Here is a 137679-nt window from a genome sequence, read left to right as displayed (position 1 = left end):
TTTTTTTCAAAACTTAAACAAATATTTTTAAAATCCACGTTGTTTTGTGAAGTGCCTACATTTTAATCCCATCCTAATTAGGTATCTTCGCCCCTTTCCTCCATTCCCCTATAACCACATCATATCATGGTGTACTAAAGTTCGCCTGTAAAAATCTATTGAAAAATTATCTTCACTGTGTCACACTCACACACACTTTCTAAAGTTACAACACATTTTATGGTGGATGGGTTCCATATCAGCTGATTGAATCTAAAGTTCATTTATGAAGAGGCCTACTCAAGCCTTTGTAGCAAAGCATCGAACCGAGAGGAAGAAAAGGTGTTGTCTGGTGTGTGTATGTGTGAGTGTGTGTGCACATGCGTATGTCTTCTTGAACGGATGGATGGATGGATATTAAATTGTACGTAGATATTTTTCATTGTTTTATATTGTCATGATATAACTAAAAACGGCAGTAGCAGCAACAACAACAACAGTAATAATAACAACAACAACTACTATTTATTATGCCACTTAAAAAGGAGAGATAGCAAAGCGATCGGTGGGACTTCAAAACAACGGCTGCTGGGAGTAGCAACACAACTAGTTGTGGTAATAGTTGTAAAGGAATTCAGGAAACAGACTCACGCACGCACACAATCGCACACACACACACACACACATCGCCATCAGACGCATTTATACAATTACATTACACACACACGGCTGTGTAATTTTACAGTCAACAATGTGTGGCTTGTAAGCGAAAACGAAACGACTGCGGCCACATATAGTAGTGGTAGTGGTATTTGTAGCAACTTACAAAGCCACACACATACACATGAGCAACATTACAAAACACGCACGCACACACACACATATATTTACACTCTGCTGAAATATTTAAGTATAGTACTTAATGTTATATGAGAATTTATTGCGGTTTTAAAGGCTTTATGCCATTGTATCGGTTGCTTGGTCGGTGGGTCGGACGGGTGGTCGGTCGGTTCGCCGGGTTTCGTGGGTGGAATGGCAGGTTGACTGCCTGCCTTGGCTGGTTGGTTGGTTAAATGCTGAAAAATGAGCAAAGCTTACGTTACACAAGCACACACACACACACAAAGTTTCATATATCGCTTGCGGCCTCTCCTACCTAGGATAACATTTATATTTAAAGAAATAATGAAAGGTAAAATTTATTGTCTATACACAGCAACATTTGTGTGTGTGTATGTGTAACGCATATATGTATGTGTATGTATATATGTTGGTGAGTTTTAAAAATGAGTACATGTATTTTGTTGTACCCGCTGCCATCATTCGAACAATGGTGATTTATTATTGTTCCAAAATTACAGATTTTTAACACAACATTTTCGCAGAGTTTTCATTTTGGATAGTTGTTGTACCCTACAGGAGTACAATCAGATATTATTAATAACATTTTATTAATTAAAAAAAATGTAGGCTCATTTATGGAGCCTATATATGGGAAATTACAAAAATCTTTTAAATTCCTTGAAGCTGAGGTTTGCAAGGTTATAACTCGCGAAATATGAACATATTGCATAAAATTTAAATTCAATTCTATAAAATGAAGTGTTCTTGTCAAAATCTTGAAATATTGGTAATAAATAATAAGTTGCGTGGAAGCTGTGATGGTGGTAATGTAAAAAAATGGGTGAAAATGTGTTGAAGCCAACGAGTTTTTTGTGTTCGTTCCCGATTTGTGGCTAAACTACACAACGCACACACATGTGATCAGTGACTAAGTTGCAGAATACCCCATGGACAATATGGTTCTAATGTATGATTTTTCGATATAATCACTGCATCCACCCAAAATGGATGCTGACATTTTGAAGCCGGATTTTCGGTGTTTTTTGAATTTTTCTTATAATTAGGATGCGCATCCAGACAATAGAATAAACTAATTATAGGATCGTAGAACTCGTGATTCTGCTTCGTTTAGTGTATATCTCATGAATGTGCTCACTGTAGCTTCTTTGCAATTGGGTTCCAAAGACGAAAATTTAGTGCGTAAATTTTTATAAAAAACATATTTTTTTAGTCTAAAATTAAGAAAGTCCATTCAAATTCCGTGGAACCCCGCGTGATTTTAGTTTTTTTACGTGCCGGATCTAATGAGCCCATCCATGTTCAATTCCGCCCATTAAAACGGCGGATATAGGTACCTTGAATGTGGGAAAAACTGCAAAAACTTATTTTGACAAATTCGCGTAAATAATCGCGGTTTTCTTCGAATTAATTTTACATGCATTTATGCTTGTATTGTCAAATTCGCGAATCTGCGTGGAAATAGGTCAAAAATACATCGATACGCGAATAATATGCGTATTTTATCCAAAATTGATTGTGGAGGCACATCCGCGGTTCTTAACCGATCCTTTTAAAATAGGTGTCCTTTTGCGTATTTTCATAGGAGATTACTAAAATCGGATGCGCATAAAAATCGTATGCACGTTGCGTGATTTTTAGCCATTTTTAGGGTTTTTGCATAGTAAAGTGCATCGAGTGGCACACTTTGACCGCTAAATTAAACATTGAAAAATTAATAATTATTGAAAGACATTGATTCGGTTTATACGAAAATCGCATGCGCATCAACTGATTTCAATTAATTCGCGAATTGCAAGCTTTTCAATATTGATCATTTTTATGTATTGTAAATGCAATATATTTAGCCATTAATGACGTCGAAACTCTTATCAGATGAATCTGCCGATATTTAACAATCATCTAAAAGAATTTGCAGAAGAAAGCGTCGTATATTTTAGAAGATTAAGGCAAAACCGTATCCTCTTAACCATACTAAAAAAATCGAAAATTCAAAAAAAAAAAAAAAAAATAGTTTTAATTCAAAAATTAATTTATTTTATTTTCCGATATCTTCATGTTTCTATTTGTTTTTCGCGACTATTAAACCGTATTTCAGTGTGATTTGACTAGTATGCAAAGAAAACAATGGTGTTTAAGCATTTGTGAAGAAATTCGCGAATTACAACGAATAGGAATCCATTTAATATATATTTGAAATACAAGATTTAAAACCGCTATAACTTTTGTGCGCAGCATCCGAATTTGTGAACGCGAACAGATTTCGAATCAGCATATTTTTCTTAACCTATGTACCAAAAATCATAAATGTGCTCGCAAAAAAAATTTTCAAAATTTTTTTAATGGAATTTTAAAAGAATTTTGTAATTTCCCATATGGTCTTTGAAAAATTAAATCCACACATGGTTGAACCTTCACAAACATATTTAAAAAAATCCAGACATTTTACAAACAAATATTTTGAAAAAATCTTCGCATTTTACAAATTAATATTTTTAAAAACTCCTCGCCTTTTCAAACCTTGAAAAATATTATTAAACATTTACACCTTGTTTAAGCCTTACAAACATTTTAGAGAAAGCCAATCCTTGTGTGGGTCTTGAAGAATATTTTTATAAAATCTACACCTTGTTTGAGCCCTGAAAAAACTATTTTTAAAAAATCCATGACTTGTTTGAAGAGCCTTTAAAAAATTTTTTTAAACCAGTGAACGGATCAGTACAGTCGGACGGGACCGACCATATGATACCCTACACAACTGCCACGAAAAGCAAACTTTCTGCGGTTCTATATTCTGCCTCTAGAGCAACTAGTAAATCTTACAAAATTAAAGTTTTCGGTTCATTGCACGCCCTGAATGAAATCTCAACTTCATCGTCGTCCTTGACCATAATCGGAACTTCATGTACAATTTCAAAGCGATCAGCGTTACATTTCCGTCCTCTAGTGGAGTCATAGTTATACTATGCACATAGTCGCCTTTACCTAATTACGCATAAATCCCACATCAGAGGACATACAGCCATATAATTGGAATAAATTTGATGGTCAACAACTCCTCTTGGATATACTAAAAACTTCTCGGATATATGTCCTTCAGGAGCAAGTATACACTCCCGTAAATGACCCGCAAAATATTGACCTATCTTTATCAAAACAGGCATGCTTATTCTTTGGTCCGATCCCCTTCTCCATGTAAAATTTTACGATGTTTGGACCATAACCGCGGCCTCTGGAGCGACCAGAAAAAAAATTTAATTTTTCCCACAAAAGTCAGGGTCCATTTGACCCGCAAAATATTGACCGATCTCAAAACAGGCATGCTTATTCTTTGGTCCGATCCCCTTCTCCATGTAAAATTTTACGATGTTCGGACCATAACCGCGGCCTCTGGAGCGACCAGAAAAAAATTTGTAATATTTCACACAAAAGTCAGGGTCCATTTGTCCCGCAAAATATTGAACGATCTCAAAACAGGCATGCCTATTCTTTGGCCCTTCTCCATGTAAAATTGCACGATGTTCGGACCATAACCGACAAAAATTAAGTATTAAATCCATTTCATTCCCTAAATATTAACCGATCTTTCCCCAAAACAATAAGGGTCTTCATTGACCAGAACACATCCTATATACAAAATTTCGTGAAGATTGGTCCATAATCTTTGGCCCGATCCCCTTCTCCATGTAAAATTTCACGATGTTCGGACCATAACCGACAAAAATTAAGTATTTGATCCATTTCATTCCCTAAATATAAATCGATCTTTACCAAAAACAATAGGGGTCTTCATTGACCAGAACCCATCCTACGTACAAAATTTCATGAAGATTTGTCCATAACTGTGGACTGTATCGTGTTTACAAATTATAATGGACAGACGGGCGAGCGGACACACATGTCTAGATCGACTCAGCTAGTCGAAATATGACGATCGGTATACTTAAAGGTGGGTCTGGGACCAATATTTACAACTCTGTAGGGTATTTAGGTCTTGAAAAAAATCCGCGAATTTTTTGGGCCTTTCAAAATAATATTTTAAAAATCTACGCATTGTTTGGGCCTTGAAAAATATTTTAAAAAATCCACTTCTTATTTGGACCTTGAAAAATATTTTAAAAAATCCACTTCTTATTTGGGACTTAAAAAATACTTTAAAAAATTCACGCCTTGTTAGAAGCTTGAACAAATATTTTAAAAAAAATCCTCGCCTTGTTTGGGCCTTGAAAAAATATTTTAAAAAATTCAAGCCTCGTTAGGACCTTGCATTTATTATTATTTTTAAAAAAATCCACGCGTGTTTATGGTCCTTGAAACATATTTTTAAAGATCCAGAAAATCCACGCGTTTTTATGATCTTTGAAAAATAATTTTAAAAAAAAAATCCACGACTGTTTATGATCCTTGAAAAACTATTTTAAAAAATCCGCGCCTCTTTATAATCCTTGAAAGTATAGTTTTGAAAAATCCATGTTTAGGATTATTATTTTTTTTTCGTTAGTGTAGGGATGATCATCGTTCTCCTTACACTTCTGCTCATTATTTTCCTCATATTTTTAGTATTTGTTTTTAATTTTAAATATCCAAAATCGCTGAGATTTACACATTTTTATCCATTACCCTGCATTGTTTTCCAATGAAATAAAATGAACAATGGACTCGTGTAGTAGTAGCTAAATAATTGCTGTGTGTGTGTGTGACGGTGTGCGTGTGTCGTGTGACCATAATTGGATATTTGTGTTAGTTTATTTGAGTAAAACACACACACACACATAGAGACACATACCAAAGCACAATGCAGAGACAATGAAAAATTGCATATTAAATATCCTTTTGTAATCATCGAATTAATGTCCCAACAACAGCGGTGTTTTACGTTCGGACATTGGACACTGAACACTGGCTAGCTTGTGGCAATTGTTCGAATCAATGACATACATTTTTGTATGTAGCAGGTAGTGTGTATGTGTGTTCTAAACGTTATTTAGGTTGTCAGGGGAGTTAGTGGTGGTGGACAATGGTACGATAGATACGATATATTTTTATCGTTTTGTATTTCAATGATTTCATATTTAGTTTCAACAGCGATAGACAAAGCTAACAGGCAAATAGCAGCAACAACAAAAACAACAATCGAGCAAGCAAAGCAACCAATCAGAATACATTCATTTGCACATCCGTTACAATTACAAAAATGCAATAGTTTTGTTGTTGTTGTTGTTGTCTAGGTTTCCTATTTCCTCTAGTCCTGGTTATTGTTTTTCATTTTTTCCTATATTTTATTTTTTTTGTTTCTATTCCTGGTTATTATAAAAACAGCGCTTTCGTGTAGCAAAGCATTGTTGGCTAACTTCAAAAGAAAGCTGCAAAAAAGCAACAACAACTCTTGCAATAAAAACCATGTTACGGAAAAAGCTTTATATGATATTGCTGTTTTTTTTTTTCTAAAAAATTCTTAATTTTTTTGTTGCAGCATTTATCCAATATTTTGTTGTTAAGAGTGAGATTTAAGCACAAAAAAAAGAAAAGAATAGAAGTTAGTTGGAAGCATATAATATTTGTCGAACAAATAGCCCACAATATGTTCGATTTTACACAATGCCGTTTTTTGTGGAAAAATATGATCTGTTGTTGCTATTGCGATTTTAAAGTTAGTTTGAAAATCCTAAGCCGAGCACAATGTATTAAATGCCTCCTTTTCACATTGAGATTAAATTTTGTTATATGAACTTATGTTGTGTAACTAGAAGTAGGGATAAGAATTGAAAATTGGAAAGATACAAAAATAATTTTTGAGAAATTTAAAATCCAACCTTTCCAACCTTTTAGGGTCATGGAATATTTTTCCAGAAAAAATATTAAAAAAAAAATCCACTCTTTGAAAAACTATTAAAAAAAATCCATGCCAATGGCAACTCCTTGAAAAATATTTAAAAAACCCACGACTATGGTAACTCTTCCAAAAAATATTTAAACCAGTGTGCGGAGCAGTATAGTCGGACGGGGCCCACCATATGATACCCTACACAACTTCCACGAAAATCCAACTTTGTGTGGTTCTATATTCTGAGCTTGGGCAATATTTCGCGATACTTGCACCCTCGTGACCGACTAGAGGTCAACAAACATTTCTAATGTTCAGTACTGCCCTTCTAATTAATTGTCCAAATTCCCTTCTCCGTGGGTTGTGTTCAATTGTGGTTTACAGATCGACTCGAATTATTATCTGATCACCACATTGCAAAGCGATCAGCGCTATATTTCCGCTCTCTAGTGTGGTAATGGGTTACTAAATAATATATGAATACGTTAGCACTTGTAAATATTTAAGTGTAACTCCCACATCCGAGTACATACGACAATATAATTGGTATCAATTTAAAGGTCAACCTCTTGGATATATTATCAATTTCTCGGGTCTATGTCCTTCAGGGGTAAAAATATATGCTATAGAGTACAAATTTTTTAATTTTTCACACAAAAGTCAGGATTCATTTGACCCGCTAAATATTCACCGATCTTTATCAAAACAGTCATTCTTATTCTTTGGCCCGATACCCTTTTCCATGAAAATTTTCAAGATGTTTGAGCCATAATTGTGGCCTCTGTAGCGACCAGAAAAACAGACAAAAATAAAGTTTTGGGCCAATTTCATCCCCTAAATATTAATCGATCTTTACCAAAAACAAAATTTCGTGAAGATTGGTCCATAACTGTGGCCTGTATCGTGTTTACAAATTATAATGGACAGACGGATGGACGGACACACATGTTTAGATCGACTCAGCTAGTCGAGATATGACGATCGGTATACTAAGGACCAACATTTCGCGGCGTTGCAAACTCTTGGGACTGCACAAAGCTATAATACCATGACAACATAGTTGTGTAGGGTATAAAAATCCACGACTATGGTATGGTAACTCTTTGAAAAATATTTAAAAAAATCCACGCCTATGGTAACTCTTTGAAAAATATATAAAAAAAATCCACGCCTATGGTAACTCTTTGAAAAATATTAAAAAAAATCCACGCATATGGATTTAAAAAAAAAAAATCCACGCCTAAAAAAAATATTTAAAAAAAAATCCACGCATATGGTAACTATTTGAAAAAAAACAAAAACAAATATTTTTAAAAAATCCACGCCTTGTTTGAGCCTGAAAAAAAATTTTTAACAAGTCTTTAAAAAAATATTAAAGATCCACGCCTTGTATAGGTCTCTGAAAATATATTTTTAAAAAATCCACGCCTTGTATGGGTCCCTGAAAAAATATTCATTAAAAATTCCACTCCTTTGTTGTTCTAAAATAATTTTGTAATTAATATTGCCTCTCTTGATACTTTATTTGCAAAATAATCCTCCTCTGTATAGAAAAAATATAGTTACTATTACTGCTATTTGTTTATAATATATTTTTGCAAAATCACTGTCGTCCAGATAAACAATATTCGATCTAATCATGTATCCTACCACCTGAGTGTAATTTTCAAAAAGCAATTGAATTCATTGTCCATGGCGGTGATATTATAAGTTTTGAGCCAATTTATTTAGCAAATAAAAATAATTGCATGAGAATATGTGTATCCATGTGTGTGTATGTAACATACACACACACATGTTTTAACAAAATATGGAAATTAGTTTAAAAAGAGATTTTCTATCGTTAAAAATTTTAAACAGATCACCATTGCTCCTATGTGGATATCAGACACTCAGGCACACACACACACAGAGTTGCCAACACAATAATCTCCAAATAGATATATACACATGTTTTGGGCAATGGATACATGTCCGATATCTATGGCATTTAGATATTTCCAAAATCATGTACGGATGTCTGTGAGTGTGTGTGTATGTGTCGTTTATGCATATTCATATTTTAGAATATATATTTATATGTAGTTTTGCTCTTGTTTACAAAAAATCACAATGTTACCAAATTATTATAATATCAACATTATCATGTGTTCAATTTACATACAACTAGACGGGCATATTGTTCGGACGGACATGGATATACACACACACAGTCATATGCATACAGTTTATAACGAGCAACATTTAGAGGAATATTTTTATTGCAATTATAAACTGATACAGCAAACCTCAGAACAGATTCGTTTGCAAACACACAGGCATAGATACACACACCCATATGTGATACACTGACACATATACATGCAGAGAGAAATATATGATACGAACAAGATACAAATATGTATATAATTACTTTAATACATTAGAGTTTGTCTAGTTGGACATATTTGCAAATTTTACCCAGAAGACATCAAGGAGAGATACTGTTCAAGGTAACAGCAGACATTTCTTCAGAGATTTTTTACATTCAGGATTAAGAATAGTTCATTGCCAAAAAATATATTTTCAAAATTCTTATAATTTGAAAAAAATCTACGTCTTGTTATATCTTGAAAAATTATTATTTAAAAGCCAGTGAGCGGAGATGTGTAGTCGGACGGGGCCGACCATACGATACACTACACAACTACCATGGAACTCTAAATTTCTGCGGATGTTTATTTCGAGCCTGGGCAATATTTCGGGATATTTGCACCCTCTTCACCGATTAGAGATCGACAGCACCTCTTCCTTACACTGCCATATTTTCCAAATATTCCCAATATTCAGTACAGCCCTTCTAATTACTTGTTCAGATTCTCTTTACCGTGGGTTTTGTTGTGATGTTCGGCTTGTGGCCTATAAATCGACTCCAAAAATTGTGTATGTGGTCATCACCGAAAATTATAGGCGTTTTCCCTGACCATAACTAAAACCTATAGAACATTCCAAAGCGATCAGCGCTATATTTCCGCCCTCCAGTGTTGTAATAGTTTACTTAATAATATCTGAATACGTAAGCACCTGTAAATATTCAATTGTAACTCCCACATCGGAGTACATTCGACGATATAATCGGTATCAATTTAAAGGTCAACCACTCTTCTTGGATATTCTCGGGTCTTAAAGTAAAGTAAAGTTGTTGGTCTATTTCATTTTCTTAAATATTAACCGATCTACATGCAAAATCCTACACGATTCTACGTGCAAAATTTCGTGAAGATTAGTCCATAAATGTGGCCTATATCGTGTTTACAAATTATAATGGACAGACGGACGGACGGACACACATGTCGATCTAGACGATCAGCTAGTCGAGATATAACGATTGGTATAATTAAAGGTGGGTCTAGGACCAATATTTCGCATAGCATAGTTGTAGGGTTTAAAAATATAATATTTTATAAAAATTCTACATCTTGTCGGATTCTTAAAAAATATTTAAAAATCTACACCTTGTTGTCCTTGAAAAAATATTTTAAAATCTACGCCTTGTTGGCATTGAAAAAAATATTTTTTAAAAATTTCCTTGAAAATATAATATTTTATAAAAATTCTACATCTTGTCGGATCCCAAAATTTTTTTTTAAAAATCTACGCTTTGTTGTCCTTGAAAAATATTGAAAAATCTGCGCCTTGTTGTCCTTGAAAAATATTGAAAAATCTGCGCCTTGTTGGATCTTTAAAAAAATATTTTTTTAGAAATCTACGCCTTGTTGGATCTTTAAAAAATATTTTTTATAAATCTACGCCTGTTGTTCTTGAAGAATATTTAAAAAATCTACGCCTTGTTGGCATTGAAAAAAATATTTTTTAAAAATCTATACCTTAGATCTTAATCTTTTTTCAAGATCCTTGTTGGATCTCTTTTTTGCTTTATTTAGAAATCTACAAAATTTCAAGTGAAAACCTCAAGAACTCTTGAAGATATATTATTTAAATCAATGACGGCTGAAGGGCCCTCAAAAAAAGCGTTATTCTTAAAATTTTTTTGCTTTATATAAGCCTTCAAAAACTAATAATCCAATCGGTTCCAAATTTTGCAACGTTTCTCTAGTGTATAGCTCTCTATGAACTTCAGGATAAAGCCAATATGAAGATCGTCCTTATTTTTTAACTTGGTTTTTGGTAAAAAATCGGCGATTTTCCAAAAATATTTTTTCAAAGGTCCACCATTTTGTTAATTTTATAGCGAAGTCAATAATCCTAGTTCATACGAGAGCCAGACATGTATTCTTTCTAACACCGTTGGAATTTTCGGATTCCGATGTTCCAGTGAGGAGTTATCATGCCCGCCATCAAAAATAAGGACTTTTCTTTAATTACAAAAAACAACAACAAAACAATAACAAAATTTTTTTGTAAATTATTTTTCTTCTCTTTTAAATCTTCAATTATATATGTGCACAGTTACAAACCTTAACAAGCATTTGTATTCATTTACCAGCCCATTGAAAATCTTGAAAAATTAAAATCGAGAATGGGGGGGTTCCCTTAAAAAACTAAGCTTCGTTGATCCTTGAAAATATATTATATAAAAATCTACGCCATCTTGGTCATTGAAAAAATATTTTATTTTTTAATATTTTTTGAAAAAAATGTATTATTTAAAAAAATCTACGCCTTCTTGGCCATTAAAAATATATATTATTTTAAAATCCACGCTTTATATAAGCCTTGAACAATATTCTTATAATTAAGCTCATCTATAAAGACTCGCTGACCCTTCAGCTCGCATATAAGGACCCCCTGGCCTCTATAAAAATCTCTGGCTCTTCAACTCGTCTGTAGAGACTCCCTTGAGCTCTTCTATAAAGACTCCATTGAGCTCTTCTATAAAGACTCCCTTCAGCTCGTCTATCGGTACTCCTTTCAAATAATAATCTCCTTTATATCCTTTCATTTTATTTCGTTCCAATTTTTCCCCATCCACCCTAATATCCATCAACGATAAATACAAAAAAAACACCATCATTACCATATGTGATGCCCGAATGCCATACATGATTTTATAATTTACAAAACGCAAAATTAATTAACTTTTTATATTGAAATAATATTCCAAAATTGGGTAGAAATTTAAAAGTGTGTGCAAAAAAAGAAAAACTCAATTGGTTTTTAACCGAACGGCACGTTCAAAGAGTTTGTTGTGGTATAGCCATGGCAGTGTCTCTGTCTGTCTGGGTGTGTGTGCATGTCAACTATGCATATGCGAGTGTGTGTGCGATTGAATATTTCCAGGAAAAGCAGAATAAGGATATACACATATGACACACGCATGTGTATACGTGTGTGTGTGTTTGTGTGAATCACAGCAAATATATTCATTTATATTTACTTTGCGAATTAAAAAAACAAAAACAGCAAAAAAAAAACATTTTATTATTAGCAAGACCAAGAGAGGCGTGACATTTTTAAACACAAAGTTTTGTTGACGTTGTTGTTGTTTTTGTTTGGAATTGTAAATATTTTACCAAACTTAAATTGGTATTGTTTTTAGCCGCTGTTGTTGTTGGTATTATCATTTTAATATTATTATTGTTCCTGATGAGGTTTATGTTTTGTTTTTGTTGTTTGCCCATTATTCATATGTATTTTAAATACACAAAACATATGTGATACATGTGTATGTATGTATGTGTAAACAGACACACACATACACAACAATTGCCGCTGTCATAATACAAACAACAATTTGCCATATGGCACGACAGCTAACAACAATACCTGTTTACAGATGTTCAATGTTCGGTGATTCGTGTCACGGTGGTGATTGGTTATCGCTCTGCCTCACATTGGTGGTTATCGGTTCAGGGAATTACACAATTTGGAATTTTTGGTTATTTAATTTTGAATTCATGTCAAATAAAAATATAATATCCGATGAAATGGATTTTTTGTCAAACATACCCAAGGGTATTAGGAATGATGATGGCCTGCAGCCGGGATGAAATGGTGTGGAAAATGTGGAACAAGGTTTTGCTGGTCAAACTATAAAATTTTGAGGCAGCAAATTTGGTTGTTGTTTTTTTCTTTTTTTTGGCAATTATTACCGCTGTGGTTTCCCATTGTCGATGATGATAAATGACCATAGGGATGGATGTTTGGTTTAAATAGTAAATGAATATCCTCTGCCTTTTACACCCACATACACACACAGAATTATATCTGCATAGATTGTTATATTTCCAATCAATTAACTTTGAATGCAATCCAGCCAGCCAACCAACCAACCACCATGGAAATATTTTTGGGGTTTTACGACAATTAAGGACATGATAAAGTCCAGTTAAGTAACACTAGATGTGTTATAACGAAATATATATATGTCAGTATGTAAAGGACGGGAAGGGGGTAGGATGTATGTTAAGCCGTATAAGTCGTAATGATGGTATAAAGGAAATTAATTTTCCTCAGTCCATTAAGCTGAAATGGGCATCATAGTCGTCTTCATTACAGCAAACACATTGTTGATAGTGTTGCTGTTTTGTTGTTGTTGTTGTGCCTATTTAAAGGATAACACATGAGGTCAGATGAAATCCAAGAAAGGGAAGTGAGAGGAAATCTTTATAGACGATTTGAAGGGAGTCTTAATGGAAGGATTATTTATGGAGGAGAAGGAGGAAGTATTTATGGACGAGGGGAAAAGAGTCCCTATGGACGAGCTGAGGAAATCTTTATAGACAAGCTGAAGCAAGTCTCTATAGACAAACTAGAGGGAGTATATACACACGAGCTGAAGGGAGTCTCTATAGTCGAGCTAAAGGGAGTCTCTACATACGAGCTAAAGAGAGTCTCAGAAGCCAGCTTCTGAAGGGAGTATTTATAGACGAACGGAAGACGTAGATTTTTAATTTATATTTTTCAAGGATCACCAAAAAGGCGTAGATTTTTAAATAATTTTTTTTCCTTGTCGACCCAACTAGAGGGGACCTGTTGAACCTAGTAGTCTGTGTAGGCCCAACAATGCGTAGATTTAATAAATATATATATATATATTTCTCAAGGTCCAGTAAGGCGTAGATTTTTTAAAAATATTTTTCTAAAGGTCCAGTAAGGCGTAGATTTTTTAAAAATATTTTTCTAAAGGTCCAGTAAGGCGTAGATTTTTTTAGAAATATTTTTCTAAAGGTCCAGTAAGGCGTAGATTTTTTAAAAATATTTTTCTAAAGGTCCAGTAAGGCGTAGATTTTTTAAAAATATTTTTCTAAAGGTCCAGTAAGGCGTAGATTTTTTAAAAATATTTTTCTAAAGGTCCAGTAAGGCGTAGATTTTTTAAAAATATTTTTCTAAAGGTCCAGTAAGGCGTAGATTTTTTAAAAATATTTTTCTAAAGGTCCAGTAAGGCGTAGATTTTTTAAAAATATTTTTCTAAAGGTCCAGTAAGGCGTAGATTTTTTAAAAATATTTTTCTAAAGGTCCAGTAAGGCGTAGATTTTTTAAAAATATTTTTCTTAGGGTATAGACTTTTATTTTTCTTAGGGTATAGACTTTAAAAGTTTTTTTCGGTCCTACTAGAGGGGGCCTTTTGTGTAGGCAAGCACAATTTTCCAAAGAAATCTATAGATCCTATGGCAGGTATCTTTATTGAAACTTTTTGACCCAGACCCATGGAAAGACTCAGATAATTTCTACACAAACCTGTTGAGACCAAAATTGGCTAAAAAAATATGGTGAGTAGAAATGAGGACGCACGAAAATTTCTATAGAATTTGGACTCAAAAAGTTTCTATACTCCATAAAAAATAAAAGCCTTCTTTTCGGCTCAACCAAAAGAAGACTTAGATTTTTTAAGGAATCCATTGATTGCTTAAAAGAGTGGTCAGGACAATATCTATAGAACTGTTTTAAAGCCCACAAATCTATGAAGCTCACAGAGAGCCCAAAAACCCAAAAAAGTGATTTGAGCATATACTGAGTTCAGAAAAAATCTATAGAATTTCCAAAGTCATATTTGTTGCTAGGGAGCCAAGGATCCAAAATATACATAGGAAAATAAGAAAAGATTAGATGAACCAGAGAATCTATATAGATTCCTTTTTCATTAGTCGCCAAAACGATGTGCTGATATCCAGTATGTCGAAAACACATTCTGAGCTTTAGTTGCATTTAAAGATCCTAAATTTCAGCTAGAGACTCATTTCGCACCATATCACTCCCATACAGAACATTGTCCATAAAAAGTTGCTATTTTTTTGAGCCAGCGAAAAACAAAAACCGTAAAATATCTACAGATTATGCCATAAACCGATCGACCTGTCATTATTATTAATGGACACCCCGAACAAAAAACGATATATTTTTATTGCACAAAATTTAAATCGTTCTCGCCCTCCGCAAAACATTCTGATTAACTTTGGGACTTTAATGGCAAATTAAGTTGAACATTCGGCCATTAAAGTTGCAATTCGAAACCCATAAAAAACAACTGAAACCATTTACACCTGCACACAAAGGCCAGCGGTTTTTTGGTTTGTTCGCTGGCTCGCTCGTTCGTTTGTCCTTTTCGGTTTACATAAAACTTATTTATTTATTGTGTTTTTATTTGCTAGTCCTGGGTAATGCGGCGCTTATTTTTTAGTGTTTTTGGTTGACTGTAAAAATGCCATTAATTATAACTAAAAAGTACTTGCTGGCTAGCGTCAGCCCCCACACTTTGAACCATGGAACATTCTCCCACAAAAGTGGACCACGTTTGTTTGTTTTCTGCATTTTTTTATGGACCACAATTATTACTGATTAACATAAAATATTAAAAAGCCATAAATTTTGTTGGGGGAATTAGATGAATCGGCGAGTACGAGTATGTGGCGGTGCAGAAATAAAATCGATTAAAAGTTTTTTTTCGTTTTTGTTCAGCCAGTTTGAATGGAAAACTGAATAAAAACTAAAACGTTTTTCTCCGACAACCAGGGAAAATAAATTTTCACCAATAATAATAAAAAAACTTGTGGTAAAAGTGAATACAAAAAATTCAATTAACTGCAGCAATAAATTGAATGAATTTTATTCCCTTTGAATAAAATGGATGAATGGCCCGATAAATAAATTAAACAAATACAAACAATGAAACAACAAATTTAACTATTTTTAGTTTATGGTTGTCGGATTTAATTTCAATGACTGTCTGGCTGTCGTAGTGGCTAACTGACTGATTGACACACTCGCTGAGTCACACAAATTAAATATGACATTATGCAAAGTCTATCAAAATGTTTAACGCTCAAAGCTGGTCTTTAGCTTGTTACCTATTAATGTGCAAATACATATATGTGCTAATGTGTGTGTAAGTAAGAGAGTGTGTATTTGGGAAATTTCCCAGATAACATTTCGTGGTCTCAATTAAAATCATTTTTAAATAATAATACCTTCCTGGTGTTTAATAAATATTAAATCCATCAGTCGGCATAAACAGATTCTCAGGGACTTCAACAGGTCTATGTAGACTTCCTGATCCTTTAAATAAGTTAAAAAACTTCATGCTCCTTCATTTCATCTAACAAACTTAATTCGTCGAAGATATCTCGATGGTCCCCTATTCGTCTAAAAACTTACTTCATCGTCAATATCATCTCGCAGCTTCTCTAAGATCACTACCAAGCTTTCATATGGACTTGAGATGTTTTACACTACATCAGCTAGTCTTAGAGTAAATCCAAGATCTTCCTCTATTTCTTTAGCTCGTTTAGGAAATCTTATTCTTAAAAGACAATCTAGCCTTTAAGAATGCTTCTTGACCGTTCAGTTCCAGTTCATAGGCCTTGTAGCTTCATAGGCATTGTAGATAGTCTAGGACTTTCAGCTGTTTTAAGGTGACTACCAGGCTCTTCTTCTTTTAATACCAAGAAAACTTTCAGGCTCTTCAGCTGGACTAGAAAAGACTCCTTGGCCCTTCAACCTGTCTATGACTCCCTGTCCCTACATAACATATGTTTAGACACCCTTCGATTTACATTTGTTGAGACTTCCTTCAGGTCCTCTATAGAGACTTCCTTTAAGTCCTCTATAGAGACTTCCTTCAAGTCGTCTATAAATACTTCCTTCAGGTCTATAGAGACTCATTTTTGGCCCTCCATAGAGAACATAAAGGTAGTCATCTATTGAGTCCCTCTTCATGTCCATATAAAGATTCTCTGCAACTCGTCTATAGAAACTCCCTTCAGGTCGTCTATGAAGACTTCATTTCGGTCGTGCATAGTCACTCCATTTAGGTCATCTATATGGGCCTTAAAGTAGTCTATAGAAATCCTCTTCAGATCAACTATGGAGACTCCATTTCACTCGTGTATAGAGACCCCATTTAGGTAATCTATAGAAGTCTTAAGGTCGTCCATAGGAACTCCCTTTAGCTCGTCTATAGAGACTTCCTTTAAGTCCACTATAGAGACTTCCTTCAATTCGTCTATAAATAATTCCTTGAGGTCTATAGAGACTCATTTTTGCCCCTCCATAGAGAACAGGTAGCCATCTATTGAGTCTCTCTTCAGGTCCATATAAAGATTCTCTGCAGCTCTTCTATAGAAACTCCCTTCAGGCCGTCTATGGAGATTTCCTTCAGATCGTCTATGTAGACTCCATTTCGGTAGTACATAGTGACTCCATTTAGGTCATCTATATGGGCCTTAAAGTAGTCTATAGAAATCCTCTTCAGATCAACTATGGAGACTCCATTTCACTCGTGTATAGAGACACCATTTAGGTAATCTATAGAGGTCTTCAGGTCGTCTATAAGAACTCCCTATAGCTCGTCTATAGATACTTCCTTAAGGCCGTTTATAGAGACTTCATTTAAGCCGTCTATAAAGACTCCCTTAGGCTCTTCTATAGAGCCTCCATTCAGGACGTCTATAGGGCCTTTCTTCAGGTCGTCTATAGAGGCTCCCTTCATTCGGACTATAGAGACTCCCTTCAATTCGTCAACAGAGACTCCCTTCAGGTCGTCCATAGAGACTCCCTTCAGGACGTCCATTAAGACTCAATTTAGGTCGCCTTTCGAAACGTCATTAATGTCCTCTGTAGATACTTCCTTCAGCTTGTCTATATGTCGTCTCCATTTAGGTCAGATATAGATACATGGAGTATCCATATGATCGTATATAGGATCTCCCTTCTGCTCGTCTATAGAGAATCTCTTTAAGTTCGTCAAACAAAATTCCCTGGATCTTCATGTCGCCTAGAAATACTTCCTGTTCTGTTCTGAAGAGTCAGTTTGATCAAGAAGGACCTGGATGCCCCTTCCAATGGCGGTTCAGTACTTATATAAAAAAGCCCTTCAGCTCCATGACGACTTATTGATAGTTTAGCTCTTCAATAAAACTCCCAGACCCTTCAGTTCGCCCAAAAAGGGTACCAAGCCCTTCTTACTTACTTAGCTGGCTTGTTACAGAATGGTTGTTCCATAAGCCGAGCTTAAAAAAGATTTCCAAGCGCGTCGGTCTTGTGCGCAAGTCCACTAATTTGGAAAACCACGTTCCAAGACCTTCAGCTGGTCTAGAAAATTTTCCAGGTTTTGCAGTTATTCCGAGAAGTCTTTGAGGTACTTCAGTTCATCTTAAAAGACTATCAGGACCTTCCGCTTTTTTAGTAATATTTCTTGGAACTTCAGTTTGTCTGAGAAGACTCCAGCTGGCCCTTCAATACATCTAACAAGACTGCCTTTAAGCTCTTCCAGTTCAACTTTCTGGTCATTCAGTTCATCTTAGAATACTATCAGGTCCTTCGGCTAGTTTAGAAATATTTCCTGGTCCTTCAGTTAGTCTAAAAATACTTCGAAATCCTTAAATTATATGCATAAGAAGGCTCCCAGGCCCTTCAGTTTGTCTAAGAAGGCAAAATGCCCCTTAGCTTGTCTTAAAAGACTATGACTCTCCAACTCGTTTTTAAAGACTTCCTGGTACTTATATTCGCCTAGAAAGTCTCCCTGGTTTCCTGTGATTAGGTTCTGGCCCTGTGCTTATCTACAATGGCTCTATTCAAATAGTTTTCTCCTGACAAACTTCTAAGATCGTGATCACTCACCCACGACTAGGTTCACTGGGCAGTAAGTATTTGATTTAAGGCTATGTTTATGTTTGTTTAGGTGTAATTAGAAGCTGTACACACACACACACCGAGTAGGACATTATAATCCAGACATATGTCGAATACTGAAAACCAACAACATTTCAAAGTTGGTGGTTGTTGTTGTTGAATGCCATGAATACCATATGGCTTATGATGACGCTGTGGCAGAAATGCCAAACGGCGGGCGGCATATCATCGACACAGCGTTTAAGTGCAACGAGAGAAATGATTTCATTTCATTTAACGTTTCATTAAATTCTCCATCATCTACTTCGAAGTCTTCTTCTTCGCCTTCTAGTTCTTTTGCTGTACTTTGCATAAATAATTAAAATAGTTCTGTTTGTACGTACGAGTGTACAAAGACACATACATATGTAAGTATATTTCAAAGCGAAGTGATGCTAGTGGTTGTTGTAGAATTCTGGCTAGCATCGTTGGTATTTCGTTGTTGTCATTCCGATAGTTGTAGGCGGACGAATGAGTGCCACACCGACAGACAGACAGACACACTTACATACATTAGTAGTTACATTTTCCCCAAGCATAACTACAAACTGTAATTCTACACAACTATATGCTGGAGATAGATGTGGACCGGGGAATGAGAGAGGAAGGAAGGAACCGAAGACAAAGCGGGTGTATGTATTTCAATTATTTTGTTTGCCCTGCGGTTTTGACAACTTTTGAACTTTTAACACGATTTCAATTAAGGCTATCCAACAGAATCGGATATGGTTGTAAAATAGACTTTGGTATGTTTGTTGGTGTGTATGGTGTATATGTGTGTGAATGTGTTCGTTTGGATAATGCCACTGGGAGTTGTTGTGGCAATGCAACCCAACAACAATTAAAACAAAAGCATTTATGGCCATGCCCTGAAATTACAGAAAATTTTGAAAAATATTTTTGTGTTATGACGCTGTAATTTGCCTATTGTGTGAACAATGAATACATTTGAATACACACACATACTTACATTCATATTGGGAAAATCCTTTGAATTGACCAATAAGGCAAAATTTATTAAATGCCGTCAAATATTGTAACAGTAGAGGATCTACAAAACTGGATTGGCCAATTTTATTGAACAAAAGATGACTTGAAAAAATATATTATTTAAACATCTACGCTCCTGATGGACCTTGAAAAATATTATTTCAAAATCTACGCTTCTGATGGACCTTGAAAAATATTATTTCAAAATATAAGCTTCTGAATGGGCCAAGAAAAAATATTAAATTAAATTATTAAAATCTACGCTTCTGATGGGCCTTGAAAAAAAATATTTTTTAAAAATGTGAGCTTCTTGGACCCTGATTTTTTTTTTTCTAAAAATCTACGCCTTTTTGTTCCTTAAAAATCTACGCTTTTGATTGAAAAAAATATTATTTGAAAATCTACGCTCCTGATGGGCCTGGAAAAAATAACATTTAACAATCTACATACGTCTTCTTGGTTCTTGAAAAACTATATTTTTTAAATCTACCCCTTGTTGCTCCTTGAAAAAAATATTTTTTTAAAAATCTACGCCATCTTGGGCCTAGAAAATTATTATTTAATATTCCTTAATTTTATTTAAAAATCTACGTTTTTTGGTCCTTTGTTGTAGGTCTCGAAAAGACTCCATCCAGCTCGCCTATAGATTCCCACCCGAATTCCTGCTTCAGCTCCTCCATAAAGACTCCCTTCTTCATCTCATCCAAAAAGACTTCCTTCAGCTTGTCTATAGAAAATCCCTTCACCTCGTCTATGGAAACTCTCTTCAGCTCGTCTATGGAGACTCCCTTCAGCTTGTTTATGGAGACTCCCTTCAGCTCGTCTATAGAGGCTCCGTTCCCTTCAGCTCATCTATAGAGGTTCCCTTCCCTTCATCTCGCCTATAGAGGCTACCTTCCACTCGTGACTCCTTTTCTTTAGCCTATAGAAGTTCCCTTCCCTCCTGTTCGCCTATATAGGCTCCCTTCCCTCTACTTCGCCTATAGATGTTCTCTTCCCTTCGCTCACCTATAGATGCTACCTTCCGCTCGCCTTAAGAGACTCCCTTCCTTCAGCTCGTCAATAGAGGCTCCCTTCCTTCAGCTCGCCTATAGAGGCTACCCTCAGCTCACCTATAAAGGGGACATTCTTCAACTACAAAGATCGCCTTCAGCTCATCTACGAAGACCAACATCAGCTCGTCCATTGGGGCAGCCTTCTGTTCTTAATTTCGTTTTTAAATGCTCGTCAATCTCTCATTATTAAAACATACTTTAATTAAAAACATACTTTGTCCTCTTTAATTTTTCACTTTAAAATATTTATCCTTAATAAAATTAAAGACCATTTTCGACATTGCCAAAATCGAATACCTGACACAACATTTACATATTCTTAATACAGCAACAACAACAAAAATTAAATCTAATTTACAATTATTTAAAATATGTAATTGCCATTCTTGGAAAACCTTTTTGATTTATTAGCTAAGCTTTATAAAGCAAAAAAATATATATTTATTGTTTGCATTTCAATTAAAATTGTTTTTTTTTCGATAGATTTTTTGAAATATTGCCAACAAATTATCATATCTTGAACATTTGGTTTTTGATTCATATCAGGGCAATTTGAGCAAAACCATGCAAGTAATTGTAAAAACAACAACAAAAAGTGAAAGAAAATAAAAATTGCCACAAAAAAAAATCCGGCTCTTCATTGTTTAGATTTTATTAACAAGACAAGAAACGACAGATTCATGCTTTCATATATATGTATATACATACAGAAAATAAGCTCATATACACACCAACACACACACACACACACACACATACTTATACACATTTAAGTTAGTCTATAGCATTTTTTTATTATCTATTACAAGTAACATTTTGTGGTTTTTCTTTTAAATTTTTAATACACACGAACGACAGAAGACAACTATTGAGTCAGTCAGACAGCCATACAAATATTCGAACGAACTGAGCAGAGAATCCACTTCGAAGCGGGTATTATCCTTAATATTGAATATCCATTATGTCGAATATCGTAGCAATAGAACTACAAATTTACATTGTCATGCATCTAAAACGTGTCTCTTCTAATTTAGATTTCAATTCACACATATGGAGAAAAACCAATACACACACACACTCACTCACATGTACAGATAATGGAGAACACACACGTATACACTTGTGTGGCCCAAATTCATTTTGCATGAACTTTAGCATCGATATAATCTCTGTTGTATCCCCTGTCCTCGTTATTTCTATGGCAAAGGATAACGAGGAGAGGAAATTTCGGAAAAAAATCTAAACAAGAAAAAGTTTTTGATATTTAAAATGTAGCCAGGCAGCCAACAAAATCGAAATCATCATCAGCAGCAGCTTTGGTGATTCAATATTTAAGCAACATGTATTGCCATTGCCATGTCATGCCAACCAACCATTCGAAGTCGAAATCGGAATCGTTGTCGTCACTGATGCTAATGCTGTCACTGTTGTCGGGTGCTGCTGATGCTGCTATTCCAGCGTACGTGATAAACCCAAATGTAAACAATTTATTTTCATATACATATATGTGTGTGTTTCGCCTTTTTTCTAGATTCGATATAACCTAAAAAAGTGTGGGAAAAGGTTCGATAGGGAACAATTGTTGGTTACCAAGGGACACTATTATTAGGACGATATTTTCTCCAGAATGACAAGGAAAGACTCTATAAATGAACTCGTCCTATGCCTGAAGTAGGACGAGCTGAAGGGAGCCTCCACAGGCGAGCTGAATTGTCTTTATAGAAGATCTGAAGGTAGTATTTATAGACAAGCTCCCTTCAAGTCTTTATAGACGAACCGAGGGAAGTCTTTAAAGGCAAGCTGAGGGGAGTATTTATAGAAGACCTGAAGAGAGTCTCTGCAGACACACTGGAGGGATTCCCTAAGATTAGCTGAAGGAAATCTTTATAGACCAGAAGGAGGGAGTCTTTATATACACGCTGGGAGTCTTTTAGACGAGCTGAAAGTAGTCTCTGTAGACGAATTAAAGGGAGTATTTATAGACGATCTTAGGAGAGTCTTCATAGAAAAACTGAAGGGAGTATTTGTAGACGCTGAAGAGAGTCTCTGTGGACAAGCTGAAGAGTCTCTATAGAAGTTGAAGGGTGTACTTATAAGCGAGCTGAAGGTAGTCTTTATAGACGAGCTGAAAGTAGCCTCTGTAGATGAATTAAAGGGAGTATTTGTAGATGATCTTGACGATCTGAACGGAGTCTATATAGACGAGCTGAGGAGTTTCTTCTATAAAGACTCCCATTCTATAGAGGGAGTATTTATAGAAAAACTGAAGGGAGTCTTTGTAGACGAGCTGAAGGGAATCTCTGTAGACGAGCTGAAGAGTCTGTAAAGACGATCTGGACGGTGTCTCTATAGACGATCTGAGGAGTTTCTCTATAGACGAGTTGAAGGGAGTCTTTATGGACGAACTGAAAAGAGTTTTATGGACCAGCTGAAGGGGGTCTTTGTAGACGAGCTGCAGGAAATCATTGAGCTTTTATAGGCGAATTGAATGGAGTTTTGTAACCGAGCAAATGGGAGTGTTTGTACACGACGAGGGAGACTCCAAAAGCGAGATGAAGGGATTCCCTATAGACGATCTGAAGGAGGCTCTATAGACAAATTGAAGGGAGTCTTTATAGGCGAACTGAAACTTAAGGAATCTTTATATGCGGAGGAAAAGTATTTGTAGGTGCTGATCAGGCAAAAAATCTTTACAGACAGATTAACTGAAGCTCAGCTCTTTGTAGACGAAGTGCAGTGGAAGTGTGGAGTCCCATAGCATATCTGAAGGCAGAGAGCCAGAATACAATAAAGCTGTAGGCCTTTTTCTTCTTCATATTCACTCTGAGTCTTCTGAAACCATTCAGATAAACTATTCCAAAGGAAAGGTTCCTTTAGATGAACTATTCTAAAAGAAAGGTTCACTCAGGTGGACTTCAGTATATGAAAAAAATTACTCCAATGAACCTTTATGTGGAAATGGTTTACTGTTCTAGTGGGAAATGTTCACTACGATGAACTCTCCTATGGGAAAAGTTCGCTCAGATGATTGCTTCGCTGGGAAATATTCACTCCAATGAACTCTTCTAAAGGCAAGGTTCACTCTGATGAAATTTTCTGAAAGAAAGGTTCACACATATGAACTCTTTTAAAGGAAAGGTTCACTCAGATGGACTCCACTATGTGCGAACATTTACTCCGATGAACGTTTATGTGGAAAAAGTTTACTCCGAAGGACTCTTCTAGTGGAAAATGTTCACTACGATGAACTCTTCTATGTGAAATGTACACTCCGATAAACTCTTTTATGGGAAACGTTCACTCTCATGAATTCTTCTGAAGGAAAGGTTCACTTCAATAGAGTGAGAGCTCAGTCCAATGAACTTATCTGTATGAAACATTCATTCTGATGACATTTTCAGTAGAAAAAGTTCACTCCATGAGCTTTTCAGGGCCATGAACTCCACTGAACTCTTCTGAGACAAAGGTTAAAACCAATGAACTCCTCTGAAGCAATGTTTCACTCTTGAACTTTCCTATAGGAAGACCTCATTCCTATTAACTTGTTTATGGGAAAAATTAACACCGATGAACTTTCCTATAAGAAATATGCACTCCGATCCAATTTTCTACATAAAAAATTTACTTTGCTAAATTGTTCTATTCAATCGGTTCATTTTATTTGAGAGGAGGAGTTCACTTGGTTGAACTTTTCTAAAAACTTTACTTTGATTAAAACGTGTAAGGAAATTTAGGAAATCACTTCATGGTTCTTTTTATAAAGCAAAAGTATCTTCCAATGAACTTATCATTTGAACTGTTCAAATCTGCTGAATGAACTCTGATGAACACCTCTAAGGGAAAAGTTCACTCCGATGAACTTTTTGTAAAATTTTGTATACATAAAGTTCACTTGGTTGCAATTTTCTAAGGTAGGAGTTTATTTGGATGATTTTTTTTTATAAATGAGGTGTTTATTACAGATTAACATTTATATGGGAACATTTCGTTCGGATTAGATTTTCTATAGGAAGCGTTCATTCTTTTATACGAAATATTTAATATGAGTTATTTTCTCTGGCAAAAGTTGACATTCATCGTCTTTGAGTTCAGTCTGGCGAACATCGTCGTAGGAAAATTTCTCCGATCAGAAGTACTTTTCTGTGAGAAAAATCAATCGTGATTAGGATTTCGTAATTTATCGTATAGGGTATGAACTATTCATCCATGCCGATAGCATCCTTTTTTCGTTACGCTATCAGTTATTGTTATTTTGTTTTTTTGCTGTGTGTAAAAAATATGCTGACATAGCCAAATAACACGGCATCGATTTTTATCATTGTCATGAAATGTAATGTAATATTTTTTTCCACTCTCTCGGATGGCTGTTGTTGTCGTTTGGTGTCGAAAATCAGAGTTTTCTTTTCATATCAATAAAAAATAAATGAAATAAAATAAATTTCAAAATGAAATGAATCAACAACAAACATCCAGTAAGCCAATAACAGCAACAACAACAACTACAATTTACAACTGTAAATATTTCGTCACAGATGAACAACATGAGCATACAGAGATATTTAATTTAAGTACCAAAGTACACAATTCCGAGCACACAGAAACACACCGAACAACCTACACACAAACACCACACCGAATGTAAATGTGTGTGTGTGTGTGTTTTTGTGCATTTATCCGAAAAAAAATTGCATTTATGCCAGTGGCAATTCGAAACGAAATCATCTGGAATAGTTGACACTTATTGAAATGTTCGTTCGTTGGTTGGTTCGTTCGCATTTTGTTGCTGTTGTTGTTGTTGTTGGGTTTTATGCGGACAACTCTCTCAGTGTGTGAAGCGACCACGCTCAACATGGATCATCATATCGCAGACGACAATGTCGCCGCCGTTGCAGATTCTGATTGTGATGTTGATGATGACGATGACGACGACGATGATGATTTTATATGGAAATCCGGAAAAATGTCACGAACGACATTCACGACATAGTTGTGTTGTACAGGACACAAAGCAAAGACGTGCCCTTTTTTGGTTGCCTGGTTGGTGTCGTTGCTGCTCCATTTGTTGAAAACTCCTTTTGCTGGCATGGAAAGCTATGTGACAGTTTTTTCTGTGGTTCATTCGTTGTATGTCTTGAACTAGAGAGTTAATCAAAATAAATTGTTATGTTGTACCAAAAATTGGATAGCTATGTATGGAATTTTCTTTCGTTTTGCTTTTGAGTTGGTGTTACACGAAAATACATACATTTCTAAATCATGGGAGTTTTGAAATTCCACGTAGAGGTGAAAGATGATTATGAAATATTTTTGGTTAGATGATTTATTAGGGAACCTACAAGAATGGGTATTACCCCAAACCTTTATAGGAAATTTTAATAGAAATTTTTCTCTTCACAAAAATGAATCTGATTTTTGTTCCACAAAAATTCAAATTGAATTTGGTTTTCTTTAAGAAAATTTTGCTCTAATGAATATCATTAAAGGACAAATGAACTCCAATGAAGTTTTCTCATAAACAAATTTTCTCCCATAAACAAATTTATAGAAAATACACTTCGTTAATGTTCTCTACATTTTCTCAATTTCACTTTTTCTATATACAAATTTAACTTTCATATAAAAAACCTATTAAAAATCCGTTTTTTATAGAAAGGTTCATCGGAGTGAACCTTTTCATCAAAAGAGTGAACCTTTCGTTCATGGAAGCTCATTGTTATGAACATTAATTTCAGGTGAGTTTCGTTGGAGTTTTATAGGAAAGACCTTCGACACGGTTATTTCATCGGAGTGAAACATTTCTTCAAAAAAGTGAACGATTCATTAAAAAAAGGTCATAAAATTGATCTTTTCCTTCAGAAAAGTTCTTATACAAAAATTTCATCGGCATGATCATTTCCCAAGAGAAATTCATAAAAAAAAGTTCATCGAAGTGAATTTTTCATCAAAATGAAACATTCATTCACAGAACAGTTCATCGGAGTGAACCTTTCTTTCTGAACAGTTCATCAGAGTGAATATTTCCTTCAGAAGAATTCATTAGATTAAACATTTTTTTAAAGAAAATTTAATTGGAATGATCCGTTCTTAAAGAATTGTCTGCGGGGTGATATGTTCATTAGAGTTAACCTTTCCTTTAGAAGTGTTCATCGGAGTAGACCTTTCCTTATGATGAGTTGAAATGTATAAACATTTCCTTCGGAAGAGTTCATTCGGGTGAACATTTTCACCAAAATGTGAACTTTTCTTTTAGAATAGGTCAGCGAAATTTACATTTCTTTTAGAGAAGTTAATCAGTGGTTCCCTATAAAATAGTTCATATGAGTGAACTTGGCCTAACAGAAGTTCATCGGATGGAATTATTTCTGATAGTAATATCTATCGGAATTATAGTTCCCTACAAATTACTTTATTGGAGTGAAACTTTTGCTTAGAATATTTCATTGTAGAGAACCTTTCGTTCACAGATGAGCGTCGGAATGAACCTTTCCTGCCGATGAGTTCATAGCAATGCTTTTTTTCTTCAGAAGATATTATAGAAGTAAATTTTCCTTGAGAGAAGATTTCATTGGAGTGAATATTTTTAAAATAAGTTCACGGTGAGACATTCATTCATCGGAAAGAAGATTTTTCTATAGACACAAAAATTTATCGCTGTGAACACCCAATTTTTATTGGTAAAAACTCACGGGCGTTCAGCCGGCCATTCAGTTGAACATTTCCCTTAATGCTCCTTGACCTTTTCAAATGTCCATAAAGACCCTCTGAACCTTTGGACCACCTATATATAATCTATAAGATATTATAGAAGTAAATTTTCCTTGAGAGGAGATTTCATTGGAGTGAACATTTTTAAAAAAAGTTCACGATGAGACATTCATTCATCGGAATGAAGATGTTTCAATAGACACAAAAATTCATCGCTGTGAACACCCATTTTTTATTGGTAAAAACTCACGGGCGTTCAGCCGGCCATTCAGTTGAACATTTCCCTTAATGCTCCTTCACCTTTTCAAATGTACATAAAGACCCTCTGAACCTTTGGACCACCTATATATAATCTACTCGACCCTTCAATCGACTATGACAACTCCCTTCACCTCACTTATGTATATGAATTCCCTTTAGCTCCTCTATAGAGACTCTGTATGTCTATATAGACTGCCTTCAGCTCGTCTATGAAGAGTCTCAGCATGTCTATAAAGACTTCCTGGGCTTCCGGTAGTCTGTGAAAACTTCCTCAGCTACTGGCAGTATATAAAGAATCCCTGCTTCAGACCATCTACAAAGAATCTCTGTCCTTCCAGATAGTTTATGAAGACTCCCTTCAGCTGTTCTATAAAAACTCAATGGCCCTTCAGCTCGTTTAAAAGACTATAGAGACTCCGTTCGGCTCGTCTATGGAGTCTCCCTTCAGGTTGTATATAAAGACTTCCTTCCGCGAGACTTTCTGAACTTCAGATAGTCTATGAAGACATCCTGTGCTTCTGATAGTCTATGAAGGCTTCCTTAGCTTTTGGTAGTTAAAAAAAGAATACCTGATTCAGCCCTTCTGCTCGTCCCTAAAGAATCTCCCTTCGGATATAAGAAACTAAAAAAAAACGGAGGTTTCTTTCTTATATGCGTTTTTTTTCTTATATGGAATTATCGGATATATGAAAGTATAAGCTCGGTGTTTTTTTATAATCTTTCTTATATGCGATTTTTTCTTATATGAGATGTGTTTATATCCGATATCTACTGTACTCGTAAAGACTTCCTTCCGCGATTCTTAATGAGCTTCATGTAGTCTATGAAGACATCCTGAGCTTATGATAGTCTATTAAGACATTCTTAGCTTTTGGTAGTCTAAAAATAATCCCTGATCAGCTCTTCAGGCCTCTAAAAACTCGGTACCTCAACTCCCTCCAGATTGTCTATAAAGACTTCCACCAGCCCTCCTGCTCCTCTATAGAGCATCCTTCGATATTTTCTATTAAGCACATTCGATCCCCTCTATTAAGTCTACATCCAGCTCCTCTAAACAGACTCCATTCAGCTCGTTTATGTATCCATCTTGCAGCTCATTTATAAAGACTCTCTTTATTTCGTCAAAAAGCTACAAAGACTCCCTGAAGTTCGTCTAAAAAGACTCCCTTACATTCATCTATAAAGACTGCCAGCCTCCAACTCATCTATAAAGACTCCATTCAGCTAAGCTTAAAGACATCCTCCAGTTCCTCTAAAAAAAACTTCCTACTTCAGTTCGACTATGATGACACCCCTTCCGCTAGACTATGAAAAAACTTTCTCCTACATTTCGTATATAAATATGTCCAGCAGCAGTTCCTCTATACAAACTTCTTTCAAAACGTCCCCATCCAGCCCCTCCCTCCCTCTGTCTCTCCCTCTCTCTTGCCCAAATGTAAATTTTCATCTCCATAAATCGAACAACCACATAAAAACTTGATCAAATTTCGTTCCCCCTCTATGCAAATATTTTATGCGGGACAAATATTGATATCCGAACTGAACTCAATTATTGATTTTATAAACTACCAGATTTATTATATAATTCAATAATGTTTTTAGTTTCGTAGCGTAAAATATGTCAAAAATAAATCTAACAACTAATTGGCTTTTTGCAATTTGTAGAGCAAAAAAAAACTGAAAACTGAAACTAAAAACCGATGAATGATATTTGAGATTGAATGGGGAAATCAATAGCAGCCGGTCAGCCAGACCAGACCGGTCAGACTTCACAATTGCAACAAAGTTTCAAATCAAATTATCTGGCTATCTGATCGAAAGAATCGAATATTAGTTTCGATTATATTTGGGACGGGATCAAGAGGGGGAAGATATGTCAATTTGTTTGGGCGGATATACAAAATAACAAGTTGCAAAATAAATTTGTTGTTGTTGTTCATTTCTGACTAGGATCAAACTCACACTAATACACATTTTTTGGGGGGGGGGGGGGGGGGGGGGGGGGGGGGGGGATATGTCATGAATACAACACAGCGTTTTTCAAATAAAGTCAACTATAAATGGATGGATAGATGGATGAATGTATGTGGGTGGGTGTATAGATGTGGCTGTGTGTGTATGTTTGGCTTCACAGTTCACTGGAACTGGAGGAAAAAAAATCTACAAAATAAACAAGAAATAAAAATTGAAATGATTTATAAATGCGAGTAGTCACGTTTTTGCCATCTGAGTTGTTGTTGATTTTTTTGTTGTTTAAATTTCCACAACAAAAAATTGAGCAGTTTTTGTGTTGTCGTTGCTGGTTTTTTTGACAAACATTAATGCCAAAGCCAATAACAACAGCAGCAACAACGACCTCAACTAACAAGAAGTAATAAAATTCGTGCCTTGGCACACACACGGACACACACGCACTCAGTTAAAAACCAATACAAACACAGACTGTCATTGACTATTTGGTTTAACATGAACATGAACTATTTAATAAATTACAAAATGAACAACAGCAACAAAAAAGCAGGCGACCAATAACAACAATACCAACAAAACACAATCCATAATTGTTTATTGTAAATAAATAATACCATTCGTGTGCTCTTTATACAGCAACAACAACAACAATAAAAACAATAGCAACACAATTGAGCGACAACAAAAAAGGGCAATTTAATTTCTCACAACCAGAAAAAGGCCGGCAACTCCATGGCAATCCTACTGATCCCGGCCAGGGGCCAGGTCAAACAAAGCCATGATATTAAAAACAAACAAAAAACAACAACAGCAACAACAATAGTATTGAAAATGATTTACATAAACCGTTAATTACCCATTTATTGAACGGAGATAAAGCTAAATTAAATATACCATTGATTTGTAGTTTGTGTCGGTGTATGTGTGTGTGTGCGTTCATTTTTATGGCTTGTAAATAGGTGCATGTGTGTGTATGTGTGAATAGATGAACAAAAAAAAATACAACGCCATAAATTGTTATCACCCAAAATCATTTTATGCTTTATATGAAACATTTCATAGGAAATTACATTTATCAGTTGATTACTTTTGTTGGTCGGACATCAAATGAAATTATCGCCAGATTTGCTCAGCCATATGAATAGTTAATAATATTTAATGGGATATTAAAATGAAAAGGAAAAAATAAATTCTATATTAATTTCATTAATGCACATTTAATCAATCATATTAAATCTATAACTAATTTAATAATTATGTTCAATATTGATTATAATTTATAGATAATTGGAAATAATTATGAAATATAAACTGAAAGACAATTTGGGGATAGAAAATAAAAGGAAGAGTTAGATAAAAAAATCTGTTTTTAACTAGCAAAGCGCCCGCAACTTCGTATGCGGAAAGTGAAAACAAAAAAAAAATATTTCAAATGGAATTGTGAATACTGTAAATTTGTTGTTCTATAGTTTACGATTTCGTAATCTTCATACACATAAAAACCCTATTTTCCGAAATCTCTCTTACTTCCATTACACAAATTAAAACCAGTGAGCGGAGCAGTATAGTCGGACGGGGCCGACCATATGATACCCTACACAACTTCCACGAAACTATAACTTTCTGTGGTTCTATATTCTGAGCTTGGGCAATATTTCGCGATATTTGCACCCTCTTGACCGACTAGAGGTCAACAAATATTACAAATATTCAGTACAGCCCTTCTAATCACTTGTCCAGATTCCCTTCACCGTGGGCTGTATTGTGATGTTCGGCTTTCAATTTTGGCCTATAGTTCGACTCAAAAAAAAAAAACACCAAAAATAAGTTTTCGGTCCACTTCATCCAAAAATTATTATCTGATCACCGTTGTCGGTGACCATAACTTGAACCTCATCAGCGCTATATTTCCGCCCTCTAGTGTGGTAATGGATTGCTAAATAATATATGAATACGTAAGCGCCTGTAAATATTTATGTGCAAGCCCGCATCCGAGTACATACGACAATATAATTAGTATCAATTTAAAGGTCAACCACTCCTCTTGAACATACTATCAACTTCTCGGGTCTAGGACCTTCAGGTGCAAATATATACCCCATAGAATACAAATTTTGTAATTTTTCACAAAAAATTCAGGGTCCATTTGACCCGCTAAATATTGACCAATCTTTATCAAAACAGGCATACTTATTCGTTAACCGATCTCCTTCTCCGTGCGGTGTTTGGGTCATAATTGCGGCCTCTGGAGCGACCAGAAATACCGACAAAAATAAAGTTTTTGGTCCATTTCATCCCCTAAATATTAACCGATCTTTTCCAAAAACAATAGGGGTCTTCATTGGCCAGAACCCATTCCTAAATGCAAAATTTCGTGAAGATTGGTCCATAACTGTGGCCTGTATAGTGTTTACAAATTATAATGGACAGACGGACGGACACACATGTCTAGATCGACTCAGCTAGTCGTAATATGACGATCGGTATACTTAAAGGTGGGTCTAGGACCAATATTTCGCGGTGTTACAAACTTTTGGGGCTGCACAAAGCTATAATACCCTGACAACATAGTTGTGTAGGGTATAAATAGATCAGAATTCCAATAATATATTTTAGCAAATACGTGCAGGTTCCACATTTACTTTGGTACTTCTTTCTAACTCTCCGCCAGTGACCCGCATTCAAATTTTAGATTTCCAGCTCTCTCCGTTCAAGCAAAATCCAAATTGTATTAAATTTAGTACTTTTCGTACCAATAAGTACGAATTTCCAAAACTACTTCAATTCTACACTGCAACAGTCATTTTAATTCCTAATTTCAAGACTCCAGCTCTATCTGTGAACCGAAATCCAACTTGTACCAAATTTAATACCATTAAGTACTTTTCGTACACATAAGTATGATTTTTTAAAGCTGCCACAATCCTGTACTCCAACAGTAGTCCTAATTCCGATTTTCAGGATTCTATCTCTATACACTCAACCAAATGCAAATAGTACCAAATAAAATACCAAATATAAAATTTCAAGATTCTAGCTATATATATATATATTTAATTAGAGCTAAATTTAGTAATTTTTAGTACTTTTAGTGCACTTATAGGTTTAATTTCCAAAAACCATTTTGTACATCTTCTAACTTTCCCTCAGTGACCCACATTCCAAATTTCAGAATTCTAGCTCTTCCCATTGCCTAATACAAAGGTTACCATATTTGATACATTTTAGTACATTTCGTACCCTTCTAGTTCGAATTTTCAAAAGGTTTGGTCACATATTTTTTCTAGGCTAAAACAAGGCGTTGTTTTTTTTAATATATTTCAAGGCGCAAACAAAGCGTTGATTTTTTAAAAATATTTTTTTCAAGGTCCAAACAATGCATGGGCATTTTTTCAAATTTAGGCAAGGCTAGCATTTCTTAAAAATATTTTTGGAAGTCTTAACCAAGGCTAGGATATTAAAAGTTCTTCTTTATCAGTCTCATTTGCCCCCATGCTCCGACCGAAGATAAAGATAAACAGACCAAAGACATATTTTACGAGCGTCTAGAAACAGCATATGATCATTGCCCTGACCATGACATTTTTTCAATGGCTTAACCAAAGATTAAAAAAAAATTATATTAACGTGGATTTTTTAAAAATATTTTTTTAAGTCCAAACAATGCGCGGATTTTTATACCCTACACAACTATGTTGTCAGGGTATTATAGCTTTGTGCAGCCCCAAAGAGTTTGTAACGCCGCAAAATATTGGTCCTAGACCCACCAATAAGTATACCGATCGTCATATCTTGACCAGCTAAGTCGATCTAGACATGTGTGTCCGTCCGTCCGTCTGTCCATTATAATTTGTAAACACGATACAGGCCACAGTTATGGACCAATCTTCACCAAATTTTGCATGGAGAATAGGTTCGGCCCAATGAAATATTTAAGGGATATAATATTTAAAGTTTGATTTTCGTAGTAGTTTTGTAGGGTATCATATGGTCGGCCCCGTCCGACTATATTGCTCCGCTCACTGGTTTTAAATGTTTTTTCAAGCCCAGACAAGGCTTGGTTTCTTTACAAATTATTTTTTTTTTTTTTTCAAGTCGTGGTTTTTTATAAATGTTCTCCAACTCCGCGCATAACGCTGGTCCTTAAAAAATATTTTTTTCTGGACCATATACAGGAGTTTCTTGGAGCAAATATTTTTAAGGTCAATGCCTATTATTGCTCCTTTGAAAATATTTCTCAAAAATCCACACCTATATTTGGCCCCTAAAAATATTTAAAAAAAAATCACACCTATTATTGGTCTTTTTGAAAAATCCACGCCTATTGTTGGTCCTTTAAAAACCTTTTTTAAAACATTCATTATAATCCCGCCGAATCCTCTATGTAATGACCCATTTATAATTAAATTTTCATACATAAAAATGTCTATAGATATGTATTCCTGTATTACATATGTAAATAAAAACGTGTTCTATTGTTAGCTACATTATTTGTACATAGTTTTTTTTTCTCATTATTATTTAATTTTATTTTTTGCTCTTTGTCCTGCTAGCTGTTCAAGTGATTATGTTTTTATGTTATTTTTGGGCAATTTTACAATTTATTCATAAATTGAGTTTACACATACATACGCAATTAGATTTTGTATTGTTTGCAAATGGCCATCTCTCTTTTATAACACAAATAGTTACAATAGTTAAAGCAGCAGCAGCAACAACAACAACACCAGTAGTAGTAATGGTTGGAAAAAAAATCCGTGATCTGAATTTATGTAAATATTTATTTAAAAACAGTTGCATTTTTAACTAGAACTACAAACAAACAAAAACAAATAATTATTATTATTTTTCGCATATTAACAGTTAATAAAGTGTTAATTGTCCGAGCGGCAGGGCAGGTTAGGGTCAGAGGTCGGCCAGTCCAGTGGCCAATATGGTTTAGTGTCAGCAAAAGGTAAAATTTATTGCCGAGTAAATATTTATGGAAACAACAGCAGTTAACATTTGTTTGGCTAGAAAGCGTTTAATTTTAAAGTGATAGTAGCAACAACAACAACAATGAGAGCAATTAAAAAAATTACAATGAATATAAATTATTTGAGTTTGTTTATTTTTTGTGTTCTTTGAAACAATTAAAATTTAAATTTCTCGCCATTAACCATTCATGGACTCTGGCGGCTCGGCTCCACTTGCTCTCCACATATATCGGTGGAGGCTATGACAACATTTTGGCGCATTGACTGCATTATATTTATGCAGGTTACACACACAGATATAATGCTGTGAGTGCAAGTGTGTGTAAACCAACGTTCACCAAACAGGTGCCCGTGGGCGCTTTGAGAGAGTACCAATACAATCACAGTTCTGTGTTCGAACTCAACATTATTCTCGACATCGAACAAGTCGTATGCTTTGCAGTGCTTTAACATATACGATCTGCACCGAGAGAGCGAAAATTACTCTCCCAACGGATCTATGCGTGTGTCCAACACAATCATAGCAGTTTGCATATGTATTGTTGGCAGGGATGCAAAAGTTGGTACAATTGTACTAATTTTAACACTATTTGGAAGTCAAAAATACAATAGCACCCCAATGACATATTTAGCACTATTTCTAAATTGTATCAAATTATTCTCACTTAAAAGTATTAGAAGTGCTTAAACATACAATATGGAATGAATCGCCATCCCCCGCTGTCGTTACGAATGCATGAATTTGCCATAGTTTAAACGTAGTGTCCTATGCCGCTTCAAAATTCAGTATTCCCAATCAGATTGATAAATTCAGTGAAGATATTAATATTAATTATTATTTCTGTAACTGTTCTATGAGAGAGATGATTTTTCAATGTTTCAGGAATAGTTCGGTACAGATATTCATGTTGTTTTTATACCCTCTACCATAGTATGAAGGGTATATTAATTTTGTCATTCCGTTTGTAACACATCGAAATATTCATTCATTCTAAGACGATCTAGACCTGTCCGTCCGTCTGTTGTAATCACTCTATCTTCTGAAGGAATTGAGATAGGGTGCTGAAATTTTGCATAAAGTTGTCTTTTGTCTACAGGGAGGTCAAGTTCGAAGATGGGGTATATCGGTTCACATTTAGACATAGCTCCCATATAAGATACCCCCCGATTTTCGGTATTTTGAGGTTCCTGAGCGTGTTTTTCAACCGAATTGGGAACCAAATGTCTCCACAAAAAATTATTAATATAGGTCCACTTTTTTCTGGTAGTCCCCATATAACGGTACCTCCCAATTTTCAGTATTTTGGTGCTTTTGATCATATTTTTCCGCCGAATTAGCTGTAATTTAGGATTTTGAGTTCTTAATAGGTAACAAATCTCCCCACAAAAAATTATGAATATAGGTCCTGTGTGGAGGTTCCAGAAGGAGTGGACCGATATTCCCCATCTTTAAATTTGAACTAAGTTTGGAAGAATAAGATGGGCAAAGTTTGGATGAAATCTAAAATTTCTTTCTAGAACCAATATTTCGATGAGGCACATTTTCACCGTGTTAAATTGTATACACCCTCATTAGCCATAAGGCTAAGGGTATAATCATCCATTAAAAATTTATGAAATTTGTATTATAGTTTACATAATCCCGTTTTAGAAATGTATTTAGAAATGGTATGTTCCCGGTCATTAATTAGACATAGCCCTCATATATGTATAACCCCAAATATTCGCTAATTCCTACACTAAGTAATCTAAATTGCAATAGTTTGAGGATTGTATATTCCATGCGTTATTAGTATATACAATGTGTTATGAGTATAAATCCACGCTTTGGGGTTTTCATTACAAATTGCTGAAATTTGTATTTGGTGTCCACAATTGTTTATATAAACCGGTTGTAGAATTATCGGTATAGGTTCACTTTTTGGTATGTTGCCTATATTTTCATTTCAAGTATCTGTCAGTATACCTATGGAGGTGTTTTTTTTTAAGTTTTCATTTTATCTATGTGTATATAAAAATGAATTATTTATGTGTGTTTTGTTAATAACAATAAAAATTGTATTAAAAAATATATTAAAAGTACAATCGGACTGAAAAAAGTACACTTTTTATTGAAAGCCAGTACAATTTTAATAATTTCATTTCGCATCCCTGATTGTTGGCTAACCCTGGTGTAAACCAAAATGCTAGTGTGGGTAAAACTAAAACAAGTGGTTGCACCCAAAAACTATGCAACATAAAAACAGGCATAACATTTAAAATGGGCCGTCAGTTTGCCAAGCAAAGTTTCGGGGCATTTGTTCTTTTTTTTTTTTTGGTAAAAATGTCAGCAAAAGTTGTTTTTTGGTGGCTGGCTGGGAGTGAGTTAAAATAAATGGCAAACGGTTTACCATTATGTTATATGTAGGCCGGTCGTCAAGCCACCTCAGAAACCCCACCGAAGCCTATATGGACCATATAAAAATTCCCACACACACACACATGGAAAATATTTTCACGTACATGACGACATGGACCATCATCATCCGAATCTAGCCCGTGTGTATGTGTGGTGTGTCATTTTTGTTTTAATAGAATTGTAAAAGTCCTCGTCGTTGTTTTTGCCGGTCGGGTGGGTATGCATGCAAATGCCCAAGTATGTCATCTGTTAATTTATCATTCTTTTCCAATTTCACTGGAATGTTGTTATTTCGCTTTGTAATTATTTAAATTGCATTTTGTTCCGAAAAACAAGGAACCTTTTAATTTCATGTTCTGGTTCTGGTTCCGGGGGTTCAGTGTTATTTTTGGCTGTGCTGTTTATATTTTCCATGGCTTGGCTTGCCAGGAACACGAAACAATTAATTCAAAAACAATTCCAACAATCAGCCAACCAACTACCCACCCTCGAACAACTTTTAATTTTCCGGTATTCACATATTCAAATAGAATTAAAATTGTATATATGCAGATTTATAGAAAATAAAAACAGGAAACTGGATATCCACTTCATTTCGATATACACAAGGCCACTTGGATTTCTCCCGACCGAACAACGAGAAATCAAATCGATCAGGTTGTGATAGACGGAAGGCATTTATCCAGTGTTTTAGACGTCCGATCGATCCGGGGAGCCAATATCGATTCGGACCATTACCTTGTGGCAGCCAAGGTACGCATCCGTCTTAATGTAGCAGCAAAGCTGCGATCTAATGTATCACGAAAATTTGACGTCGAAAAGCTGCAAACACAACAGATAGCAGAAGCTTACTCCGCTCAACTTACCCAACTGCTTGACGAACGCACCCCTTGTCCCGATAATAATAATAATATAGAAGCACAATGGCAGAGAATTGCCCACTCCCTACAAACTGCAGCAAAAGCAACACTTGGGTACCAAAGACCACCATCAAGAAATCCGCGGTACGATCAGGAGTGTCGTAATGCTACTGATATGAAAAACGCAGCGTATAGGGCACTGTTCACCTAACGGGCGCCCACGGGCGTTTTGGGAGAGTACCAATACAATCACAGTTCTGTGTTCGAACTCAACATTATTCTCGACATCGAACATGTCGTATTCTTGGTAATGCATTAACATATACGATCTGTACCGAGAGAGCGAAAAGTACTCTCCCAACGGATCTATGCATGTGTCCAACACAATCACAGGAGTTTGCATGTGTATTGTTGGCTAACCCTGGTATAGGCAACCCTGCGGACAGTAGCAACACGTAATGCGATGGGGAACTATCGGGAGAAAAGGAGAGAGGAGAAACGTATTTTCAGAAAAAAAGAAGAAAGGACAAGAAAAACGAGAGCGTGAACAAATCGAGATGTACAGGAGTCAGAATGAAAAATTCTACCAACAGGTAAAACACCAAACCGAAGGCTTTGGTGCAGGCACATCCTCCTGTAGAGATAAAGAAGGAGACCTGGTGACAGATACAGACAGCGTGCTGAGGATCTGGAAGGAGCATTTTGAAAATCTTCTGGTATCAAATAGTAGCAGTGAAGTCGATACCGCAGAACCAATAATAGATGACGGTATAGAGTGTATACCTCCCAGCCAAGATGAAGTCAGAATAGCAATTAATCGGCTGAAGAATAATAAAGCAGCAGGTGCCGATGGGTTGCAAACCGAACTATTCAAGACTGGTGGTCAGATGCTGGTAAGGAGCATGCACCAGCTGATTAGTACAATTTGGCTAGAAGAATCCATGCACAATGATTGGAACCTCAAGGATACAAGACGATATGTGCCAACTATAGAGGAATAAGTCTCCTTCCCATCGCATATAAAGTGCTATCCAGCGTACTGTGTGAACGACTAAAGCCAATGGTCAATGACATTATTGGACCATACCAATGTGGCTTCAGACCTGGCAAATCCACCATTGACCAGATTTTCACTCCAAATCCTGGAAAAAAACCCACGAAAAACCCATCGACACATTCCACCTATTCGTGGAATATAAAGCCGCAGTCGCCAGCCCTATCCGTTCAGAGGTGTATAAAGCCATGTCTGCAAAATTAATTCAGCTATGCAGGATAACTTTAACAGGCACAATATCAGCAGTTAATGTCGGAAAGGAACTCTCGAAGCCCTTTAATACCGAACGAGGATTCAGACAAGGTTATAGTTTGTCGTGTGACCTTTTTAACATCCTGCTGGAAAAGGTCATGCGAGAGGCAAAAGTGCACAGAAACGTCACTCTGTACACCAAACAACACATGTTACTCGCCTACGCTGATGACATCAACATAATGGGTAGAACATTGAGAGCAGTAACAGCTTGAGAAGGAGTCTGCCAAAGTGGGACTGGTAGTAAACGGCGAGAAGAACAAGCTGATGGTATCAACGCGTCCAGTAGACTCGGACAAACTGTGGAACTTGAGAACTACAGCTTCGAGGTAGTTAAAGTTTTATATACCTTGGTACCGCCATAAATAAAACGAATGACATCACTTTTGAAATTCGGAGAAGAATAGTTATGGCCAACCGTGTGCTACTATGGTCTGAGCAAACAACTCAAAAGCAAGGCCACCTCCCGCCGGACCAAACTCACACTCTACAAGACGCTGATACTACCCGTTATATCCATCTGAAGCATGGGTACTTACGCAAGTAGATGAGGCAGCTCTTGGAGTGTTTGAAAGGAAAATGCTCCGAAAGATCTATGGGCCGATCTGCGTTGGCGGGGAATATCGCCATCGAGTGAACCATGAGTTGTATCAGCTATTCTCGGACATCGACATTGTTAGACGTATTGAGCTGCAGCGACTACGTTAGCTAGGTCATATTGTGAGAATGAATGAAGATGGCACAGCCCAGAAGGCATATAAAAGCGTACCAGCTAATGGTGCACGCAGAAGGGGAAGGCCACGAATACGATGGAAAGATCAAGTCGAAGACAACATTGCCGAAAATGGTTTTTCAACTTTGAGGAGATGCGCACAACACCGATGCGCTTGGAAATCCTTTTTAAACTCGGCTTATGGAACAACCGTTCTGTAACAAGCCAGATAAGTATGTAAGTATACGCCAGTGTGGATTTTTAAAAATTTAAATTTTTTCAAGGCTCAAACAAGACGTGAAATTTTTAAATTTTTTTTAATTTTTTTTCAAGACTCAAACTACAAGGCGTGGATTTTTTTAATATTTTTTAAGACACACACAAGATGTAATTTTTTTCAAATATTTTTTCAAAGCTCAAACAAGGTTTGGATTTTTTATAAATTTGTTTTCAAGGATTTAAAAAAATTAAGGAATAAGAATTAGCAAGAAGTTTTTTAAATAAATTTCTAAAAAACTCATATTCTCATATTTTTATAGAGAAAATTCGCCTTATGTCTCTCATATTTTTTCTATGCAAAATTTTTGTATGAAATATTTTGAGAAGACCATTCTCATACCTTCATAGTTCTGTCCTCATCCCTCCCTGCCACCTGTAATTATGAAATAATTGAGGGATGACTCGCCTTTTGGCTTTCATAAACCAAAAATAAATTTTGTTTCTTGTTGTTGTTGCCATCACTAATAAATGTCAAACTTCCTGTGACATTTTCGGTTGGCATACTAAAACAATAGCAAAAACAAACCAAAAAATGAAGCGAAATAAATCAATCAATTTAAATAATTTGATAATAAATATTCAAATCATTTTTCCGTTAATCAAAGTTAGTTAGGCAATTTCCAAGAAGTTTTTCCCGCTCTTCTTCCTTCCCTTCCCTTATTCAATGAAATTACTGCGTATTTCCTATCTTGTTACTGGGAAATTGGCCCCCACAATCTCCGCCCCCACAAAGGCCAAGTTATTAGCATAGTATCGTAAAGTTTTGCAAATCGGCTTTTTAGAAGATTAATAATTTACAAATTTACACCACAAACTGCAAAACACCGACGGACATACAGACAGACAAACTTAGTTTGCCACAAATTCTCTAACACCAGTAATGACCAAATAATAAGGATAATTTTACAAATGAATGATTTTTCCATGGAAAATCATTTAGTCATTCATTCATTCAGTCATTCGGCAAGTTATGCGGGCGGACCTATGAATGGATAGAAGGCAACAGAAAAGAATTCAAACAAAACGACGATGACGACGACGACAATATGACAAATTACCAATTCATTTAAGATAGATAGATACTTTCTGTTGTTGTTGTTGTTGTCAACTGAATAAGTATTGGATGGAAATATCGTACTTTGTTCGAATTATGACATGAATAACAATCAGGGATTATTAGGGAAAATAAGGAAATTCATTGAAATTGTTTATTTTTCTGGGTTGGGGTGTGTGTGTGTGTGTGTGTGTGGATAGCAAATGTTTGATATTTCCTTATCGAATAGCAATTGGCAATTCCTGGAAATAATCGTTTGCTATTTCAGGAAGATCAAACAGAAAATGTTGCAGAATGTCCTACACTATAGACAAGGCAAGTCAGAAGGTCCTGTGTAATTATGTTAATGTTACAAAGAATTGAAACGTGTCTGAAAAATTGCGAATGTGTGTTAAATAAGTTAAGATACCGCCAGCAAATGTTATTATCAGCCACTTTGGAAAGCAAAGTCTTTAAAATGTGTTGCTATAGAAAAATAAAAAAAGATAATTAAAGTAATCGATCTAATCTTTATATCTGTAATTGCGCCAATGTCAATGGGAATATCAAACCTTCATATCTTTCGCCTACATACCCTAAACTGTTATAAGTATAATTGCCTAATCTAAAACGGGACTTACAATTGCCTAATCTAAAACGGGACCATTTATCTTTGGACCAATGGTTCCATCGTAATATCCGTAATATTTTTTCAAACTTCGAACAAATTCGAAGATGTAGAATATCGAATCACTTCATCTGGAAGCTCCTCCACAAAATGGTCATTATTTTGCAAAGACACAAATATATAATATGGTGCGAATATAGGTGTCTGAATCAGTCTTAGGCAAAAATGTGCCTTATCGAAATGGTGGTTTTAGACTTCAAGTTACTTTGGACGAAATCCAATTCAGAAAGTTTAGAGTAGATGTACAAATGTCGTAAGCCCGTTCGTCTTTCTGTCTGGCTGGTGCGCATAATAACTCTCGAAGGGTGTCAGTGATTTCTACCAAACTTTGCACATCGAAATATTTCTTCCAAACATACACCAAGATCAAAGATGGGGAATATCGGTCCACTTCTTCTGACAACTACCCTACAAAAATATCAAAATACTATAATATCATGTGAACAGAACATCCGAACACAACCTAATATTTTAACCAAACATTTTTAAATTTTGAAGATAGAACTTATCGGTCCACTTCTTCGTGTAGACCCTTATTTGAATATTATTAACCCTTTGAGCCCTGAATTTTTTTCCGCAACCTTAGAAAAAATTTCCGTTTCCCAGATTTAATGGAACTATCCTAAATAGGACATGTACAAAATTTGGCATCGCTACACCTTTGCATTCGGGAGATACAGTACATTCTTTCGGAAAAATTAAAGTCCAATATGCAAAATTGGCTGAAAAATCATTTAATTTGTTCTCTATATCCATTTTTACAAGAATCAAAAATAATTATGATGGCAGAATTCATACAATTTGAATACGAAGCGTTTTAAATAATTTGGACTGTAAACACAAGTTAGTACTGTACACAATTTACCCTCTTCTCTATATATGAAAAGCCAATAACTTTACCAACATTTTGATATTATTTTTTGATTTTTCTTTTGATATGCGTCGTCCATAATCAGGTCTTGGCATATGAAATCCAAATAGCATATGTCTACTAGCTGCATATTAAATATAAGGTCTAAAACATTTTGTTGCCTGTGGGCAACATTGGGCCACAAAGGGTTAAATACATTTTAAATATTGTTAAATATAACATGAAGCGAACGGACTGTAGCTTTTCGTATTGAAAGGAGCTGCCATCTAACGTTGCCTAAAAACAACGTCTCATTGAATTTTTTTGCAGTGGATGGTGTCCTTGGTTATTTAGTGTTGCCACTTTCCTCTAGTTGGCGTTATTTCCAGTCAGTTCTATTTTGTGTTTTCTTCATATGTTGATGCTAAGCCGAGTTATTTCCTACATTTCATATGGAAATGGGCGTTAGCCGCATTTTACAAATATTATAGACTCTGAATGAAAATTTCCTCCTCCGCTTGGACTAGCAACTGGGGTCCATTAGCTTGTAAAAGACCTCCAAAACGAGAAATGTAGAAATCGGTATAGGGTCTCTAGAAGCTATTTTAATCTATAGAATATCTCTAAAGTCGAATATGCATGTCCGTTAATTTGTCTGTCCATGTATTATTCCATCATTTCCATCAACTTAACCCTATTGAAGTTGATGGAAACTGGTACAGATTTATATATTTTCGTCCAATTTCAGGCACATCGTTCTTCTATAATTTTACACCAAAGACGCCGTGTCTGCTCGATTAACGTGACATATTGTATAGATTTAAGAATGACGTTGGTATGCATTGATTAAAATCCGTTTATATATTTATATACTATATACTTATGCACAATATGGTACGATAGGGTTGATGGTTAAACACGTATTATCTTTTTTCTCTTTTCGTCGGCCTTACTTAGCTAACTTGTGACAGAACTTTCGTTCCATAAACCGAGTTTAAAAAAATTTCTAGGTACGTCGTCCTTTGGCGCAGTTTTTCCAATTGATCTTTCCATCTAATTCGTGGCCTTCCCCTTCTGCATGGGCTATCAGCTGGTTCGCTTTTATATGGCTTGTGGGCTGGGGCATTTTCATCCATTCTCACAACATGACCTAATCAACGTAGGCGTTGCAGCTCGATACGTCTGACAATACCGATGTCCGAGAATAGCTGGTACAACTTATGGTTCATTCGACGTCGATATTCACCGTCAACGCAGATCGGTCCATAGATCTTTCGGAGAAATTTTCTCTCAAACACTCCAAGAGCTGCTGCTTGCGTAAGTACCAATGATTCCGATCCAAATAACAGCACGGGTAGTATTAGTGTCTTGTGACTTTGGTCTGGCGGGAGGTGGCCTTGTTTCTAAACTGCTTACTTAGATCATAGTAGCATCTGTTGGCCAACATTACCCTACACTATCCTACTCCGAATGTCAAAACTGATGTCATTAGTTTTAGTTATGGCAGTACCAAAGTATATAAAATCTTTGACTACCTCGAAGCTCGAAGTTACACAGTTGGTCCGAGTCTACTGGATGTCTTGCGCGTTGATACCATCAACTTGGTCTTTTCGCCGTTTACTGCCAGACCCACTTTGGCATGTGTTGTTTGGTGTACAGAGTACCATTTCGTTTCACCTTTGCCTCCCGTATGACCCTTTCCAGCAGTATGTTAAAAAGGTCACCCGACAAACTGTCGCCTTGTCTGAATTCTCGTTCGGTATTAAAGGGCTCCGAGATCCTGCATAGCCGTATTGTTTCTGTTCTACTGACCCTTATATGTAACCAAAGTGGTGAAGAGTATCACATAGTCGACCCGTACTGGTGTCATATTTTAGATTAGGTTGAAAGCAACCAACAAATTATAGTAAAATTCGTGATATAACGAAATTAATTTCCGTATATCAGTTGAAAAAGGTACTTTTTATTTCGAATAACGTCAAGTAAGGAGTGGGCGTCTTAAGGGATATTTATTATCCTCTATAATTCGGAAATATCTAAGACTGATATAATTTTTATGACGAATATTTATAGTTTTATGGAAGATTTTATTTTATGTATTATCTCGCCTGTCCCAATTTTTGTTATAACAGAAATAATACTTTTATGTCAGACTTTATTGCGTGTTCACATAATTATATCCTAGATTTTAGTGGAACATGTTTTATGGAAAATAAATGCTGAAAGTTTTTCGTCAATTGCCAACTGGACAAAAAATATAATACCAAATGAAACAGCTAATTGTTTCTAATAGATGGCAAACTTTTAAATTTATTTTTATTTTCACATGATATTTTACATTAAAAAATAACCATTTTTTATACTTTTTACTATTAAAATTTTTATTCAAATTCAGTAACATAAATGCTAAATATATAATGTCCAATTTTATTATTATTTATTTTCTCTTCCATTTATTTTTAAAGTGCTGAATATTTATCATAATGCTCTCGTAAGCAATTATAACGAAAATCGTTATGCAGTCTTTCGAAATCACATAATGACGAATTGGAAAAATCAAACATTTAGCGAAGACAAAAATCTCTAAGAATTTATGCGCCATCGCCATCTAGTATTGCTATGGAAAAAGCGACATCACACGACCTTAAGTGCAACTAAATGGAAGTCTTACTTATTACAGCTTACAACCTTTTATAGCGATATGCGTTACCGGCATCTAGTTATGTTTCGGATATTCAGTGGCACCATCTAGTGCCCGCTGTTAAAAGGTCATGATGGTTGGTTGAATCGCTAAGCGTATAACAGTTTATGACACTTTCACAATTCACCGTTAACTGTTATACTATTAATTTTCATCAAAATTTTTTCCAAAATTAATGATTTTTGATTATTTTTTTGATTTTGTTGATTATTTCCGCGAAAATTGGATGGAAAAACAAACATGTTTTTTGTTCACGGATAAAAAAAATTTCCGCGAAAATTTTTATTATCCGTAATTATAGTCAAGACACCAACCTTATCCAACATTTTCGATAAAATTTCGATTGAATTTTATAGGAAAAAAATGAAAAAATCGTCGGTTACGGTATCTATATCGACGATATTATCGTATTTTTTGAGTGAAATTCTCTCTCTCTCTCTGAAATGCAGTGGAATTTTTGGGAAAGCTACTAGCCAGCCCTTCAGAGTGTAATAAAAATTATTCTCTCACTTGAGGAATGACTGAAACAGAAAAAACATATTCTTGATTTTTTTCATTTTTGAAATTATTATGTCCGTCCTTCCTTGTTAAGCTAAATTTTTTGTTGATGCCCCTGGGAAATTCAGAGTTGTTACGATATCATAACAACACAACATTACAAAATATGTGACACCATGGACGATATTGGGAAGCACCGAGTCTTATTTTCGAAGTAGATTCACTAGGGACTTCATATAAAATATATTTTTAATATTTTTGTAGCAATACCTAGGACCCTACTTAGGACCCTAATTATAATATAGAAATTTAATATATATAATTACAGTCGAAATCGACGACATTTATAGCAACATATCGGTTATAACGGCTGTATTCAAAATCCCAAGAAAGGTTTTGCCGTTATCTTTGATATGGTGTATAACGACAGGTCCTTTGGCCGTCGTTATAAGCGAATTCAACTGCATAGCAAAACAGTCACTCTTTATATTATAGGATGATTTTATGATACAAATAAACAATTGCAGTCGTTTTATATCCTATAAATAGTTATCAAATATTGTGAATTAACAACAATTGGACTATGACAGATTAAATGTAGCTATTATTTCAAATGCTATAAAATGGGATTTGTCGTTTTAGATTATAACGAATTAATCCTTTTGTATTGTTTACAAATAAAAGGAGATGCCATAAATCCCCAATTTGTTATTGTGAATAGTTGTAGTGCACCCACACGTTTGGTTTATAGCAGAGAGCTTTTAGTCATAGATGTAACTGTACATGGTTTATCGTTGTAGATAATAATGAAGTGAGCCCTCTTATATCCTTTTTGTCAAAATAGTATGTCCTTATTGTGGGAATGGTTATTTTAGTTATATATTAAAAGAGGAATTTTTATTATCTAAAATTTCCTATAATGAGAAGGATATAAATCAGCATATTTTATAGCAGATATTCCTATAATATAAATTATTTTAATAAGAAATCACAAAAGCTATGAAAGTAAAAGTAGTAGTAAAGTAGTAAAAGAAGTTTGACCTGGTCGAACTTTTTATACCCTCCACACCAGTAATTATTCGGAACATGTATATATGGCGGGAAATACCGTGGTACATAAAAAAATAACTACAACCATTTATATGTGTCCTAATGTCCTAAGTTATATGAAAAAGGTCCAATATTGATATTTTTCGGTAGGGAGATGTATTAACGAATTTGAACCAAAAACACTAAATTACAACCAATACGGATGTAAAATATATTCCAACTCCCCAAAATACCGAATATTTAAGGGTAGCGACATATTAGGCCTATTCTAGAAAATATACTAATATTGATAATTTTTGGGTAGGAAGATATGAGAATCCAAAATACCGAATATTTTGGAGTACCATTATATGAGGGATATACCAAAACGTGGACCGATATTTCTAATTTTTAATACAAAACATTCTCCCAGGGCTATCTACAATGAATACGCTCGGTTGAAAGAGTACTTGTGAATCGTGCTTTATTTGTAGAAGTAATGCATATACTTTGACGGCAAACACCTAGAGAGTTTTAAATATCAGGTCGTAGTCCTCAAGAAAAAATCTAGAGTAATTATGTTGACTGCGATCAAATTGGGAGATGGGAAAATTCAGAAGGTGTTGGATGAATTCAACCTCATAATTATAATTTTGAAAATTATTCCTTGCATGAGGCTTTTATTAATGTTAAATCAGACCAAAGGATCCCGAGTATCTGATCTATCTTCTTTTATTTAAGGATTTTCCTTTTTTAAATACCTGCTCAGTCTAACTATTATAAATCTTACATCTGTTACCTTAGGAGTAACTGTTCTGTCACAAAATATAAAATCGATGGGCATGTGACATATTTTTAAAGTCTGAAAAGATAAGAAATTTCTCAAATCGTTGATTTAAAAAATGTATTTATTGCATTGCTTATACTTTTGCTACTTAACACTAACTAACATAGCACCATAAATATTCCACATTCACTTTTATTTCTAAAAGAAAAAAAAAAACAAATCCCAATCTTCCACAGCTATTACAATCCAGCTACCTTTAACATCTCCTCAACGCTGACAATTTTCTCCCTTGGTTTACCAATTGCCTGGCCACGTTTTGTCTCTTCAGCATCAATCCGTTCCCATGCCTGCCAGTTAACATAACGTTTGTCCTTCAACAAATCCATTAAACCAGGTTTACTATCCTCCGTGGAGATTTTCTTTGCCACCACATCATCACATATAGTTTTAGCCACAGAAAAGGCAACATTCATTGTGGTAAGTATAACACCCGTGGGTCCAGTGGCTAACCAACCAGCAGTATAAAGACCAGGATCTACGGAGGTTGCATCGTTGGCATTTTTCAGCACACGTCCATTTACATTGGCCACCATACCAGCCCGTGCATCAAAACACAGTTCCTTATCGGCACACGATGATTTATAACCTATACTTCGGAGTACTAAATCGGCGGGAAGACTTTCCGTGGATGAAGTGGCCACCGCCTTATCTTGTTGCATTTCATTAATAGTAAATATTAATTCTTGTTCCTTGAGGGTTTTTGGTGATCTTAAGAAAATTGGCAGAAATTGTTTTGTACATTTTGGTGGTGTTGGTTGTTCGTTAAGACTTTTTAGCATGAGTTCTGTTAAACGTTTACGTGGTCGGGCTAATTTCTCAATGGCTTCCGATACACCATTAAAGTCGTCAGGACGCCAATGTGTGCTGACATTTGGTAAACGTAACATTTCTCTTAATTCTTTAATGGTGAATGCTACCTGTAGAGGTCCTCGTCGTCCAACAAGATATACTTTTTCTACTTTACTTTGGGCAAGAAAGTCTAGGGCATAGGAGGTTATGTCGGTTTTCTAAAACAGAGTACAAATGACATTTTGTGGCGGGTTTAAATAGGAATTTTATATAAAAATAAAAAAGTGAGAGAAGTTAGAATGAGCTGTGAAGAATGAGCTAATATCCTAACCTCTTCTAGGGGAGGATTATTTAAAAGCATGCATTGGTATATGGGGAGCTTCGCTAATATTGTTTTTATTGGATTTCCTACTCCCCTAGAAACTCATATATTTACAGCAAAAAACAAATGGAGACGAATATAGAACAATTAGTGTAAATGTAAGATTTCCTATAAAAAAAACTATAAATAACAAATTCTGCGTTAAGAAACTCTATTGGTAACAAATTTTGTATATAGAAAAATTCTGTAGAGAAATTTCGTCGATAACAATTTTTAAGAAGTTTTCGATAACAACATTACTATTTCTTCTCGGAAGAAATTTCGCGATAATATATATTCTATAGTGGAAAGTTATCAATAATAACTTTTGTTTAGAAGTAACGGCTTTTCTATAGAGAAAATATGTCAATTACACAATTTCTACAGGGAAATTTGTGGTTAACTAAAGAAGTTGTCGATAATAACTTTTCTATAGAGAAACATTATCGATAATATCTTTTTTATGCAGAAGAGATAACGATAATCACTTTTCTATAGAGAAAAGTTATCGATAATTACGTTTCAATAGAGAAAAGCTATCGATAACAACTTTTCAATATATAAAAGTTATCGATAACGACTTTTCAATATATAAAAGTTATCGATAACAACTTTTTAATAGATAAAAGTTATCCATAACAACTTCTCAACAGAAAAAAATTTTTCGATAACGAATTATCTGTAGAGAAAAGTTATCGATAACAACTTTTCTATGGATGAAAGTTATCGATAACAAATTATACATAGAAAATAGTTCTCGATAACAACTTTGCTATAAAAAAAGCTGTCGATAACCATTTTGTGTAGAGAAGGTTATCGATAATAGCCTTACTATAGAGAAAAGTCATCGATAATAAAGTTTATAAAAAGAGAAAAGTTTATAATAACGTTTCTATAGAGAAAAGCTATCGATAACTTTTTGTATATAGATAAATGTTGCCGATAATAACTTTTCTATAGGGTAAAGTCATTGATAAGAACGTTTCTATAGAGAATTGTTGTCGATAATAGCTTTTCTATAGAGGACAGTTGTCGATAACAATTTTTCTATAGAGAAAAGTCGTCGAAAAGACTGTTTCTATAGAGTAAAGCTGTCGACAGGTTGTCGGTAATAACTTTTCTATAGAGAAAACTTATCGATAGTACGTTTCTATAGGGAAAAGTTGTCGATCAAAAATGTTCTTGTCGGTATGAACGACTCTATAGTGAACGTTATAATAGAAACCAATTTCCGTTAATATCGAATAATTGCCGACAACAAAAATTTTGCTGAATTTTTATCTCAAATGAATGATGATAATATGAAAACTAATGATTCCAACGTCTTACCTTTAATTCATCAATGGGACTCAGCAACATACGGGCAACATCTACAGCTACATTTCCCTGACCCACAATTGTCACCGATTTCCCCGACAAATCAGGATTTAAATTTTCTGCACCCGGTAAACCATTATACCAGGCAACGAAATTTCGAGCTGACAAAACATTTGGTTGTGCTTCATTTTCAATGCCCAACTGGCGATCTTGATCGGCACCATAGGTAAGTAATACTATATGATAACGTTCACGTAATTCCCGCAAACTGACATCTTGTCCCAGTGCCACATTGCCATAGAATTTGAAACGTTCATTCCCGGCCGTTTTGGTAAAGGTGTTAATTACATTTTTTACTTCAGGATGATCGGGTGCAACACCAAACCTAAAAACAAACAGAAACATACAAACATATAAAAATAAGTAAGTTATTTGTCAACTCATTGAACTTGAAAACAAATGACTAAAGTAATTACTATCGGTACTGATAAGAAGTAACAATGACAACATCATGTTTCTGAAATGTTGGACATACAAGCACATATACAATATTATGGGGAAGTTATTTGTTCGCCCTTGAGATCTTAGGGAACTATATAAATAGAGTTTTGTCTGAGTATTTTAAATTTGTAAGTTCTTTTAAAGAGATGTTCGGGAAATGCTTGGAATAAATTTAAAAACTCAAGTTGTATTATCAGTGCTGCTACTTTTTTCCGTTTTGCTCAATGGGGCTGATGCAACAATAGACTTTGCTGGCATAGGAAGTATGTAAATGTCGGTGTGTGTATTATTTCCTTAATTAAAACTCTACAACATTTCCAGACTATTTCCAGAATATATTCCATGCCATATTTGATCCAATTGGAAATGCATTTTCCGGCAGCAATAGAATATCGAACACTCCCAACGCATCCCCAAGTGGATAGCCCACTACTTTATGCTTCTCTTTAATATTCATGACTTATAAACTTACCTGACCAAACCAAATGGAACTGGCAATTTATCAATAACATCGACATTGGCATTTGGTAGCTGTTTCAAAATATGTTGTGCCGCATAGAATCCAGCTGGCCCGGCACCAACAATACACACCCTGGTCGATGGGTTTTGGGAGTAGAATCGTATGTGAGATACGTTTTTTGGGTGCAGTTGACAGTTTCGTTGTAAAATAGTTCGTAACATTGTTTTATTCTTATAAATTTTGAATTTTTTGGATCGTATACTTCTTATTTCGAAATACCAACTTTCACTTGGTAAATAAAGAACAGCTGTTGCTGTAGGAAGCTTGTTTTTGTAATAATCGATTTTAGGGCAACCTAAAGTAAAAGTGGGGCGATTTTAAAAACAGCTGTTCAACAACTTGTTGAGTTAGGTGGGTTAAAACCGACCTAACCTAAAAGAGTAGCATTGTACGATGAGTGTATTTGAGGTTATGGGGAAAATAACGTAGGAAACTCAGGATGAATATGGGGGTTTTTAAAGTTAATACTTAGATATATATTAATTTATTTATATAAAACATAAATATTGCAAATATACTATAATTTTGTATTAAAATATTGTTTAAAATAAAATAAAGATTAACAAAATAATTGAAGATGAAAGAAGGTGGATATTTACCTACATTCTAGATAGGCGGTAAACATGCAATGTTAATAAAAACAAAATAAAGACAATGGCAGACTTAATTTTATATAGAAAGACCTCATGATCTTGTCTCGAAAATCTGGCATTCTTATCTACTTTATCGTCTAGATCAGAATGTCTGTTAAAATCAAAAAATATATCGCTATAATAAAGATATAGCTTTGGAATATATTCGTCCATCTTTTGGTAGTCTTCATATAAATATATTGCCACGATGTTCGGAAATGAAAAAATTGGAAACATATGGTTGCATGAGACTACCTTGTATAGTTATGCCATGAAAGTTTACACTTCACTTAAATTTTATTCTATGTTTTACCAGTTTTGTGGTTTCAAGAACGGTTTTCGAGTAAAAAGTTGCAAAACTTGTAAAATTAGTAAGTTATTTTAGGTTCTGCAACGGAACGTATATCTTTATTAAGAAACCCATAATTCTGACTTCAAGTTATATATAAGAAGACCACACGATCTTTCATATAAGAAGACTTCTTGTTCTCATATATAAGAATATCCCATTGTCTTACATATAAAAACCTCTTGGTCTTCTATATTTTTTATAAAAACAAATATTTTCAGTTAATCAGACCGCATATTGGTCTATATAAGAAGACATAATTGGCTTATATATTACCCACACATATTCTATATAATAAGAACTTGTGAATGTCAAAGGGGATATTAAGGTTTTTTTACTTTATAAAAATATCTCTTTGATGTGTATATAATAGAAAATTAATTGTTCTATATGAGATGCAGTGAAGAGAATGTTTTATAGTATATCATGAATAATTAGGTAAACTTATTTTATTAGAATTATTCTAGATGGAAAGACATATGCTCATATTGACCTTCTATAAGAAATGGCCCGGCATGCACTTAAACCAGTCAAGACCTGTTGTGCGCTTCAGAAAGGGAACAAATTTTGAAGAAACATCTTTATATTTGTTCTTTTATACTTCTAAGAGTTATTCACTATATACATAGGAACTAATGGTCTTGTTTTATATTTATAAAGTCAACATATTTATTATTATTAAAGATTTAAAATAGTAATTCATTGATTACAATAAAGCCATCTTATTTGTATTATAAAAAGTATTTCAATTATTAAATTTTTATATTTATAATGTCAACATATTTTTTATTATTACTAAAATGTTAAATATTAATTCATTTATTACCATAAATTTATCTTATTTGTATTAAAACAAAGTATTTCAATTATTCAATTTTTAAATTCACTTATAAGAAATTATTAATACAAATTAATAAGAAAATTATAGAAATAATTAATAAGAAATTATTAACACAAAATTATGCTGAGAAATCAAACTGTTTTGTTTGTGATTTTAAATTCAACAGCTTATTTTCTAATTCGGCAATTTCGGCATTTAACATTTCCATTTCTGATGAGTTCATGGTGACACTATCCGTAGAGTTTAGATTCAAACTGAAGCGCTTGTCATTGATAGTGTGATGTAAAGAAGCAATCTCAACTCTGCAGAGAAAAGAAAATGTGTTAATTATACATGTAGAAATTTAAATACCTCATTTTACCTCACGTCCTTTAAAACCACATCCAAATTCTTTGCGTCTTCACGAAGTTTATTAAATTCAAAGTTGACATTTTCCTTTGTTTTAAATGCTTCTTGTTTTAAATTTTCATATTGAGCATTAAGCAGTTCAGTGTCTTTTTGTAATTGCTCAGTAGCTGAGACCACATCGTCATAGGGCTACATACAATAAAAAAATATTAAGACATTTAATTTGTATTAAAATTTATGTCATACCTTCAAGGCCACATCATCCTTATTCATAATTTCATAGAGGGCTTGCTGCGATCGTTCGGTTTCCTCTTGCATTCTACTTTCAATGGCTTGATTGCCTTTGCGTATTTGTTCCAATTTTGTGGTTATGTGTTCATCACAAGCCAGCATTGTTGTTTGGGCCACTTGTTGTGTTGACAAGAAGCTGGAACTGAGTGGTGTCAGAGATTTATTTGAATTTTGATAATATTCCTGTATTTCGTTGGTTAGTTCTTTATTTTTTCCTTTGATTATTTCGGCACGATGTTTTGATTTCTCGTTTTGTAGTCTCTGTGGGAAATCGTATATGGAATTTTAATGAACAGAGAATAAAGTTGCAAATATTAAATTAGACTTACCAAGCTTTCATTATAGCTTCTAAGCCAATTCTTAAATGCCTCCTTATTGTCAAGTGGATTATTAGCCATGTTGGTAATGAGTTTTAGTTAATAAAATAATAGACACAAATCCAGATAAAAGCTATGATGCCAAAGAAAATCAACGGTAAAATAACGAAGACTTCGAATCCTGTGTCGTATTTGTCAAAGTGTTGCCAATTTATTATATTTAAAAATGCGTGCTGGCCACAGTCTAAATTTATGGTCTGTTCCAGTACCTGCAAGAAATTATAATTTTTTATTACGATCCTTTACAATATCGAAGAAAATAGTAAAAATTAGTATATTCTTGAGGTATGAGAACAGACCATTAATTTAACAAAAAGAAGGTATTAACAAATATTTTACATGACTTTTATTCATTCTGAAATTGAATGTTATTGTTTATTTGAAATCCCATTTAGGTTATGAAAGTTTATTAAAATTGATGTTTGTATAAATAAATTATTGCGTAAATTATTTTCAAATAAGAATTTGGTACAGATATGGTGCAAAAAATTTCTACAATAAACACGGTATTACAGATTCTGGAACACAACCAAAGCAATATATTTACTTTCTATTTTCGTTGTTTTTCTCACACGAATTTATTAGCTATAGAATTGTAGATAATGCATTTTCTTATAAAAACTCATTTTGCTTCAAGAATTTGATATGTTACTCAGCCACTTAATCACATATCCTCGCGCTCTCTTTATTCCAAAAGCAATGCTGCCAACTTACTAAAAACATAGAATTAGCAATATGAGTGTCAGTCATTTTGAAACAAACAAATTTAATTAAACATTTTTACTTTTAAATAAATATGAACAAATAAATAAAAGAAACCAAACATCAAATTAGTGAAGGTCTACATCGAAATTGTAAACCAAACGATAACTCAAATATCGATTAGTTGCAAATTCCTAGCGATTCGATTAATCGATTAACATAACCTCGATTTACACATCCCTAACAGAAATTCTGCTTGTCATTAGCTTGTGAGCATAAATTGGCAAAAAATCCGGTCAATTTTTGTTTAGCGAAATAAAGAAAGGAAAAAGCCTGAACGCTTCTAGCGTATTATTGAAAAGAATCAAACTCTACTAACTTTTTTGGAAATAGAAAAAATACAAAACAACAACAAAATGCCTACATCGGAAGTTCTTGTAAACAAGGTGATTGTGCATCCTTTGGTATTGTTGTCTGTCGTGGATCACTTCAATCGTATGGGCAAAATTGGCAATCAAAAGAGAGTTGTTGGTGTCCTCCTTGGCTGTTGGAGAGCCAAGGGTATTTTGGATATATCCAACAGTTTTGCAGGTGAGTTGATGTTTTTTTTGTATTTTTTGCAATATTTGTGAATATTATTGTTTTGTTTGTTGCCAGTGCCCTTCGATGAGGATGACAAAGATAAATCTGTTTGGTTTTTGGATCATGACTATTTGGAGAACATGTATGGCATGTTCAAGAAAGTCAATGCCAAAGAACGTGTTGTGGGCTGGTACCACACTGGTCCAAAATTGCACCAGAACGATATTGCCATCAACGAATTGATACGCCGCTACTGTCCAAATTCCGTCTTGGTGATCATTGATGCCAAACCTAAAGATTTAGGTTTACCCACAGAGGCATACATTGCTGTCGAAGAGGTCCATGATGATGGTTCACCCACATGCAAAACCTTCGAACATGTACCCAGTGAAATTGGTGCTGAGGAGGCGGAAGAGGTGGGTGTGGAGCATTTACTGCGTGACATCAAGGATACCACAGTCGGTAGTTTGTCACAGAAAATCACCAACCAGCTAATGGGTCTACGTGGTCTCAAGGCCCAGTTGAGCGACATCAAAAATTATTTGCAACGTGTTGGCGATGGCAAAATGCCCATCAATTATCAGATTGTATATCAACTGCAAGATATATTCAATCTTCTGCCCGACATTACAAACGACCAATTCACCGAGACCATGTACGTCAAGACCAACGATCAAATGTTAGTCGTCTACTTAGCCTCCATGGTCCGCTCAATTATTGCCCTGCACAATCTGATCAACAACAAACTGGCGAATCGTGATGCTGAAGAGGGCAAGGATAAAAAATCAGAAGATAAGAGCAAAGAGAGCAAGGATAAGGAAAACAAAGAGACCAAGGATAAGAAGGGTGCCTCCGAAGAGAAAACCGACAAGAGCAAGGACGACACAAATACGAAGAGCAGTAAGAAATAGGAGCGAAGAAAAAAGAAAAAGAAGCCTCGACGTAAAAAGAAACGTGACTAAATTGTTTAGAAAAGAACAGAAAACGAGAAAAACAATTTCAGTTGCGTCCATTATTACACCAACAACAACAATACGCTATTCACAATAACAAAATACACAGAAGAATCAATACAGGCTCCTTATTCGCTAAATGTAAAACAACCACAACAACTACAAAAACTGAAAATATTATCATTTAATAATCATCATTAAAATACACTTTTCCAGAATGAGAAAATGAAACCAATAAACATTTTTATTTCTATAAGAAAATCATTTTTTTTCTAGTTATAGTCTCTTGAAAAGATTAAAAAAAAGAAAACAAATATTTACATCAAATGCAAGAAACACCATGCTAATAAAAAAACTAACACTAATTGAAAAAATAAGCTGAAAGTGATTATTTTTGAATGTGATGGAAAATGGCATTACAATTTTACTTCAAGGCCAATTTCATCAGGTATGGAGAAGAATACATGGAAAGAGGGTAAGCATTGGATTTTTATTTCATTATATTGAACTGTTTAGATTTAAAAATTTTATTGCATTTACTTCATTTGCTGCAAGACCGGCATAAATAAAAAATCGATTTTGCAGAACATGACTTATTTTTTTAATTGATTCACACCGAGAAACAAGGGGAACTTCTATAGCATCTCCATCAGATTGTTTTAAATATATTCGTCTTAACTACGTTTTTACTTCTTAATATGTACCTCAAAATTTTTGTGTTAAGTATAAAATTATTGTTATAATTGAAAAATCATCACGACACACCCCTTAACGTTTAGGTGTAATTATGTATAATTAAAGTGTTCGCTCAAATGTCATCGAATATCACCCTCACTGAAATATTAATTGATTTTTTAACGCATCATAAACCGCGTAGAGGAAGTAAAGAAAGAAAATAAGAATGTTATTTATGTGAGAAAGTAAAATGAATGGTGCAAATCAGGTCATATCATTTTGGGAATGGAAATATAACCTAATTAATTTTAATGGAGACCATCAAGAATGTCACCCATGCGTTGTGTATATTGCAACAAAATAAGACAGTCATTGTGTTCGTGTGTTCAAATGAATATGTATTCATGTGCGTATATAAATATTTATTATTTTAAATATAGAATTTCTAAAGATCATTTTTTTTTGTTCCAAAATCATTTTGAAATTTGAATAGTAAATAGGAACTAGAGTGTGTAAAAAAGTGCATCATATACATGCTAATACATATAATTCAATGTTGGTGATTTTTTTTATCTTCTACCTTCAGGTGGAGAATTTATTAAAATTGTCGTTCCGATTGCAACACTTTAAAATATTCGCCCGAGACCTCAAAAATTAAATTCTATGTCGATATAGCCATGTCCATCTATCTCTTGAAATCTTGATAGAGATCACAATATTTAAGATGGGCTTTGAAATATTGCACAATATATTGTTAATACATATACGATTTTTGGTATTGAAAATTGGATTTAACGGCCCACTTTGGCCACAAGTTAGTTGGGCCAAAAATCTTCAAAACTGGAATTTTGCATTTCGGTATTTTAACGTTTTCGAAGCGGTTGTTATTTGACATTTCGGGTTCTTAATAAATATCTTTTTAATAAAGATCCATGTTCGACAAAGCCGCTATATAGATATCTAGATAGTCCTAGGAGCATTCTCCAACCAAAGTGGCTGTAAGATGTGATTACGGGTTCTTGGAGGATCAAATTTTGCACATACATTATTATTACTCTCAGGATGTTTGGTATTGAAAATGGAATATATCGGTCCATGTTTATAATAGACCCCACATAAAGCTACCCCCAAATATTCCGATTTTTGGCACGTTTTTCAATCGAATTGGCTGAAATTTGATATTTTGAGTTCTCATTGGATAGCAAATCTTGCTACCGAAAATGATTAATATTTGTCCACTTTTTAGGATAGCCCCCATATAACGGTAATCCCATAATTCGGTATTTTGGGTGTTTGGGCATGATTTCCATACGGATTAACTCCAATTTGATTTTTTTGGTTATCATTGGATAGAAAATCTCCTTACCAAAAAATATATATATTGCTTCATGTTTCAGGCAAGCTCCCATGGAGCGAACAATGGGAGGTATTTGGCTTTTTCTTTTTTAACCGAATTGGCTGTAATTTGGTACTTAGAATGTGCATTGGGCAGCACATCTCCCTAACAACAAATTTTCGATATATTAAGTTGGGGAAAAAGAAATCCATTATGTTTTCGTCGAAAATATCGATAAAATCGGAGGAATGGTCAACAGAAAAAATAGGATGGATCGAATTTTCATTTTCCAAGCCTTGGCCAAACGGAATAAGATCGGTGTCCGAACCAGTATTAACGGCCAGGAAGGTTCTGCTATGTATTTGGTGGGACCGGAAGGGGATTATTTATTATGGCTTACTTCCATATGGCCAAACGATAAATTTTGATTTCTTTCGGTCAACATCTGGACCGTTTGAATATCGCAATTGATAAGAAATGGTCAGAACTGGCAAACAGGAGAGGTGTCGTGTTTCACCAGGACAACGCTATGTCACACACATCTACATTGACTCGCCAGAAATTTCGGGAGCTTGGTTGGGAAGTTTTAATGTATCCGGCAGACAGTCCGGACATGGCACCATTATCATCTTTTTCTTGCATTGCAAATTTTTTTAATGATAAAAAATTGGTATCTATGGATGATTGTGAAAATCTACTACTAGAGTGTTTGCAAATGGAGAGCAGTACCTCTATGAGGGAGGCATAATGAAGTTACCTTTCAAATGGTAACAAATAATACTGTAAAACGGTGTATATTTGGCCCAAATCGGACATTCCGAAGCATGTTAAATAACGTCCTATAGTTCATATAAAAATAATAGATATTTTTCCACAACCTAATACTTTTTAAGATAGCCCCATATAAAGGAACCGCCAGAATTCAGTATTTTGGGAATATTGAGCACTTCTTTTAAACGGTATTGGCTTTAATTTGGTTATTATTGAGTGTAAGATGTTCCTACCAAAATATAGAGCAATTATAGGTTTTTTACCTGTCATTTCATGGTGAAGGGTATAAAGAGTTCGGTCAGGCCGAACATAACGATGTTTCTACTTCTTAGTATTTTGGCAGTTCCAGACAGTTTCTCACCGATGTGTATTTAATTTGACATTCTGGTTTCTTGGAGGCTGAAAACCATCTTTGCAGTTTTTTATATATGTAGGTATATGTGCATATGTTTGGATCAGACACATGGTTCCTTTTGAGAATATGCATAGAATCACTTTCTGAGACGATTTATGCATGTCCGTCCGTCTGTAGATATTAAATTGCAAATAAAGTGCAGGTTACATTTATGATCCGATTTGAATCAAATTTGGCACAAATCAGTTATTTGGCCCAAGGACGAACCCTATTCAAATTGGAGAAAATCGGCTCAGATTTAGATATAGCTCCCATATATGTTTTCATCCGACTTAAGGTAAATGGGGCACCAATGTCGCTATATATGTGTGCTAAGGTTCGTGAAAATCGGTTAAGATTTAGATATAGCTCCCGTACATAGTTTCGTCCGATTTTATGTAAATGGTGCCCCGAAGTCCCTTTATAACTCTAGATTTGCACGAAATTTAGTATAGTGTACTAAATTGAGTCTAGAATTAAGTGTGTTAAGTTTCGAGAAAATCGGTTCTGATTTTGATATAGTCCCCATATATATTTTCGTCCGACTTAAGTTAAATGGGGCACCAAAATCCCTATATGTCTTTCGATTTGCACGAACTTTGAATTAGGTTGACTTTCTGGATTCTTGGTGAAAAAAATCCTCCCAGACTTTTTTGAAATTGTTTTACAGAGTTCTCAATTTTGACATAATTTCCAGGTCAGGATCCCAAACTATCTCTTGAAATCTTGATAGAGATCACAATATTTAAGATGGGCTTTGAAATATTGCACAATATATTGTTAATACATATACGATTTTTGGTATTGAAAATTGGATTTAACGGCCCACTTTGGCCACAAGTTAGTTGGGCCAAAAATCTTCAAAATACTGGAATTTTGCATTTCGGTATTTTAACGTTTTCGAAGCGGTTGTTATTTGACATTTCGGGTTCTTAATAAATATCTTTTTAATAAAGATCCATGTTCGACAAAGCCGCTATATAGATATCTAGATAGTCCTAGGAGCATTCTCCAACCAAAGTGGCTGTAAGATGTGATTACGGGTTCTTGGAGGATCAAATTTTGCACATACATTATTATTACTCTCAGGATGTTTGGTATTGAAAATGGAATATATCGGTCCATGTTTATAATAGACCCCACATAAAGCTACCCCCAAATATTCCGATTTTTGGCACGTTTTTCAATCGAATTGGCTGAAATTTGATATTTTGAGTTCTCATTGGATAGCAAATCTTGCTACCGAAAATGATTAATATTTGTCCACTTTTTAGGATAGCCCCCATATAACGGTAATCCCATAATTCGGTATTTTGGGTGTTTGGGCATGATTTCCATACGGATTAACTCCAATTTGATTTTTTTGGTTATCATTGGATAGAAAATCTCCTTACCAAAAAATATATATATTGCTTCATGTTTCAGGCAAGCTCCCATGGAGCGAACAATGGGAGGTATTTGGCTTTTTCTTTTTTAACCGAATTGGCTGTAATTTGGTACTTAGAATGTGCATTGGGCAGCACATCTCCCTAACAACAAATTTTCGATATATTAAGTTGGGGAAAAAGAAATCCATTATGTTTTCGTCGAAAATATCGATAAAATCGGAGGAATGGTCAACAGAAAAAATAGGATGGATCGAATTTTCATTTTCCAAGCCTTGGCCAAACGGAATAAGATCGGTGTCCGAACCAGTATTAACGGCCAGGAAGGTTCTGCTATGTATTTGGTGGGACCGGAAGGGGATTATTTATTATGGCTTACTTCCATATGGCCAAACGATAAATTTTGATTTCTTTCGGTCAACATCTGGACCGTTTGAATATCGCAATTGATAAGAAATGGTCAGAACTGGCAAACAGGAGAGGTGTCGTGTTTCACCAGGACAACGCTATGTCACACACATCTACATTGACTCGCCAGAAATTTCGGGAGCTTGGTTGGGAAGTTTTAATGTATCCGGCAGACAGTCCGGACATGGCACCATTATCATCTTTTTCTTGCATTGCAAATGTTTTTAATGATAAAAAATTGGTATCTATGGATGATTGTGAAAATCTACTACTAGAGTGTTTGCAAATGGAGAGCAGTACCTCTATGAGGGAGGCATAATGAAGTTACCTTTCAAATGGTAACAAATAATACTGTAAAACGGTGTATATTTGGCCCAAATCGGACATTCCGAAGCATGTTAAATAACGTCCTATAGTTCATATAAAAATAATAGATATTTTTCCACAACCTAATACTTTTTAAGATAGCCCCATATAAAGGAACCGCCAGAATTCAGTATTTTGGGAATATTGAGCACTTCTTTTAAACGGTATTGGCTTTAATTTGGTTATTATTGAGTGTAAGATGTTCCTACCAAAATATAGAGCAATTATAGGTTTTTTACCTGTCATTTCATGGTGAAGGGTATAAAGAGTTCGGTCAGGCCGAACATAACGATGTTTCTACTTCTTAGTATTTTGGCAGTTCCAGACAGTTTCTCACCGATGTGTATTTAATTTGACATTCTGGTTTCTTGGAGGCTGAAAACCATCTTTGCAGTTTTTTATATATGTAGGTATATGTGCATATGTTTGGATCAGACACATGGTTCCTTTTGAGAATATGCATAGAATCACTTTCTGAGACGATTTATGCATGTCCGTCCGTCTGTAGATATTAAATTGCAAATAAAGTGCAGGTTACATTTATGATCCGATTTGAATCAAATTTGGCACAAATCAGTTATTTGGCCCAAGGACGAACCCTATTCAAATTGGAGAAAATCGGCTCAGATTTAGATATAGCTCCCATATATGTTTTCATCCGACTTAAGGTAAATGGGGCACCAATGTCGCTATATATGTGTGCTAAGGTTCGTGAAAATCGGTTAAGATTTAGATATAGCTCCCGTACATAGTTTCGTCCGATTTTATGTAAATGGTGCCCCGAAGTCCCTTTATAACTCTAGATTTGCACGAAATTTAGTATAGTGTACTAAATTGAGTCTAGAATTAAGTGTGTTAAGTTTCGAGAAAATCGGTTCTGATTTTGATATAGTCCCCATATATATTTTCGTCCGACTTAAGTTAAATGGGGCACCAAAATCCCTATATGTCTTTCGATTTGCACGAACTTTGAATTAGGTTGACTTTCTGGATTCTTGGTGAAAAAAATCCTCCCAGACTTTTTTGAAATTGTTTTACAGAGTTCTCAATTTTGACATAATTTCCAGGTCAGGATCCCAAACTGCAGGAATCTCACAATATCCAAGGGTTTTTCCAAACATGAAAATACTTTCATATTCTAATAACACTCTAGATAATCTAATAGAATTTTAATGAGAATACCAATTGATTGATTGATGTTATACTTCAAAGATCACACGAAGACATGACATAGATCATGTCCCCCACGTTTATGTAAACGCTAGGTGGGAGATAATCTCACTTAAGCACGCGACAAAAATAACATAACATCTTATGACGACGACCCTAACCCCAATTTATCTAAAATGGAAATTTCAAAAAACATATTCTAATGAAGTACCTTAAAATAGATTTTTGATGGCCATAGCCAGACAACCACAACTAAACTAATTAGAACTCCTTGACTTTTCAAGGAAAATCTTTGTTTCACATATGTTGTAAATTTACAACCGAAACAACAACACCGCAACCACACCATAATATAATCCCCAAAAAATGTATTTCTTCTCGACAAATCCATCAAAGTGAATGACAAACAAAGAAACACATTTTTCGGCAGCTGAATGTAATTAAATGAATTTATTTTTTGGGGTTTTGAAAATTGTGAATCATCTTCAGCTTCACAGAATATTTAGATTTCCTGTCTGCAGGTTGCAAACATACGTATGAACGCTATTTCCCCACCCACCAACCAAAAAAACAAGGAAAGGAAAGAAGTGATGCTCTAATTTCCTCATACACTCGAGTTGTACATAAATTTCCAAATGCAATGTATTTATTGGAGTTGCCGAGAACACAGCGAAAATTGGAAATTGAAAAGGGCACACATGTTGAAGATCAGCTCCGGAAACTTTCACACTCCCAGAAGACTGCATTCACTCACCGCTGAGTATATGTTTGCATTCTCATAAATCCAGCTGAAAAATATCATTCCCCCACCATCCGTAGTAAATGTATGGATTTGTATTCCGACAAACATCATGTGTGTATGTATGTTTACACGAAAATACTGGGAGTTTGCAGTCTGGTTGGTTAGTTTGCCTGCCTGTCTGTTTGGCATGCAAATCATTTAATCTGATATTTATTCAATATTTCAAAATTATGAGAAAAGAAAAACATCCGCAGCAGAAGTGTGTCGTCCACCGCCTGTCTTCTGAATTGACTTTGTCTCCTCTCCTCACCGTTTTGTTTTCATTATAGCCAGATGTTTGGATTTTCAGCGAATTTGGAGCATAAGTATTCTACATCAAAAGGGATTCACACACACGCACACAACAAAAATATGAAATATTACCTAAGGCCACTTACTATGAATTCTGAATTATGCTCCATTGGAAATATTCTAATCTTATTTGGAAGGTGTGAAAATATAACAGGTGATAGTTGGAATTTGATGTTCCCATATATTTTCTTGGAAATAATAAATTAAACAAAAAGGAAAATGTTTACAATCCCTTTTCTTGTCCGACTTCACATCTCAGACATCGTGGCGACCCATATATGGGGGACTAACCAAAACAGAAGGAGATTTTTATACAAATGAATCGGGAATGCTAAATTTCAGACACTTAGGTTGCGAAATGAGCCAAGAAGCATCAACATAGACGCCTATAGCTAGACCTTTAAAAAATAATTTAAAATAATCCACGCCTAAGGCTGGACTTTTAAAAAATAATTTTAAAAAATCCACCCATAAGACTGGACTTTATTTCATCGAAACTTGTCACATCTTAGGTTACACTTATTTCAGTATGCTTTTTGCATTCGGCCACATTTTGAGTTCTTCATTTACTTATAAATCCAAATTTCATGCAATTCGAAAGATATATGGGACTTTGGTATATATTTGAGCTATATCTAAATCTGAACCGATTTTTACGAAATTTAACACACATATTTATAGACTTAATTCAGTACACTTTGCTAAATTTCGTGATAATCGGAAGATATATAGGGACTTTGGTTCACCATTTACATAAAATCGGACGAATATATATATGGGAGCAATATATAAATTTGAACCGATTTTCACGAAACTTTGCACACATCATTCTAGGCTTAATTCAGTACGCTATGCCAAATTTCGTGCAACTCGAAAGATATATAGGGACTTTGGTGTACCATTTACATAAAATCGGACGAAAATATATATGGGAGTTATATCTAAATCCGAAATATAACACACATCTTTCTAGACCTAATTCAGTACGCTATGCCAATTTTCGTGCAAATCGAAAGATATGTAGGGAGTATGGTGGAACATTTACATAAAATCGGGCGAAAATATATATGGGAGCTATATCTCAATCTGAACCGATTTTTACGAAATATAACACACATCATTCTAGGCTTAATTCAGTACGCTATGCCAAATTTCGTGCAAATCGAAAGATATATAGGAATTTGGGTGCACCATTTACATAAAATCGGACGAAAATATATATGGGAGCTATATCTAAATCTGAACCGATTTTTACGAAATTTAACGCACATCTTTCTAGACATTATTCAGTACGCTTTGCCAAATTTCGTGCAAATCGAAATATATATAGGGACTTTGGTGCACCATTTACATTAAATCGGGCGAAAATATATATGGGAGCTATATCTAAATCTGAACCGATTTTTAGGAAACTTAACACACATCACTCTAGGCTTAATTCAGTACGCTTTGCCAAATTTCGTGCAAATCGAATGATATTTGGGTCTTTGGCGCACGATTTACCTTAAATCGGACGAAAATATATATGTGAGCTATATCTAAATCTGAACCGATTTTCACGAAACTTTGCACACATCATTCTAGTCATAATTCAGTACGCTGTGCCAATATGGGAGCTATATCTAAATCTGAACCAATTTCAATAGGGCTCGTCCTTGGGCCAAATGAATGAGCTGTGCCAAATTCCATCCAATTCGAATCAAAAATGCGACCTGTACTTTCTTTACAATTTAACAAAAAAAGAGATTCTATGCATATTCTCAAAAGGAACCCCGTGTCTATCTCGTTTCCTTTTGTCTGTTCACAAACATAATACCCTGTATCACAGTGTGGTGAAGAGTATGTTTAAACTTCTAGGAAATATTTTTAAGGTATCCACGAATATGGCTTTGGGTTCAGTGTGCACTTTATTAAATTTAATTATCCCATTTCCCACAATACTTCACTTTTTTTGGAGGGTGGGGTGAATAGATCTGCAATCACAACCAATTTTGGTATTATAGTCTATTTATTGGCCTCTAATTTTTAAAATTGCCCCCATTATATCTAAGTGGTTCCCAACAAATCTCTTCCCAAGTGGTGAAATAAAAATGCGTTAAGAATTTGAAAAACAAAAATATGAATTGCCATGTCTCCACTTCCAAATACATATTTTATGTTGCCTTTGTCCTTGGCGCCTCCACACAATAAATTATTATTGACATTGTTGACAAAATCCGAATATCGGCTATGCATGCTTCTGTCTAGGGCGCGATGATAAAATGGGCATTTGACATATTTGGCGTGTCGTAATGTCTTCAGAATGAAACAGCAACAACACCCTTTTAATGCGTATCTGTTGTTGTTGTGGGTGGGGGTGCTGGGTTGGTGGCAGCCTAAATCATAGTTTTCTGCTGTTCGAGAGATGGCAATGGTCTTCGGTATGGGTCTGGTAAATTGTCAATAAAAGTGACAACCGGCTATAAATGAGAAGAACAAAATAACGAAAACATGAAAAGAGAATGCCGACAACAAGAACCTATTGCATGGATACATAGATATATATGTATGTAAGTAGGAGTGTGTGTGTGTACGTCTGCGTGTAATCCCTAGCGAAATGTAAGTGCTTGAAAAGAAAAAAAAAAAAAACACAGAAATATACCGTTATGCCAAACATTATTACAACCTAAGAGAGCTTTATGCCATTTGAAATCTCTTTTTGTCTATTTATTGCATGCATGTACCCGGAGTATGTTTGTTTGTATGTAGGGGTTTATTTTCTCTTCCATCGTGTGAAATGAAGTGAAAGAATAACTGAATGAATCGCCGAATGAATGAACGTTGTTGTAATTCATCCAACCGCGAACTGAGATATCCGTTCGTTCTTTCGTTCATTCGCTTTCGTTTTTCGATCGTTGATGAGTTTTTGAGGATCAGCAGTTTCCACAGATCTTTCAGTTGCAAAAGTGTAGCAAGAGCGTGTACAACGCTAATCGGACCATAGATCCGAAAAAAATAAAATAAAACTTAAAAAATAAAATAAAATATCCAATTAAGACACTGAAAAGAAAGAAACTCTAACGAAAAAAGTGAAGTTATTTTTAAAAACCACTTTCAAAAAAGTGTTGTACAGACAAAAAGTAAAAAAGAAAAAAAAAATTGCAACATTTTGAAAAAAATATAAAATTTTTCTAAACAAGAAAATAATGCAGTAAATTTTGTGAAGGAATTGATTTTTTTGTGTTAAATTTTTGAAGAAAAAATCGAAATAAAATAAAATTTGAAAATGTTTGAAACAAACATAAAAACTGCCACACAATATTTGTGTATTTCCGTTTTACTACTTGCCACATTCAGCATTTCCCCAGCGTCCTGCCATGTTTTGGATAGCCTGCATTTCAATGAATTGTACACTGCCGGTCCGGATGATTCCGTCTTAAGTCTGCCCTATGGTGATAGTGAATTCCTCGTCTGGCATTTGGACAATCCAATTAGCTTTTATAGTGAAAAATATGATCAATTATTTGTAAGTATAAAAATGGATTTTTTTCTCAAAAAAGTATTATTTTGAATTTCAAAACTTTGTTGTAAACCATGTGTTGTTCCTTGTTCTTTGTGACTTCATATACAAAACGATGTTCGCATCTATTTTTACATGAACCCCTTTTATTTTGTGAATTTCATCGTGAAAAATTATCCATAACTCTTTATGACACAAAACACTTAAAATTGTTGGCTTTGGGCCAAGATTTTCTTTAAAAAAGCCAGCATGTGTTTTTTAACAAAGTGCACTCTACGAACAGTAATGGGGAGTTCCAATGAAAGGATGATATTTGAAAGGACGACAAAATTAAATCAAAAATCAATATTCAGCTATGCTGATAATTGTTTTTCTAATGGAACCGATATTAAGCTATGCTGAATTATTGATTTCTTGTAGACAGTCAAGTTGAATTAAAGATATCATAAAGAAAACTTTATTTTACTATGATGAATTTCCTTCTATTCAGTTTTTCTTATAGAAAATTGTATTCAGCTATGCTGAATAGAAGTTTACTTATAGAAAACTGTATTCGGCTAGGATGAATAGAAGTTTTCTTATAGAAAACTGTATTCAGCTAGGATGAATAGAAGTTTTCTTATATAAAACCGTATTCAGCTAGGATGAATAGAAGTATTCCTATAGGAAACTATATTCAGCTAGGCTGAATATACGTTTTCCCAAAGAAAGATGTATTCAGCTAAGCTTAATAGAAGTTTTCCTGTATTCAGCTAGGCTGAATATAAATTTTCCCATAGAAAACTGTATTCAGCTAGGCTGAGTAGAAGTTTTCCCATAGAAAACTGTATTCTGATAGGCTGCATAGGAGTTTTTCCAAAGAAAAATGTATTTAGCTGGGTTGAATAGAAAACTGTATTCAGCTGGTTGAATAGTAGTTTTTTCCATAGAAAACTGTATTCAGCTAGGCTGAATAGAAGTTTTCCCATAGAAAACTGTATTCAGCTAGGCTGAGTAGAAGTTTTCCCATAGAAAACTGTATTCTGATAGGCTGAATAGGAGTTTCTCCAAAGAAAAATGTATTCAGCTAGGCTGAATAGAAGTTTTCCCATAGAAAACTGTATTCAGCTGTCTGGATAGTAGTTATCCCATAGAAAACTTTATTCAAGCAGGTTGAATAAATGTTTTTCTATAGAAAATTTATATACAGTCCAGCTGAATGCAGTTTTATTTCAGGAAAACAACCATTCATCCTGGCTGAATAAAGTTTTCTATACGAAAACATCCATTCAAGTTGGGTGCATAAAGTTTTCTATAGGAAAACATCCATTCAGACTGGCTGAATAAAGTTTTCTATAGGAAAAATTTCATTCAGTCTGGCTGAATAAAGTTTTCTGTAGGAAAACGTCCATTCAGCATAGCTCAAAAAATGTTCCTTATAAAAAACTTCTATTCAGCATAGTTGAATAAATTTTTATAAAGAAATTTTTATATTCAGCGGTGTTGAATAGATTTCTATAGTGAACAATTATATTTACCTAGGCTTAAGAAAATGTTTCATGGAAAAAACTGATATTTATCCCGGCCTTAATAATTTTTTTTTTTATAAAAAATGTCTATTTCAGGACCTTTGAAAAATATTTTTAAAAACTTAACCCTTTCAGTGTTTTTGTCGAATATATTCGACATTTAAAAGTACTCTCTTTCTTTGCGATTTTTCGGTTATCCTATGTACCGTTACTATTGATGTTTTTGTTTTTGCTGGAAGACAGACGAAACTGGCCAAGGATTAAAATAACAATTGCTATTTTTTCTAAATTATGTCCCTTTATATGATTTTAAATACAAAATGTTAGATTTTTATTTCGACAAAATTTTTCTTTGACACTGAAAGGGTTAAACAAAAATCCAGACCTTTAAAATATATACATTGAAAATATTTATAAAAATCCGTTCCTATATAAGGACCTTTGTACTATAATTTTAAAACACCCAGTCCCACAGCTGGACATTTGGAAAATATCTGGACGTTTAAAATATATTTTTAAAAAATCCACGCCTAAACCTTTAAAATTATTTTTAAAAAATCCATCCATAGCTGGACGTTTAAAAAATCCACCCCATAGCTGGACGTTTAAAAATTTCACGCCTTATATAGAACCTCTAACAAATATTTAAAAAAAAACACGCCTAAAATTGAACCCAATGTATTAAAAAAATACACAGCTAAAACAGGACCTCTAAAAATTTAAAAAAAACCATTCCTATATTAAAACTTCTAAAAAATACATTTAAGGAATCACAGGTATAACATTGGGGAAATTTGAGCTGAATAATTTTTCCAAAAATTTTTAAATTGTTTTAACATTTTTGAAAAAATTTTCCACATAGTTTTTTTATACCGTTAATTAGTCGTATATATATCGAAAAAAAACATACTTTTGGCCAATTATATATAGTTTATTTTTTGGTTTTTTATTTTTAATTTTGCTCGTGTTTTCCTTCGGTTGTTGTGTCATGGCCCGCTCATAAAGTGCGTGCTGTCATTAGCAGATTTTTTCTTCGTGATGTCGGGCGTCGGACCCCAAATGTTTGCTGTCCACACAGCAAAAATTTTTCTGTGATATGGAAAGCCAAAAAAAAAAATACAAAAAAAAATGTGTTCAAAATACAATAATTTAGTTTATGATCTGACGCCAGAGAACAACAAAAATAAAAAAGAAATGTCGCAAACCACACGGAAAGTGGAATAAGGTGACCAACAAGACCAAGAGGATGGCATGGCATGCGTACGACAAGCTGGCGGCGAAATTATGAAAAATGAAACAGATTTTCATTGGTTTTTTTTCTAAAAATAGTTTTGTAAAAAAAAACAACATGTTGGGAAATTGACAATTTCGCCATATACCCCTTTGTGCCAAGGGTGTTCCAAGCGGCCATTAATTGCGGAATATAAATCATTAATGAGACAGATAAAATATTACAATTGGAAAATAATCCCACCGCCATCCAAAAATATATTTGTATGGTTGTATTTACGAAACTCATTTACAAGCCATTGACATTTGTTTGGCTGTGGATGGATGGTTTGACAGATTTCATTATTTTAAGAATTTTTGTCTGTTTTGTTTGTTTATTTATTGCAATTAAGAAATGTAAATAAATGTTTCTTTGACTTGAGATGAAAATCAAAATGACAGGCAAGAAGGTCATAAATTCGAAATCGATAGATCGATCATTGTCGTTAAGTGTAATAACTCAAGAGGTTGTTATCAATTCGATTATGTTGTGGTATTTCTATTTGTTGTTTGTCCTGCAATCAATTTTCACACACACAACCCAGTTTTGGATCGATTGCAACTTGTCTGGGAATGCAAATAGTTTGAAATCTCGTGCAGATAGAAATTAATAGGTTTACATATAAAGTGTGTGCACTATATATATATAGAATTGTATTTATGTTTTTGTAAAACAATTTGTTGTTATTTTACATGTATTTGTTTACATTTACATATATATGTATGTGTATGTAAATTCAGATTAAAATGTTGATTGTTTATACAAAATTGAAATGTTGCTCTAGTTTTGGTTTTTCATTTGTTAGATTTTCTTTTTTCTAAATAATCCACTAATCTAGATTTCCAATTGTTTTAGTTTATTCCCCACACACACATATATATGTATGTTGTAATGTGGTTTATTGTTTATTTTTCTTAAAAATAAACCACTAAATCCACATCGTACATAAGGGAATGCATTCGATTTTCACATCCGAAACTATAAAAAATGAAATTTGTTTACATTTTTCCCCAATCCACCACAGCAACCACCCAACAACCTGTCAATACTGCAAAAATTGAGGTCAATTTCCCCATTTGTTTATTTAGGGAGTTGTTGGAATTCCCAATAATAATTTTTTTGTTTAGATTTTCTGGGAGGTATTGGAAGTTTATTTCTTTCGAGGTATTTTGGGAGAAAATACAACAACACAAACATTACAATCACGTGTAATGGAATATATACATATATATAAACAATTGATTACAAAAAAATATATATTTGTTTTGTTTATATTTATATTTTCCCATCGTAAATTTTCTTGGGAATGGTCCTTAGTGAGTGACGATTATTTTCTAGTGGTTACTTTAATTCAAAACCAATTAAATTTATGTGAAAGTTATTGTAAAATAGGCGTTGATTTTTTAAAATAATTTATTAAAGGTCTAGCTATAGGCCTCGATTTTTTATACCCTTCACCACACTGTAGTACAGGGTATTATCTCTTTGTGCATATGTTTGTAACAGGCAAAAGGAAACGAGATAGACACATGGTTCCTTTTGAGAATATGCATAGAATCACTTTCTAAGTCGATTTATACATGCCCGTCTGCCCGTCCGTCCATCCGCCTGTCTATCCATGTTAAATTGTAAACAATGTACAGGTCGCATTTATGATCCGAATTGGATGAAATTTGGCACATCTTATTTGTTTGGTCCAAGGACGAATTCTATTGAAATTGGGAAAAATCGGTTCAGATTTAGATACAGCTCCCATAGATATTTTCATCCGATTTAATGTAAATGGTGCACCAAAGTCCCTATATATACTTCGATTTGCACGAATTTTCATCCGATTTTATGTAAATGGTGCACGAAAGTCCCTATATATTCTTCGATTTAAACGAAATTTGTCATAGCGTACTAAATTAAGTCTAAAGTGATGTGTGTTAAGTTTCGTGTAGATCGGTTCCGATTTAGATATAGCTCCCATATATAGTTTCGTCCGATTTTGTGTAAATAGTGCACCAAAGTCCCTATATATCCTTCAATTTGCACGAAATTTGGCACAGCGTACTAAATTAAGTCTAGAGTGATATGTGTTATGTTTCGTGAAGATCGGTTCCGATTTAGATATACCTCCCATATATATTTTCGTCCGATTTAAGGTAAATAGTGCACCAAAGCCCCTATATATCTTTCGATTTGCACGAAATTTGGCACGGTGTACTCAATTGAGGCTAGAATGATATGTGCAAAGTTTCATGAAAATCGATTCAGATTACGATATAGCTCCCGTATATATCTTCGTCCGATTTAAGATAAATAGTGCACCAAAGTCCCTATATATCCTTCGATTTGCACGAAATTTGGCATAGCGTACTAAATTAAGTCTAACGTGATGTGTGTTAAGTTTCGTTAAGATCGGTTCCGATTTAGATATAGCTCCCGTATATATGTTCGTCCGATTTAGATAAATATTGCACCCAAGTTCCTACATATCCTACGATTTGCACGAAATTTGGCATAGCGTACTAAATTAAATCTATAGTGATGTGTGTTAAATTTAATGAAAATCGGTTCAGATTTAGATATAGCTCCCATTGTGCACTAAAAGACCCACAGTTTGTCCGATTGCCACACAATTTTTTGCAATGAACTGTTGTTAATATAAATTAATCTCTTGTAAGTCTCGTTGAAATCGGTTCAGATGTAGATATAGCTTCTACATACATGTTTTCGTCCGATTTTACACGAAATTGCACAACGTACCGAAGTTAGTATAACCAAGATTTTGCACCAAACTAACCAGGTGGGTCCGATTGGCACAAAATATTGCACAACATAATTTTGTCGTTGTAAGAAGCAACTCTATTTCTGACCAAATGAAAAATTTAGTACAGCTTGTAGAATGACATGTTTAAGGATCCAATTTCATTTTACTTGTCCTTCAAAAATGCGACATCCGTTAGGATTCATCTGTTGAATATACCTAAAGTGGTGAAGGGTATCATATAGTCGGCCCCGTCCGACTTTACTATTTTCCTTACTGGTTTTAAATTTTAAAAGCACTTCTGAAAGTTTTGCTGGGGCCGTGAGTCCGGCAATAGGCGTGACATTTTAAAAATATATTTTAAAGGAGCAGGCATAGGCGTGGATCTTTTTAAAAATATTTTTAAAGGTCTGTCCATAGGAGTGGATTTTTTAAAAACTATTTTTTTATTTTTTTTTAAGATCTGATCATATGTGTGGATTAAAAAAAACAATTTTATGGTCCATTCATAGGCGTAGATTTTACAGAAGTCTCGTGTGTATAACTTTTTAGACATTTCAAAAAAGTCAACAATTCTAAAGACGATCACTTAAGACAACGAAAGTAAAAGCAAAATAAAAATAATGTGCAATGAGGCACAACAGCATACTTGCCACCGCAATGGTGGCGGCAACTGTTGTTGCAAGACCCTATGCAAAACAATAAATTGAAGGCACCAACCACAAAATACCCTGCTCTTGACAGGGGATTGTATTTGGAAAAACCAATCAATATTGACAACAACAACAAGAGCATCGGCAAAATAACATAAAACAAATATTACAATAAAGATGCAACAAATCGACAGGCAACAGGACAGATCGTAGATTATGGCGATGGTTGGTGGCATGAATGAATGAATGGACGAACGAACAACCATGAACCATAAGATGCCGCCAACTATGCGCTACAACAACAACAATAATGTTGTTGTTCTTATTGAAATTATTATATGTTCTTGTTGTTGTTGTTGTTTTTATGGCTGCAAAGCAATTAACACAGTCATTATGTGGCATAGCTTCTTCATACACTTCCCAGCACCCACCCCACCACATTATCTTTTGGGTGTTTGGTTGTTGTTGTTTCTTGTTGGTCTCTGTGAAGTGTTTAATGTTGTGTGTTTTTGTTTTGTTGTTATTTTTTCCATGCCACTCTGTTCCAGTTTTTTCTGGTTCTTTTCAAATTACTTAGGGGGCGATGCACTTTGTCTTAGGCCACCCCATATCCCTATGCCATTATGAAAAAGTGAAAGTGAATTTAGGGATGAGGAGAGGGGGGGCGAGATTGTAGGCTTAATGTTTACATCTACTTAGCAGGATTTTAAAGAAACACCCTCTTATCCAGCATCGGAATGCTAACCAGCCAACCAACTCTCTTTGTAATTATAAATCACTTGGTGGGAACATTTATCCTCACTTGACTTTCAAGTGGGTTCTGTATTGTGTTTTGTTTTCCCTAATAGCCTGTCGTCCTTAATATTGTCATCTGAAGATCTTTATTTGTGAGGCACTTCAAGTCAACAGTCGGTCTCCTCTTTTGGGTTAAGTACTTAGATGAGAATTTATTACCCCGCTAATTGATTGGCGTCCAAGTCAAGTATGACGAATTGAATGTGTCATTTGGTGGTGTGGAAATTCCCACCATAATTTTCTTATGTTTTTTCAACACTAAGAAAACAATTATATTGAGTGGATATTTTTATTACGATATGTTCTGGTTGTGGTTAATATTTTAAATCGAAAAAAGAAGAAAGAAAGAGATTGTCTTTTTAGGGGAAAGGATTTTGCAGTCACAAATGATGTAGTTCGTGTGGTTGCAAAAAAAATCTTAAATTTAAAACTCACAAAAATTTTGAGCTTATAACAGTTTTCACTAAATATTCTAAAACTGTTATACATTAAAAAAATGTGTGAATTGTCAATTTGTACCGACAAGTTTTATAATTACAAATTCGCATACAATTTGGGCATATAACAGTTTTGTATAACAGTTTTAAAACTGTTATACACAATGAAATGTGTCAGAAATTTAGTGTAATATACATATTTTAAGTTCCAATCGTATTTAAGCAGTTCACTGTTTCAACAGTTCACTGAAGAAGAAAATCTGAGTGTATAACAGTTTTGTATACCAGTTAAAAAACTGTTATACACTTAAAATTTGGCACAAAATAATGGCTGGACCTTTAGAACGCATTTTTAAAAAACCTAGACTAGATTTTCTGGTAGACCTGCAAAAATATTTTAAATAAGGACGTTTAAAAAATTACAGACCTTTAGAATTGTTGTTCTCCTTCGTATTTTTTTATGTTTTACATTAATTTCCCTTCTTTTTTCAAATTTTCTTTCAGATCAATACCAATGGCATATTGACATTTAATATTGAATTTCCCGAATATATCAATCAACCATTTCCCTTTGAGTATCCCTCAATAGCTGGTTTCTATTCGAATGTGGATACCACGGAGGCAAATGAAACAACCTCGATATCGATTTTCAGTTCTCAAGATCCCGAGCAATTGCAAAAAGTTAGTGAATTGGTGCGTTATGCTTACAATGAAAAATCGGATTTTGAGGCCACCGATTTGATTGTGGCCACATGGAAGAATGTCGGATACTTTGAGGGTAAAAATGATATGCAAAATACTTTCCAGGTAAAAATTGAAAAATAATATTAGATAGGTTAATAAAAATAAACTATTTTGTCGGATTTTCTAGGTTGCCCTCATTGTCGATGATGAAGATACCTTTGTCCAATTCCTATATCCTGAGGGTGGTTTGAATTGGTTGCAGGCCGAAAATGGACCATTGGGCTTGCCTGATATCAGAGCCCAGGCTGGTTTTGTGGCCGAGGATGGTCGTTACTTTAATTTGGACGGCTCAGGAACAGAGAACGTAAGTAGAAGAGACAATTAATACCCGACATCTTAAAATCTCAACCCTTTCTCTTTTTGTGGTATTTTAGGCCCGTTTCTTATCTGACAAATCCAATGTCGGCATTGCTGGTGTCTGGTTGTACCGTGCCGGTCCCACCGACTACGAACAAAATGTCCAAGCTCCCACCAATGAAGAAACCTTTACTGAATCCCCTACCGTGGCCCAAACCTGTGCCGAGGCTGGCCAAAGGGTATGCAACAAGAACGCCATGTGTGTCGATAAGGAAGAAGGTTACTGCTGTCTTTGCGATTCGGGATACTATGGCAATGGAGCCGTATGCATTAAAGACGATTTACCTGTACGTGTCACTGGCTCCCTTACCGGTGAACTTAATGGTGAAATGATTAACGATGGCTCCAAATTGCAATCATATGTGGTGACAGCTGATGGCCGTAGTTACACAGCCGTTACCCCCATCACCACCGAATTGGGTTCGAATTTGCGATTGGCCTTGCCTTTGGTTACCTCCATTGGTTGGTTATTCGCCAAACCATTGAACCACACCTTGAACGGTTACCAATTGACCGGGGGTGAATTTGTCCACACCTCGAAGTTAAGTTTTGAAAGTGGCGAAGTTCTGATCATCAACCAAACCTATGAGGGTTTGAACTACTGGGATCAATTGTCGTTGAAAATCGATATTCACGGTCAAGTTCCCAAGTTGGATCACAATCTGAAATTGCACATGGCTGAATTCACCGAGGAATATGAATTTGTGTCCGCCAATGAATTGCATTCCATTCAGGCCCATGTCATTGAAGTGCCCGAAGAAAATCGTGTTATTAACTTCCAATTGGAACAGAACATCTACTTCGAACGTTGTGTGGCTGATGAGGAGGTCAAGCATGCTATTGCCGGTACCACATATTTCCAAAAGATTTCGAAAATTATGTTGGACTTCTTTGAGCGCGATCAGGCTTTGCGTACCAGTATCTTGACCTCCGTGGGTGTCAGCGCCATCTCCAATGCCTGTACCGATGGCACTGCCATCTGTGGTGATAACATGGTCTGTATTCCCTATGAGGACACCTACCGCTGTGATTGTATCCATGGTTATGGACCACAAGTAAATGATGCTGGCCAAGAGGTGTGTGTCGATATCGATGAGTGTGCCTTGGGTACCCATGTGTGCGACGAACATGCCGTTTGTTCCAACACTGAGGGAGGTTTCGCCTGTGTTTGCTTCGAAGGTTATGAAGGCAATGGTTATCGCTGCCTCAACAATGATACCGTGGCCGATAACATTGAGTCCCCAGTTGGTGGACAAAATTTCGGTACCATTGTCCAGGTTGTACCGCCACAACAACAGGAATATGAAGACCATACCGAACATGTTGAAACTGAGACCGAACAAGTAATTAATGTGCAACCATTCCCCTTGCCAGTGCCAACCTCCAGTACACCATTGCCGGTTTATAATCACTATGATGATTGCTTCGTAAGTTGTAGATTTTTTCTAAAATTCAAAATGGGTTCTTATGTTCTTCCTCCTTTGCAGCACTGTTCCCCCTATGCCGATTGCCTGGAAAGCAGATGTATTTGTCGTGAAGGTTTCAGCGGTGACGGCTTCTATTGTGCCAGCAACTGTGATCTCGATGAAGTCTGGGAAAATGGCAAGTGTGTTAAGCTATCCTATGAAGAACCTGATATTGAACCTAGATGCAATTTCTTCGGCGACTGTAACTGTGATGATGGCTATGAACTTATGGAGGACATACAAATGTGCCGCTGGGTGGGCCAGTATAATGGTGAATCGAAACATGAGGATTTGGGTGAGTTTTATGAAGAAGAAATAATATATCGCAGGATTTAGTAAAAAAAATTTCTAAAGACAAAAATGCAGTCCTGGGGTCCTGCGATTTTTTTCAATAGATAAAAGGCAGTCCTGGGATGCTGCGATTTTTTTTTTCTATAGAAAAAATGTAGTCCTGGGGTCCTTCGATTTTTTTCTATAGAAAAAACGCAGTCCTGTTGTCCTGCGAACTTTTTTCTATAGAAAAAGGCAGTCCTGGTGTCCTGCGAACTTTTTTCTATAGAAAAAAGGTAGTCGTGGTGTATTGCGAACTTTTTTCCTGCGATTTTTTTTTTTCTATAGAAAAAAGGCCTGGTGTCCTGCGATCTTTTTTCTATAGCAAAAAGGGAGTCCTCGGGTCCATCGATTATTTTCTATAAAAAAAGACTGTCCCGCGGACTTTGATTTTTAGCAAAATTTGTGAGATTTGTTACTCATCCTTAAAATTCTTATTTTTCAGTTCCCTGCGATGTCGAATTCAATTGCCATCCCAATGCCACCTGCGAATGGTATGAATTGGAATTGAGACATATGTGTACCTGCAAATCAGGATATTATGGTGATGGTTACACCTGTGCCATTATTGATGAGTCCTGTGCTGTGGTAAGTAAATTTTCGAATCTCAAAAGAAACCCGAATTTATTTTCTTGGGATTTTTTCCTTCAGAAACCCGAAATCTGCGACCCACAAGCCGAATGCAATTACAATGAAGCCTTGGGCCGTTCCGAATGTCAATGTAAACGTGGCTATGAGGGTGATGGTTTCCGTTGTGCGTTGGCTCCTGAATGTTTGGAAGATTTGGATTGCGGTCTGAATGCCTATTGTGATAATGATGTGTGCCAATGCTTGAAGGGCTACGAGCGTGATATGTCCGATATGTGTGTCCTGGCTGGTAGCTGTGGAGCGGTGTTCTGTGGTGCCAATGCCATATGCAAATTGGATCATGTTCAAAATGTCAAATATTGCGATTGTATGGACGGTTATGAGGGTGATGCGGCTATTGGATGCAAGGCCAAACCGGTGCCATGTAATGTCCAGTATAATTGTGGTGCACATGCTAGCTGTGAACCGACTGAGTAAGTTTAAAGTTTAAACGTTTAATTTTGGAGTTTTTTTAATAGGAATTTTCTTTTTATAGGGACCCTGCCTACTATGAGTGCCAATGCCATGCCGGTTACAATGGTGATGGTTATGTCTGTATTGAGGATCAGAACTGTTTGAACACTCCTCAGCTGTGTGACATGAATGCCCAATGTTTGTCCACCAACAATGGGTTGGTGTGCGTCTGCAACAAGGGTAAGTTGGGAATCTCAGGGTCATAAATCCCTACAGAATGTGACCCATTGACTGCTGAATAATCATTTTCAATATATCGGAATTTGTAGACCTATTACTTACCTCCAGAACAAAATCTAACGAATTGAATTATCACTTCGACCGCGAATCATTTGACATTTCTCGCGGCTTCTCCGAAGGACATGTGGTGCAAAAAATATAGGCAAATATTGTTAGACCTAATAGAATATTGAAGTATCCATAATTCCGATGCCAGGTTAAGGGATGACCGAAGAATTCTTTGAAACCTTGAAAGGTGGAAATTCGTTTAGGTAATCCATTAGGGTCTTCACAACTGTTGACTTTGAGAGATTCCATTTTACGTTTGGTGGTATAGTTTCTTAATTTCCATTGGTTATGATTTATAGACCCATACCAGTTTTTTGAAGGAAGGAAATGCGGAAGTTTAGAAAACGGAATTTTGAAAGGGGACATTTGGAATTTTTTGGACTTAAAAATTTTGAAATGAATTAAATTCGACAAATATTTCAATACTGTACAGCAGTCAAAAAAAAAAAAAATGAAAGACGAAGGGGGTAGATTTCTTCTATAGAAATAAATCTCCGACTCCTGGACTGAGTTTTTTCTATAGCAAAATTTTCTGGCCCCAGGACTGTAGAATTTTTCCGATCTTCTTTCAATACCTCTTCTTTATTCCAATATTTTTCTTTTTATGTGTCCTTCCAGGTTTCTATGGCAATGGCTCCTTGTGTATGGAACGTAAACAACATGATTCCGGTTTCCTGTTGGTATCCCAAGGTGTGGTCATCGTGCGCGTACCCTTGAATGGTAAAAATGTAAGACCGATTTCGGTGGCCTCCATGGCTATTGGCTTGGATAAGGATTGCGTAGAGGGTCGCATTTATTGGGGCGATATTTCTGCGAAGAAAATTGTCAGTGCCAAATATGATGGCAGTGATGTAAAGACATTTATTGGTGAAGGTAAGTCCGAACCATAATCGTAAATTGCAAAATTTTTATTTTCTCACCCTCTCTCCTTTCTAGATATTGAATCTCCTGAAGGTATTGCTATTGATGCCATATCCCGTCGTATTTATTGGACCGATTCCGTTAAGGATACCATTGAAGTGGCCAGCTTGGAAGATCCCAGTTTGAGGGCGGTATTGATCAACAAGAATTTGGTTAATCCCAGAGGCATTGCCATTGATCCCTACAGAGAGTAAGTTGAGGGAGAAAGAGAAGTAATGAATTATTTGTTTAATTCCTCATTCTGCTTGTAGGAGATTATATTGGTCCGATTGGAACCGTGAGTCACCCAAAATTGAAATGTCCGATTTGGATGGTACTGGACGTGAATTGTTATTGGGTAAAGAAGGTGTTACCTTGCCTAACTCTTTGGTGGTTTTGGAACGTTCTGGTGAATTGTGCTTTGCTGATGCCGGTACCAAAAAGGTGGAATGTATTGATCCCTATGGCAAACAGATTAGGACTATTTCCAATGAATTGACCTATCCCTTCGGTTTGGTATATACCCAGGATCAATTCTATTGGACCGATTGGACAACGTAAGGATATTGTTTATAAGTTTCCAAAACGAAACACTAATTTCTTGCATTTTCCAGTAAAAAACTCGAAAGTGTTGACATTTTTGGCAATCGCCAAAAAGGCCTACAAATTCCCTTCTTTGGCAGCCACAAAATGTATGCCATGACCTCAGTGGAGGATACCTGCTCCCAAATGGATAGCCCCTGTCAAATCAACAATGGTGGCTGCTCGGATGGCCGCCTGTGTTTGGTCAATCGTAAGGCCCCCTCGGGTAAAAGTTGTAAATGTACAGCCCAATCGAAGCTGTGCAATGTCCCCAATCCCTTTACCAACCTCTAAAGAGTACTTAATAAGATCAGATATATAGTAAGTGTGTTGTAGGTGGACTACAAAAATAAATTCATTCGTAATACTATACAATATTTTCGTGTGCGTGTAAACCATTATAATTTGTTAATTAATTCATGTATATGTAATTATAATATGTATGTATTTTTTTTTATTAAAAAGAAAATTTATAATTTTTTTAATCACTCACAAAAAAAAAAACAAAAACAACAACTATTCAATTTGCATATCAGAAACAAAATGAAACATTTTTCTACCATTATCATCGCTATCTTTTTTACTGCAATAAATTTAATTAATTTTAATATATTTAAAAATATGATTTTTATTTAAAAGTATTTTTAAGGAATTTTTTTTTCTATATGAAAATACAGTCCTGGGAGCCATTTTAAAGAAAAATGTAGATTAAAACTAACTTCGAATATTTTTTCTTGTATTTTATTGATACACACAAAAACTACAATAGTTCACTAATCGAATAGTGAAAGTTTCATTCAAATATCTCCACTTATCGTTGAGTTATGGCCATTTGAAATTGACCATGTATCCAAAATATAGCGGCTACACGATTCTGTTTGCCTGGTACGCAGCGTGACCGCTGAAAATTTTCAAAAAGTATCACAAAAAGTATCATTTTTTAAAAAAAGTAGCACATAACTTCTGAAAAAGTGTCACAAAAAGTGGCACACTTTTTTTACTTTTTATTTAATAAAAAACTATATAAAACATTACAAATAATTCATTTATGTGTATTTTAATATACAGTAAAATGAAAAAAACTAAATAAAATCACATATTCTTACAATATATAAGCGGTATATACTATTGGTCTTTTCCTGTACTGCAAGAATATACTAGATTTTACTATTTTTTTCGATATCATATAAGGCAAATTTGTTATCGTAGTAAAAAGTAGTAGATTCTTGCAGCAAGGGAACAGACCATATATTGTTATTGAATAACATTTATTTTTTAATTACTTACAGCCTGTTTTTGTAAAATTCCAAACGAACGAATTCGAGTCACTTACGACCAAACCTTTATTTATGTTTATAAAGGTTTTCTGATTCAAAACAAAAATAAATGACATATTTTTCAAAACCAAGGAGTTTGGTCGTAAGTCACTCGAATTTGTTTTATGAATAATCGCTTACATTTATGTACTTTTTTAAAAAAGTGACACAAAGTAACAAAAAGTTTCACAAAAATTCAAAAAGTGGCACATTTTGTATCAAAATTAAAAAGTATCACAAAAGTAGCAAAGGCGAAAAAAAGTGGCAAAATTGCCACTTTAGTGGCACAACGGTCACGCTGCTGGTACGGCAAATGGGAAATCTGAAGAAATTGCAATGGCACAAAACCAGCAAAATGAAGGGAGTGCTGCCAAATTGTTTTCGGCATTTTGCAACGCCTAAAAGTATGCTCAGAATTTCGCAAACTAACATTGAAAGTAGAAAACATACAATTTGGCAGCACTTCTGCATTTTTCTGTTTTCGTGGCATTGCAATTTCTTCAGTTTTCCCATTTGCCGTACCAGGCAAACAGAATCGTGTAGCCGCTATATTTTGGACAGAGGGTCAAGTTCAAATGGCCATAACTCGGCAACGAATGGTGATATTTGAATGAAACTTTCACTATCGGATAGGGGAAGTAATGTAGTTTTTATGTGTATCAATAAATTACAAGGAAAAAATTGTTAAGATGGTATTTTTTACTAAAAACAACACGAATGGATTTCCTAAGGAAATTTTTGTACCAATAGGCTGGAGATCTTTATTAGGAATATTAATCCAAGTTTTAAGAGGGGCAAGAATTAGTTAAAGAATATTTTTTCAACTGCCAATAGATCGTTTATTTTTTAAAGAAAAAAATAATTTTTTAAAGAATGAATTTTTCTTGATTTCTTGATTGGTGTCCTGGGTGATTTTTTACAGATATAAGCACCCACAGTCCTGGGGTCCAAACAACCAAAGTCCTGGGGTACTGTGTAATATATTTCTATAGAAAAATTCACCCACAGTGGACCATTTTTTTATATAGAAAATATCAACCACAGTCCTAGGGGGCCTGTGTGATTTTTTGAAATAGAAAAAAAACTCCTACAGTGTTGGAGTTTTGTATGATATTTTTCTATAAAAAAATGCCCACAGTCTTGGGGTCCTGTGTAATATTTTTTTATAGAAAAATTCACCCACAGTGGACCAGTTTTTTATATAGAAAAAATCAACCATAGTCCTAGGGGTCCTGTATGATTTTTTTATCAATAAAAATGTGTTCTTGAGATTCTGGTTGGTATTATGGAAATAAAACAAAGTGAATATTTAGTTTAGAATTTATTTATTTTCATTATTGAACAATGTCATTTCAGTTTTGTTTTTTTAGTTGTTTTTTTTACTTTAATATTCTTGCATAATTCTATTTTTTATATATATATACTTCAATTTTCCCGTTCATTTCGTATAACTACATTTTCTTATATCATTTCTCTAGGGGTTTTTCGTTTTTTGTTATATTAGTTTCTTTTTTAAATATATATATTTTTAAATTTGTGTTTAAAAAATGGAAACTCAAATAAAAAAACATTAAAAAATAAAATAAAAAAAATTAATAAATAAAATATTAAATTTAAAAGTAGATATTTTTTTAATATTGAAACAGAGGTAATGTTTGTTTAATAAATTATTTTGTATAGAAATATAAAAAAGGATGAAATTAGGAAATAAAAACAAATATTTAAATTAATAACGAAGACAATTTAAATCAATTTGTTTAATTAAAATTTATTTTTTGTTTCATTTTTTATATTTTTTAATAGATTTATTTTTTATTTATAGATTTGTACATAGTTGTTTTTTTTTCTCAATAATGGGTTTATTTTTGTGTATTTATTTTTTCCTATTGGGTATTGAAAATTAAAATCCAAATTTTTTGTCGTATAATTGTTTTATTTAGGGTTCAGCTTTTTTGTTGTTGTTGTTGTTTAATATTCTACAAAGGTGCAAAAATAATTGTTAGTTGTCTACAAAGGTTCAGTAAAGAGACATAGATTTTTTTGTCATGTCCGATTTTTTGAATTTTGAATATATACAGATTTTGTGTTTTATTTAATTTTTTACTATATTATTCTATAATATCTTCATTGTTTGGATTTTCTTCATTTTTTAGCGGAAAACAAGGCATTATTGTTTTTTTTTTTTGTATAAGAGAAGGGGTTAGAGGTTATCAGAACCAATACATTTGATCCAATTAATTGGTGAAACGAAAACAAGGGCAAATCTTATGTAAATATCTATAAAAAATTGTAAATGTCTAGAGAAAAGATTTTATCGATAATTGCAAAACTTTGATCATCAAGCTCGACTCGAAAGAGTATAAATAACCACTTAAAATTACTTTCAAATGATCACTGCCCTTACAAGGCAAAATTCAAATAACAAAAAAATAACTTTTCACTACAGAACATTTATTCGATAACTTTTCTTTATGGAAATATTATATAGATAACTTTTCTCTTTAAAAAAAGTTATTATCGATAACTTCTCTCCGTAAATAAGTCATTATCGATAGCTTTTCCCTATAGAGAAGTTCCTTTTGATAAATTTTCTCTATAGAAAACTTACTATCGATAAATTTTCTCTATAGAAAAGTTAATGTCGTTAACTATTCTCCATCAAAAAAAATATTTCGATAACTTTTCTCTATAGAAAAATTATTATCGATAACTATTCTTCATAGAAAGGTTGTTATCGGTAACTTATCTCCATAGAAAGGCTGTTGTCCATAGCTTTTTTTCTACATAAAAGTTATTTTTTTCGATAACCTATCTCTATAGAAAATTTATTATCGATAACTTTTCTCTGTAAAAAATGTATTATCGATAATTTTTCTCCAAAGAAAATTTGTTATCGATAAATTTTCTCTATACAATAGTTAATATCGATAAAGTTTCTCATTCGAAAAACTATTATCGATAACCTTTCTTCATAGAAAAGTTAGTATCGATATATTTTCTGTATAGAAAAAATTTTATCGATGACTTTTTTTCTATAGAAAAGTTATTACGATAAGTTTTCTCCATAGAAAAGGTTTTATCGATAATTCTTTTCTATAGAAAAGTTTATCGATAATCCGTCTCTATAGAAAAGTTGCTATCGATAACATTTCTCTCTATAGAAAAGTTGTTATCGACAACTTTTCTCTATTGAAAAGTTATTTTCAATAATATTATTTTATTAAAAACTTAATAATTTTTATTTATTGTTCTTATTGTAATATTCATTTAAACAATTGGTTCCGTTTTGTGCAAAGTATTAGCTAGGGAAAAATAAAGAGTGGCAGATATAGGTCAACATGATAAATGAAATGTTACAATTTATTCTGTTTTATCATATTTATTTTTTTCTTTGTTAAATTCATGTAAAGCATTTATTGTTTACCAAAGCGTCTTCTTTTTTTCAAATGTATTTTTTTTCATTTTTTTTATTTTAATGCTTTTTGGCTTAATTCTAAACATTATTATTAATTTCTTGGGGAGGTGATAAAACGAAAATAAAAAAACATTTTAATGGATGTAATGCTATTTACAATAAATTTTGAAAACTCAAAAGAATCAATTTTACTGAAAAAAAATAAAATAAAATTTATGAGGTTTTTAAATGAAAGTTTTTAACCAATTGCCCCCCAACCAAATACATTAAAAGTGAAAACCAATAGTAATGAACTTGCATTTATGTTTTATCTACATTTTGTGTTGTATTTGTAGTAACTACTATTTTTCTTTGTCCCTTAATCATGCCTATTCATATATTTTTTTGTTTATTTTTTTCTCTAGGCTTATTTTCAAATATTTGTTTTTTTAATTTTTTAACTACAGTTTCTTTGTTCCCAAAACACACTTTGTTTATGTTTTTTTTCAGTTTTTTTGAACTGTAAAATCAGATTTTGAAATTAGTTATATTTTTTTAATATATTTTTTAATTTTGTTATAATTAATGTATGATTTTTTAAAATTGACAATTACAATTTAAACAATTTAGTTTTGTTCAATAAATAATTTTTTTATTAATTTTTCGTAAGGGATTTTGTGTAACAAATAAAACCAGGGTTAGTTTAAAACAAAATAATAAATGTTAGTATGTACAAACATAACGAATGAAATAACAATTTTAATGTTTTAAGATGACTAGTACAACTCAGTTGTTCTATTAATTTTTCATAACTTTTTTTGAATAATTAATAAAATTAAATAAGAAAAATTTATCGATAATTTACTTTGTATAACGGAAACTTGTCACTTTCAATATTTCTTTAAAGAAAATGTATCGATAACAATTCTTCTATACAGACAAGTTGTCGATAACAATATTTCTATAGAGATAATTTGTCGATAACAACCTTTCTATAGAGAAGAGTCGTCGATAACAACAATTTTTCGATAAAAACATTTCTGTGGAGAAAAGTTTTCGATAACAATATATCTATAGAGAAAAGTTTTCGATAACAACTTTTCTATAGAAAGAAGTTGTCGATAACAACTTTTTTATAGACAAAAGTTGTCGATAACAAATTTTCTATAGAGAAAAGTTGTCGATAACAAATTGTCTATAAAGAAAAGTTGTCGATAACAAATTTTCTATAGAGAAAAGTTGTCGATAACAACTTTTCAATAGAGAAAAGTTGTCGATAACAACTTTTCAATAGAGAAAAGTTGTCGATAACAACTTTTCAATAGAGAAAAGTTGTCGATAACAACTTTTCTATAGAGAAAAGTTGTCGATAACAACTTTTCTATAGAGAGAAGTTGTCGATAACAACTTTTCTATAGAGAAAAGTTGTCGATAACAACTTTTCTATAAAGAAAAGTTTTCGATAACATCTTTTCTATAAAGAAAAGTTGTTGAAAACAACTTTTTTATAAAGAAAAGTTGTTGATAACAACTTTTTTATAAAGAAAAGTTGTCGATAACAACTATTCTATAGAGAAGTGTTCTCGATAACAACATTTTTATAGAGAAAAGTTGTCGAGAATAACTTTTCTATAGAGAAAAGTTGACAATAGAGAAAAGTTGTAATGTTGTTGTTATCGAAAACCTCCGGCTTTAAAGAAAAATTATCGATAACATTTTCTCATTTATAAAATGTTCACAGCATCGAAATAATTTTTTTTGTACAACATAAAACAAAATCATATTTTGTGTATGTATGTGGGTGTGTTTATGAATAACATTTTCTTTTGTTGTTGTTATCGCTTTTGTAACTTATCGATATATAAATTTAAATTAAATTCTAAATATTAAATTAAATTCTTTATTCATAAACATATCGTTGATTTTGAATTTACTAATTGTTATTGTTTTTGTTGTTAGACTACGACTATGGTACACTGGGTCCAAACTGGGTCGCAGCACCCCGATGTCAACTCAATCTCGTTTGGCTCGATATTAAATCCATTTATTTTTCTTCGATATTGAAGAGCGGAGTCTGCGACCCCACATAAGGTTGTATCATACAATTGTACCCTGCAGATGTTGGGGCGATTGCACAGCGGAGTTTTGTGATTGATCCTGGGGCACTTGTAGGGGGCTATTTGGATTCGAGCTGCCAGCCAAGTCAGCTGTGTTAATGTTGAGGGTGGAACCACCGCTGCCACCTCCGCCGCCGCCTCCACCACTACCACCCAATGAGGAGGGATTGATGCCACCACTCTGTGCACTTGGGACAATACAGGGTACACCCAGAATGGGTGTTGGCTCTTCGGGTGGTGTGACCTGTAATGAAATGCGATTCTATGGGAAACACATTTGAGGAAAATCGATTATTAGTATTATTATTTATATAAAATTGTTATCGCTCTGTTCTGCTTGACTTACCTCCATACCAATGCTGCCATTTAAGGCAATTTTAATGGGATTTGTGTGATTGGTGGCCTGCATCAGTGTGGTAAAATGGCTAATGCCAATCTCCTCCAGTGAAGATTTTCGGCGACCCGTATTAATGCCCACATTGGGTAAACCCTGACGCAGTGATGATGAACGACGCAGCAGAATATCATTATCGATCTAAAAGACAAACGGGCGAGAGAGAAAAAACAAGGTCCGAAACCCAAAAATAAAAACTATTCTAAAGGATATTTTTCTCGTTTAAGAAAGTTATTCGAAAAATTCGAATTTCAAAACATCAATTAATTAATTTAAAAGTAATAAATTGTCAACAATTAATTAATTTACAAAACTATAATATTTGTTTCCAATCAAATTAATAAAATAATGTAATGGCATTAACACATCAACAACGGTATTTGTGGTGAGAGATAAATCGTAACACGCATGACTCATGGACGACGGGATGCACTGACAATGTCCTCTGTCATCAGAATTCATCTTCACAGCTGGTGTAACCATCCAAGAAGTGCCTTGATCAATAAACCTTTTCCGCACAGACACACACATACAAGAGGTGTTGGTGGTAGTGCTCATAGTGGTGGTGGTGGTGATAATCGTGATGTTCTATTACGAGTGGCTTTTTCCCAATTAACTCAAATACCAAAAATATTTGAGATAATTTTTTTTTTTTTAATTTTGAACCAAAATTTTTAGGTTTTAATAGTTTTTTTTTTTTGTAGGGGTAAGGGTTAGGACAGTTAGCACACAATCACAGTGGTACAAAAAATAGTGCAGCCAATTATTTTAGTGGTGATAGTTAAATGAGAATGTGTTAGTAAGACAAATAATAAAAAGAAATCGAACACAATTGGGGGAGAACAACGATTACCAATTTCTACAGGAAAGCAAAGGCCGAGTTGAGGCAAAATTTTTAATTTTACTACAAAAAATTACAACAATAACAAAACACAGGAACAAACTTAATAAACAAAAAATATTATCAACACTACATTTAAAGAATAATTCTAATATGTTCTTTAGAAAATCAATTTTCGATAAACTTTCATCGAAGAAAATTTGTTACCGATACATCGGTCTGGAGAAATTGAGAAGAGTTCATTACAGAAATTGATTATCGACAATCTTTTAAAATTAAAATTATTGTCGACATATTTTCGCTTTACAAAAAATTGTTTTCGATCACATTATGTATGTTACGTTTGTTATCGATATACTTTCTCTCAAAAAAAAAAAAACTTTTATCGATCATTTATCTTGACAGAAAATTGTTCTCGAAGATTTTTATGTATATAAAATTTGTTATCAATTACGTTTCTTTATAGAAAACTTGTTATCGATAACGTTTCTATATATAAATGTTGTAATCTATACAGTTTCTCTTTCAATAAGTTGCAATCGATAACTTTTCTATATAGACATTATTTTATCGATACACATTCCCTACAGAAAAATTGTTGCCGATGACTTTTCGCTATAGAAATATGGAGAAGTTGCTTTAGAAAACTTTTCTCTATAGAAAAGTTGTTATCGTTAAATTTCTCTCTGAAAATTTATTATTGATAAATGTTCTCTATAGTAAAATTATGATATCGAAAACTTTTCTCAATAAACAAATGGTTATCGAGAACTTTTCTAAACTTGAAAAATATTATCGTTAACTTTTTTCTATAGAAAATTTATTATCGATGACTTTTCTCTATAGAAAAGTTGTTATCGATTACTTTTCTCTATAGAAAAGTTGCTATCGATCACTTGTATCGATAGAAATGTTGCTATCGATACTTGTATCAATAGAAAAGTTATTATCGATAATTTTTATATATAGAAAAATTGTTATCGATAACTTTTATCCATAAATTTATTATAGATAATTTTTCCCTATAGAAACGTTGTTATCGATAAGTTTTCGCAATAAAAAAATTATTATCGAAAATTTATCTCAGTAAAAAATCATTATCGATAACTTTTTTCAATAACAAATTTATTATCGATTTTTCTCAATGGAAAATATGTTACCGAAAAGTTGTTATCAAAAGTTTTACTCCACAAACATGTTGTTATCGATGACATTTTTCTATCGGAAATTCTTTTAGACGACCGGAAATTTGTTATCGAAATTTGGAAATTGGGTGCTTTTCTTCAAAAATCATTATTATCGATAACATTGCTTTATAATTTAATTTTGAAAGAAAAATTTATCGATAACAACTTGTTCAACTCGTTTTTGACAATTTATCTTCATGGACAAATAATTATCGATAAGTTATAAAGGTTTTTCCCTATGTAATTAGTTATCGATACTATTGAAATTTTTATATTTTTTCTATGGAAAAATTGTTATCTAAAAAAAATTTTTAATAAAAAATTGTTATCGATAATTTTATTGCCTATGAAAGTTATTATCGGTACATTTTCTCTATAAAGAAGTTGCTATCGGCAACATTGCTCTATAGATTTTAAGTTATCAATACATTTTCGGCCGTTGGAAAGTTGTTATAGAAAAATCTTATTTATAGAAAAGTTGTTATCGATCACTTTTACAAAATTAATTATCGAATTTCGTATGGAAATATAGCGATGGAATTTAAGTTACAAAAATAAACATAGCATAATGAAGCCTTTGATACAAAAATATGCTTAGCATTGAACAAAGAAAAAACAACTCAACAAAAAGTTTAGAATTTTTTGGTGGAAAACACATTTATCTGCCAAGGAACTGTGTGAAATAAGGCAACTGTTTAATGATCAGCAATATTGCAATGTTGTTTCCAAACTAATTAACCTGCATACACACAGGTCCTTAACAGATAACACAAAACACGGGAAGACAAAACAAAACCTAAATTCGAAAGCGGACAAACAGACGCACATTAGCTTGCGTAGAAAATTCAAAGCAGAAGAAAAACCGAAACCAAACGAAAGCCAAGAAACAAGACCAAACGAAAAAAACATAGGTGTGGAATTTTTAATTATAGCCAACCCGTAATGAGTTACTCCGTCCGCGCTGCGAGCCAACAACCGTAGGACTGTCGGGTAGAGAAAGAGAATTGGATTTAATTTGTTGTATTGGCGGCGTGCAGCGTGGCGAAGCATACCCGGCCAATGTCTGGACACTTTGCATTTGCATGGGATTGAGGCCAGCCATGCCCGATCCACGTCTCGAACCGGCACCCGCATTGCCGCCCACACCCACTGGGCCGACATTGGGACCGCAGGCCGCACCCAAATTGATGTTGGAACAAAATGATATGTTTGATTTGCGTCGTGAATTATGACGTTCAAAGGTTTTCTGGGCTGAGAAGGGTGAAGGTCGTACTAAATATCTGTAAAAAAGGAAATCATTATTTGTTAGGTGTGTAAAGGGAGAGAGAGAGTGTACTCACATTACATCGCCTTCTTCTAATTTAAGATCACAGCTCGGATTGATTATCACATACGAGAGATGGTTGCGCTTTTCGCTGACATCATCATAATCAATGGTGGGTAAATTCAACGACTCCATGCGACTGCGCACCAGATTGGCAATTTCCGCCCTTTCGATTTGCTGGGCGTGGTTGTCGCGTGCCTCATCCGCCAAATTAATCGAATACTGAAAAAACATAGATGACTGCTCTACGATTAGTTTCTCAAATATCGAAACGAAATCTAATGCGGAGATAATGATGTTCTCTCTCAATAACGTTATTGCTCCCTATAAAAGTGTTCGAGAGAGAGGGAGAGAGGGAGTTACAGCATCATTATCTTGGCATTTTTCTCATTTCACAATACAACGATTTGGGGTGAGTTACTTGATTACATTTTTAATCTTAAATTGTATGTGGTTAGAGATGAAGAGAGAAAAAGTAGTTCAAAAAAAGGAGCTAACTTTTGTTTTGTGTTGAAAAGCACACTAAGTTGACATTTCCTGTATATGACATTTTGCTTAGTTATAGAAATGAGCAGTTGCCATGTGTCATCATTCTTCATTCATTTCAATCCGTTTTTTGTTGGTTAATCATAAAAGCGTTTGTGTTTCAAGTAATTTTTGTTTTTTTTTTCATCTACATCAAGGCATTAGTTTTGAGTATTTTTTTTACAAGTTTTTTGTTTTGTTTTTTATTAGAGAGAATGCTTCATGCTACAATCCACTACAAAGTTAATTGTTTTCCATACAAAATACAAATATTTTCATTCAGTTAGAGACTTAATTTTAAATTTAGTTTATATTCAACATAACGAGACATGATTTGTTTAGTATCTAAGAAAAAATTCTAATTTACCTACCTTGATGGAGAAGTTTTGAAATAAAAAAAAATATAAAACCGTGATGATTTATTTCGGATACGAAGGGTCCTACTGTATGGTCTAAATTTGAAACCTAGCCATGTATATAAATAAATTTATTTGCTATGCTAATCTATAACATAATCTATAACATTCCAACTTGTATAGTTGTTATCGCTAGGGTTTCTTTATAGAAAATGTATTATCGATAATGTTCATCTATGGTAAACATGTTATCGGGAATATTTATCTTTAGAAAATAAATTATCGACAAATTCCCATACATAATACCGACCACCAACGAGTTGTAATATTCTTATCGACAACAAAGCTTCGTGTCGATAATTTTGCTTCACAAAAAAGTTGTTATCGATTAATTTTCTATATACAATAGTTATTATCGACGAATTTTCACTTTCGGAAATTTGTTATTGATAACATTTCTTTATATATAAGTACTTATCGGTAGCTTTTCTTAATAGAAAATTTGTTCTCAATACATATTTTCTACAGAAAATTTGTTATCGGTAAATATTCTCTATAGAAAATTTGTTATCAAACACTTTTCGCTAAAGAAATTTTGTTATATAAAATTTCTCTATAAAAAATTTGTTATCGATAACTTTTCTCAACAGGAATTATGTTATCGATAACTTTTTATGTTGTTTTCGATCAATTTTCACGACTTTTTATGTTGTTATCGATAACTATTCTCTATAGAAAAGTTGTTATCGATAACTTTTCTCCATATATAAGTTCTTTTGATAACTTTTCTCTATAGATAAGTTGTTTTCGATAACTGTTCGCTATAGAAAAGTTGTTATCGATAACTTTTGTCTAAAGGAATGCCGTTATCAATAACTATTCTATATAGAAAATATTCTATCGATAACTTTTTTCTATAGAAAGTTTTTATCGATGATGAAAAGTAGTTATCGATAACTTTTCTCTATAGATATGTTGTTTTCGATAACTTTTCTCAACAGGAAATTTGTTATCGATAACTGTTCTCTATAGAAAAATTGTTATCGATAACATTTCTCTAAAGAAATGCTGTTAACAATATCTATTCTCTATGGAAAATATATTATCGATAATTTTTTCTACAGAAAAATGACTTTTCTCTATTAAACAAATTATTATCAATAACAATTCTCTATAGATATGTTGTTTTCGACAAAATTTTCTTAGCAGGAAAGTTGTTATCGATAACTATTCTCTATTGAAAAGTTTTTATCGATAACTTTTCTCTACAGATAATTTGTTTTCGATAACTTTTCTCTAGATAAGTGGTTTTCGATAACTTTTCTCTAAAGGAATGTAGATATCAATAAATAAAAGTTGTTATCGATTATTTTTCTCTGTAGATATGTTGTTATCGATAATGTTTTTTATAAGAAAGATGTTATAGATTATATTTTTCGACATACCAGGTATTATCTCTCACATTTCTCTAAAGGAAAGTAGTTAACGAGAACTATATTGTGATAAGTTGTTATCGAGAAATTATCTTTATGAAAATTCCAATATCAATAATCTTTATAGAAAACATTTTATAGTAAATTTATCTCTATAGTAATGGTGTAATCTAAAACTGTTTGCGATAGTAAATTTGTTATCGATAATATTTCTCCACATACATATAAGTTAGTATCGAACACATTTCTTTATATTAATATACTTATCGACAAGTTTTATGTAGAAATTTGTTAAGGAATGTTGTTTAAATGGAAAAGATGGAACATTAATCGAGAAAAACTTTGTTGTCGATATAAAAAGGCGTCGGTCAATGTAAAAGTAATGTTGTTAGCGATAATATTTCTCAGCATACGCATTATTATCGACTTTTTTCTCAGTAGGAATGTAGTTATCTACAACTTTCCTGTGTACAAAATTTGTTATCGACCGATTTCAGTGTAGGGGTGTTTTTCTGGTAATTATTCTGCTCTATATATAAATATTAGGATCTCTAAATTTGTTAACCGCCTCTTATACTAAAATTGTTTCTATAATTTTCTTTGTAGGTCTGCGTTTTGCTATTGCCTCTAAAAACTTAAATTATAATACTTTGATTAAATCCTTAAATTCCATAATCAATTCCTAATGGGGTTTCATCTCATATAGTGCTGAATGGTGCATCAGAAATAACTTTAAGATGTGATTACTAGGTTGTTGTTGTTGTTTTATTTTCCATTTTCTGGAAATTATGTATCTACATCTGTTGAATCTATATGTACTTACTGTAGATCCTTTGCGATCGGAACATCCACCCAAACATGTTGTTGACTTATGGTGTTGTGGATGGCCACTATGAGGTGTATGAGGGCCACCCGATGATGGTGGTCGATATGTAACACTGTGCAATACTTCCTTACTATCTTTACCCGAATCTGGCGTAACAGTTGTCTCCTCATCATACTGTACGTTCATTCGATACCATTCCGATTTTAATTATTAGTTTTGTGTGATTTTTTTTTTGTTACGAGTTACGAGGAGTGGTAGTAGAAGTAGTTTTTTTTTGTAGTAGTAGTAATAGTAGGAGGTTAGTATTATACGAATGGGCGAACGAATGACAGTTTGTTTTGTTTTTTAGTTTAGATACAAAATAATGGAGAAATGAACAAAATATTATGAGAAGAGATTCGATTTTTGAGTTCTTTTTTATTTCATAAGATATTGGTTTCGAGAAAAACGTTAGTGAACTGGATTGAATGAAAGCAATTAGACTAAACGAGTGCTAATGAGAAGAACTAAACTAAGCAACTATTTGTAATTTTTACTAAAAGTGTAAAAGAACTGTCAACATTTTAAAAAACATAACAAGGAATAAAACGTGCAAAAAAGTGAATATACAAAGAAATTAATAAATTAGCTACTTATAAAAAGCATGAAAATTGACAGTGAAAATATACAACTTTGATAAAGCAGTGTGGCAAAATACTATCCTGAAGGTTCACTGAGAAATCTATATAAATATGAATAAGGGTGAAGTTGGTCGAATGTCAAGGATAGGTCTTGAAAAATATTCTTTAAAAATCCCGGCCTTGGATAAGCCTTGAAACATTATTCTTTAAAAAATCCACGCCTTGTATAGGCCTTGAAAACTCTTCTTTAAAAAATGCACGCCTTGTATAGACGTTGAAAAAATATTCTTTAAAAATTATATTTCAATTTCTATTTGGCCTAATTCGATCTCATTAACTTTCGAATAATGTAATTCACATGAAATTAAAATCATTTTCGATTTATGCAATTTTACCCACAATATATTCACGGACACACACACACATACATTTTTCATACACATACATAACCTAGTTTTTGTATCACATAAAATCAATTTGTCGGCTAAAAATATTGCCAAAAAAATTTCCAACTCAAATTTGAGAGTTCATAAATTATGAATAGATTATAATAAGCCAAAATATGTATGTGTTTGTATGTATGTCTGTGTATGTGTGTGTGATACATTAACCATACGACAAATGAGGCCATTAAAATGCATTCGATTGACAGTATAGATATCTGTGAAATTTCCGAACAATATAATTTCATTAAAATTGATTGAAGATAGGCACACCGACAGACAGACTGGTAGGCAGTCGAGTAGGCACCAAATTTCCATTCGACCATCAAAAGTTAATTTATTATTAATTTTAAAATTAAATATTCCGATAAATAAAATAGACGTGGTTGTTTCTAATAAAGATAGCAATAGAAATAATTAATTGAAATGCTCAATAAATTCTGCAACCGATTCCAAATTTTGTAAATAGATTTAAAAGAAACTTTTCACACGCGATTAGGCACCTATTGATTATTTATAAGCTATGTTATATCTGAGCTATGATAAGTCTATGTAAGCTATGCTATATCTAACTCTGAACCGATTTCAAGGGAACTTGCAGAGATTGATTTATATTAATTTCAGTACGTTGTGTTAATCGACCTAGCTATGGGTATTTAATGCACAATTTACTTTAAATCGGACGAAAGTATATATAGGATATAGCTCCTCCTGAACCGATTAAAAAAACACTTGACACACGAAAGGTTATAGTAACTTCAGTACATTGTACAAAATTGTGCACCGGTCGGCCAAATGTGTCATTAGTGAACAATTTATATGGGAGCTATATCTAAATCTGAACATATTTTCACGAAACTTAGCACACATCATTGTCGTCCTAAATCAGTACCCTATGTCAAATTTCGTGCAAATCGAAAGATATATAGGGACTTTGGTGCACCATTTACATTAAATCGGACGAACATATATATGGGAGCTATATGTAAATCTGGACCGATTTTCATGAAACGTGGCAGACATCACTCTAGGCTCAATTCAGTACGCTATGCCAAATTTCGTGCAAATCGAAAGATATATAGGGACTTCAGTGCACCATTTACCGTAAATCGGACGAATATATATATATGGGAGCTATATCTTAATCTGAACCGATTATCACGAAACTTAATACACATCACTCTAGACCTTATTCAGTACGTTATGCCAAATTTCGTGCAAATCGAAAGATATACAGAGACTTTGGTGCACCATTTACATAAAATCGGTCGAAACTATATATGGGAACTATATCTAAATCTGGACCGATTTTCACGAAACTTGGCAGACATCACTCTAGGCTCAATTCAGTACGTTATGCCAAATTTCGTGCAAATCAAAAGATATATAGGGACTTTGGTGCCTCATTTACCTTAAATCGGACGAAAATATATATGGGAGCTATATATAAATCTGAACCGATTTTCTAGAATTTCAATAGGGTTCGTCCTTGGGCCAAATAAGTGACTTGAGCCAAATTTCATCCAAATAGGATCATAAATGCGACCTGTACTTTGTTTACAATATAACATCTACAGACGGATGGACATTAATGCAATTTGTTGAAAAGAGAGCTGGGAAATTTTTATGAAAAAATTGTAAATATTTTTTGAATTTTTGGTTCTGAATTGAGGTTTATATATTGGGTATATATATTATATATCCCACTTTCCCCCGTATTAAATGAGTTATTAAAAATTTTTGGAAAAGGGGACCGAAAAGACCCCTTCAGAGAGTCAACTGAGGGTTAATGTATTAGACTCGCAGTTATACCTGGAATATTACCAAAAAGCATATAGCTAAAATGAAAGGATTTCGAGAAATCTTTATCCTAACATTGTCAAATGTCTTGGAAATGGGAAATGTTGCCTCGACATTTTAGTTTACCTCCCGACAAAATGCCGATATATGTGTCTCCTTTGGCCTTCTATCATAATTTTTTTCGATAATTATTGTTTTCGATATTATTGTCTATAATTATAATAGATCGCCTTTAATCCTTTAAAACTATTACAAATTACAAGCTCGCATTAAATATTCGTAATTATAACTAATTTATTTTTTTACGTCCACTGTCTTCCACATTTATGCTAATGTTATTATCTACATTGCCCACTATTAAATATTCTAAATTGAAATTCATGCCATAAACTCTAAAATTCTATATGACTACATATTATGCAATTAAAAACTAGTTTAAAATTTACGAAAAAAAACACTTTAAATTTAAATAAATTAAATTATAAAAATTATAATTTACTAAAATGGATTTTTTGCTCTGTAGAAAAAAAATCTGAATTTTAAATAAAAACATAAAAAATATCCCAAATAAAATTAAATATGAAGAGTATACCTAATATATGTGTAACAGTATGTATGCCTGTGTAAGTGTGTGATTGTGTGTGTACATGTTTCTTTGTAAATCAATTACAATGTTCTTCCATTACAATTTGACACATTGATGTTGACAATGAAGGTTCAACAACAAAAAAATAAAATAGCGAATGACAACAAACACAACAGAATTAAACAAAAGAAGACACTGAAAATTGCAACTGCAACAACAAAAAATATATAAATATTTATTTTTAAAGTTTGCAAGCAATGGAAAATTTAAAGACCATCGAATATTGTGATTTTCGGCAGTTGTCATTGGAGATTGGCTGCACAAACCGTCGATTTACTTAACACTATCGAAAGTTTGTAAATAAAAACCGTGAAACAGATATGAAAATAAAATCACAACCCAAGAAACATACACATTCTCATGACGCAAATTAAAAGAAATTAAAAATAGACATAAAAATCGTTGTCGCCACAGTACACAAATTGGTTATCCCTTCAAATTTTGGAGATATGGTCACACAAATTTGCCCAACTCGATTTTATATATTAAAGCGATTTTATATAAGAAATCCACGCCTTGTTTAGGTCGTTGAAAAAAATCCTGATTCGTGAGCTAAAAAATATCCAGGCCTCTACTAAAAATATTTGTTTTTAGTCTAGTTGGGTTTTTTAAGTTTACCTTTCATTTGTTTGTTTTGTTGTTTTTAAAAACAAAAGAAATTTAAACTATCTAGTTGTTAAAAGTTAAAATCCACGTCTAGCGACCTTTTTTTTAGTCCTTGAAATCAATCACAGAAAATTATATCTAACCAGTAAGGAAAGTAGTAAAGTCGGACTGGGCCGACTATATGATACTCTTCACCACTTTGGGTATATTGTACATATGTATCCAATATATACAATTGTATGTCAATGTTCCTTCATGTCTTCCGGCAACCTATGATAAATTTAATTTCATTCGGGCAGATTTAGAGTAGTCTGCGTACCATGGGATACATTTATGGAAAACGAAATTAATACACGCTATTCGGAACGCGGCACTGTTAAAAATTTAATTTCAATCAGACACCCATTCGAAATACATATGGGAGCTATGGCTGCATCTGCACCAATTTCAACGAAACCCAATGACGTCATTCAAGTTGTGCATAATTTTGTGTAAATCGGACACCATTAGGAGTTTCGTGCACTATTTATGTAACATCTGATGAATATATATGAGCTATATCTGAACATATACGGATCTTCACGAAACTTCATTCTACTCTTAATTCAGTACGCTCTGCAAAATTTCGTGCAAATTGAAAGATATATAGGTACTTTCATGCAGCATTTACCTTACATCGGATGAAAATATATATGGGTGCTATATCTAAATCTGTTCCGATTTTCACAACTTAGCACACATCATTCTAGGCTTAATTCAGTACGTTATGCCAATTTTCGTGCAAATCGAAAGATATTTAGGGACTTTGGTGCACCATTTACCTTAAATCGGACGAGAATATATATGGGAGCTATATCTAAATCTGAACCGATTTTTTCAAATTTCAATAGGGTTCGTCATTGGGCCAAATAAGTGACCTATGCCAAATTTCATCCAATTCGGATCATAAATGCAATTTACAATTTACATTTTAACATGGACAGACATACAAACAGACGGACGGATATGCATAAATCAACTTAAAAAGTGATTCCATCCATATTCTCAAAAGGAACCATGTGTCTATCTCGTTTCCTTTTGCCTGTTACAAACATATGCACAAAGACATAATACCCTGTACCACAGTGTGGTGAAGGGTATAAAAAGTGTACAAATTATAGCGCTTGACTTTGTTGCAGTTTTTTTTTCTTATCTCACCCTGTACAATTCGATCAGAGAAAATATTATCTAAAAATCCACTTTGGGTCCATGAAAACAATATTTGTTCAAAATCCATGTTCAAACTCGCGCTTAGTGCTCTATGGGTTATTGAAAAATATTTTTTAACTCTTGAATAAAATTCTTTAAAAATAAAAAAAAAAAAATATTTTGAAGAAAAAAACACAGTCCTGAGGCCTGTGAATTTTTTCTATAGAAAATAGACAGTCATGGAGCCTTTGAATTTTCTTGAATTTTTTTTTTTAAATTTTATTCTATAGAAAAAAAGACAGTCCTGAGGCCTGTGATTTTTTTCTATAGAATAATAGACAGTCCTGAGACCTGTGATTTTTTTATATACAGAAAAAAGACAGTCCTTAGGCCTGTGAATTTTTTCCATAGAAAAAAAGAAAATCATGAGGCCTATGAATTTTAGAAAAAATACAGTCCTGGGCGTGTGATTTTTTTACTATAGAAAAAAGACTTTGAATTTTCTTGAATTTATTTTTTTAAATTTTATTCTATAGAAAAATGGACAGTTTGCCTGTTTGCCTGAATTTTTTCTATAGAATAATAGACAGTCCTGAGACCTGTGATTTTTTTTATATAGAAAAAAGACAGTCCTTAGGCCTGTGAATTTTTTCCATAGAAAAAAAGAAAATCATGAGGCCTATGAATTTTAGAAAAAATACAGTTCTGGGGCCTGTGATTTTTTTACTATAGAAAAAAGACAGTCCAGAGGCCTGTGAATATTTCTGTAGAATATTTTTTAAATGCAAAAATACCCTAATATTTTTTTAAAAGACAGTCCTGACACCCTTTTCTATAGATAATCCTGAGGCCTGTAATTTTCTGTAAAGAAGTTCTTTGGCCCTAATCTTTTTTAAGAGACAGTCCTGAGGCCCTTTGAATTTTTTCTATAGAAAAAAGCCCTGAGGCCTGTGATTTTTTTCTATAAAAGGCATTATTTAGAAACAAATGCAGTCCTGAGGCCTGCGTATTTTCTTTCTAAAGAAAAAAGTCTGTCCAGGAATTTGGGAATTCATTTCGTTAAAGGCCAATTGACCATAAACTATTGGTCACTAAAAATGTTCATTAAAAATCCAAATCAATTGGTCTTCAAAAAAATATATTTTTTTTTACATCCACGCTTAGGGAACTATTGATACTATTTTATTTTTAAAATATATACCTTCAAAGATTCATTGGTCGTTAAAAATATTTTGTTTAATATTCTAAATATATTAATCGTGTGTGTTTGTGTGACAATATTTCTAGGTTTTCAATTTGTTTCTGATTTCGAAACATGGTGGCCTTTTAAAATACAAAAAGTGCATTTGCAAATCACAACAACAACAAAAAACATTAAAATGATTTATTAATTTGTAATTTTTTTTCTTTACGATGTTTTTTTTTATTGAATTATTACAACAAAAATAATTTATGAATAACAACAACATTTACGATTTAATTTGTTTCGAACAACAACAAAAACACGCACGCACACATACATAACAAGTGAATAACGTGTAATGCAAACAAGTAGAACACAAATAAATAATTGAATAATGATTGAATTGGAGATGGAGATACACCAATTGAGAGAGAAAGAGAGAGGTAGATTTCGACACAGAGTGAATGATGGATGGATGACAAAACCCTTTTTGTTAAGAGTTTCACACACATATACAACAACAAAACAAAAAAATAGAATCAAGGGCAAAGGACTCACTGCGTGCGTGTGCGTAATTATCAGTTCAAGTCCAATACAATGATGTCGTTTTTTCGTTTTTAATTTTTTTTCAATTTCACTTGGTGTATGTATTTATGGGGTTTTTATTTTGAGTGTGTATGTTTTGTGTGTGTGTGTTTATTTTTCAAGTATCTTGTAATAATTGTTTCGCGCTCTCTGTACGAATATTTTGCATTTAAATGCAAATACGCTTGACATTTAATTAGCCAGCCAGTCAACCAGTTCTGGCTTTGAGTAGTAAGAACTTTTCGAGAGCTCGCAATTAAATTGTGGTCATGAAGGTGAAGTGTTGACAGTGTAAATGTGTGGGTGCGTGTGTGTGAATTTTCGTTTATGTTACAGTGTTTGGTGTTGTTGTTGTCGTCTGTATTTTATAGTGTGTAGTGTGTAGTATGTTGTATTTGATGTTGAAGTGGGTTTCAATTGTAAATTGACTTAATAAGTAATGCTTCTCTTTCTCCAATAATGTCAACAACAAAAACAAAGAAAGTGGGGGTCCTATGACTGGGTATGACATATGATTATGCGTATATGTGTGTGTGTGTAACAAAGGTAAGTCAACGATTTAATTTAAAATGAAATTAATTAAAAATAATATTGTTTTGAAATGGACATGGCGCCCAACTTGCAGCATTGTAGTTATATTTGAGATTTATTAATAACATTTCAAAAAAAAAATTCCTGGAAACTTTAGATTATATCAGGTGAGGATACACATAGTAAATCTGATATATAAGTAAAAATTCTGATTTTGCAATTCTAATAAAATTACATTATATTGGAAAAAATTTAAATTCAATTTGAAGTCTCATCGATGATTAGCAAAAATGTCCAATATTCTTTTTATCTAAAAACAATAAATTTCTTAACCAAAACTGTCACTCAGTATTTATATAACTTCATCCTGATGGGTGGCTGATGGTCTTTGAGGAAACCAAAAAAGGAAAAAAAAGAAAAACCTTAACTTTCATCTGTCTAATTCAAGACTGCCTGTCACACAAAGTTAAACTAGCTGCTGGTTGTTTGATGATTTAATGTAGTTGTACTGGTTTTGTTGTTGTTGCTCCTGCTGCTCTTGTTTGTTTGGTATTGTACTTGAATATTTAATTGCAGTTTTGGGACAAGAATCATGAATAGAAGAAGTTCAAGTCAAGTCAAATGGATGAATGAATGCCAAACCCGAGTAACGATGGACACGAAAGGGGTCGAGATAGAGAAATAGACACAGGGTGAATGTAAAAAAAATAATATTTGCAAAAAAAAAAAAAAAAAAACAAAAAACAAAAAAACAACAACAAAATTAAATAAGAAAGGCAATTGCATAAATATTGACTATGTATGTACAGAAGGGAGTTGTAAGAGTTAAAGTTGTTGTAATAGAAGTATATATTGCAAAAAAGTGTAGGAATTCAAAAATGTATAAAAAGAAATTGTAAAAAGGAAGTTATAAAAAAGAGTAGGGTAGTAAGAAAACATTGTAGAAAAAGATTAAAAAGTGTGTAAATTCATTTAGGTTTCAAGTAAAGAAAAAATCTTCCTAAGGAGTCCATAGAATCGATTATGCACTGAAAAAATACCTATAAAATCAAGCGCTTTTATAGCCTGTGATTTTTTTTTTCATTAAAAACGATGATCCTTTATTCGTTGTTTTTATATAAAAAATATATATTCCTGCGGCGTGAAATTTTTGTCCTATAGAAAAACACAACAGGACCTTAGGTCCCTGACTTGTTTCTCATGGGGTCTAAGAGTTTTTTCTATAGAAAAAAAGGAAAGAAAAAAAAAACACCAGAGGTGTTTCCATGTTGTCGTCAGACAAAATGCTGTTTTCAATTTTTTCTATAGAAGGAGACAGTCCTAAAAAATTGTTTACTTATGAACAAAGATCACAGTTCTGAGGCTGTGCTTTTTTTAGAAAAAATCCTACAGTCCTGAGATTCTTTTTAAAGAAAAGAGCCCAAAGTCCAATAATTTTGATTTTTTTTAGAAAATATCCTAAGGTGTATTTGTGAATTTTTTATATAGAAGAAAGTCCACAGTCCTGAGACCTATGACTTTTTTCTACAGAAAAAAATACAGTCCTCAGGACTGTGAATTTTCTTCTATAGAAAAAAAGACTGTCCTGAGGCATGTGAATTTTTTCTATAGAAAAATACAGATTGGGATCTGTGAATTTTTTTCTATAAAAAAATACGGTTCTGAGTCCCGCGAATTTTTTTCTATAGAAAAAATACATTTCTGAGTCCTGCAAATTTTTTTCTATAGAAAAAGCAGCACTGAGGCCTATGAATTTTTTTCTATAGAAAAACGACAGTCCTGGGGCCTGTGATTTTTTCTATAGAAAAATACATTACTGTGCGCATTTTTTATAGAAAATATGCAGTCCTGAGTCCTATGCATTTTTTTCTATAGAAAAATACATTCCTGTGGCCTGCGCATTTTTTATAGAAAAAAGACAGTCCTAAGGCCTGCGAATTTTTTCTATAGAGACTTGTCAATTTTTCAAAATAAAAAGACATTCCAGAGGCCTCTGAATTTTTTCTATAGAAAAAAGACAGTCCTGAGACCAGTGAATGTTTTCTATAGAAAAAGGCAGTCCTGTGGCCTGTGATTTTTTTTACTATTGAAAAAAAAAACAGTTCTAAGGCATGCGATTTGCTTATATAGAAATTGTGTGTATATTTTTTTATAGAAAAAAAGTTCTGAGAACCGTGATTTTTTTATAAAAAAGACAGAACTGAGGTTTGTGAATTTTTTTCTATAGAAAAATACATTCCTGTGTCCAGCGCATTTTTTATAGAAAAAAGACAGTTCTAAGGCCTGCGAATTTTTTCTATAGAGACTTGTCAATTTTTCAAAATAAAAAGACATTCCAGAGGCCTCTGAATTTTTTCTATAGAAAAAAGACAGTCCTGAGACCAGTGAATTTTTTCTATAGAAAAAGGCAGTCCTGTGGCCTGTGATTTTTTTTTACTATTGAAAAAAAAAACAGTTCTAAGGCATGCGATTTGCCTATATAGAAATTGTGTGTACATTTTTTTATAGAAAAAAAGTTCTGAGAACCGTGATTTTTTTTATAAAAAAGACAGAACTGAGGTTTGTGAATTTTTTTCTATAGAAAAATACAGTTCTGATTCCTATGAATTTTTTTCTACAGAAAAAAATCAGTCCTAGGCCCGTGAATTTGTTTCTATAGAAAAAAGTCAGTCATGAGGCATGTTAATTTTTCTCTGTAGAAAAAAGTGCAGTTCTGGGGCCTATGATTTCTTCTATAGAAAGAAGACAGTACTGGGGTCTGTGGATTTTTTTTTTATAAAAATACATTCCTGAGGCCTGTGAATTTTCTATAGAAAAAAGACAGTCCTGAGCCATGTGATTTATTTCTAAAGAAAAAAGACATAGCTGAAGCCGGTGATTGTTTTTTCTTTAGAAAAAAAGTCAGCCCTGAGTCACAAGACTTCTATAGACAAAATACAGTTCTAAGGTCTACAATTTTTTTTTCTATAGACAGTCTTGAGACCTGTGATTTTTTATAGAAGAAAAGGCTTTGCGTAGGTCTGTGATTTTTTTCTATAGAGTCCTTGAGTCCTTTCTTTTATAAAAAAACTGTATTAAGGACTCTCCTTAGCAATAATATTGTCCTGTATCTGCATTTTTTTTGAAAAAATGTATGTGATTATTGAAGCCATTACTTATAACTTATTATTGTTTCCCTATATCTCTATTATTTCTAGGAAAAAATAAACCTTCAACGATTTAAAGACTCCTTAGGAGACGCAGACACACATTTTTCTTCCATAACTTATCATTCCTGGATATATGAAGTTTCATAAGCAATTAAAGCCAAAGATATTGTTTATTTGTAATTTAAAGATAAAGGAAGAAGAAGAAGAGTAGAAAAAGAGAAGCAAAACATTTCATAAGCCAACGTGGAGTGAAGTAGAGTGGAATGTACACTTCTTTGGTATTTTTACAGTTTACAAAAATGAATAAAAAAAACTTTCAATGTTCATGTTTACATTTTGTTTGCAGAAGAAAATAAATTGAATATTCTCTATTATTAAAATCCAATTGCAATGAGTAGTTTAATTTAATAATAAAAATATAGAGCCAATACAAGTAAATATGTAGGTGAGAAGACTTAATAAAACTATACTATAGGATTTTCTAACTAGGAGAAGGAATTAAAATCAATATCCTTGTACAGCTACAGAGTGGTATTAAATTATTATCTGCCGTCTATTGAATTTCGTTTTATATAACAAAAAAGTTTATGGAGGAATTTTATTTGAGAAGAAAAAACTATTGAGATATTGTCTGTTCTAATTGTTGGAACTAAAACTGAAACTAAAACTACATTGTTGTAGCAGTTGATCAATTAAATTGTTTTCTCTGTTGTCTGTTCTTGTTTTTATTTTGTATGACAGGATATATATTTTCCTAGAAGTTCAGTATGCATGTACGTATGAAGGTAACTTGGATAACCATAAAATGCAAGGACATAGAAAAAGTATTTTTTATTGACGAAGAAAAAAGGAAGAACCAAGATAAATAGAGAAGAAAATTATAACAATGTTGTTTATAATATAAAACGATAAGATAACAGATTGTATAATTGATGTTTAAAGAGAAAAAATAACGAAATTTAAGAAAATAAAGGATAAACAGTATTAAATAATCTTGTTGGAAAAGTTGATAAAAAAATGTAAAAATAAATACACGTAGGAATATCTAAAATGTAGCTAAAGGTTTAAGAACTGTAATATTGAGATATGTGATCTAGACCATAATGTGCTGGAAAATCATTAAATATGTAGAAGAAAAATCCTATAACATATCTATAAGATCTTGGTCTGGCCTCAGTTTCCATAGAAAATGTTCATGTCTCTATTTTTTCGGTTGCCGACAGATTTTTATAAAAACTTCAGAATTGAGCATTTCCTATAGAATAAATACCGCGGATCGTAACAGCCCGTTTTATCTATCTATTCTATAGGAAGATAAGAGGACCTCAGGGCTGTATTTTTAATCGTAAAAAATCACAAGACCTCTGAACTGGGTCTAGAAAAAAATCACAGGACCAAAATCGTATACCCCTGGACTTTTTTTTATAAAAAATACAAAGGACTAACATGTTTCTATAGAAAAAGAAACTAGCAGAACTCTTACTGACATGTTTATAAAAAAACCACACGCATAAGGGAAGCCTTCATAGAACCGAGTTTTTCTATATAAAAAAAAAAACAACACAGCACTGTGGACTGCCTAGAAAAATTGAAAGTCTTAGAACGGAAGTTTACAGAATAGTGATAAAACTATAGAACTGCTTTTTTATAGAAAAAAATCACAGGACGCAGAACCGGGTGCTTTTTTCTACAGAAAAAAATTACACCCATTATAGGTCAATGCGCTGATTTCTACAGAAAAAATTCACAGGAGTCAGGACAGAAAAAATTCACAGGAAGTCATTTTTTCTATAGAAAAAAAATTACTGACCTAAGGACTGCCTTTTTTCTATAGAAAAAAAAACACAGGCCTCAGAACTGACTGAAAAAATTCACAGGCTTAAGGACTATCGTTCCTATTGGTCATTGAAAAATATTCTTCAAAAAATTCACAGACCACAGGACTGTCTTTTTTTCTATAGAAAAAAATTCACAGACCACAGGACTGTCTTTTTTTCTATAGAAAAAAATTCACAGACCACAGGACTGTCTTTTTTTCTATAGAAAAAAATTCACAGACCAGAGGACAGTCTTTTTTTCTATAGAAAAAAAATCACAGACCACAGACTGTCTTTTTTTCTATAGAAAAAAATTCACAGACTACAGGACTATCTTTTTTTCTATAGAAAAAAATTCACACAGACCACAGGACTGTCTTTTTTTCTATAGAAAAAAAAATCACACAGACCACAGGACTGTCATTTTTTTCTATAGAAAAAAAAATTCACAGACCATGACTCGGTGTTTTTTCTATTGAAAAAATTTACAGGCCTCAATACAATATTAAATATTTGTCTTTGGAGAAGTTATACGTTATCCGGAGAAGTTATCCTATAGTGGCCTTTTGGTCCTTTAAAGTATATTCTTTTAAAACCTAAGGTTAGTGGTCTATATGACCTTGAAAAAATATTTTTCTTTTAAAATTCAAGCTTAGTGGTCTTTGCTTAAAATATATTATTTAAAAATATACTATTATTAGTTTTATGGCCCTTAAAAAAAGTTATTTTAAATATAAGCTTATTGGTCCGTAAGTGCTTGAAAAAATATGGAACATATCTGGTCCTAACTGTATATTGGTCCTTGAATATTTTATATATATTTTAAAAGTATAGGCTTAGCCGTTTCGATGTCCCTGAAGAAAATATGTATTGGACTTTGAAAAATATGGGCCAAAATCTACACTACGTGATCCGTTGGTTAAAAAATATATTATATAAAAAATGTTTTAATAAAATATTAAGTAAAATTAGTGTTAATAAAAATAAGAAAAGCATGCATAAAAAATCTCGGTTTAATTGAAAGAAAAACAAAACCAAAATAAATAATTTTTATAAAAATTCCAATTAAAATGAATGAGTTCTAAAACATGTCCTTACATTTTACTTACAATTCAGAACTAGACGATGTAGATTTAGATAAAACTACTTAGAGATTGAGAGAAAAATAAGGTGGAATTATTAAAACCAGAGTGGACAAACTCTAACAAACTATTTCATTACTTTACGTTACGTTTGCCACTAATTAGATAATTTCGAAAATATACAATCCTAGTTTATTATGTGGCTATGCGGATTATGTTAAGGCATTTGAAGTGAGCAAGATAGTATAAAAAGGAGAGAGAGCAAGAGAGAGAAAAAAATAAAATTCTAATAACAAAGTAGGTGTCGATTAATTTGGCGAGATAGAGAGAGAGAGAAAAAACGAAAGTTTTGTAGTATGTATGTTCTGGGTGTATGTGTGTGAGTTTGATCCAAAAACAAGTTAGTAGTGATGGTGACTAATTTTGCTAGTACTGTTGTTTAAGTTACGTATTAGTAAGTCTTTAGTGTGTGTATGTGTGTGAGAGAGTGTTTTGCAGTATGTATGTATAATTTTTGTGGATGTATGTGTGTATGTGAGAGTGAGAGAGTGTGTTGAAGAGACACAAACTAATAGTGTGACTCGCACATCATAACATCTTTAAACTTGGACTCACCGATGGTCGCAGGCGCACACAGTGCTTTCCGAAAGCTGAAAATGGTCCCCATTTGTCTACAGGTGAATTACTCACATGTGTTGCTTCCGTATTGGAAGTGTCCTGAGTACGATAGATGCCAATGGGTATTTCACACGTGGTCGAACATAATTTCTGATACAGACGGCCATAGGTGCGTATCCACATGTCCTCTTTGGTGATGCGCATCTGTAACGAAGGAGACACATTAGTAAATTGCGTGGCTCCCTTGTGGGTTCTGTTAAAACCTACCGATGTCAAAAACCCACTGCCCGGTGCCTGATCAATGCCGAGCAGCAAACGCACGAATGTTATAACATAATCTTTAACAAAGGCCTGATAGAGTAACGTATCCAACATGGAGGCACTGAAAACGGCACCAGCCGCAAATGGCAAACGGAACATGTACGATATGTGGGAGCCGCGTTCTTTTTCACGCTATGGGGAGTCGGGAGAGAGAGGGGAAAGTGAAAAATAAATAAATATGTTATTCATATGATGTGTCCTGACAAGGGCGGGGCAGTCTTACCTTTTCCATTTTACTTAAATGTAAAGCATATTTGTCATGGGCTCTAAATTGCATGAAACGCATATTGGAACTTTGCGACAGCTCTGTAATACTTTTGATGCTGGGAAAGAATCTATGAAGAGACATACAGAAATACTAGAAATTGTTGAAGGTTCTGAAAAAAATTTGACTACAGGACAAAGCTTTTTTCTATAGAAAAAAAAATTATCAGAGACCAGGACTGAGTTCTTTTACTATAGAAAAAAATTCTCAGACCCCTAGACTGAGTTTTTTCTTATAGAAAAAAATTCTGAGACACCTGGACTGGGTTTTTTTCTAAAGAAAAAGATTCTCAGACCCCTGGACTGAGTTTTTTCTAAAGAAAATAATTCTTCAGACCTCTAGGCTTAGTTTTTTATAGAAAACAATTCTTAAGACCCCTGGACTGAATTTTTTTCTATAGAAAAAAATCTCAAACCCCTGGACTGAATTTTTTCTATAGCAAAAAATTCTCAGACCAATGGACTGAGTTCTTTTCTATCTCAGAACCCAGGACTGAGTTTTTTCTGTAGAAAACAATTCTCAGACCCCAGGACTGAGTTTTTTCTATAGAAACAAATTCTCAAGCCCCTAGACTGATTTTTTTTGATTTACTGATTTTTCTATAGGAAAAAAATGTTCAGACCCCAGGACTGAGTTGTTTTTTCTATGGAAAATAATATTAAGACCCATAGAAAAAATATATCGAGGCAGATTTTTTCTCGTATAGCCTGTGAGCATTTTCATATAGGAGAAAAGCTGACAATTTATTTCCCATGGAAAAAAAACCAGTCCTGTGGTCTGAAAATTTTTTGTCTATGGGAAAAAGCCAATCCTGTGGCCTGTGATTTTTTCGATAGGAAAAACCAAGTCCTGTGGTCAGTGAATTTTCCCTATAGGAAAAAATACAGTCATTTGATCTGTGATGTTTCAATTTTTAAATGTTTGAATTAAAATATTGTTTTTTTTTTTAATTTTACTTGAACATAGTTTGAACGGCCACAATGGTATTACAATCCGACAGCGAATCTTCTTCGGCTGAATTTGACAGTTCCTTATTTACAACCACCACACTTTCGGCCAATGTTATGCCGGCCCTTAGCAAATCATCCAGGCAATCAATGGAGCCCAACATCCAATAAACCTTTAACGAAGTAGAAAATAAACCAAAAAAGATTTACATAAATTTAAATATCCTCCACATTATCCTTTATAAAAGGATATTATTTGAATTTTTTGGTTGTTTTCTTTTTGTTTTTGTTGTTATTTTAAAACTTACCAAAGGAAAATATGATAAAGCATCTAAAAATGCCACATCCGGTCGTCGTTCCAGCAACAAAATGATCGGATTCAATGAGGTCTTGGAACGGAAGTGAGCCCTCAGAGGGATAATGAAATTGTATATTCCATTTGAGGCATAATCGGCAGCCAAAATAATGGTTTTATTTTGCCATTGATACTCTTTGGCATTGCGATAGCTACAATGTTCACAGACCTGAGAGGGAGGAAAAGCAGCAGAGGGAAAATTAAAATCAATATTTCATAACAAGAAACCAACTATGCGCATATTTATGACAACATCGATATTTATCAGTCTATTTTTATGCATATTTAGATATTTAGCGAAAGGACCTTCAGCTGAAGGACAACAACGACTCACCTGTGCTAACTGCAAACAGCATAACGGTTTCTTCTCCTTGAGCAAATAACAAAGCGTAGGACTAACACCAATAAACGGTGATACCGGAGGAAATCCTTTAACGATGCTATAAAATGGTGAAACATACACAAAAGAGACGGAGAGAGAAAGAGATATGTATGTATGTGTGTTAGTTGTAGCCTGGAATAGAATATATCGAACACAAACGACAGAAGCTGTTTTTTTGTTTTTGTTTTCATAATCATCAATGTCATATAAAAATATTTTTTGATTTGGTTTAACGCTTTAATAAAAAACTGGAAACAACAGGAAACAGGAAAATATTTAAAACTTTTTTTATATAAAAACAAATTGGAACATCTAAGGGAGCGGAAATAGTAACTAAGGCCATAAATTTTTTTGAAATAACAATAAAGTTTTAATGGAAAACTACGTATTTGGTTTTAAAAATTAAAGCAAAAACTTAATTTTTCTGCGAACATTTAAAATAAATGTATAGCAAATAAATAATTTTTTTCTATAGAAAAAATTCTGTCCTGGTGTCAGAGAATTTCTTTCTATAGAAAAAACTTTTCTGGCGTGCATAGACTTTTTCTATAGAAAAAACTCTTTTTTCGTGTCCATAGATTTTTTTCTATAGAAAATAACTCTGTCCTGGGGTCCATAGTTTTTTTTCTACAGAAAACTAAACTCTGTGCTGGGGTCCATAGATTTTTTTCTACAGAAAACAAAACTCTGTCCTGGGGTCAGAGAATTTTCTTATAGAAAAAACTCTGTCCTGCGGTCATAGACAATAGAAAAAATGCCAGTCCTGTGGCCTGTGAATTTTTTTCTTCAGAAAAAAGCCAGTCCTGTGGTCTGTGAATTTTTTTCTATAGAAAAAAAGCCAGTCCTGTGGCCTGTGAATTTTTTTCTATAGAAAAAAAGCCAGTCCTGTGGCCTGTGAATTTTTTTCTATAGAAAAAAAGCCAGTCCTGTGGCCTGTGAATTTTTTTCTATAGAAAAAAAGCCAGTCCTGTGGCCTGTGAATTTTTTTCTATAGAAAAAAAACCAGTCCTGTGGCCTGTGAATTTTTTTCTATAGAAAAAAAACCAGTCCTGTGGCCTGTGAATTTTTTTCTATAGAAAAAAAACCAGTCCTGTGGCCTGTGAATTTTTTTTCTATAGAAAAAAAGCCAGTCCTGTGGCCTGTGAATTTTTTTCTATAGAAAAAAAGCCAGTCCTGTGGCCTGTGAATTTTTTTTCTATAGAAAAAAAGCCAGTCCTGTGGCCTGTGAATTTTTTTCTGTAGAAAAAAAGCCAGTCCTGTGGCCTGTGAATTTTTTTCTATAGAAAAAAGCCAGTCCTGTGGCCTGTGAATTTTTTTCTATAGAAAAAAAGCCAGTCCTGTGGCCTGTGAATTTTTTTCTATAGAAAAAAAGCCAGTCCTGTGGCCTGTGAATTTTTTCTATAGAAAAAAGCCTGTGATTTTTTTTCTATAGAAAAAAACCAGTCCTGTGGCCTGTGAATTTTTTTTCTATAGAAAAAAAGCCAGTCCTGTGGCCTGTGAATTTTTTTCTATAGAAAAAAAGCCAGTCCTGTGGCCTGTGAATTTTTTTCTATAGAAAAAAAGCCAGTCCTGTGGCCTGTGAATTTTTTTCTATAGAAAAAAAGCCAGTCCTGTGGCCTGTGAATTTTTTTCTATAGAAAAAAAGCCAGTCCTGTGGCCTGTGAATTTTTTTCTATAGAAAAAAAAGCCAGTCCTGTGGCCTGTGAATTTTTTTCTATAGAAAAAAAGCCAGTCCTGTGGCCTGTGAATTTTTTTCTATAGAAAAAAAGCCAGTCCTGTGGCCTGTGAATTTTTTTCTATAGAAAAAAGCCAGTCCTGTGGCCTGTGAATTTTTTTCTATAGAAAAAAAGCCAGTCCTGTGGCCTGTGAATTTTTTTCTATAGAAAAAAAGCCAGTCCTGTGGCCTGTGAATTTTTTTCTATAGAAAAAAGCCAGTCCTGTGGCCTGTGAATAGTAAAAAGCCAGTCATGTAGATTTGTTTTCTATAGAAAAAAAAAACAGTCCTGGGCCAGCGATTTTTTTCTATAAAAAAAAGCCAGTCCTGTGAATATTTTTTAAAAGGAATGATTGAGGTCATCTAATTAAAACATAAAGGTTTAGACCTATGTATTGTATATATTTAGGTGACCTTTGAAGGATATCTGTTAATAAAAGTCTTAATTCTGAAAATTCAATATAAAGGGGCGATTGTGGTGTAATGTAGCGTATGATTAACGTAATAATCATTGACGCCGATGTGGCGTAAATCATACGCCCCCTTGTCATGTTTTCACAACGATTTTTATATTCGTCAAATAAAATCAATAAAAAAAATATATATGTAACAATAAATAAATCAAAGCCAAAATCTCTACTTGAAGCGTATCAATAAAACCTAGTAAGCCGGAAACCAAAGAGCATTGACAAAAAATTCAGGAAACCAGAACAAAGAAGAAGAATGCAATTTAGCCAAACCAAAGAAAAAATCGGAAAGGAAAAACTCATACCTAGAGGTGTTGTGGCTGTGGTTGTGTTTATGTTTATGTGTGTCTTTGTCAGTTGTGTCTTTGGGGATGCACAATAACATTTTATTCATAGATTTTCTTCTTCGCCTTCAATAAAAAAATCGAAACAATAAAAAAGAAACAAAAATAGAAAATCAAAAAATTAAAAATTCAAACGTATACAAACAACAGCAATAAATAAATAAATCATCATGGAAGAATAGAAAGCAAACAAACAATCGGACAAACATGGATAAAATGGAATGTATCGATAAAGAATCACACATGGATTTGGAATGATTTGAACGAACGAACAAAACAACGAATTGTGAAGTTTGTTTGTTATTGTTTTCTTTTTAGTAAAAACAAACGAACGAGCGAGCGAGCGAACGAACGATATTTTTTTGTTTAATTTTTGTAGCTGGTGGGCTGGCGAACGTATAAACGAACAAACAAACGCATGAATTTTGAGGTTAGTTGTTTTATTTTTGATTAGTTTTCTATTGTTACTGATGTTGGTTTTGAATTGTATTGGGATTTTGGAGATATTTTTTGGCGTTTGGGTAGTTTTTGTGAAGCAGATGTTTGAGTGGTGGCGGTTAGTAGGTGTTGTGTAAATGACATGGGAGGCAGGCTTACATGAAATGATGACTACTTTCCAAGATCCATAGAACTTATAAGGTGTTCTGTAGACTTCCGTCTACAGAAACTTTCTATAGACAGAAGACTTCGGAAGGCCTTTTGGTCCAAGAGATATGTAATATATATGAGGTCCTCTAAAGCTAAGAGACCTGGAAGATATTCTATAGGTTGATGAGATCTCGGAACCTCTTCTATAAATAGAATACGTCAAGACATCTTCTACACAGCTTTTATAAATAGGATACCACATGAGGTTTCTATACACGGAAGATTTCAGGAGGTCTTCTAAGTATAGAAAACTTTAAGAAATGGTTAATATACTGAAGCTCGATGAGGGTCCCTGAAAATCTCCTGCCAACTTAGATCAAGAAAAAGTCAGATTTTAAGAAAACTTCGGCTCTGTCTTCTAAAGACATAAAGTCACTGGAGACCACATTTTGAGTTCTGGTGAATTTTTAGACACCAAAAAACTTCAAAACCTCTCCTACAGATAGAAGACCTCAGGACACTGATTATAGCAAAAAGAACTTGCACTGACGGTAGTCCATAGAAGGCTTAAGTATAAATAAGATTTCTGAAGAATAGAACACCAAAGAGGACATCTGATGCATCTGAAGACCTCATGAAATATTTATTACATCGAATGCTTAAGAGAGCCTCTAAAAATCTCTTGCTATCTTCTAAAGACACAAGACCTTAGGAGGTCTTTTATTTGTGAATTACCCAGATATAGAAGATCTCAAAATGTATTTTAACTGCAGATGAACTCGAGAAGATTTCTTAGACAGAAAAAATCTTTCATAAGTAGAAGTCTTCAAGAGATCTGCTACAGACAGAAGACCTCAAGAAGATAATTTTCTGAAGTTTTTGATATATAGAAACGATCAGAAAATTCTCCGACCTCTGTGGTATTCTGTCTATCGAAGTTTTTTCTGAGATCTTCGGCCTTTTCGGGATAGATGATCTCTGGGAATTTCCTAGAAACAGAAGACCTCAAGAGGAAAAAATTCTTAGTAGACAGAACCCCTCAAGATCTCTACCGTAGATAGAAGGCTTCATATGATTTTCTGTAAACAGACGAATTCTAAGATATTTTGGTTAAATAAGTCCTTTTGAGATTATCTATATTTATTGATTACATTTTTAGGTCGCCTATAAATAGATTATTTCAGGAAATCAGGACAAAATGACTTATGGCGTCTTCCATAGACATCGGATCAGAAAAAATCGTCGGTACATAAATGGCCCAGAAGGTGTTCTAAGGTCATAAAATATCAGAAGGTTTCTAAATGCCAGAAGACTTCAGAAGCTATTCTATAAATTGAAAATCTTTGCAGATCTTCTATAAATATAGAACCTCCAAAATTCGTCTATAAATAATAATCTAATAATCTTCTGTAGATGGAGGACCTCTGATGATCTTCTTTAAATAGAAGACCTCTGAGGTTGTTCTGTAAAAAGACCTTATTTGAAGGTCTTCTGTAGGGAGAAAACCTCTAAAGGTATTGTAAAGGGAGAATACTTCTGAATGAATTGTATAGATAATATTCTTCTGAGAGTTTCCTATAAATATAAGTCTTATTTAAGGTCTTCTATTTATAGAAAAGGTATTCTCCCTCTGATCTTAACTGTACAACAAGAGCTCTGAAGGTCTTATATAAAAAATACTTCTTAAGGTGTTCCAGACTTTTAGATTTTTATAAATATAAATCCACTGAGGATCTTCGATAAATAGAAGACTTCGGGTGGTCTTATATAAACTTCTGAAGGTCTCATATACATAGAAGACCTCTGAGGGTCGTCTATAAATAAAAGTCCTCTGAAGATCTTTTGTAGGGAGAGGACCTCAGGAGGTCTTCTATAACTATAATATAATATGTTTGATGGTCTACTGTACATGTATTACTTTTGAAGAATACCCTACTATAAATGTCCTCCATAAATAAAAGTCCTCTGAGAATTTTCTACAAAAAGAAATTCTGCTGAAGTTCTTCTATAAAGATAAGTCCTTTGAGTGTTTTATAGAAAGAAATCCACTGAAGACCTTCAATACATAAACTCGGAGGATCTTGTTTCATATCCATTACGGACCTCAAGAAGTCTGCCTACAATATACCTCCTGATGTCTTCTGTCAGTTGGCAATTTTCTGAACTCCTCAAAGAACATTTTCTGAGGACCTTTGAATAAAACTTCGTCATTGGCATTAGTATATGTATGCTTGCATGAGTGTGTATGTGTGTATGCATATGTGTATGGGTATTCATGTTCGATTGACTGTAAAATTGTAACAAATGCTGATGATGATGATGAATGTTTAGCAACCATTAGAGAGCGCCCAACTGAACTGAAGCATTAAACACAATCGAAGTAACTTTTACGTAAATCTTTGTAACATATCAATCCTTCAATTAAGTGAAGGTGGGCGTGTGTGCGTGTGTATGTGTGTGTGCGTGTATGGGTGAAACGTAGTAATGGAGTCAAGGTTTTAACAGTTCGTTACTAATTGACTAACTGTCAAATAGTCACATTCAGGAAACCAGGGAAAAAATCCTTAAACCATTTTACAAAACACCTACAGGCACACCCGACACACACTCACAACCCTTTTGTGGTCACACTATGACTACACGGCACATAGTCGTTGTTCTTCACCTTCTCAACGCACTTTACGTAAAAGTTCTTCGATAACTTACCGTAAATAGTCGACAGCCCAGATGGGACGTGCCGCTTTAGCTGAACTTGAACTACTTGAAGCAGCCGCAGCGGCTGCAGCAGCAGCTGTTGTTGGCTGTGTATTTGTTGTGGTAAATGTTGCCGTGGTTGCGGTCGAGGCGGGAGCAATACTCGTTGTCGAACAACAACAGCACGAGGAACAGCAGCAGCACGATTCATTGAAGGTCTGTTGCTGATGTTGCAGATGCTGGCGCATTGTCATGATGCGACGGGCACAATCACTGTCGCAACTGTAGCTCTTTTTCATTTTCTGATAATGGCGGCCGAATGGTGTGGACGAATGCTGTCCAGCCTGGGTGACATTTTGGTTGCTGCCACTGCTGCAGCAGCCACCACCTCCACCACGCAGATTGGAATCTTCCGATGAGCTCATAATTAGTGAATAGGTACGTGATTGTGGAAAATGACCACCCAAGCAACTGCAAATTATTTCGAATCGATTCGATAGAGTGGTTGGTCGGTCGATTTTATGGCATAATTTTATAGCAAGTTTTCGGTTTTTTTTTTGTTTTTCATTTTGCGTTGTTTTTATCGTTACGTTTCGTTAGATAGTTCGTAGGTTGAGGGAATAAGAGAAAGGGTTGGTTGGTTGGTTTGTTGTTGGATTGGTGGTGTTGTTGTTGGTTGGTTGTTAGGTTGATTGGTTGGTTGGATGTGAAAATGAACATCAAACACATTAACATAGAAGAGGGACACATTTGGATCTTTCGTTTCGGATAACATCAGCAACAACAATTCAACACAACAATACACACAAAACGTACGAACGAACGGAACGTAGGTGGGAATACATAACTCATATTCGGGGGGAATGTGAAAAGAAAAAAATAACAAAACGAAACGAAAATAAACTGAGACAATGATGAATTATAAGTAGAAAAAAAGAAAGTCTCCGATGAGATGAACTCCCTCATTCACCACGACAACGAACGGAATTGACCAGTAATAGAAGGTAGAGTTACTTATTTCTGAATAAAAAATATCAAATATCCAAATTGATTGTCCATTTGTCTAGTTTTCTGCTTGGTTACTATGGATTTTGCAAGTGCAGTAGTTGGATAGAGAGGATTGTGATTGTAATCTAATATGTTTTTGTTGGTGTGTGCCAATTAAAATATTTCTTGGTTAAAATATTTCTTGGCTTGAAAGAACAAACCAAAAACTTTGTTTTACTAGAAAAAAATTCTATTTTATACAGAAATTTATAAAAATCTCACATCTATTGGATATACTCCTCTTAACCATCAGAGCTTTTTTATAGCTACTGGAGGAAATCAGGAAATCCTGTGTGGTCAGATTACCTATAGAATACACTATGAGGCCCTCTGTCTACTGAAGAAACTGAAGACTTCAAGTCTACTTCGGAGGACCGAAGACTTTAAGATGTCCACATTATACGGAAGACTTTAAGAGGTCTTCTTTAGCCCGAAGATTTTAAAAGGTCTTCTGTAGCCTGAAAGGGTCAAGTAGTTATTAGTAGCCTGAAAACGTCAAGAGATCTATAGTAGACAGAATGCCTTCTTAAGAGATCTTTTGTAGGAGGCTTTTCATAGGTAGAAGATTTAGGAAAATTCGTAACAGCTATAGGCAGAAGACTTCAAGAATTCCGGACATAAGTTCAGCCTAGTTGACCGTCAAATGTCGTCGGCCTCTTTAAAAAAAGTCGTTTAGTTCGATTCGACTGAACTTTGTATACCCTCCGCCATTTGGTGTGCATTCATGATTGTTAATAAAAAAACCTCAAGAACCTGCTAGTAGGTTGTTTATCACCTGAGACAATTAAATACCAAATTACAGACACCCAAGTTGGAAAATGGAGCTAGGACTCTATGCTATTAAAAAAACAATGACCTACACTGAACATTTTTCTTATTCACCAAGTACGTGAATGTTAAATTAGAGATACATCGGCGGAAAATGCGGTCAAACTCTTCAAAATGCTATGTCCTGGCATTGGAATATATTCAAAATTTTTCTGGGTATATGAATAACATCCTCCAAGAACCGGAAATACCATATTACAGGTAAGGAAATGCACTTAAAACCCTCAAAATACCACACTGAGCTATGCTAAAACATGGACCGATATATCCCCTTTTCAATATAAAACATCTATCCCGATATTGCTCGTAATTTTACAGGAAAAAACATACTGACAAAAATGGTTAACGGACAAATTTATTCTAATCAGGAATATATACCTAATGGGGTTTTCGACGAATATTATGTATTCTGTATGCAGAAGATTTCGAAAAGTCAGCACTGAAGGTGTTATGACGTCTTCCATGGACAGGAGATCTCAATAACTATTCCACAGACAGTAGATCTTAAAAAGGATTTCTAGACGTCTTTTGAGGCTCATCCGGGATTCTTTTATAAATAGCTGACCTATGAGTTTTTTTTCAAAAAACAGAAGACTTTAGATGATCTTCTATAAACAAAATAATACCTCAGAAGGTCTTCTTTAAAAATAAGACCCTGTGGATCTTCTTTAAATAGAAGACTTCTGAAGGTATTTAATGGAGCACTGCAGAACATAGTCTATAAAGGCACTGTATTTAAGGAATACTTTTTGTGGTCTCCATAAAAGAGAAGACCTCCGATAGTTTTCTCCAGGTCTTCTGAGGTTCTTCCAATTCTTTTATAAATAGCGGACCTTTGAGTTTATTGTAAAACTCTCATATCTCTGAGGGTCTTCTATAAATAGATTAACTCAGAGTATCTTCTATAAAAAACGTTCTCAGAAGGTCTTCTATAAAAATAGTATGCCTGAGGAATAATACCTCTTTATTTAATAGACAGAAGAAATTGGATCTTAAAATATCTTGTACATACAGAATAAGACCTTTAATGGTTTTCTAGAGGCCTTCTTAGGGTCTTAAGACATCCAATGGTTTTCCATAAACATATTACCTCAGAGGATCTTCTATAAATGGAAGGCTTTCTATAAGAATGAGACCACTGAGGATCTTTTAAAAATTTTATACCTCTGATGATCCTGCAATATGTAAAAAACTTCTGAGGGTCCAATATTAATAGCAAACTTCTGATGGTCTTCAGAAAATAGAAAAAATCTGAGGGTCTTCTACAATTTGAAGGCCTCTGAGGATATTATTTACAAATAAGGATTCCTATGGGTGCCTTTTATTAATAGAAGACCTCAGAGGGTCTTGTATTTTAGTATCAGATCTCTTAAGGTACCATGAGGACCTCTTGAGGACTTCTGAGGGTATTAAATTGACAAAAGATTTCAAAAGGTAGAAAACATTCGAAGATATTTTTCAAATTTAAGGTCTCTGAGGATTTTTTACAAATATAATGTCTTTCCATGTAGATTTCCTTCGGCCCCATCCCATATATTCGGTATTTCGAGGCAGTTGGGCACGTTTTTTCAACATAATCAGCTGTTATTTTGTATTTTCGGTTCTCACTGGGTACAAAATCTTCTCAATGAAAATTATCAATATGAGCTTACCTTTCAGGATAGTCTCTATATAAGGTGCAAGTTTTTCAACCAAATGGGTGGTAATTCGGCCCAAGTTTGTGTCCCATAGAGCCGTAACCCGTATTATTCGGCATTTTCTAACCATTTTTTATTTTTAGATTTTATACTCTTATGGAGTAGAAAATCTCCTTAGCAAAAATGATCAATCTTGACCCATGTTTCAGGGTAGCTCTCATGTAATGTTAACCCCTCATCATTCGGTATTTTGGGCACATTTTTAACCGAATTTGTTACAGTTATATATTTATGAGTTTTGGCTATCTTCCTAGTAAAGCTTTAACATATCATAGCCACCGTATTTATATAGGCTTATTATGTTTTTAATCGTATTTATCTAACCAAGAAGTATTTTATTGGCATTAGGTGACTACGTTGTGTATATATCTAGTATGTCCGTACCCAATAATATTCTATGCGATGCGACTTTTTTAATTGGGTGAGTGTTAGTGCATTTTCGATAGTTATGCTTTTTCATACCATTCTCTGTTAATTTTGGAACTACAATCCGGTTAAAACCTAAACAGCATATATTACTCACAGGCTACTTGAAGCGGGAGGTTATTATTTTTGCAGAAGAATTTTCTTAACACAGTTGTTTAAAGATTTTATATAATTTCCTATACGCTACAAAGTTTGCGACTTTATATTAAGTGGTTATATATTTTGTTTAGTAAAGTGTATGTAGCATATCTGCTAATGGCAGGAGGGAGTAATGGTGATGGTAATAATATTTTCCAAAGAAAAACAAATGAGATGTTTTACATAAATCATGACATATACCAACAAAATGATGTATTACAACAAAAAATTCCAATAGTAGAAACAAAGTTTCGAAAGCTTTCAACAACTTACGCTATTTTCTCGGATGGTGAACGCCATGGTACATCGTCATCAATTTCATCATCACTTTCATCGCCCTCGTCGCCATCATCGTTGCCGGATATGCTAAATGAGGAAGAGGTGAACATGTCAGGCACAGGTAAAATGGATGGGCGGCGGCTCCCTGGAAAAAGAAATAAACAAAACAAGACAAAAATTAGAGGACATATATGAGAAACAAGAAGAGAGATTTTTTATTAATTATGAAAAAATTCCGACTTACCCCTTCTTTGACTTAAAATATCTGGGCTCAATAGATTTGGATTACCCGATTGCGGGACATCTAAATGATTACCCGTACTTAGGGATGAGGTACCTACAGTAAGGCCACCGCCTCCACCACCACAGCTGCTACTACCTCCCCCTCCTCCTCCACCGATACCCAATGTATTACCTAAGCTACCATGTAAAGAACTACTACCACCTCCTCCGCCGCCGCCCATATTACCGAGGCCACCGCCTCCTCCTCCGCCCAGACTTAATGGTATGGTGGTGGTAGTGACAGTGGTTGTAGTCGTTGCTGCAGGTGTTTGCGTTGCATTTGTCGATGTTACCGCAGTATCTTTGAGATTCTGTTTGGAATCTGAGATTATCACAGATGTGGGATTATCCGATGCTACAGAGAGTGCGGAAAACCATTTCAAGGTGGGGAAGATAAGAAATTGAAACAATTGCGAATTAATTTTATTTAACCCAAACAACAATTTTAAATTAATTTAAAAATTTTGTGTTTAAACAAAATCCACAGAATTACCAAAAACAAAAATTAAAACATGCAAAGAAGAAGAAAAAAATGGAAAATTTTCGTTTTGCAAATCTACATTGACAACAAGAAGAACAAGAAGTTTGAAATCGAAAATTGAAATCTTTTTAAGCGAAAAAAGCACAAACACATTTTATATTCATTTATTTTTGAAAGAATTTGTTGTGGTGCTCATTAGGGTTGCTGTTGTTGTAGTTCTTGTTTAGGGGTGATAAATGAAAATTGTGTGGGAGGGGAGTGTCAACCACAAAGGTTGGGAATGTGTGTGTGTGTGTGTGTGTGTTTGTGAAAGAATTGAAGATAATTATTTTTAATTAAACTAAGTGCTATAAGGGTTTCAACTGCTAATAAGATTACATTTTTAGGAATTTTAATTTTAAAATATATGTACGAGTATATAAAAACATGTTATAATGTAAAAAGGACTGAGTCGACTTAATGTAAAAAAAATATATAGAATTATTTGCTAAAATTACAAAATTTAATTCATAAAAAGATCCACTGTTTTTTCAATATTTTTTTTTCTTCTTCAGGACTTGCATATCTGTTGATGGCATTATATGTTTGTACTGAGTCCAGATGATTATATCATAAGCAATAGGTTCGTCTTGGAGTACTAATACATAGCTTAAATGATGGTGGCCATGAAAAGTTCCACTTTAATCTTCGTAGATTAAAATTTCTTTCTAAAAAAATACACAAATCGACTCCTTGACAACTTTTTTTGATAAATCACATTACGACGAGCAGACTTAATGTAGTTTTTGAGTTCATCCTTCTAACTCTCCATTATAATTAATATATAGACAGTCGAGATAACCAACATGGTCCACACAACATGGTCCGGCATAAGCTAATTTATATTAGATGCCGAATTATTCGAAAATTTCTAAGATAATCAAAATAGTTCTGTTAACAAAATATTGTCCAATTGAAAGTCTCGGATCCTCACGTTTAGGGGGGAATTATGTAGGGTATCCAAAGTGTTTCATTTTGTTTTTCTATTTAATTAAATGTAATAAAAATCTATGCTAAGAACTATTCTTATCTACATCATTTTACATTTGAGAGACCTTTACAAACAACAACAAATCGTAAACGTACTCTACTTTTGTTCGCAACCGGATGGCTAGGCTAACACATAAAGGTCAGACGGAAATGACAACATGCACAACATTGTAACGGAAATGTAAAAGAAAACAAGAAAACATTTAGATATGAGCATAAAAAAAACGATAATGATAAAAATAAAAAAACTAACTTTTGTTGACTATAATATGATTACAAAATATTATAAAGGCTACAAAACCTCAAAAAAATGTTTGACCATATAAAAATATTCTAAAATTCCTGCAGTATGCAGATGATATGAAAAGTAGTTCTCAGTTTATGGAAGATCTGAGATGTTTATAGTTTTGTAATAAACCCCGTCGTCTATAGAATATCTAGAGCAGAATGTCTTATGTCTATGGAAAATCTAAAAAATATTTTATCTCTATAGACAATTTGTTGAATCGCTCTAATCGAAAAGGTAATTTCTTTGTAGAATGCAGATAGAAGGGTTAAGTCTGGATTATGTATTGTTTATATAGAAGATTTTTGTAATATGTAAGACCTGGTGAAGGTCAGAGGTGTATATTTTATTTAAAAGGTCTTATGTCCAAAGGGCAGGCAAAGAAAAGACCCGGGAAATTCTTCTGTATATAGGAGTCATTTTTTAGACAAATAAATACCTGGAAATGGTTCACAAAAATCGTTTTCGTATAAGAGACAAAGAGAACGTATTTTTTCTATAGAAGACTTCTAATATAACTGTAGAATAGAGGTGTGCAGAAGGAAAATGCTTGAAGATTAAATGAGAAACGGCCATATGAAATGTTTACTAAAAGAGAACGCAGAGAACGAGCATATTGATCCATGCAAACAGGGACACCAGTTCGGATTCTTGCCCATCACTACTGTAGAATTTCTAACTATAGAAGACCTGCTGAAATAGGTAGTACATAAAATTACAATTTTTTGTATTTAAATTATTTAAGGAACTTCTTCGGTTTGGAGAAGGCATTTTTTGAGTACAATAGCTGAAAACTATCTCAGAAAACATTCCGAAGGAATTATTTTCTGGAATTATTATCTTGTTCAAATTAGGTTGAAATGCTTACTGGCAGGAATATATGGTCCGAAGTTTTTGCTAAAAGCTCCTTAATAATTATTTCTATAGAATACCTCAGGATTTGAGTGTAATTTTTTTATAGGAAAAAATCCTTTAAAACATAAATTGCATTTTTTTCTATACATATTTTTTTTTAATATTTATACCCTACACAACTATGATTATATTCATAGTTATATATTATCAGCTATAAAACTAGCTGAGTCGATCTAGACATGTGTGTCCGTCCGTCTGTCCATTGTAATTTGTAAACACGATACAGGCCACAGTTATGGACCAATCTTCACGAAATTTTGCATATGGGATGGGTTCTGGCCAATGAAAATTACAAAAAAACGTATGCCAAAAGGTATATGTTGGCACTAATCGGATCAAAAAGCTCCGTACAAACCCATAGAGCAAAAACAGCCCTTGCAGCACACTGCACAAAAGCAGGACATACCCCAGATTTTATTGACATAAAAATTCTAACTCAAGAAAGTAATTATCAAAAAAGGTTTACTCTTGAGATGTTGCACATAATCAACACTCCACTTGACACTCGACTCAATTATAAAACCGACACAGACAACTGCGCTCAAATCTATAGACACACAGTAAACAAATACAAATCTGTTAGACTTTAGTTGAAGCAAGAACGTTGACTTAAAGACAACATAACTTTCTTCAAGTAAGTTTATTTACATATTGTTATTGTTGTTTCAAAATCTGTTAAAATATATGTAATTGTAGTTTTCTGAGGATGATTGGAAAATTCAATCGAAATATTGGAAACAATAAATATTAAAAATCAAAATTAAAAACGATTTTTACTTAAAAAAAGCCTACAGCCGAACTAATACAACAAAGAAATTACAAAATCTTTATTCTGGGGCATATATACTTGCTCCTGAAGGACATATACCCGAAAAGTTGATAGTATATCCAAGAGGAGTTGTTGAACTTCAAAATAATACCAATTATATGGCTGTATGTACTCTGATGTGGGAGTTATCCGTAATTAGGTAAAGGTGACTATGTGCCTAGTATTACCATTACTCCATTAGAGGACGGAAATGTCGCGCTGATCGATTTCAATTATTATAGCAGAACATCACATATTTTACAAGGTGAGGGTGATCTGACCAAATACTTAGATCGGCTGTTTAGATGATGATCGGTCAATATTCCGAGGGTCAAATTAACAAAAACCTAAAGTGACCAAATATAAATAAGTGCAAATATCACGAAATATTGCCCAGGCTCAGAATATAGAACCGCAGAAAGTTTGCTTTTCGTGGTAGTTGTGTAGGGTATCCTATGGTCGGCCCCGTCCGACTATACTGCTCCGCTTACTGTTTTGAATCTGTTTTTAAACTTTTTCAATAGAAAACCAGTAAGGAAAGAAGTAAAGTCGGACGGGGCGGACTATATGATACCCTTTACCACTTTGGCTATATTCAAGAGATGCATCCTAACAGACCTCGCATTTTTGAAGGACCATTGACATGCAAGTAGATTACTTTAAATATATGGTCTGTGTATATATGTGAACCGACTTAATTAATTCATTGAAACAATCATTTCCAACCCTATAAAATATATATTTTTGATCAGCGTAAAATTCTATGACGATTTAAGCATGTGCGTCTGTCTGTTGGAATATTTTAGGCTATCATAACTTCAGTACTTTGTGAAAAATTTCATGCCAATCGGATTAAATGTGACTCTTTGGTGCCCCATTTGCTAAAAATCGGACGAAAATATATATGGGAGCTATATCTAAATCTGAACCGATTTCAATAAAACTTGGCACACGTTAGGCTACATCAACTTTAGTATGTTGTGCAAAATTTTGTGCCAATAGGACTAAATTTGACTCTTTGGTGCTCCATTTGCTAAAAATCGGACGAATATATATATATATATATATCTAAATCTGAACCGATTTTCCCAATTCAAAAAGGGTTCGTCCCTGGGCCAAATAAATGAGCTGTGCCAAATTTCATCCAATTCGGATAATAAATGCGATCTGCACTTTAACATGGACAGACAGACGGACGGACATGCATAAATCGACTCAGAAAGTGATTATATGCATATTCTCAAAAGGAACCATGTGTCTATCTCGTTTCCTTTTGTCTGTTACATACATATGCACAAAGACAAAATACATTGTACCACAGTGTGATAAAGGGTATAAAAATACTGAAACTGAGATTGCATTTTTTCTATAGAAAAATGCAATCCTCTACATTTTTAAGAAATCAATTTGCAGGAATATACGGTCAGAAATTTTTGTTAAAAACTTCTATAGAAAAATACCCTACAACGTAAATTGCATTTACATATACATATTTTTTTAATATTTTTCTACGTACACCTTATAGGTTCGAATGGACGTCCTAGAGACCAAAGAATTTCTTCGGCAATTATTTCAAACAAACTGCAAATATTTTTCCTTTTAAACCAAATTTCAGGATATTAGGATGACTTTTTTCAATTTTTCTATTGAAAAGAGGTTAATTCTAATTTTTTTTCTTTAGGAAATAGTATTTGTTTTTTATAACAAAAAACTCAGAAAATATGTTTCAAACAAGGTTGGTTTTGTTAGACATGATCCATAGAATAGATTACCCGGTACATAACGAAAGGATGATTATTTCTTTAAAAAATCCTGGGGTGTTTTCCCTAAAAATTCAACCCAAATTTCCGTTACTATAGATAAAAAACTCAGTATCTGAGGATATTTTCTATACAAAAAATTGAACCGCAGTTCCGAAAGTATTTTCTAAAAAAATTTGGTATAATAAAATAAACTCTAATTTTTAGCTTTCTTTGATTGCAATTTAAATAATCCAAATATTTGAAAAAAAACATAAATAAAACTAATATATCCAATGATTTAAATGAAGCATGCATAGTATTGGAAACAAATATTATACACGTATGTTAAAATTTTCATTCTAAGGATATAAGTCGAACATGGTTATAATGATCAACAAGGATTACTCACTAGGTTGTATCATTAGCTATGTAATACCGATATTTATTATGCCAAAAATCCTTATAACCATGTTCGATATAAAATTGTGACCATTACTGCACAGTGTTTTAAAAATGTATTGAAAAATGAATTAATGAAAATTGTGGCATGGGGATGCTGATGCCTTCTGAACTTCATCTATGACAATAAGATAATAAACATTATGAAATGTGGGGTCAACTACCAAAACCTAGAGGATGTGATTTTCAAAATGGGTACGAAAGGGGGAGCAACTCTACTTTGTAGGAGGGGGGAGTTATTTTTCAAAAACAAGGCAAAAAAATCGACTACTTTTGGGAGCGAAAAAATAATCTTTGCAGGACTATTAAATTTTAGCAACATTTTAAAGGAGACTATTTTTATCCATTATCAAAGGGGGGATAATGCCATGGGGTGGGGGGAGAATGAAAAAGAAAACGAAATGTATAATTTTTCGGTGTCACACTCACGCACAAATAGTGTTGTAAAATCACATTCGGAGCTATGCCGTTCTATTATCGGCATATTCATGGTGATGGTAGTGGTGTTGTTCATTGTGGTCGTGGTGGTGGTGGTGGTAGATTTCGAGGTGATGTTGGTGGTTGTGGTCGCGGCAGCATTGACGGCGACAGTCGATTCGTTTTGACCACCACCCACCAATACCGCATCGTAACTAAGACTATGGGGCACACGTACACAGACGGATGGTATGGGGACCGTGTGCGATGATAATGATGTTGATGTTGTTGTTGTTGCTGTATTAATGGATGTTGTTGTAGTTGTAGTACTTGTTATTATTGTTGGATTAACATATTGACAAAGATTGCTTGTTATTGCATTTATAGATGTTGTTGTTGTTGTTAAAAGATTTGTTGTTGTTGTTGTGGTAGTAGTTGCTATTGTTGGTATTGTAGTTGTTATCGTACTAATATTACTATATAAACTATCGTTATCATTGTTGTAGTGATTGTTGTTGGTATTGTTGTTGTTATTGCTATTACTACTATTATGATTGTTGGTGTTGTTATATGTGGTTGCTATTGCTGTTATTGTTGTTATGATTCTTTGATTATTTGTTGTGTTAGTGGTTATGTTGTTGGTGTTGTTATCTGTTAGTATTTGTGATTGTAGTTGTTGTTGTTAGTTTATTAGATTATTAATTTAAAATTTTTGTTGATTTTTGGCAAATAAAAATATAACGAAGAAAAATGCGTTAAACAAATAATGCCAAAGGAACAAAAATCAGTTTTCGGAATATTATCAAATCAATCATAATCGTAATATTGATGCGAGATATTTGCTAAGCAAATAAAATAATAAATGTGTAAGTGTGTGTGTAAAGATATTTATAATATTTAGTTGGACCTAAGAATTTAATTTAAGTAGAGGTATATATTCTCACTACCCACGAAGGTTCCAGTATTAACCTAAGCAATTTTTTCTACTAAATAGAGAGTCAGGAACTGAGGATGAATTTTTCTTATAGAAAAAATACCTCAGAAACTGAGGATGAATTTTTCTTATAGAAAAAAGACCTCAGGAACTGAGGTTGAATTTTTTTTATAGAAAAAAGACCTCAGGAACTGAGGTTGAATTTTTTTCTATAGAAAAAAACTTGAACTGAGGTTGAATTTTTTTCTATAGAAAAAAACTTGAACTGAGGTTGAATTTTTTTCTATAGAAAAAAGACCTCAGGAACTGAGGTTGAATTTTTTTCTATAGAAAAAAGACCTCAGGAACTGAGGTTGAATTTTTTTCTATAGAAAAAAGACCTCAGGAACTGAGGTTGAATTTTTTTCTATAGAAAAAAAGACCTCAGAAACTGAGGTTGAATTTTTTTCTATAGAAAAAAAAAGACCTCAGAAACTGAGGTTGAATTTTTTTCTATAGAAAAAAAAGACCTCAGAAACTGAGGTTGAATTTTTTTCTATAGAAAAAAAGACCTCAGAAACTGAGGTTGAATTTTTTTCTATAGAAAAAAAAGACCTCAGAAACTGAGGTTGAATTTTTTTCTATAGAAAAAAAGACCTCAGAAACTGAGGTTGAAACTGAGGTTGAAACTGAGGTTGAAACTGAGGTTGAATTTTTTCTATAGAAAAAAGACCTCAGAAACTGAGGTTGAATTTTTCTATAGAAAAAAAGTCCTCAGGAGCTGAGGTTGAATTTTTTTCTATAGAAAAAACAGACCTCAAGAACTTAGGTGGAAAATTTTCTATAGGAAAATATACCTCAGGAGCTGAGGTGGAAATTTTTCTATTGAAAAAATGTAGCTTAGGATCTGATGTAAAAATTTCTCAGGAAATGAGGATGGGTTATTTTCACTTCTAGGATTAGGATGCGATTTTTTTGTAGAAAAAATTCAACATCAGTTCTTTTCAACAGAAAAATTCCTATTTTAAATTTCCCCCCATTGTTAACAAGGACAATGTCTGTTCCTTTTTGTAGATTTTTATCATTCTTTGTTCGAGGACATTTCGGTTTGTCGTTTCCTTTACGACTCCTTTGTTAGACAAATAAGAGCTCTGTTCTTTTTTTGTGGATCTTCTTTTACGATTGACCATAATAACTTCAGCTGAGATTCTTGTGGGAATTTGTGATAGTTGCATTTTAATGTTTGATTGGTGGAGGAGGGGTGAGAGGGCAACCTGAGCGTGCACTCACACACACATCCAACCAGAGACACTAATGATTGAGTCATAAAAATGAATTTACTGGTGGAGGAGAATTTTACGATTTCAAGGATTTTGTTTTTGCTTTCAGGGTATGCAAATAACTTTAACGAATTACAATCGTAAAGTATGGCTGGGAAACTGAGAGCGGACATCAAGGAGGTAATGTTGGTGGGAGAAAATCTGATTATGTCTTTAATTTTCATCTTTTAATCATCAGCCATGAAAAAATACAGGACAAACAAACGACCATCGTCATGTTATGATGATGATGGTCTGTCAAGGATGAATGCATTTGGCTGCATTTACTCAGCTGGTATTTCGAGTGATTGCTCAATATGGTCCACTAATTTTCAAAATTATGGGGATGAAAATTTTTGAAGAGACAATTAAGGAGGCCCAATGAATTATAAATAGAACCATGATTTAAGTTTTAAATTGGTATATACATAAAATTGAATGTGTTGGTATGGCAGTTAGAACTTAAAATAAATATTATTTCAAACTAAAAAAATCACGCTTAACATCGGATTCACACACACTTTCATCACACAGTCTCACATATACTCACACGCACATACAATACACATAAATACAGCACAAAAGCATATTATGATGATTATTAAGTAACGTTCATATAGAGTAGCAGTTATTTGTAGAATAGCAGAGTAAAAAAGGATAACAAACATTTGGTATTGCCTAATTGTTAGTTTATCTTTTTCTCTTTTTTCAATTTCATTTCTTTTATAATTTTCATTATATATTCCATATATTGGAAATATTGTTAAAACAGGAACACAAAAGAATGGAACCACATAAAACCAAAACCGAAAAAGGAAAACGTAAAAGGGGAACCCAACTCAAACCGTAAACCAAAAACAAATATTCATGGCAAAAACAAGTTTCGGTTTTTTTGGATTTCAAATATAAGTGCAGCCTTAACTTACCATTTTCCTTGCCCGCCATTGTATCCGCATTTTGATTTTGCTGATTTTGATTAACCACAAATGCAGAGTTCTCCTCCTTGGTAATGCTCATGTAATAGCAGGTGTCATCCTTTTTCATGATATGCCTAGGACCGGGATTTAACAATATCGTATCCTCGTAGAATTCGGGCAAATGAGCTGGACGCACACCCACCAAGGCCACGCCGTATCTGGAAAAAAGGGATAGATTCGAAATGCAGTTTATTGAACTTAAAAGGTTTGAATGGGATTTTTTTGGACTTACTTTCGATGTGAATGAAAACTGGCATAGGTAAAACTTTTACCCTCATATTCGCCAAAGAAACGACTATCACCCAAAACGATGTGATAGATTTCATTACCCGAACATTTGCCATATAAACGATGCCATTCTTCGGGTGATTGCTGACCCTCCCTAGATGTGAGGAGAGGTTATTAGGTGAACAAATATTAATATTTTGAAATATTATGAGAGAATGATATTAAATGGTTTTAGTATAATATATAGCTTCATTATTTTTTTCTATTGAGAAAAATACCTCAGGAACTGAGCTTGGATTTTTTCTATAGAAAAAAAGAAGCACCAAAGAAGGGAGGTTAATTTTTTCTATAGAAAAAAGAAGTACCAAGGCAAGAAGCTTGAAAAAGTAGCTGAAGCTATAATCTTGAAATTTTTGGTGAGGGTAACTTTTTGTCCGAAGGTGTCAGATAGGGCTGCAATTTTCGTACTAGAACGTCACAAAAAGTACTAAATATGGTACCATTTTTATTTGGCGAATCGGTGGAGCGGCAACTCTTATATTTGGAATGAGGATCACTGACGGAGTATAGAATAGATGTATCAATGGATACTTTCGAACTAAAAATACCCGAAAAGTACTAACATGTGCTAAATTTGGCATGTAAATGGATATGGATAAAAAATTGAAATTTGGATGCGAACCAAGGGTGAGAAGTTGGAACGGATGTGATTTTGGAAGTGTGTATATGAAAAGTAATAAACAGTACTAAATTTGGTACCATTTGAATTTTGAGAAACGGATGGACCTGGCATCATGAAATCTGAAACCCTCAGAGTGTAGGATTGGAACGTTCGAACTATAAGTACCCGAAAAGTACTAAACTGTACTAAATTTGGTACAATTTCGTAGCATGTAAATGGATATGGATAAAACATTGAAAAGTTGCAACGATAAACGAAGGTGATTTTGGAAGTGTGTATCCGAAAAGTACTAAATTTGGTACCATTTGAATTTTGAGAAACGTTAGAGTGTAGGATCGAGATGTGTAGAAAGTAGGTAGTAGGAAATATGTACATATGTGTATGAAAAGTACTAAATTGTACTATATTTGGTACAAATTGGGAAATATGCTTACTAAATAAATATTAAGGAATCGAATTATGGGTTATGGTCCCGCAATAGACATTAAAATAATAGTTTTAATCATAACCCATGTATAGGATAGGGGTCGTATACATTTGTTCATTTCTCATACGCACCATGGTACCACAACTGTTGAAATCAAAGACCTGAAGATCCAAATCGAAAAGAACACTTCTAGTTTGAACAAATGTGAAAGTTTTGCTCATTGTCACAAGAATATTTTTCAACACATATCTCTGTCTATGTCTAGATCTTCTATAATCATATTCTTGAGTTCAGGAATAACTTAAGCTGTGTTTACTTTCTGTGCAATATTTAAAAGGGAATGACTGATGTCAATAATAATACGCCGTCTAGTCATGTTTTATAGAATTATTGTGCAACGTAAAACGATTACTACTTGTATGACAAATATATATTTAGCTTTTCTGAGTTTATTTCCTATTTTCGACATAAGGATAGCCTCTCATCACAAAGAAACTTTGCCTAATTTGTTTATATTTTCTTGTTCGAAAATAACTTAAACCGTATTCACAATATTTGAACGATTAAGCAACATATCTGCGTATGACTGTTGTTAGCAATCATACGCCACCTAGTACCAAAAATATAAATAACCCTTTCAGACCCAGCTTAATCAATTGTGAGATTTGATAATTTTTAAGAGAAGGTAGTAGAAAATAAAAATAAACTGAGAAGGAACCCAAAATGTGGCTCTTGTTTCAATTTTTCTACAAATGCCTTAGAAAAATTATGAATGTCTTGGTTCTAAAGGCGAAAATATTCGTTATCGAAAACAATTGAATTTGAAAATTATTTAATTCTATGTACTAGTTGAGCAAACGGGTTAAATATGATAGTATTACCTATCATGAGCAATATTGAAAAATAGCATTCCTTTCAATTAACCCATACCTTTGTTTGTTTTAGACTACCAATATTCAATTCATAGTTAATATCGAATATCAATTATTTTCCCTTTTTCACCGTAACAAATGCCATATTTACCATTGTTAAATGGTATTTGTTTTTATTTGTGTAGAAAATTTAATTAACCAATTACCAGTAAACATAATAATATTTATTCATGGCCAAAGGTCATTTATACATTTTAGATATTGACATAAATTATGTAAATATTTACCAAGCAAAAAACCAATTTATCAAAAAAGTGGTAATTACGAAGGCATTCAATATTAAGTGGCCCACCAATGAAAGGAGACTCCCCTTAATTAAAAAAAAAACACAGGCGAAGGTAAACAACAACCACAAAAATTATGCCACAATAGACTGAAGGGTAATCAAATTAATTAATAATGTAAACAATTATTATTGTAAAAAAGCCCCATCTGCTCGAAAGGAGTGACTGTGAAATGTCAATAGGCGTGGTTTTTGGAAAAGTTCCCCCCAAAGAAAAAATGCGATTAAACAAATGATGTATTGTGTCATGCTTCCTCTGGCCATTATCCTTTAAAGTCCCGCCACATATCCCAGTAGAGTAATTTTGCTGCTACTAGTTTTGGTGGCCTGCATAAAACATTAGCTAATTTCCATAATGCCACCATACACACCACTCAACTCTAGAGCCACAATGTGAGTGTGTGTTTTTACTTTCCACCAGCAGCTCCACTATCTGTGTTGCTTTTGGCAAATAACTGAATTTATGTGGCTGCAATGTTGTTACCATTAATGTAGTCCACAGGATTGTGGTGGTTTTTTTGCATTAATGTTCACTTAAAATGCATTAACAGTGGGTAACCTGGGGGAGATCATACACAAATTTGGGGTTTGTAATGCTTGGGGATAAATTGGAATTTTAAATAAATGTGGTATCAAAATCCCATTTATAGTAAAAGAGCCTGAGAATTCATTTGAAGGGAAAAAAGAGACCAAGAGGTCATTACTAATATTTTTGTAAAAGATATCCTCCTTCTATCTGTAGTTCTTATGTATCCTTTTCGACTTTATTTTCTATATTTCAAAATTATACAGTTAATGATTGTATTTGCCAATTTGAAACATGCCAATCAATAGATGGCGCTGGCGACGGACCATTGCCTGAGAATTCGTAATAGGGAAAAAGAGACCAAGAGGTCATTACTAATATTTTTTTTAAATATATTCTACTGCAAACTCGAGTACTTGTGCATTTTTTCGTTCTTATTTTCTACATTTCAAGAACTTACATTAAATTATTGTATTTGCCAATTTAAATCTTGAAAATCAATAGATGGCACTGGCGATGGACCATTGCTAGACATTGGCTCATTGTCAGCGCCATCTATTGATTGGCATGGTTCAAATATGCAAATGCAAAATTTTAATTTCGTTTTCTCTTTGACATAATTTTTGAACTATTGAACCATACTGGGTAAGTTTATGCAAACAAATTTCAAATTTTCCAATGGAAATGTTTGATGGCGCCACTCTATATATAGCAGCTCTCATGTTCTGCCTAAATGTATGTTCTATTTAAAATTTCTATAATGTATTCTTTTTCAATCAAAAAAAAAAAAATTAAAGCAAATACATATTTTGTTATAAAATGTAGACCGATTTTAAATATCTCCCAACATTTCGAAGATTTTGGTAAACACAAGTTTTCGCTTTATTTTGAATTCTCCTAATTACGACCACAGCGCCATCTATTGAAGTTTTAATCGTAATCAATTTCTTTTATCGTTAACTTTCGAAGCGACTAAAAATATGCTTTAAAATTTAATTCTTTTTCAAAAGACCGTTCAATTTATTGTGGGTTGACAGCATTGACAAGGACATACGGATAGCTCCATCTATTGAATCAAATGATTCAAAAACGTATGGTGAAGGCTGAAAAGTGCATGAAGACCTTCAAGAGGTCTTCTAATAGACTACCAAGAGGTATTATTGTAGAAGACTAAGAGGCATTGTTATGGAAGACCATATAAAAGAGGTATTTTTATAGATGACATAATTTTTGAACTATTGAACCGGGTACGTTTTATGTCTAGTAACAGCTGTTGACACTTGCATAACCCTTTAAAAGGATGATTGGTGCAATAGATTTATGTGAAACCAACAAGTCTATCAATCATTCCTTATCCTTAAAGCCAAATCAATTTCCTTCGTTGTTATATTATGAAGCGACTAAAAATATGCTTTAAAATTTAAATCTTCTCAAAAGACCGTTCATTTGATTGTTGGTTGGCAATGCTGGCAAAGGCATGCGGACAGCGCCATCTATTGAACCATAAGATTGAAAATTGCATGGTGAAGTCTAAAAAGTCTCGGACTCTCTTAAAATCATACAGTTTTTTAAGGATACAAATCGACGTTTCACACAATTTAAGAGAATTTTTTAAGAAGCCCAAGAGGTTCTCTATAAGGTTACCAAGAGATCTTCTATAAGAAGAACAGTTTAAAAAATCTTCAATTGGTCTTCTTGGAGAAGAAGACCTGGTAAATCATAATCAAAATTAGATAGAGGAAGGAGGATTGTTTTATAGGACAAAATGTGAAAACTCGTAACAGCAGTTGACACTTGCAGTACCCTTTGAAAAGGTCATTGGTGTCATAGATTTATGTGAAACCAACTACACTATCAAATCCATATCCTTTAAGACTAACGATTTTCATTCAATCCCATCCTGTAAAGCGCCTTAACATATGCCTTAACATTTAAAATTTATCAAAAGACCGTTCATTTTATTGTGGGTCCGCAACATTGGCCATGGCATACACATAGCGCCATCTATTAAATCATGTAACTGAAAATCGCATGGAGAAGGTCAAAAGTTCCGGACTCTCTTAAAATAATAAAGTTTTCAAATAATAAAAATCGTCGTTTTCACACAATTTGAGAGGTCTTTTCTAGGAAGCCCAGGAAGTCGTTTTACCAAGAGATCTTCATATAGAAAACCAAGAGGTCTTCATATAGAAGACCAAGAAGTCTTCATATAGAAGACCAAGAAGTCTTCATATAGAAGACCAAGAGGTTTTCTTATAGATGTCTAAGGGGTCTTCTTATACAAGACAAATAAGTTTTCTTATAGAAGACCAATGGTTCTTTTTATAGAAGACTAAGAGCTCTTATAGAAGTCCAATACGTCTTCTAATAGAAAATCAAGAGGTCTTCTATAAGAAGTCTCCTAGAAGTCTAAGAGATCTGTTTGTAGAAGCACAATAAGTTTTCATATAATATAACCAAGAGGTCTTCTTATAGAATCAAAGGGTATTCTTAAAGAAGCCAAGTGGACTTCTTATAGAAGACGCATTTTTTATATGTAGGACCAAATGTCTTCACACTGAAGACCTAAAATCTTCTATGAGAATACCTTTTGATCTTTAAATTTAATTTATCCTAATCCAATAGACCATTGTTCACACTGTATTGCTCACGTTATTACCGGATCAGCTGTTGTTATTTTTTGTTATTGTTGTTAGTAATTCATATGTATGCATGTAAGTATGTATGTGTCTGTTAGATTCTGTAACAATGTACTGAGTTTCGTTCGGATGCATTCATTTCATTTTGTATACTTACTGGCCCCGTGATGTATGCAACAATAATGTCACCAGGGTACTGGCACCAGGACATGTACAGTTATTAGCCAACAAAGCATATTTAAATTCGTCCTCACACACGACATGTTCAGCGAATTTAACATGAAGCTTATGTTCAGGTCTATGGAAGGGGGAGAAGACAACAACAACAGAAGAAACAATGGTATCAAACAACAACAATGGCTGGTTAAACATACACATACACACACTAACATACATAGATAATAGGTTTTCTCTTCTTCTTTTTTCAGTTTTGTTTTAGTTGGCCACATTCTTTGTTTTTGTTTTCGCAGAGAATGTGCTCAACAACTAACAAATGACAGGAGCTGAAGTTCCAGGAAGGCCAGGGAGCCCAGACTGAATGCTGATAACTTACCTGAATATTTGCACATATTGCGGAACATTGGGGGCAAAATCTTTAACAGCCCACGAACGTAAGATTGTGTGTTCATCGGCAGCAGTCTTATCGGCATAATTGCGTGCGGCCAATATAAAACAGGCCTCAGCCTCATTCATGCGTGCTCGTGCCAAATCGCCATCCTTTAAACAGGATCCCTGCAAAAGGAGGAGGAGGACATGATAAATGATGTTCTTAATAGTTAGAGGGGTTTAAACAATGTTTATGGGCCACCGACATGCAAATAATGTGTAGAACACAAGCATAAACGAAAAAAGGATAATAACCCGGAAGAAGAATAATAAACAAAAGGGAAAAGGTTATGCCGCTAATGATCTTGGGAACTGAGAGGTCTGTGTGTTAAAAATTAAGTATCATAACTTTTGTATAAACAACTTCATTTTGTCTTCTTTTGTGGACTTTGAGTTGAAGAGATTGCATGTTTATCCCGAATTAGTCTATCCGGAAACTGTATCATTTATTTTTCCAACTTACCTGTATATAAATGACACG

The 137679-nt window shown here is 33.7% G+C and overlaps 4 protein-coding genes across 4 annotated transcripts; 2 read left to right on the top strand and 2 right to left on the bottom strand.

Annotated features, from left to right (window-relative positions):
- Positions 1–48110: 48110 nt before the first annotated feature.
- On the bottom strand, positions 48111–51580 carry LOC133328023 (NADPH:adrenodoxin oxidoreductase, mitochondrial). Its single transcript, XM_061536573.1, has 3 exons — positions 51372–51580; positions 50411–50783; positions 48111–48938 (listed from the first exon to the last, which is right to left on the bottom strand). The coding sequence occupies exons 1-3, from the start codon at positions 51578–51580 to the stop codon at positions 48111–48113; spliced, it is 1410 nt and encodes a 469-aa protein (XP_061392557.1).
- A 3778-nt stretch (positions 51581–55358) lies between these two features.
- Positions 55359–56535, top strand: LOC133328022 (26S proteasome non-ATPase regulatory subunit 7). The gene is made up of 2 exons (XM_061536572.1): positions 55359–55550; positions 55617–56535. Exons 1-2 carry the CDS (start codon positions 55376–55378, stop codon positions 56450–56452), a joined length of 1011 nt encoding a protein of 336 aa, XP_061392556.1. The 5' UTR covers positions 55359–55375; the 3' UTR covers positions 56453–56535.
- Positions 56536–67333: 10798 nt separating this feature from the next.
- Positions 67334–81076, top strand: LOC133328015 (nidogen-like). The gene is made up of 12 exons (XM_061536565.1): positions 67334–67597; positions 75511–75813; positions 75878–76054; positions 76125–77534; positions 77595–77868; positions 78349–78491; positions 78555–78964; positions 79027–79184; positions 79911–80165; positions 80229–80403; positions 80465–80749; positions 80807–81076. The coding sequence occupies exons 1-12, from the start codon at positions 67358–67360 to the stop codon at positions 81066–81068; spliced, it is 4092 nt and encodes a 1363-aa protein (XP_061392549.1). The 5' UTR covers positions 67334–67357; the 3' UTR covers positions 81069–81076.
- A 6399-nt stretch (positions 81077–87475) lies between these two features.
- LOC133328021 (potassium channel subfamily T member 2) lies at positions 87476–137327 on the bottom strand. Its single transcript, XM_061536571.1, has 16 exons — positions 137146–137327; positions 136750–136890; positions 131108–131257; positions 130825–131033; positions 121492–121884; positions 121242–121392; positions 110978–111083; positions 110597–110812; positions 110298–110461; positions 109300–109411; positions 109023–109208; positions 108828–108959; positions 91364–91569; positions 90961–91303; positions 87948–88136; positions 87476–87845 (listed from the first exon to the last, which is right to left on the bottom strand). The coding sequence occupies exons 1-16, from the start codon at positions 137283–137285 to the stop codon at positions 87582–87584; spliced, it is 3102 nt and encodes a 1033-aa protein (XP_061392555.1). The 5' UTR covers positions 137286–137327; the 3' UTR covers positions 87476–87581.
- Positions 137328–137679: the final 352 nt, after the last annotated feature.

Source organism: Musca vetustissima, unplaced genomic scaffold (assembly GCF_032173495.1).
Source record: "Musca vetustissima isolate MV318-11 ecotype Yass unplaced genomic scaffold, APGP_CSIRO_Mvet_v1 utg293, whole genome shotgun sequence".
Taxonomy (NCBI): Eukaryota; Metazoa; Arthropoda; class Insecta; order Diptera; family Muscidae; genus Musca; species Musca vetustissima.
This window is presented reverse-complemented; position numbering and strand designations above follow the sequence as displayed.

Coding starts and splice junctions, on each gene's coding strand:
- LOC133328023 (XM_061536573.1), bottom strand. CDS start 51,580: ATGTTACGAACTATTTTACAACGAAACTGTCAACTGCACCCAAAAAAC. Junction 50,784..51,371: donor GTTCCATTTGGTTTGGTCAG/GTAAGTTTATAA, acceptor GTTTGTTTTTAG/GTTTGGTGTTGCACCCGATC. Junction 48,939..50,410: donor GTCCCATTGATGAATTAAAG/GTAAGACGTTGG, acceptor ACTCTGTTTTAG/AAAACCGACATAACCTCCTA.
- LOC133328022 (XM_061536572.1), top strand. CDS start 55,376: ATGCCTACATCGGAAGTTCTTGTAAACAAGGTGATTGTGCATCCTTTG. Junction 55,551..55,616: donor TATATCCAACAGTTTTGCAG/GTGAGTTGATGT, acceptor GTTTGTTGCCAG/TGCCCTTCGATGAGGATGAC.
- LOC133328015 (XM_061536565.1), top strand. CDS start 67,358: ATGTTTGAAACAAACATAAAAACTGCCACACAATATTTGTGTATTTCC. Junction 77,869..78,348: donor ATCGAAACATGAGGATTTGG/GTGAGTTTTATG, acceptor CTTATTTTTCAG/TTCCCTGCGATGTCGAATTC. Junction 80,750..80,806: donor TATTGGACCGATTGGACAAC/GTAAGGATATTG, acceptor TGCATTTTCCAG/TAAAAAACTCGAAAGTGTTG.
- LOC133328021 (XM_061536571.1), bottom strand. CDS start 137,285: ATGAATGAGGCTGAGGCCTGTTTTATATTGGCCGCACGCAATTATGCC. Junction 136,891..137,145: donor CAATATGTGCAAATATTCAG/GTAAGTTATCAG, acceptor CCCCTTCCATAG/ACCTGAACATAAGCTTCATG. Junction 91,304..91,363: donor TTAGAAGAAGGCGATGTAAT/GTGAGTACACTC, acceptor CCTTTTTTACAG/ATATTTAGTACGACCTTCAC.